Source organism: Stegostoma tigrinum, chromosome 6, assembly GCF_030684315.1.
Source record: "Stegostoma tigrinum isolate sSteTig4 chromosome 6, sSteTig4.hap1, whole genome shotgun sequence".
Lineage (NCBI taxonomy): Eukaryota > Metazoa > Chordata > Chondrichthyes > Orectolobiformes > Stegostomatidae > Stegostoma > Stegostoma tigrinum.
The window spans coordinates 83,386,626-83,489,236 of NC_081359.1; the positions used below are offsets into that span (position 1 = coordinate 83,386,626).

Genomic DNA, 102,611 nt, shown 5'->3' on the forward strand with positions numbered 1-102,611 from the left:
TGACGTGGCTCAGTTAGAAGCAATCTTGCATCTGAGTGAACAGATTATGGGTTAAAATACAAAGATCCAAGCTGACGCTCCAGAGCAATCCTGGGAGACTGTTGCATTGTTGAAAGTACTGTTTGAATGCAACATTATCCGGGCAGGGAAGAAAGAATGACAATATATGTTTTATACTGGTGTCACATTTTAGAAATCATACATTTTAATAAATGCGTGACTATGTGTATAAATAAATGAAAACCACTCAAAACCTGCCTACTTGAGGAACATCAGAAATTTACACGTAATTGTCAACCTATAAAAAATAATTAACTGTGATACTGAAGTTGATTGTTCTTTACACCTTCTCTGTAGCCGTAACGCTATGTTCTCCATTCTGTTCTATTTATTACCCTGATGTACATATGTAAGGTGTGATTTGTCTGGTTAGCACACAATACAATACTTTTCCCTGAATCTCAGTACACATGGCAATAATAAATTAAATCAAACCAAACCTTAGAACGTATTCACCTTTAAATTGATAATTGAATAAGTTTTTGACAGCAATTACACTGTATCAAATCAAAAGACAAGAGCAGGTTGAAAATAATTATTCCATGGAAGCAAATTCTCTTCCCATCTCTGCAATACACTATATAATCTGCCATATTGATTGATGATGTGGGAGATCAACTGGTTCTAAACAAACCTGAATCACAAAAATAAGTTGCTTAGGAATCATTCTCTCTTATCCGTGCGAATGCTAGGCTGCATTTTTAATCAACTACGGCTTCTTTGCCCTCATTATTTGTGGGCTGCCTCAAATCTATGGCCGTTGAACAATTTCTTGAGCTCTTTTGTATTGTTGTTAACATTTCATACATTATTAACTTTAGTGCCTATTAAAGTCCTGTTATTTGAATATGTCCGTATGCAGAGATCTCTGTTTTAAAATATTTACATGTCCAATTTCTTGATCTGTGTTTCATTCCAACTTAAGTATATGTACCTAAGAATTAGAAGGAGTAGGCCATTCAGTACTTGGAGCCTGCTGTTACATTCAATATGATCAGGGCTGATCTGATTAGCCCTCATTGCAATCTACCCTATCGTTTTAATAATAATCTTTTGCCCTTGTCCTTATCAAAAGCTTACCTGACTCTGCCCTTAAAATATTCAAAGATTCTGACTCCATTGCCTTTTGAGGAAGAAAATTCCAAATACTTAAGACCTGCTGTATTAAAACATTTTCCCTTCATTTCTGACTTAAATTGCCAATTCCTTTCTTTCAATAACAACTCCTAGTTCTCCCATTAGAGGAAACATCGTCTTCACATCTACCCTGTCAACATCCTTCCCAATCACATGTTTTAGTCATCATCTCTAACTCATTAAAGTTCAAGGGAATACAAGCCTAGGCACAAGACAATGCACTCATTCCAGACATTCGTCCATTAAACTGTTTCCAACACGCTTATATCCTTCCCTAAAAAATACACCTACAGTGTACACAGTCGACCAGTTGTGGTCTCACTAATGTCCTGTATTAGTGAAGCATAGTTTCTGTACGTTTGTACTCAGTTCACCCAACAATCACGAATAGCATTCTATAAGCTTTCCCAATTACTTGCTTTTTCTTTGCATATTAATCTTCTGCAATTCATACACTAGGATCCCTCTGCACTTCAGAGACCTGCAATCTTTCAGATTTAGGTCTAAATTTAGATGATATGTGTGTTTTTCATTATTTCCTGTCAAATGAACAATTTCATAATTTCCCATACACTCTACTGAACCACCGTGCCACACCACGGCTTTGCCTTTTCAATCAATGCAGACTGGATGAGTTGAATGGCCTCTATCTCTAGGGGGAGGTGATGGCCTAGCCGTATTATCACTGGACTGTTAATCCAGAGATCCAGGTAATTTTCTGGGGACCTGAGTTCTCAAGTCCCGCAACAATAATGATGGAATTTGAATTCAACAAAAAATCTGGAATAAAGAGTCTAATGATGATTATGAATCTATGGTTGAGAGAAAACTCTATCTTGTTCACTAAAGCCCTTTAGCAGCAGAAACTGCCATCCTTACCTTGTCTAGCCTACATGTGACTCCAGAATGACAGCAATGTGGTTGAATCTTTACTGCCCTCTGGTCAGTTAGGGATGGGTAATAAATACAAGTCAACAATGCCCACATTCAATGAATGAAAAAACAAGCCTGAACTGTAGGGATACAATGATGAATATTTAATAACCTTATCTTTGATTTGTACCGTCTACTGCTACATGGTCTGTTTATGATTTCTCATTTCAATACCTGTCTTTCTCTTCCCTTGTCTCTACTCCTTGATTTACTACATCTCCCCACATCTGTTCCCTTGCCCCTACTATTTAATGTAAGAGCTCTCCACTCCCTTAGTTGTTTAGCTCACTAGAACATCAACCAAGCATAGTTCATATGGACCATTCCAATGGTACAGCCTCTAATTTCCCCAGTACTGGTGTCAGTCCCCCTCAACCAGAACCCACAGCTCACACACTAGACTTTGAGCCATGTATTCATTTCTGTAATCTTATTTTCCCTCTGTTAATTTGCATGTGGTTCAGCTAATAATCAAAAGATTATTACCTTCAAGATTATGCTTCTTAACTCAATACCTGGCTCCTCATACCAACTATGATGAACTTCTTTTCTTATCTTGTCTCTGTTGTTGCCAATATGTAACACAATGACTGGATTCTCCCCCTCCCACAATAAGTTCCTCTCAGGCCCTGAGCAGATGTCCTGAAACCTGGCACTGGACAGGCAAAACAATCTTCTGGACCCCCAGATTGGATTCAGATAATATTGTCAACTTCCTTCATAATATTGTACCCAGTTTTACTATTAAACATAGATGCTAATCAGTTTATTTAAGTATTCCTTCAGAATACTTCATGTGAACTGAAATCAAACTTATTAATAAAGACAAAATGGTCGACTGTATCATTGTTAAATAATCTATGCAAATTGCAATAAAAGGAGTACTATTCTTAAACACTATAGCTGCTATATTATTACTGTTACACGAGAATCTCTTCCTGAGAGAAATGAAACAAGTGAATTAAACAATCATTCAATGAAAATCTCTTCATATGTTGGACTGCAGAATTTTTATATAGTGAGAACCATTTTTACCATATCAACTATTTGTTGAACTCAGAAGATTGCATAAAAGACAAAATAAATAGGTGTATAAGATTAGCATCTTCAGATCACAGCAGACATTGGTTGGTCTCTTGAAAATGGAATGTTTTAATAATCTGTGACATTCTGGGTTGCTAGGAGACCATGCATGTTTCTGTTGCGCTCTTAATTAGGTATACTGAGGCTTAGTGAGAAATTAGCTCATAAATACAAGTCAAAGAGTTGCCTTGTTTTCCCAATAGAAATTGAAAATATCCTCAAACAAATAAAATAGAAAAGGACTACATTTAGATGACCCCCAAAATACTGCTCTTAAAGTTTATATTCAAGAATAAAAGATCATCTTTGAGGCACACCTGTTATGATCTGGCAGGACAACTGTATGTGTGACTGGATTCATTCATTGTTGTCATGACCCCTAGGTAGGTTTTCTTACCATGGGAACAGTAATTGACAGCTCCCCCATAGCCTTTTCACTGAAGTGTGTTTCCTGCTTGCCAACCTATTGAGAAAGCACAGCATTACAACTCCCAGGTGAATGCTACCACCTGTTCACCTGGCTGACAGAGAAAGGCACAGCAACGAGCAGCTGTGTAGGGGAAAATTATAAAGGGAAAAACAAGTATAAAATGCGACTAATTGATGCCATCTTTTTAAATTACACCTTTCACAATTTTTCTTTATAGGCTTGCCCCCACAATGCATGTACTTTGAACCCTTGCCACACCACTCTGTGATCAGCTACCAGGAGGTAATGCCATTGCTCTCCTGATTTTTTTCCTTATTACTGGGGAATGGGCCATTCAGTTTCTCTATACAACTGCATGGTGGAGCTTTATACACAGTGCAATGAACTGAAGTCCTGCCACACCTCAGCACAGAATATCAGATCACTCACATGACATGTCAGCAAGGTGCTTTTTCAGTTCCCTTTTAAGTTTTATATATGAAGACGTATTACATGACATACGATAGACAGATAGATATTTGTTTCGTTTGCAGTAACACGAAGCACCTCTTTACAAATACAACAACAAATATCAAATTCCCACCTCTTTGAAGAATGGTATTCTGAATGTTATTTTGAAGTCTCTACGAGCAAATGTAGCCAAGCTTCAAATCCACTTGTATTGCCAAATTAATTACCACATTTATATTATTTGAGAGTGCTTTGCTATTGATGGTTATCTGAGGTCAAAGAGCAGAGGCCAATAATGTGAGCAAACATTTTACATTTATTGTAATCAACAACCACTAAAATGACTAAGCATCATTCAGGACTATTTCCGATTTATGAGCGATCTGTTCTTGGATGAAATCTATACTTGTAAGGCATTAATCATTAGCTATCTTCATTTTCCAAAAACACTGCCTTACCATTGATTTATTCAGATTTTAGCAGTGGCACTCATCAGTACCTATCTGCTTTTGTATCATACCACTCTTGAAATGACTGCTAACATTGCACTTACCTTCCTAACTGTCAAGTGAAACTGCATGTTAACCTTAACAGAATCCCAATCTAGGACTCCTAAGCCCCTTTTTGCTTCAGATTTCTGAAGTTTCTCTCTGCTTAGAAATAACCTGAGCCTCTATTCTTCCCACTATAGTGCATAACCTCATTCTTTCTCACATTGTATTCCATCTGCTATTTTTTTGCCCACTCTCCTAGCCTGTCTAAATCCTTCTGCAACCTCACTACCTGTCCCTACACCTATCTTTGTATCAGCTGTGAACTTAGCAACAATGCCCACAGTTCCTTCATCCAGATTGTCAACGTATAATGTGAATAATTTGGAGTCCCAACATTGCCCATGAGGAAGTCCACTAGTCTCTGACTACCGTCCTGATAACATCCCTTTATTTCCAGTGTCTACCTTCTGCCAATCAGCCAATCCTCTATTCCCTGCCAATAACTTGCCCCTAATACCATGAGCTCTTACAATAGGATCTTATCTTTTTAGCGGCCTGCTGTGCAATTTTGTCCAAAGCCTTCAGGAAATCTAAATAGATCATGTCTACTGACTCCTCTTTGTCTAACTTGCTCATTGTCTTAAAACAAATTCTTAGACATTTGCCAGGCATAATCTTCCATTGATGAAGCTGTGTTGACTTAACCCTATTTTACCATACACTTCCAAGCACGTTCTGATTTTGTCCTTAATAATGGACCCTAAAATCTTATCAACGATCAAGGTCAGGCTAAACGGGTTACAATTTCCTGTCTTCTGCCTCCCTCCCTTCTTGCACAGGGGTGTTACATTTCCAGTCCTCTGGGACCTTCCTTGACTCCAATGATTGCTGAGGATCGCCAGCAATGTCTCCACTATTTCCTTAGCAATGGTGGAATAAGGAGTGTGCTATACCATGAGGATAAGGATTATGGTGAAATACAGCTCTGCTGCCATCGATGATTCATGGTATCTTATGGATGCCCAATTCTATGCCCCCATATCTATTCTGAACCTATACCATTTAGCACATAGAACAATGCAAGGAGTCTTCTAAAGGACTATGTGATGATCACTCCTACTAATATTGTCATAAAAAGACATATCTGCAACAGGTAGGCTTGTGACGATGAAGGCAAACAGGCCTTTCCCTTGTATTGATTGTGTCACTACCTGCTGCAGCCCCTCCTGGCAACATAGCCTTCAGGATTTGAACTGCTTGGTCATTATTGGGGCTACAAAGCCACACCTGATAATGTTCACCCAGAATATATTATGTATTCCGGGCTACCTCTCGCTCATCTACAGAATGGCATTCAGTAAGGAGAAGTGCTAATTAATCAGCTCAGTGAAGGCAGTCAGTGATAATCAACACAAGACATCCAAATGAATCATAAAATTTTATTTCTTACGGAATCATAGGTGCATACAAAAGTTATTGGTCCAGTTTGAGCTTCATGCATTTTCCTTTATAATTTGTTTTAAGGAATTAAAGTTTAATTGTAGAAAATTAGGTACATAGTTTTATTTATTTTTAGGATGTATGTATCACTGGCTGGTCCAGCATTTGGTATCCATTCCTAATTGCTCCTTGAGCTGATTGGCTTATAAGCCGGGTCAGAGAACAGTTATGGTTCTATTCTATCATTGTAGACCTTGTAGGGCAGACCAAGTAAGGATGATAGATTTCAGTCACCTGAAGGATATTAGTAAACCAAGTGGGTTTTTACAATAAATGACCAACAATCATCCAGTCACTATCAGACTAGCTTTTAATTCCAGATTTTTTATTGGAGGGATTCAAACTCATGCCCCTAGAAGTTTACATAAAAACAGAAAATGACACATAAATTCAGCAGTTAACATTACACTCTCCACAGTTTCTGCCAGAACTAGCTGAGTTTCTCCAGTATTTTCTGCTTTTAGTTTTTTTTTTAAATTTAATTAATTTCAGATTTTTAGCATCCACAGTACCTTTCTTCCCCCAGAACATTTTCATGGCTCTGAGTTACTAGTCCAGTGACATTTCCACTACACATTGCTTTCCCCCAACATAAATGTACATATTGAGATGAAAATCTATTATATCAAAAAAGGGGGGGCTCTATTGATTTAAGACGTAACACGTAGAAAGGTAGAATCACAACCAGGTGGTCTTGCTTAGTTGAAATGCTGGGGTTGTGTTGTCTACACTGCTTTCAAAGAAGTGCAGTCCAGAGAGATAACAAGGTGTAGAGCTGGATGAACACAGCAGGCCAAGCAGCATCAGAGGGTTAGGAAGGCTGACATTTCGGGCCTAGACCCCCCTTCAGAAAAAGGGTCTTGGCCTGAAACATCAGCATTCCTGCTCCTCTGATGCTGCTTGGCCTGCTGTGTTCATCCAGCTCCACACCTTATTATCTCAGATTCTCCAGCATCTGCAGTTCCTACTATGTCAGTCCAGAGAGATGTTTATTTGGGAGTAACAGAATGGCTTTACTCGAACAAGTCACAGAAGAGTTTGTAATAAACACTAAACTGCAGTCTAGGGATAGCAAAGCCGAATACATTATCATGGTAATAAAAAAAGTCTGATGCTGGAAATATGAAACAAAAACAGAAATAGCTTCAGAGTTCTAAAGAAGGGTACTGGACTTGAAATATAAATCCTGCTTTCTCTCTGCAGATGCTGTCAGACCTGTTGAGCTTTTCTAGCAATTACTGTTCTGGTTACACTCTGACGGAGATAGGCAGAGCTTAGGAAGGTTCTCTAGTTTCAATGTATCTGTGCATTTGTTGGGAAAAGATAGGTTATACAGTGAAGCATGGAGACCACTGAAACAAGGAAGCAACATTAGCAGCACCAGTGTTACTGTTAGCAGACCCCCAGCAGATAGGGCAAACAAAGGCTCTGAAAGCCATTGCTAATTCATTATTTCTGAGAGTGGGCTAAAGGAAGCTCATGTGGCAATTATGAGATACAGCTGAGAAACTTGTGATTCTGTGGAAAAATTGGTGCTCAGAGAAATTCAGTGTCAACATAGTGAATCTGGTTGTCTGTGAAAATGATGGAATTATGCATGTGAGCCAATCCTGAATTGCAGCCTGATGAATCCAGTGAAAAATAATCTTAAAGCAAGGGATTGAACAACCTGGATGTAAGCAGTTGTTGAGGTAGTCTGAATCAGAAAGGCTGTTTGAAGGAATTCTGAAGCCAGATCTTCAAAAGTAAAGAAGTAGAATCCATCTGAAGTTTTAATGAGATTTGATGACCTACAATGTCCCTAATATTTTTTTCCTTTATTCATTCACAGGATGAGGGTGTCACTGGCAAAGCAGCATTTATCATCCATCCCTAATTGCCCAGGGGGCAATTGAGAGTCAACCACATTGCTATGGTCTGGAGTCACATGTAGGCCAGCCCAGGTAAGGATGGCATCTTCCTTCCCTAAAGATCATTAGTGAACCAGACGGGTTTTTTTTAACTTTTCAACAATGGATTCATAGTTATCATTAGATTCTTAATTCCAGATATTTATTGAATTCAAATTCCATCATCTGGCATGGTGGGATTCAAACTTCGGTCCGCAGAACGTTATCTGGTTCTCTGGATTAACTTTTTCTGAGGGTGGGGTTAACTTTTACAAGGGAACATAATTTTAAAGTGAAAGGAAGTAGATATCGGGGAGATGTCAGAGGTAGGTTCTTTACTCAGAGAGTGCTAGGGGTGTGGAATGCATTGCCGGAGAGAGTAGTGGAGTCAACCTCACTAGGGGCATTTAAGCAGCTATTAGACAGGCATATGGATGATATAATAAGGTAGCGGTGGTTTAATAGACCTTAGGTTTACAGTAAAATTTCGGCACAACATCATGGGCCGAAGGGCCTGCACTGTGCTGTACTGTTCTATGTTCTGTATTCTATGTTCTATGTCACTTCTTTGCCCACCTCTGCATCCTGTCAATGTCCCGTTGCAAACTACAATAGCCCTCCACACTATTCATAACTCCACCAACCTTTGTGTCATCAGCAAACTTACTAACCCACCCTTCCACTTCCTCATCCAAGTCATTTATAAAGATCACAAACAGCAGAGGTCCCAGAACAGATCCCTGTGGAACACTGCTGGTCACCGAGCTCCAAGCTGAACACTTTCCATCTACTACCACTCTCTGTCTCCTATTGGACAGCCAATTCTGAATCCAGATGGCCAAATTTCCCTGAATCCCATGCCTCCTTACTTTCTGAATGGAGAACCTTATCAAATGCCTTGCTAAAATCCATATACACCATGACCATTGCTCAACCTTCATCAATATGTTTTGTCATATCCTCAAATAATCCAACAAAGCTTGTGAGGTGTGATCCGCCCTTCACAAAGCCATGCTTACGAGTTCTAATCAAATTGTATTTTTCCAAAAAATCATAAATACCATCTCTCAGAATCCTCTCCAATAATTTGCCCACCACAGAAGTAAGATTGACTGGTCTGTAATTCCCAGGGTTATCCCTATTCCCTTTCTTGAACAAGGGGATGACATTTACCACTCTCCAATCATCTGGTACTACTCCAGTGGATAATGTCGTTGCAAAGATCATTGCCAAAGGGAGAGCAATCTCTTCCCTCACTTCCCGTGGCGACCTTGGGTATATCCCGTCTCGCTCAGGGGACTTATCAATCCTCATGTTTTTCCAAATTTTTTCACATCCTCCTTCCTAACAACAACCTGTTTGAGCATATCAGCCTGTTTCACGCTATCCTCACAAACGTCAAGATCCTTCTCACTGGCGAATACCAAAACAAGGTATTCTCTACCTCCTCTGACTCCGTACACAAGTTCCCTCCACTATCCCTGATTAGCCCTGCCCTCACTCTGGCCATCCTCTTGTTCCTCACATAAGTATAGACAGCCTTGGGGTTTTCCTTAATCATACTCACCTAGGCTTTCCCATAACCCCTGCTAGCACTCCTAAGTCCATTCTTGAGTTCCTTCCTGGCTACCTTTTAGACCTCCAGACCGCTGTCCGATCCTTGCTTCCTGAACCTTAAGTTAGATTCCTTCTTCCTCTTCACTAGGTGTTCAACATGTCTTGTCATCCAAGGTTCCTTCACCTTACCATCCTGTCCTTGCCTCAGTGGGACAAACCTATCCAATACCCATAGCAACTGCTCCCTCCACATTTCTATCATGCATTTCTCTGGGAACATCTGATCCCAATTGGTGGTCCACAGTTCTTGCCTAATAGCATTGAAATTCCCCCTCCCCTAACTAAATACTTTCCCATACCATCTGCTCCTATCCCCCTCCAGGACTATAGTGAAAGTCAGGGAGTTGTGATCATTATCACCGAAATGCTCTCCCAATGAGAGATCTGACACCTGGCCTGGTTCGTTGCCAAACACCAAATCCAAAATTGCCTCCCCTCTAGTCAGCCTATCTACATAATGAATCCGAAATCCTTCCTGGACACACCTGACAAAACCTGCTCCATCCAAACTATTTGCACTTAGGATGTTCCATTCTATATTAGGGAAGTTGAAGTCACCCATGACAACAACCCTATTACTTCTGCACCTTTCCAAAATCTGCCTCACAATCTGTTCCTCAGTGTCTCTGTTGTTATTGGGGGGGCTATAGAAAACTCCCAATAAAGGGCCTGCTCCTTTCCTGTTTCTGACTTCTACTCCATACTGACTCAGTGGACAAAACCTCCTCCATGACCTCCCTTTCTGCAGCTGTGGTACCATCTCTGATTAGCAATGCCACTCCCCCACCTCTTTTACCTCCCTCCCTATTTCTTTTGAAACATCTAAACTTCGGAACATCCAACAACCATTCCTGTGTCTCTGTTAGCCAAGTCTCTGCAATAACCATAACATCATAGTTCCAAGCACTGATCCATGCTCTAAACTCATCACCCTTATTCCTGACACTTCTTGCATTAAAATCGACACATTTCAACCCGTCACACTGACGACAACTTTACCCTATCAACTGTCTATCCTTCCTCACAGACTCTCTGCATGCTGTATCCACCTGTACACCAGCTATCCCATCCTCTGATCTGTAGCTCCAGTTCCTGTCCCCCTGCCAAACTAGTTTAAACCCTCCCAAAGAGCTCTAGCAAACTTCCCCCCCCACCTATATTAGTGCCCCTCCAGTTCAGGGACAACCCACTCTTCTTCTACAGGTCCCACCTTCTCCAGAATGTATCCCAATGATCCATACTTCTAAAGCCATCTCTCTTACACCAGCTCTGTAGCCACGTGTTCAGCTGCACTCTCTCTCTATTCCTCACTTCACTAGCCCATGGCACCGGTAGTAATCCTGAGATTACTACTCTGCTCATCCAGCATTTTATCTTCCAACCTAACTCCCTATAATCACTTTTCAGGTCATCATCCCTTTTCCTAGCTATGTCATTGATATTGACGTGTACCACGACTTCTGGCTGCTCACCGTCCCCCTCAAGAATCCTGTAGATTCGATCCAAGACACCTCTGGCCCTGGCACCAGGAAGGCAACATGCCATCTGGAAGTCTCGTTTGGCACCATAGAATCTCCTGTCTGTTCCCCGAAGCAGTGAATCTCCTATCACCATCGCTCTCCTATTCTCCCCCCTTCCCTTCAGAGCCTCACTTCAGCTCCCTCAGTTCTACAGATGCACCACTGAAAGCCTACTGTCCGGTTGCATAGTGGCCCGGTATGGCAACTGATTTGCCCAGGACCGTTTGAAACTGTAGAAGGTGGTGTGTACAGCCCAGACCATCATTGAAACCAACCTTCCTTCTATGCACTCTATTTACATGGCTCGCTGCTACAGAAAGGTGGCCAACATCATCAAAGACCCATTGCACCCTGGTAATGACCACCCACAACCTCCTCTGTCAGGCAGAAGATACAGAAGCCTGAACACACACACCAGCAAGTTCAGGAACAGCTTCTTTATGGCTTTTAACAGACTGTTGAATGGACTCCAGCCTAAAATAACACAACTTGCAAAGTAACCTGTATGCCTCTATGTCTTTTTGATCTGTACATCCTTTGTTTGCCGTGATCTGCATGTACTGCTCAGAAACAAAGCTTTTCACTGAATTTCAGTACACATTACAAAAATCAATCAATCAATTACTTACAAGGCCATTCCAGTGGCAGTTAAGAGTCAGCCACATTCTTGAGGAACTAGGCTCATGTATCACAGATTCACAGAAGTGTGGCGGCACAAAAGGAGGCCATTTAGCCCATCATGCCTGCACTGACTCAATAAATGAGTGTCACTACATGGTGGCAATTTCCTGCTTTTTCTCTGTATGTTTGCACATTATTTTTATCCAAATAATCATCCAATGCCCACTTGAATGCCTCAATTGAACCTATCTCCACTAAACACGTGTAGGCCAGACTAGGTTAGACCATCCAACAGATTTATTTGATAATCTCGTAGTTTCCTGGTTACCATTACTGAAACTAGCTTTTTTAAATTTTAACTCATGTCTTTGGAGCATTTTAGCTGGCACCTTTGGATTAGTATTTGAGTATAATTGCCACTATTCCACCATTCTGATGTAAAAACTGCTTTGTCACATCTCATGCCTCCAAATAATTTATATTGAGCTACTTTGATTTTTTCTCTTGGGCTACTTTGATACATATTGGAATTTCATCAAAAGCAATGAATAAAGTGACCAGTCAACCTGTTTACAGTGGATTTTTTCACTGAAGAATTTTAGCTGGGATGCCCAGGGCAATTCTGACCATCTTCAAATAGTAATATGGCATTTTTAAAATTCAGCAAGCCCTTTGGGTAGCATCTCACCTAAAGGGCAGCATCTTCAACAGTACAACAGTTGTTCAGATGGTGCCACAGCCACAGCATACATTATCTGTTCAAATTGTAGAGTGTGTCTTGAATCTACAGTGTTTTGTGTCAGAGGTGGAAGGCTACCAACTGAGCCAACCAGACACATCAATAGAGCATCTGCTTTGATTCTGTAGTTCTCACTGATCCAAAACAGGCAGCCATTTAAAGAAGAAATCATTAGCAGCTCTGTAGTACTGTGTACAGGTGCTCTGAATGCAGGAGGAATGTCTAATGCTACATTTCCAACCAATAGTTTTAGGTAGCTCTTTTGGGGGAGAAGAACTCTTAAAACAACATGTTGTCTCTCACATACAGTTTAAATATATTTTATGATCAGAAGTCTTCAAAACAGTGGAAAAAATGGTTATTTTATCCAAATTGAATCCTATTTTTTAAACTCTCTAATATCCCTTTCCTGTTTTGCATTTTTTTTAGTGGGTTTTGTTTTAAGCTTGTGTCTTGTTGTATCAGGTACCTATTCCTACATAGCGATTGAATTCCTGATTTACTAGCAGCTGAGCTATGCTGTGAAATGGCTTATCCACAATAGTAACTTTTGATTTTAATAGGCAGAAGCACAGCCACAGGCATTTTGGAAAGGCACTGCAAATGCAGCAAAATAAAGAATACAAAACAAATTCATTGTACAATACCTTTCTCAGAAAATGAGTTGTGAGAGATTTATGCTGTCAGAAAAAAAAGTTCTCCAGCTGACATTGATAAATATTTCAAGAGTTAGTAACTGTAAGGCAAGTACCATGATTTCTACTCAATTAAATTTTTCTTTCTCAAAAATATTATGTCGTGGACACTGTTCACATTGTAGTTATTAGTTTTTTTTAAAATTTACTTCAAGCCTGCACTGAAGTAATATGAGGCATTGAAAACTTTAAATTATGGCAGTGTGTCATGTGTGTTGGTGATATATAAATAATGGAGAATTTAAGTAATGGACTGATGCCATTTTTGAAAATTTCGCAGATGTTGAATATATGCTGTTAAAAGTGTAGAATGACAAGTGAACCAAATAATAGCAATAATTGGCAATCATAGGGTATTCAACATAGTGAAACACCCCAAAGCATTTCGAAGAAGTATTAGCAAACAAAATTTGACACCAACATTTATACGACCACACAAATGCCAGCCACAGGCCATGTCTAATAAAGGGCAATCTAACCATCGCATCTTCACATTTGATGGCATTGCCATATTTGAATTCCCTATTGCGAGCATCTTAGGGATTGCCATTGTCCAGAAACTGAACTTACTATCTATATAAATACATTGGTTACAAGAGTAAGTCAGCAGCTAGGAATCCTGCAGTATGTTAATTGCCTCCTGAGTCCCAAAGCCTGTCCACCATCTACAAGACACTAGTCCGGATTGTGATGAAATACACCCCACTTACTCATTTGCCTGGATGACTGCAGTTCCAACAACATTCCAGAAGCTTGACACATCCATGATAAATAAACTACTTTATTGGCATCATATCCATAAACATTCACTCCCTCCAACACCGATGTTCAGTGGCAGCAGTACGCATTAACTACAAGGTGCACATCAGAAATTCACCAAAGTTCTTGAGAAATCACCTACCAAATCCTCAGCCACTGCCATCTATAAGGGCAAATGCAGCCAACACATAGCAACACAACCTTCTGCAAGTTCCCCTCCAAGGCACTGACCATTCTGACTTCAGTGTTGCTAGGTCAAAATCCTAGATTCTCTCTATAAATAGATTTTGGCTCTATCTACAGAACATGGATTGCAGAAGTGCAAGAAGACCATTCATTAACACCTTCTCAAGTGCACATACGGATGCGAGATCAGTGCTGGCCCAGCCATTGAAACATACATCTCATGAGCGAATAAAAACATTAGGACAGCTCAGCAAAAAATAAGTCAAAGGAGAAGTTTTTAAGGAGTGCCTTAAATGTGAAGAGAGAGGTAAAGATGCACACACTTTGGGGAGGGGATTTCCAAACTTAGAACCCAGTGGCAGAGAAATTTTCAGACTATTATGTGAATGGTTGGAAATTAAAAGAGGGGAGAAATATATGTCTTCATGCAGCACTCACTGAAAGTAAGCATACAGGTCCAGCAGGCGGTAAAGACAAAAAAAGCCCATGTTGGCTTTCATTGTGACAGGATTCTCATACTGGAGAACAGATGTTTTGCCGCAATTATACAGGACATTGGTGAGGCCACACCTGGAATGTTGTGTGCAGCTTTGGTCCCTATATCTGAGAAAAGATGTTCCTGCTATAGAGAAAGTACAGCAAAGGTTTACCAAATTGAATCCTGAGAGAGCAGGACTGATGTATGCGGAAAGATTGAATTGGTTAGGATTATATGCACTGGAGTTTAGAAGAATGAGGGAGATCTTATAGAAACCTATAATTTTCTAACAGGACTGGAGAGGTTGCATGCAGGAAGGATGATCCCGATGTTGGGGCGAGACCAAATGCAGGGGATATAGTTTAAGGTCAAGAGATAAACCTTTTATGACTGAGATGAGGAGAAAATTTCTTCACCCAGGGAGTCGTGAGCCTGCAGAATTCATTACCACAGAAAGTGGTTGACGCCAAAACATTTTATGTTTTTGAGAAGGAGGCTTGTGGCTAAAGGGATCAAGGAATAAGGGGAGGGCAAGATTAGAGCCTGATGATCAGCTATAATCGTATTGAATGCTGGAGCAGGCTTGAGGGGTCAAATGGCCTTCCCCTTCTCCCATCTTCTCTGTTTCAATGAAAATCTGGAATGTTCAAGAATAGGATTGAAGGGGAAAACAGATATTGAATGTTTTAGGACTGGAGAAAGTTACAGAAGTAATATACAGTAAGGCAATGGTAAGGCTGAGAATTTTTAGAACGATCTGCTCTTGATTTGGAAACCTATAGAGGTTATAAAACACAGGAGGGGTAGATGAATGTGTTTTGCTTGAAGGTAGGATACAGGCAGCAAAGCTTTGGATGGTTTAAGGTTTATGGAGCAGGAATGTTACCAGGAAGGGCCTTGGAATATTTAAGCCTACAAATGTTTAAGGCATAGATGAGGTTTTCATCAGTAATCAACAGGGGTAGGACATAGATGATTGCTGTTACAGAGGTGGAAGAAGACAATCTTGGAGAAGTTCTGAAGAAGGGTCGCTAGACCTCAAATGTTAACTCTGTTTCTCTTTCCACAGAAGCTGGCAGGCCTTCTGAGATTTTCCAGCAAATTCCATTTTTGGTCATATTTCCAGCATCCACAGTTCTTTGTTTTTTTGTTTAATTTTGGTGGTGTGTTTGGTTTAGAGATATCTCGGTTCAATCTGAAACAATGGCCAAAGAAAGGGATTGAATCAGTGGCTACGCAATAGAGTTGGTCATGGGGATCAAAGACAATAGCATCGATACTTCCCATATCAAATTGGCAGATATTTCTCTGCACCCAGTATTAGACACTGGACCAGCAGCATGAATTAACGGAATGATGGAGGACAGGGAAATAGGTGGCGAGACAAAATTGTTTGCTATTACAGTGTGTGTGAGAGTGATGTGTTTTTGGATGAAGTAACTATGAGTCAGCAGGTTAATAGGTCATGGGGCCAAGACAGAGCCATGCAGGAGTGGAAACGAGAGCTACTGCAGAAAATTATTTAACTTAAACTTTAAATAACAAGACAGATGTAAGGAGAACTAGGTATCTGCAGTTCCATTCACTTGGACAATGGAATTTGAAGAGGATAACGTGTTCAACTCTGCCAAAGCTTTAAAGAGTTTGAGAAGGTATTGTCGCCTACTCGTAGTCATGAACTCTTTTAAAGGCAATCACTTATCATGAACAATGCTATCTTTCTCTTAACTTAATGAAACTAATGGAAAGTCATAGTTCAACGTCAGAAATATAGGACTTCACCAAGTAATAAACATATATTTTACTTTTAATTACTCCTACTTTCCATAATATTGCTAATCCTGAAAAATTGGCACTGTTATCCAAAGCTTCTTTAGTTAATGCAGTACTTGAGAATAATGCTTATTATGGCCCTTCTATGAATACTCACAGTAATATCCACTCCTTCAGGTATATTACAAAGCCCAAGGTTTTTTTAAAAATTGCTTTAATCTTCCCACTACCTTTAAGAAATGGATGATAGTTGAACTCAACATTGGTCTGAGAACATATAGTGTCTGCATTGGTACTTTGGGTATGGGTCATAACCCTGGATTATTCCTGACACACAGAACTTCAAGTTAGCCAAATTATTTTGTTCTCTGAAGAAAAAGGTATTACAATCCAGAGATGGCTGAGAATGCAAGTAAGTGACTGTCTCGTAAAGTTCCTGTGTAGATTATACACAGACATAAGAGAGAACATAGAATGTCATACCTGAAGAGTATCAAGGAATATCAAAGAGATATCTCTAAGGAAAATATACAATACAAAAGCCTGAACCAGCCTCAGATAGTGAACATATTGCAAGATAACAAAAATCAATCTATCTTTTACTCACTTCTCATTTCTAATTTATGAGTTACATTTTATTATTCCTAACAAATTAATACCTAATAAACACAATCTTTCTTTAGGTTAAGAAAGTTTGGGTAAATAGTTTCTTATAAAACACAAATACATTGGACCGGAGGAAAATATTCACAAGGAAAAGAATCATTTCAGAAAGTAAGGAGGCATGGGATTCAGGGAAATTTGGCTGCCTGGATATATAATTGGCTGACCAATAGAAGATAGAGGGTGGTAGTAGATGGAAAGTATTCAGCCTGGAGCTCCGTGACCAGTTGTGTTTCGCAGGGATTGGTTCTGGGACGTTTGCTCTTTGTGATCTATATAAATGACTTGGATGATGTAGTGGAAGGGTAGGTTAGTAAGTTTGCCAATGACACAAAGATTGGTGGAGTTGTGGATAGTGTGGAGGGCTATTATAGGTTGCAATGGGCCATTGACAGGATGGAGAGCTGGGCAAAGAAGTAGCAGATGGAATTCAACCCAGAAAAGTGTGAAGTGATTCATTTTGGAAGGTTGAATTGAATGCAGATTACAAGGTTAATGGCAGGATTCTTGTCAGCGTGGAGGAACAGTGAGATCTTAGGGTTCACATCCATAGATCCCTCAAAGTTACTACCCAAGTTGATAGGGTTATAAAGAAGGCATATGGCATGTTGGTTTTCATTGGCAGGGGAATTGAGATTAAGAACTGCGAGGTTATGCTGCAGCTCCATAAAACCATGGTGAGACCACACTGGGAATATTGTGTTCAGGTCTGGTCGCCTCATTATAAGAAGGATGTGGAAGCATTACAGAGGGTGCAGAGGAGATTTACCAGGATGCCACATGGACTGGAGGGCAGGTCTTATGAAGAAAGATTGAGGGAGCTAGGGCTTTGTTCATTGGAGTGAAGAAGGATAAGAGGTGACTAGAGAGAGGTGTACAATATGATGAGAGGCAAAGATAGAGTGGATAGCCAGAGATTTTTTTTCCCAGGGTGGGAATGACTATTACAAGGGGGCATAATTTTAAGGTGATTAGAGGAAGGTATAGGAGAGATCTCAGAGGTAGGTTCTTTACACAGAGAGTGGTGGGCGTGTGGAATGCCCTCCCAGCAGTGATCATCGAGTTAGATACTTTAGAGAATTTTAAGCAACTCTTGGATCAGCACATAGATGATAGTACAAAGTAGGGTATGGAGCGTAGTTTTATCTTAGTATGATAATCGGTTGGCAAAACATTGTGGGCCGAAGGGCCTGTACTGTGCTCTACTGTCCTATGTTCTATGTTCATTCATTGTAAGTTAACCTTGTTTTGCTGAACAGATGGTGGAGGGTAATATATATCAAGGATGAATAATGAATAAGTACAGAATAGCCTGCATTTGATGCCTCTGTTTTTCTAGGAGAATTAGGAGAAGTTACTTATGTCAACTAAAAAGCTCTGATCTTTAGACAGTTTAAAGATTTAAGGAGATGTTTGGGATTGTGATGTTGTCCAAAGTCTGACAACACAAAATTAACTTTCAAAAAAAAGGAAAAGCAAGAGAATGAGAGTAAAATGAAAGAATGAAAGGGGAAAATGAAATCATGTTAAGTATGAGGAGAGAAGAGAGAAATCCAACAAAGAGAGAAGGAAAGGGAATTTAAATTAAATCAACTCAACTATGGGGCGACAGGTGAAGGAATCCTCCTGGATCCCTTGCAGACACCACTTGCTCAGACATAAGATCTGAGACAACCTGGTTGTAATTTTGTTCACAAATTGATGGGACAGAGAGGGAAGTATTTTTAAAAACCATTTGGAAATGGTTAGCATGGCAGTTAAAATAGCCACTACATTTTGATCCTGATTACTACAGAGTAAACTTGCATTAAAAAATTATTTTGCTGGAGGAATTGTTGAATGGGAGGCAGCAGAAAAGGCTTTTAGAAGTATGACTCCAGCTTTTTGTTTTTGTGTTTTTTAAAAACTGTAGACTGAAAAGGAATGGTCTGTTTTTTAAAGTACTTGAAAGAATAGCTGCATTTTTATAAACAAGCGACACAGAGTGACAGAGTCATAAAGCTGTACAGCATGGAAACAGACTCTTTGGTCCTACTCATCCATGCCGAACAGATATCCTAAATAAATCTAGTTCTATTTGGCCTATATTCAAGTGTACCAGCATTCACCACTTCCTGTGGCACCACCCTCTGCATGAAAAAGTTGCCCCTTAGGTCCCTTTTAAATCTTGCCCCTCTCACCTTAAACCTATGCCCTCTACTTATGGACTCTGCTACCCTGGGGGAAAAAGTTTTGGCTATTCACCCTATCCATGCCCCTCATAATTTTATAAACCCCTATAGGGTCACTCCTCAGCCTCTGACGCTCCAGGGAAAATAGCCTGAGCCTGTTAAGCCTGATGACCCATGACAAGCATTGCAGAAAAATGTTTGAACAAGCAGCAATTAAAGTTCAGAATATAGATGACCTGGAGGTGGGGGTATGTATTGATTTAGCTTTCATAAGAAGTTGATTGAGTTGTGACAAAGAAAAAATTGCAGGTGAAATTCAGCAGTCTGGCAGCATCTGTAGGAAGAAAGCAGAGTTAACGTTTCAAGTGTGGTGACTTCATCAGAACTGATTGGTCTGTGGACTTGATAGTCCTTGGTGATAGAGAGCTTTTGTTTGACAACAGCTGTGTGATTGGTATTTGGATGACTGAGCAGCTTGGGGCTTGAAACAAGTTACAGAGTATAGGGAAGGGGGAAAAGAAGCCTGTCTCTCTCAATAGTCAACTTTCCCTATTTGTTTCTGTGTGCGTGTGTAAGGGACAGTTTATGAGGGATTAGAGTTTTAGTTAGCTGTGTTATATGCAACAATTCTTATTTGTCTACCTGTAGCTATAAGCTAATTACTTGGAATAAATAATAATTCTTTGTTACTACTGAAACCTGATCCATGCTTTCTACCAACCTTGGTCTGAAATTCAGGTAAATTGGGACATTGTACATACTTTAAAAACAACTTTATTATTTGGAACACCTTCAGGAAAAGGAGGGCTTAATTTAAGATACCCTATCATGGTTAGTCATAATAAATGCACACCAATTAAGGTAGGAGATATGCCATCTGAAATTCCACATCTTCAGGAAATGGTCTAATCAGACAAAGCTGGAATTTGACAGATTTGGAGCACTTAAAACAGAAGCCATTATTAAAACCTTAATTTACTAATTCTGCTTGTAAAGTTGAAAAAGCTCAACCTTTTCCAAGGAGAACACACTTGCAAAGAACAAGTTTTGTAAGGTGGGGATGACCTATCTAGGACATGTAGGGGAAATAAAGCCCAAGTCTGCAAACAACATTCTTTTTAAAAGGCCAAAAGCCACTTTAAAATGCTTGCAATTCCAAACGAACCAAGCCTTTAACGTGGTCATCAGTCTGACAAGCATCGAGGTAGGGGCTGTCCTTCACCAAGACATTAAATCCTGGATAGAAAGACAAATGAGGTACTTCTGAAACAAACAATAAACACACATTACAAACACTACTCCATAGTAATGGAGGAAACACTCCATTTTATATTGGCTGAAAGCATATATGTTATGCCCAGAATAGATAGCCAGAGATTACAGTCTACACTGATCACAAGTCACTTCTATGGAAAAGTCAAAGACTTTAGATTAATGTGATGAAGTTATTTTCTTTCAACTGCACCATCTGTTAATCAGCTGCATTACCAGGAAATCAAATGTAATTGTAGGCACCCTGTCCAGAACCTAAAGAGACCTGTTAGAACTGAAAAGGTAACATTTACCAAGACTAAGAGAATGAATATGAGCATGTGAGTGTGCTTGCTGGTCTTTATTTAATTCCTTTTTTCATTTTGCAATTAAATTAATCTAATTTCACTTGCTTTGTGAGTTTAGAATTACAGCAAGGGACATCTGTTAGACAGCCGTAGACCTGAGGGGAAGAAGGAAAAGTCAGGAAGGTCTCTCTCTCTCTGTTTCTGATTACTGGAAGTAAATCACCATCAAAAGCCACAATTGAACAGGAAACTGGACAACTCTTTCCATCAGTTCTGTGGAACCTATCAAACTAATTGCTCATCTGTCAGTCAAAACCATTGGAAACATCCAGCCAAATAGCCACAGCATTTCAACATCTAATCTACACAGACTGATTTAGCAATAATTTTTTTTTACTCACATTTTTTTTTGAGTGTATGTGTTGTGTTTTATCTTTCACTGCATTTTAGTAACTTATAAACACACACTTTCTTTAACATGAGAAAGCTTAGTTAAATTGGCTCCTTGTAAAACATAAATCCTTTAGTTTAAGTTAACCTTTCTGTAGTTAACAAAAGAGAGATGTTGAATAAAGAAGTGTGGGGGAGGGTGCAGTTCCTTTCTCCCCCAGGATCAGAATGAATTAGAGAGCCTTACCCTGGGACCAGCCATATCACAGGGCAGCTGATACAAAATCACAACTTTTGCACTTTGAACACTGGCACTGCATCGTAAATTGTCTTAGTTAGATCTTTCAGAGAAGATTATAAGACACATTAGATTACCTGTCTCAGATTAAAGATGCAACAAATCAGGATTATTTGGATTCTTTGCACGCAACCCACTCATGTGAACAACAGTGGAACGAAAAGTGATGGCAGAAGTGCAATGGGCTCCAAACATAAAGGAATTAATGAATTGTCTGTCACCTTCATGTTAGAAATATGCAGCATGATTTCAATCAAGTAAGAAATTATCACTGGCCTTGCTACAGCCTGTTTTGCTTGATTTGATTTCATTGATGCTGTGTTTGATGGTGAAGCTTGAGTCACAATTTCTTTGGAAATTTAACAGCAACAATTAACAAGAAGCTCTTTAAAAATAATGAAATATTGCACTCATATACCTGAGAATGTATCTCTGTATGCCAACCGCTATTGACCCGGATAATAATTTTTGATCAATGTCTTCAAGTCTGCTATTAGTTTTACTGGAGAACAGTTTATTTTCAAGGTTTGATAGACTGGAAGCTTATGTTTCTCAGCAAACTATGTTGAAAGATTTTTTTCTGTTGATGACACCACATTGGTGAAGAAGGTATTGAGGCACAATAGGTAGTCAGAAGCTCTGGTGTGAAATCCAACCTACCCCACCACAAGACATGATGGCCAGGTAAGGTCTGTTCATAACACAACCAAAATGGATTGGCTATCCATTATGGGTCAAGTGCTGGAAATTGGGATTAGAATAGAGGTGGTTGTTCTTGACCAGCACAGGCTCGATAGGCGAAAGGCCTTTTTCTGTGCTGTAGACCTCCATGATCATAACTTGCAAGCATGTACATTAATGATGGGTGGTAAGCGTAGGAGAGGATACCTGGTCAGCTCTGTGAATGAAACATTGTAGGACCTTCTACAATCACTGTCTATAGTTCAAAATCACAACATATATGACAAAAAATATGTTGTCACAAGAGCTCAGACTCCATAATTGATGTGTAACACATCAGCACCACCATTTTTAACCATTTCAAAGAGGGGATAATACTTCAGATGAGATCTATTTCAAACAGATCTAACAACTTAAGATTGGGTATCCATGAGACATTGTAGGCCATCAACAGCAGAAAATCATACTGAAACACTATCTGCATCCTCATGGCTCAACATTGTCACCAGTTTACCATTACCATCAAGCTAGTAGATAACATAAGCAACAAGTGATAGACAGAACCAAGTGATTCACAACCAATGGTTCAGATCTAAGCCTTCTCCAGAGGTCTCCAGCATCACAGATGACTTTCTTTAGCTAATCAAATTCATTCTCCATGCTACAAGGAAATATCTGGAGTCAATGCATACTGCAAAGGCAATTGGCCCTGACAACGATCCGGCAATAGCACTTAAAACTTGAGCTTCAGAACTTGTTACGCCAGCCAAGCTGTTCCAGTGCCACTGCAACATTGGCATCTACCAAACAATGAAAAAAATTAACCAAGTTCACAAAAGCAGGAGAAATCTAACCCAGATAATTACAGCTTCATCAGTCTACACTGAATCATCAATAAAGTAAAGGAAGGTGACATCAACAGTGCCATCAAATAGCACTTGCTTCGCGATAACCTGCTCAGTGACATGGAACACTCCCCACTTGCCTGGCGGAGTGAAAATCCAGGAGCACTCAAGAAGCTTGCACTATTCAGTGTAAAGCAGCATGTTTGATTTGTACCATATCTACAAATATTCAATCTGTCCATCACCAAATTCAGTAACAGCTTTAAGGACAAAATACAGAAATTCATCAAGACTCCTAAGGAAGCACCTTCTAAACCCATGATCACTATCATCTAGAAGAACATGGGAAGCAGGCACATGGAGCATAAAAGACCATGAACAAACAGTGCAGGCTCTTTGGTCCACCAAGCATGTGCCAACACATGATGCCTTTCTAATCTAAAAACCTTTTGGCTCTACACAGTCCTTATCTCTCTAGTTCCTGCTTATTCATATATGTGTGAAGGCACCTCTCAAGGCACATTGCTATTGAATCTACTTCTACCACCTCATCTGACAGTGCATTCCAGGCACTTGCCATTCTCTGTGTAAACGATTTGCCTCCCATGTCTCCTTTAAACTTTCTCCATTTTACTTTAAACCAATGTCCCTAGTAACTGATATTTATACTCTGGGAGAAAAGACCCAACTATCCATTGTATCAATGCCTCTCATGATTTGAAAGCCTCTATCAGGTTGCCCCTCAGCTTAAATGTTGAAGTGAAAACAAGACCAGTTTTTCCAACAAAAGAACAAACTGCTGGAGAAGATCAGCAGGTTGGCAGCATCTGTGGAGAGAAATTTGAGTTAATTTTTTGTGTCGAATGACCGTTCCTTGACCCAAAATGTTGACTCTGATTTCTCATCACAGATGTCACCAGACCCGCTGAGCTTTTCCAGCCATTTCCGTTTTTGTTTCTGATTTTGAGCAGCTGCAGTTCTTTCAGCTTTTGCCCAGTTTTTCCAATCTCTCTTCATACCTAGTACCCTCCAAACCAGACACCATCCTAGTAAAGCTTTTCCGTACCCTCACCAAAGTCTCCTAGTAGTATAGGAACCAGAACTAGATACAATATTCCAAACATGACATGACTAAAGTTCTACACAACTGCAACATGACTTACAATTTTTATGCTCTTTGACTCAACCAATAGAGGCAAACATGACAATAGGTCTTCTTGACCACTTTATCCATTTGTGTTGCCACTTTCAGAGAACTGTGGACCTGCACTCTTAGGTCCCTCTAAATATTAATGCTTCTGAGGGTTCTGCTGTTTACTGTACATTTCTGTCTTGCAGTAGACGTTCCCAAATGCATCACCTTGCAGTTGTTTGGACTAAATTCCAACCTGCCATTTCTCCACCCAAGTCTCCTGCCTATTTATATCATGTTGAATCCTCTGGCAATCTTCCTCACCCTCTGCAGCTCCACCAAACTTTGTGTCATCAGCAAATGTACTAATCAGACCACCTATATTCTCCTTCAAATCATTTATATATATTACAAGCAAAAGGAGTGCCAGCATTGACCCCTGTGGAATACCAGTGGTCACAGATCTCCAGTCAGAAAAAAAACTCTTCCACTGCTACTGTCTGACTTCTATGACCAAGCCAGTTATGTATCCATCTTACCAGTTCACTGTGGATCCCATGTGACTTTACCTTCTGTATCAACCTGCTATAAGGAACCTTGTCAAAGGTCTTGCTGAAGTCCATGTAGATAACATCCACCATTCTGCTCCCATTAATCATCTTTTTCACTTCCTCAAAAAATCAATTAGGTTTATGAGATATGAATCTTCCCACACAATGTTATGCTGCCTAATGCTACCAAATCCATTATTATCCAAATGTGAATGAATTCTATACTTAAGAATCTTCCCCAATAATCTACCTACCACTGACATAAGGCTGACCTGCCTGTATTTTCCTAGATTAACAACATTGGTTATTCACCTGTCCTGTGGGACCTCTCCTGTCACTAAAGAGGCTACAAAGATTTTGTACAATGCCCCAGAAATTTACCCTCTCAATTCTCTCCGTATTTTGGATAAATCCCATCAGGTCCAGGGCACTTGTCTATCTTCGTGTTTTTCAACTCACACAACACCTCCTCTTTTTAATTATCTTCTGGACTGTTCTCTAGACTCACCATCCATCACGTCCTTCCCCTTTGTGAATACTGATGCAAAGTATTTGTTAAGTACTTCACCCATATCCTCCACTTACATGCATGAATTTTTTTCTTTGTCCTTGAGAGGACCTAGCCTTTCACTAGCTACCCTATTGCTCCTTTTACACAAATAAAAGGCTTTCGGATTTTCCTTAGTCCTGTTTACCACGGCCTTTTGGTGGCACATTTTAGCCCTCCAAATTCTTTGTTTCAGTACATTCCTGGTTTCTTTCAGGCTCTGTCAGTTCTCAGTTTCCTAAACCTTATGTATGCTTCCTTTCTCTTTCTGAATAAGCTCATGATTTCTCTTGATATCCAAAATTTCTGAATCTTGACATCCTTAGCCTTACTTACACAGGAACATGCTGGTCCTGAACCCTAAACAACTTGCCTTAAAAAGGTTCCCACATGCCAGACGTGGATTTAGCCTTGAACAGTTGCCGCTAATGTACATTCCCAGTTCCTACCCAATATTGTGGTAGTTAGCCTTCCCCCAGAATAATACTTTCACCCAAGGACTACTCTTGACCTGATTTATAAGTAGGTAAAAGCCTGTGGAAGTACAGTCATGGTTCCCAAAATGGTCCCCCACTGAACCTTCAATCATCTAACCAGGCTCAACCTCCAACACAAGGTTGGATATTGTCCCTTCTCTAGTTGGACTATTTACATATTGCTTCAAGAAACCCTTCTGGATGCACGTGACAAATGTCACCTCATCCAAGCCCCTGACAGTGAGTCCATGTAAGGGAAGTTAAAATCACCCACCACAACAACCCTGTTAATTTTACATTATGCCATAATCTATCCATGTATCTGTTCCTCCATATCCTGGACTGTTAAGCTGCCAGTCTTTTCTCTTTAACAACCAAGTCTCTGTAATAGCTACAACATCATAATTATACGTACTAATCAAAGTTCTAAGTTTATCTGCCTTACCTGATATATTCTTTACATTGAAACAAATACACTTCAGACCGTCAGTCCTGCCACATTCAGTAACCACTCCATTTCTGTTCTTCCTTTCAGCCTTACTGGCCTTTAGTCTCGAACTCCTCCTTGACCATTTCAATAGCTGACCTACTGCTTTGGATGCTACCCCCATCACACTAGTTAAACCCTCCCAAGTGGCACTACCAAACCTCCCTGTCAGGATATGAATGCGCCATCCCCCCCCCCCCTCCACTTTAGGTGCAACCCATCCTTCTTGTACCTGCACCAAAGATATCCGAATCATCCACATATCAAAGGTTCTCCTCCTACACCAGTCGTTTAGCATGTATTTAACTGCACTGCCTTCCTATTGCCAGTTTTGTGGCGTATAGTGCAGAAATAATTCTGAGATTACAGTTTTAGAGTTCCTCCTTTTCAACTTACTACCTAAACCCCCAAACTCTCTTTGTGGAAACTCATCACTCTTCTTGCCGATGTTGTTACTACCAATGTATATCGTAACCTCTGGCTGCTTATCCTCCCTTTTGAGAATATCCTGCGCCCGCGCATAGACATCTTGACCTTGCCACCAAGGAAGCAATGCACCATCCTGGAACATCTAGAAATGCCTATCTGTGTGCCTATTAGGACTGTTCTGCTGTACTTTGACCCTCCCTGCTATACAACAAACCCCGCTATGGTGTCACCACTCTGGCTGCTGATGTCGCTGTCCCTTGATAGACAATTCCAGCCCAGCAGTATCTGAACTGTGTACTTGTGAGAGAGGGGGATAGCCACAGGGCACCTCTGCACTGTCAACTTGCTCCTTCTAGCAGTCACTCTGAATCTTGGGTGTGACAATGGCTATAAAACTCCCCTGTTTGATGCTTTTCACACCTGCATGTTTCTAATTGTATCCAACTGCCCCTCCAACCAATCCATGTGGTCTGACAGGAGCTGCAATTGGACTTAATTCCTGCAGATGTAGTTGTCACAGACTTTCGAACTATCTCTGATCTCCCCACCCTGACTTGGAAACATAGCGTCATTTAGGTGTAATGGGTTAAAATCCAATCTTAATGACATTTTGGGTCTAACTGAAGCAAATGGACTGTCGTGGTTCAAGAAGGCAATTCACTACCACCTTCTTAAGGGCAACAAATTCTGGCCAATCAGTGATGCCCACATCGCAAGAATACATTAAAAATGAAAAAAAAACTTTGTATAGAAGCTCACTTTATGCTTTAGCCGCAAAAAGCCAATGCTGAGGTATATACTGAATTTGTAACTTGTGTTGAACATAATCTGTACAAACAAACACAAAAAGCACAAAGGACATATCAGTCAGAATAAATAATGTGAATCATTAAAGTGACATTTTAGTTTTGAAAAGAAACATTCTTCAAGTCGTTATTTTCATGGACAGAAAATTCAAATTGTTCTTTTTAGTTAAGGTACTAACACAAGCATCATCTTGCAACCATTTTGGCTGCCTCTGCAAAAACGCAAAAGAACACCAAACTTGCCTTCAGGGATTGCACATATCTAAGTTCGTTTTCGGATTTTGTTTGAATGGCATGTCTGGTTGACAAGGTGATCAAATACATTGAGTTATTGGAGACAGATTTGAAAACCATGTATTCTATTGTATAAAATATTCACATGAACATAATCAGTCAGTCCTGATTGGTTGAAAGAGATGCTCTGATTGTAATGATGTTTATATAGACAAATCAAACACCTACAGGCTTGTAAATATCAGATACTTCAACAAAATTGATAAAGAATCATGATCTTTACACCACAGATGGGGCAGGCTAACATCCTTTTTGCGATTTAACGACTGGGTGAAGGAACAATTTTCACACAGAGTTGGGATAAATTTATGTATAATACAATGTTTAGATGAAGAAAATCAATAAAGTTCACAACCCTTTGCTTAATAATAACTTTAAGACGCAAATAAAAACCCTGATGTATCCTATCAAGCTAGATTATATTAATGGTTTGCTTTTCATATTCAGTGACTCACTACCCTATAAACCTTTAGCCAGACATGAAGGGTTTGGCATTGGTAATGTGGAATGGTTTTCTGAGACAGAGGAATGGGAGCTTTCTGATGTGAAAGGGAGAGTTTATCATAAATGCTTGTTTTACTTATATGTGCTCTTTGATAGCTATTGGGATGTTGTCATTACAGATTTCCTGCTGTTCTGTTGTTTTCCAGGAAACATTTTCCTGTCTAGCTTTCTGTTACAGCAGCAGATATCACCAGCTTCTTCGCAAAGAAAGCTTGAACTCCATGAAGCCAGCCACTGGGTGCTGCATTGTGTTGGAATCATCATTAGAGTGATCAGACTAAGGCCTGGATCATAAGTGGAGAGAGACACACATTGAGTGCTATCAGGGATGGAAGACAGAAGAAAAGGAGAGGCGACGATGACCATGGATTGGAACTCTTTGCAGTTGGAAAAAATGAGTATGGACTAACAATCTCAGAAGAAGACAGGAGGTGTGGGGGCTCAAGATTGGTGGATGAGGAGAAGGCATCTGGAAAAGTAAAGGTTAAGAATGGCAACTTAGATGAGTAGAGGGAGAATAGGGAATGGGGTATTGGGATTGTGCTTGAAAAATGGAGAGAGACTAGTGAATTGGAAGTTTAAGGCTGAGCTGAGGGCATTGAGACTATGAAATGGAATTCTGGTGGGAGAAGGAGATAAGGGAATTTGGGGTGAAAGATGGGACCTAGAAGAGTGGAAGACAAATTTCTGGGGCAGGAACCTTAGACCATAACACCATAAGATATAGGAGCAGAATTAGGCCCATTGAAACTGCTCCACCGGGTGAATGTGGAGAAAAGAGGCATTTTAAGGTAACACATGGGGACATAGGAGGCTGAAGAATGGGCATCACATGGGAGTCAGGAAGGAGGTAAAAAGTGTGAGGAATATGTTACTTTAAAAGGATGCTCAGGTGGAGAGAAACTGAGATTGGTAAGTAATTTTTACTCTTCCTTTGCATAAAAGGAAAATGTAGCTAAATCACCACATTACTATTTACATAAATATGAAAAGATTCATCTCTATGGATTATGTAAGCTAAACAGCAGTCATTGCCACTTGCCAAATAATATGCATACAAATGAAGAGCAAAATAATTTGCTTACAATGTCTGCATTTCTTTGCATGATTTCCTGCATTGGCATTTGCATTCTTTATGCTTCCTATTTCCCCTTGAGTCCCTTTCACCCAATACTCACTTTCCAATCTGTCTCTCTGCCCCGTCAAGATTTCGGAATGATTAGATTCTTGGTCCAGCACGTGTCAAATAGATGAAAAGTCACAACAATCTCAGTTCTAAACGGCAACTCATGTATTCAAGCATATGCTTCAAACAGCATAAGCTGCAGAAGGACAATGCAAAACCATCAGTAAATTATGCACTGAATTATTGGAATGAATGCCCTTTAATTCTTTTATTCTCATGATCTTTCATGAATTAGTTTTACTTATAGCACATAACCTTCTTTATCACTTTGCAGAAAAAACATTGAATGAAAAATATCTCTTCCTGTCAAAATTTAAAATACAAACAATTCTGTCTATAATTCAAACAAATCAATTAAATTTGGACTGTATAGGCAATATAGTTTAATTTGATCTTGAATTTTGTACTCTGACCCTGAGAACAGAGTTAATAAGGGTACTATTGTCTGCCCATTAATTATATATTTTTATTGTTCTGTTTCATTTATGCACCAGTGACGATTTACAGAAGAATTGAGACTACCTGTTATATGTATTTTCAATACTCAGTTGTCCTTATTAAATAAAGACGTCTTTTTTGTAGAAGATTGAAAACCGTTCTGCTCATGATGTGTCAGGTAACTGCAGTTGAAGAAAGAAGCATTTGAGAGATAATAATACACTTGAGATGAGACATGTGAGATTTTTGCTTCCCGTGGCTTATCTGATGTTACTCCCACATTTCTCAGAATTTTGTAATTATAACTGTGAAGTGTGATTTAATAGACAGCTTTAATTCTAATAGGATGAAGAAAGGCTGCACTGTCTGTGTTGCAACTGATGTGAGTGAATGTCTGAATACTGGGAGTCTTATATCTCCCGATGGAAACATTGGATGTGCAGGGCTTCTATTAACATAAAGATAAAAGCTGTGGAAGACTGTAATAAAAGCAGAAAAGATTAAGGGAGCCAGTTATCAAGACAGCATTGACTGAATAAAGTACACAAAGTACCTTAAAAGATCAAGAAGAAATCTTTACTTGCACTCCTGAGCAAATTGCCGAACCTCGCTTTAACAACTGATCACTGTGATCACAACCTGACTGCAAAGAGAAGATAATAAAATGTGAGGCTGGATGAACACAGCAGGCCCAGCAGCATCTCAGGAGCACAGAAGCTGACGTTTCGGGCCTAGACCCTTCATCAGATGCTTTCTGATGAAGGGTCCAGGTCCGAAACGTCAGCTTTTGTGCTCCTTAGATGCTGCTGGGCCTGCTGTGTTCATCCAGCCTCACATTTTATTATCTTGGATTCTCCAGCATCTGCAGTTCCCATTATCACTGATGTAAAGAGAAGAGTCTACATTTAAAGATTAGCCTAAGGCTATTCAACCCAACTGCTCCATGCTGTGTCCATGCTCCTTACTAGACGGGCAGCACAGTGGCTCAGTTAGCACTACAGCCTCACAGCACCAGGGACCCGGGTTCGATTCCAGCCTCGGGTGACTCTCAGCGTGGAGATTGCACGTTCTCCCCACGTCTGCATGGGTTTCCTCTGGGTGCTCCGGTTTCTTCCCACAGTCCAAAGATGTGCAGGCTAGGTGGATTGGCCATGGGAAATAGCCTATAGTGTTCAGTGGTGTGTGGATTATGGGGAGATGGGTCTGGATGGGATGCTTCAAGGGGAAGTGTGGACTTGATGGGTTGAAGGGCCTGTTTCCACACTGTAGGTAGTCTAAAAAAATAGACTTTGCCTAGTCTACTTTGCTTCAGTCTCTCTGCATTTCATTTATTTCAAGATATGCCCTGACCAATATTTATTCTTCAAACATCATCACTAGAACAAATTATTTGATTTTTTTCCCTCATTACACAGATCAGCATCCCATGACTGTGTATTACAACACATCAGAATGTTTGTGAAAGTTTTCCTCAAGTAAATCACTCCTTGGGTTTGTAACCCTTATTAAAGTTTAGTGATTAAATTTAGCTTAAATGAAAACAATTTATTTAGTATTGCCCCAGTCATAATCAGACTCAAGTCGAAGCTCAAGTCAATGATGAAGAATTGAATGGATTGAAATTCATTAGCAGGTTGACTGATTCTCAGGGCTTTGAGCAGCAGGGGTAGGTTTGAAGCTTAAATGCCAACCAGGGCTATAATATTAATTAAGAATGATTTGAGCAATTAAATTAATGGACACATATCTTAAATTTGCTTCGCATTTAGTTCAGTCCTGTCGTACTAAAGACTTTTCCAACGTCAAAGCTTTTGGAAAATGGCAATTGCAATGTTATACATAAGTAGTCTCTTACAAAGTTTTTTTTCACACACAGGCAATGTTTAATGTTCTTTTCATTAATGAAATATATAAGATCTTCACTGAATTGTATGAGGCTGGAAATAACCTATTTGTGTCAGCTTCCTGATCCACATGAGCAAACATTTTAGATTTCCTTAAAAACGGTCAAATGTTACATGAAATTATAATTTAGAACACTTGTTCATACTTCACCTCTCATATTGTTTTACAAGTTATGCAGCTTTGCCATGTGTGAATAAATCAACGTGAGACATGCAAGCCTGAATCTGTAATGAATTTCTATAACTATCACTTCACTGCTGGAAGCATTCATTCATTCGTGAAGTTCAGGGTGCATTATTGTGTAATCTTTTTAACTGGTGCACAGTAGGACTGGTGGAGGCAGCTGTACATTAAACAAAATGGAAACAATCTCTTCATTTCCAGTTTATGCAGTGCATGGACAAAGCTAGTTGATGATTTAGGTAAACAAAAAATGTTGGATTGGTCAAAATTTGTTTCAAAGTGAATCCTCTGTGGACTGAGCAATGAGGTAAAAGTGTATTTCAAATTGTTACAAGTTAAATACTCTTGTTTATTAATAATTCTTTGGGGATTATTAATCCTTACTGCTATAAAAAATACATTTTGTTGACACTTTTCATCCTATATTCATCAGAACAATTTGCAAGAATACCAATTTAAGGGGACCAACTTTTCTAATGAATAGACAGAAAGAGCATATATACACATCATGCCTTCTTACATTAACATTTGTTAATTGTTGCCTTGTTGCTGTTGTTGTTAATTTATTGCCTTGAGCAATGAAAGTCAACTTGACTGGTTAAAATTTAAATAAAGTTTTGCAGTTAATTGTGAGTTACTCAAACATACAAGCAAGGAATAGGATTAGGTCATTTAACACTTTGAATCAGCTTCTCTATTCAATATGACCCTGATTAGTCTCATTGTATCCACAAATCGACTTTTCTACCTAACCCTGATAACCTTCACCCTTTGCTTACCAAGAATCTACCAAACTCTTCCTAAAAAACAAGTATGTTGTGAGAAAAGAACACCTCATTTCTATTTAAATGGGTGACCCCCTGATATTTAAGCAGTAATACCCAAGTTCAAGATTCTGCCATAACAGGAAAGATCCCCTTTGCATCTACCATGTCAAGACTTCGCAGGACCTTGTATGTTTACAATCAAGTCACCTTTTACTCTTCTAACATACAGCAGATAGAAACCTAGCTTGTACAACCTTTCATCATTTGACAATCCTCCCATCACAGGTATTGGTCTGGTAAAAGCTTTCTGAGCTGAAATGCGTTCGCATCCTTCCTTAAATCAGATGGATCATCTGGTGCATTCTCCATCATAGCACCTTTACCAATCAGAGTCCACTTGTCAACCAGTCAGCACTCTTCACTCACATAGTATTTTGACTTGCCCCTTAAATGAGTATCCTTGCAAACTGTCCTGATTACGAAATGTAAAGCTTCAACGCATGTGTCTTCTTTCGGCAATATTTCTGTTTGTAGCAACAGCATTATCATATGAATAATATAAAAATAACAAGATACAAAATCAGATTAATTCTGGCTTTATTTGTGATTTTTACACTTTTTCTATGATTCGATAAAAGACAAATATTACAAAAGCTTTGAAATTAGCATTAATTAAAAGTTAAAGCTTCAAACGAATAGTTGCAAAACAATAAATAAAAATACCTAATAGCAATGGAAAAGCACAACACTGCAGTTCATGGAAATCTGGAAAGTTCTGATTGGGGTCATTATCACCCTGAAACACTGACCAAAATTTAATGATCATGTTAGTGGATTTGTACCCTGGCTAGGAGAGTCAGTGGCGCCCCTGTGTGTGGTGATTTCCAGGAGTTTGGTTGAGATTAAGTTCCAATTATTTTTTCTGCTGGCTGCCATCAGGGTCATTGACTTCTTTTCTCTCCACACTTTCACCTGAGTGTCAGAAATACTGCCTCATGATTGGTGGCCACAACCAGTGCAGAAAGGGGCAGAGGAAGAAATTCATTGCTCGAGATCTGGAGCGCAGTTGAGTGAAACAATATTATCAGGGCCAGGGTGGGAGGTCCCTTTGGGACAGAGGGGGAGTGAGATATTTCTCCTTCTTGCCCTTCTTTTCCTTGCACAGTTCTCTCTGTTGCCTGTAAGATGCTTAAAAGGTACATCTCCCTACCAGGCTACCTGGCACTTTGCCCAGATAACCCCTGCACACTTGTCCATTGCTGGTTGAATGCCAGCAGTGGCAGAATGATATCCTTAAGTATCTAATAGTCTTGACTGAGAGGTCACAGGCTCTCCATCCTACACTTTCCTGACCCAATATTCTGCCTTACCACCTCTCAGCCTATCCCAGGGGAGTATTAAATTCCTCCTCAAAAGTGTTTCTCTCCCTGGATGCTGCCTGGCCTGCTGTGTATTTCTGACAATAATGGAACCGGACAAGTGCACAACACAAAATAAGAGATTGAATCTGTGTCTTGGATGTCTTCACGTACATGTATTTTTCAGGTGGTCATTTGCCAAGGATAAAGTAAATAGAGCTGCTGGCCAGAGGCTCCCAAATATATTTTTCTATCAACTCAGTATACTTTTCCTAAATATGCAATAACTTATCATAAGATCTTGCTTTGGGTTTCACAAGCATTCAAGATTGCTGCACATCAAGCAAAAGATACAGTGGCAGCTGACTGTGTTAGCACAGAACGAAATAGCTCCAGTAACCCAACCATCAAAGATGTACCCATGGCATACAAGAACGTATTATATTGTAACAATGATATGAATTCAGCCATGAGATAACTAGAGAAACAATCCAAACAACTGAGTCAATTGCTTTCAAGAACTGGGCTATTAAAATGGCGGATCAATCCACTATGGTATTTCTAACCACCAGTATAAATGTGAATTCTCTTCACATCATCAATGCAAGTTTGATTCTGTTTTTCAAAAATTACATAAAGCCAACTATGCATGGGTCATATTATTAGTAGCACTGGTATTATACCTAGTAGTGCTCTGTCACCAGAAACTTTGGAAGGATATTTCAATATCAGGGAGGAAGCATGCACAAACTCAATTTTGTGAGTATTTTTGATGCTCACTATTCCTTGGCAACGAGAAAGATTGGTGCCCACCAGTCTTTCATTATTATTACTACTTTGTTTTTCCGCTACTTTTTACTGTTAATTTTATTTTTAGATTTACAATGCTACTCGGATAGAAAGTTGACAATTTTTTCCCTGTCCTCCACTAGGAGCACAGGTGAGGCACAGACTGATTAACCTGCCATTACTTATTCACAGTTCACAATGACACTTGTTGTTATACTGGCAGAATCAGGAACTCATCGGTGGATTACACAGCTGAGGTAACCTGAATTAACTAGTATGCTGGTATCTCTATGCATCGACAAGGCCAACCCTAACAGTTACGTCATTCAAAGGCGACGAATGTCAGCCCATGAAATGACTCTTCTCTTGCAAGACAAGGTGACACAGGGCCACAGAAATTAACCAGGAGCTGACATCTCTGCCTACATCTCCTAACCCAATGGAAAAGGAGTGTTAGCCATTATTGAGATGCCTACGACAAGTCCATGGCAAGTAGCTTGGGTATAACCAATGAAGGTATCACCAAAGCTAACCTTCTTTCTCATATCTCACTATTACCTCATCCCACAAATTCTTCTGCTTTACAAATTGTATGTAGTATAATGTGCACATCTTACACACCCTCCCACCATCTCTGCATCAGAACTTTACCCACATCCCATTTTCTTTTAAACACTGGAAAGGTCCAACTGGCCATGCAGTGAAGGAACATCAAGAAGAGCTTGGTGTTGAGGGCACAGCACTGTTTGATTTCACACTGATCCAAGTGAAATGGCATACATCACAAGAGTAATGTGCATGTCAGCTCACTGGAGGTGGGGGCAAGGTCACTTATAGGTTCTGTAGCAGAGAACTCTGCATTTGAGTACTTAGATTGACTATCTGTACAAGAACATTAATGACTAGGCGTAACACAATACTTGATGTGTTAAGAATTTTTCAGAGAGCCAATGCAAAAACTACAGATGCCTGAAATTTGAAATAACAACAAAAATAGTTGTAAATACTTAGCAGATCAGGCAGCAACTGTGGAAAGAGACAACGTTAACAATCAAGATTTTCCTTATTGGATATCAAGTGAAGGGGCTAGCATGTTAGGTGTCGACTGACTCGTCATCCCACCGCGGAGAAGTCTCACCCGATCACATGCCTATAAGCTTAAGAGCTGGCTGGCAAGCTGTGTGCTTCTCAGCCTATTTCATACCTTGGCAGTGGTGTCCCAGCTTGCCAAAAGCTGCTGGCATATCACAAACCAGGAGCTTCTGGATCTTAAATCTCGTTAGTCAAGGCCTAGTTTTTAGGGGAATTCAAAGATGAGAATGTAGTTACTTTTTCTTTTACATCTGACAGGTTTGGGATTGTGGATAGAAGCTAGTTGATAGCATTGGAGCTAAGGATAGGGGTGTGACTTTCAGAGGCCAGCACCCCATCCATGCTTCTGGCTACTTTCAGATTGGTGCCTCCAGTCAATTTTAAGGAGCCAGGAGAGGTACAAAACCAGCTTGGCACAAGGCTTTGCATGGTGCTTAGAATGCAGCGTGGAAGTAGTAATCACCTCTGTAAGCATACTCACTTATGAACACAACCATGAGGCAATATCAAGTAGTCATTGTCACAGCTCTTATTACATCACACTCAGCAGGCTTAGGTTACTGCCACCTTAGTTGTTGACCACAGTGTTGAGAGGGTTTGCAGGCTCTCAACAGCAGGCCTTCAACACACTACTCAGGCTGGGTAAGGAGTGCCTCAGAGAGTGACATTGATTTCATAGATCATGAATCTACTGTCTACCATTATTTCAAAAGCCGGCTGTATTTATGCCCTCACCTCTGCCATTGCCTGTGCTCTTTCCTGTCAAACATTTTTTGCCACTTATGTGGAGATGATGTGGACTAAACCCAAGTATTCTCAGTTAAGAGCTGTTCAAGGCTCCCCCACCAATGTTTTAATTGTATTAGTGTTGCACACTTGCATAATGGTTCCGCCAATGGAATCAGCAGCCATGTTTTGGTTTGCTGCGGTAGCAAAAAAAAACTGGGATAGCAAACTGGCATAGAATGGAGGCAGCTTTAACGTTGTTGGGATTACAGGATTGAGCTACGCGATTTGCTGTCTGTGGCCCAATACCAGCTGGACTGTGAAAAAGTGGCAACCTTTTTGGTTCTGGTATAACCAGGAATTGACTTCCTGCACCTGCAAAGGAACATTCACGTGGTTGATTCTATCCTGCATCATGGGGAAGCCAGCAGTCCATGTAAAGCTGCATATTCACTCTGCATTTTTGTCTCAAGCAAGAAAGATTGAAATGTAATTAGTGCCCAATGAATAGAGAGCATCAATAACCTCTCTTAACCAAATGACGAGCAGCAAACATTGAGACAGAGCAAAAATCTCCAGTTTCAGCTGGAAGGACCTGGGTATGCAAATGTCTATCATCACATTTGCCTTTGTAAACATTTGCAATGCCATCCTTGACCTGTTCCCACATTACAGTTGTAGCTATAGCAGTCGAGATTTTAACAAGGATGTACAGACTAAAGTGCAGTTGTCTTACACCTTATTCTTCTCCAAGGTTCAGATATGAGAATGGATCCTGAAAATACAGTTGTAGTCTCCAGCTGTGAGCTTTCCTCATTCTTCCCTTTCTAGCAACTTATCATAGAACATAGAACTGTACAGCACAGGAACAGGCCCTTCAGCCCACAATGTTGTGCTGAACATGATGCCAAATTAAACTAATCCTTTCTGCCTGCCCTTGGTCCATATCTCTCTATGTGCTTATCTAAAGGTTTCTTAAATGGGTCTATCATATCTGCCTCCACCACCATCTCTGACAGTGTGTTCCATATTCCTATCATTAGCTGTGTAAATATATGTGTAAAAACTTGCCCCTGTCATCTCCTTTGAGCTTTCCCTTCTCGCTGTAAACATACACCCCCTAGTTTTAGACATTTCAACTGTGGGAGAAAGATTCTGACCTTCACCCCTATCAATGTGTCTCAGTTTTATGGACTTCTACCAAGTCTCCCCTCAGCCACCACCATTCCAGAGAAAATAACCCAAGTTGGCCCAGCTTCTCCTTATAGTTCATACCATCTAATCCAGGCAGTACCCTGGTAAACCTCTCTGCCCTCTCAAAAGCCTCCACATGCTTCCTGTAATGTAGAATTGAACGCAGTGCTCTAAGTGTGGCCTAACCAAAGTCTTATAAAACTGCAACATGACATCCTGACTCCTGTAATCAATGTTTCAACTAATAAAGGCAAGCATGCCATGTGCCCTCTTTACCACCCTATCTACTTGCATGGCAACTTTCAGGGAGGTATCGACTTGAACCCCCAAGACTCCTCCGTACATCAATGTTGGTCAGGGCCCTGCCATTGATTGTATACTTTTCCTTAACATTTGATCTCCAAAAGTGCAGCACCTCACACTTACACAGATTAAAGTCTATCTGCCATTTCTTTGTCCATATCTGCAACTGTTCTATATACCACTGTATCCTTTGACAACCTTCTACACTATCCACAACTCCACTGATATTTGTGTCATCTGTGGACCTATTAATCCACCCATCTACATTGTCATCCAAGTCATTTATATATATGCATCACAAAGAGCAAAGGTCCCAGTCTGGATCCCTGTGGAACACTTCTAGTCACGGATCTCTAGCCAGATAAACACCTTTCCACCACTATGGTCTGCTTCTTACAGTTAGGTCAATTCTGGATCCAAGACGCCTCGTCACTATGGATCCCATGCGTCTTAATCTTCTGGATGAACCTACCATGAGGGACTTTTTTAAAAGCCTTATTAACTACCTGTAGACAACATCCACTACTCTACCCTCATTGATAACCTTTGACACCTCCTCGAAAAATTTAATGAAGTTAGTAAGACATGACATGCCCTGCACAAAGCCAGGCTGACCGTCCCTAATTAGGCCATGCTTTTCCAAACATACATAAATCCTAACCCTAAGAATTGTCTCCAAAAGCTTCCCAAACACCAATGTGAAACTCACTAGTCCATAGTTTCCTGGATTATTCCCTATTTCCTTTCTTGAACAGATGAACTTGCTAGTCCTCTGGAACCTCTCCAGTGGCTAATGAGGATACAAAGATCAGATCCCAGCAATCTTTCAATAACCTGGGGTAGACACCATTGGGCCCGAGGGATTTAGCCACTTTAATACTCTTCAAGAGGCCCAACACCACTTCTTTCTTAATCTCAAAATGCTCGAGCATATTTGCATGCTCCACACAAATCTCACTCTCCTCCATATCCTTCTTGTGGGTGAATACTGATGTAAAGTAGTCATTTAGGATCTGCCTCCGGGCAAAAGGTCCCTCCTTTATCCTTGAGTGGCCTCACCTACTCTCCAGTTATCCTTTTATTTTTAACGTGTATTTAAAATGCCTTGGGATTCTCTTTCGCCCTACTTGCTAAGGTCATTTCATGGTCCCTTCTTGCTGTTTTAATTTTCTGCTTGAATTTCTTCCTGCTTTCTTGATATTCCTCATGGGCATTGTCTGATTTTAACTTCCTAAACTATGCAAATGCTTCTTTTCTCCCTTTGGATAAATTTATAACCTCCCTTCTCCTCCAACTATCCCTTTCCTTGCCATCCGTGTCCTTACTCCTGATTGGAACATGCCGATCCTGAACTCTCGCAGCAGGTTTTTAAATAATTCACACATGTCAAATGTGGACTTGCCTGATAACAGCTTCTCCCAATTAACACTCTCTAGCCCCTACCTCACACTAACATAATTTTTTCTCCCCAATTTAGCATCTTGCCACAATGTCATGACTTATCCTTATTCATAGCTATCCTAAAATTTAGGAGATTTTGCCCACTGTTTCCAAAATGCTCTCTCACTGAGAGGTCAGTCACCTGGCCTGGCTCATCAGCCAGTACAAGGTCCAGTATGGTCCCTTCTCTAGTTGGGCTGTCAACACACCATTTTAAGAAACCTTTTTGGCCACACGTAACAAATTCTGCCCCATCTAAGCCTCTTGCTCTAAGGGAGTTCCAATCATTACTGAGGAAGTTAAACTCACCCACTATGACATCTGTTTTTACTGCATCTTTCCATAATCTTCCTACATATTTGTTCCTTGCTGCTATGCAGAACAACAAACCTGCTCAGCAAGCCAACCAACCTCAACATCCACAACCCGAGCTACAAATCTACTCCAAAACCTTATATACTTCTCTGTATGGTCTCTATTCATTTTTCAACTCATGTTTCCCTGTATTCCAGAGTGAATGTCTACTCATGCCTTTTTATTATATTTGTGAAATGCCAATCTATACCTTGTGTTAATGTTTTTGCTCCCAGTCAGAACTGACCTTATTTTGTTATTAACATTTACTCTAGACCAATGCTTTGTCACTTGACTACAAACATTGCTGCTCCTTTTGCCTCCTGTTCCTTGACATATTTGTGATTTAATCTCTCCTACTCTCCAGCCTGTCTGTAACATTTCCCTTTCATTCTACCTGAACCACAGTCTTTCTGTTCACAGCTCAAAACCTAACTTATTCTCTGCAGCTCCGAAAATGCATTACAATGTCAGCTCCACACAGATGCTGCCAGACCAACTAAGCTTTTTTGGTCCCCCAGCACTCTGTGTCTTTGTTTCTAGGAGCAACTAGTTTGAGAAGCTTTGAGTTGTCGGAGATAATAGCAGCTGGATGCAAAAGCCTAGCTGAGGTGGTGGGTGTGTCAGTCTAACTTTCATTACAACGTTACACATTTACAGTGGACAGAAGTATTTAAGACTAATTAACTTGTCAGTTATGTCCTTGCTGTCTTGGTCTACAACAATGACTTCCATTCAAGAGCAGATCTTTGTGTGAAATGTATTGGGAGATCTTGAGATTACATTAAGAAATAAATAAATAAGTTCCTGTTTTTTCAAGTATAATTCTTAATGTCAGATTAATTAGTGACTTAATGTTTTCACAATAATGCACTGCATCTGTTCAATAATGTCTTAAGAAAGCAAGTCTGCAGTATTTACAACGAGAATTAATAGCTAAATAACCATCCAGCACTTAGCAGATGTTAACACAACACACAGGCTGATTCCACTGTGTTTTGAAACAGACGTTCTGATATGAAGTCATCATACTGTGTATGCTTTAATTGGTGGTGTCTGTTGCACATATAATTGCTTTCCGCTCAATATTATTTTTCTCCCATCCCCACCGCTCCCACCTGAAGATATTTCTTTCTCACTGCTGTCTAATTCTAAATTGTTGTTGTTTCCTTCTGGTGACTGGCCATTATCCATATGTGAACCTTCACATTAAGTGGCAGCAGACAATACATTCCCAATAGGCATCACAGCAAAACTCAGTCTTATTCTTGCCCAATGTTCACTCAAGCAGACTTCAGACAGGGGTTGCTAGGTTACGGTCAGGACTAGCATTTTTATTTAAGAAAGCCACATTCTGAACCACACTCATTCAGTTGTGATATCCATGTGCAAACTGTCAGAGTTCAGCCAATTAATTCAAGCTGGAAGACAAACTTGAAACCTATGAAGAAAATCCAACAGGATTCAAAATATTAACTCTGTTTCTCTCTCCTCAGGTGCTGCCAGACTAGCTGAGTTTCCCCAACACTTTCTGTTTTTATTTCAGATTTCCAGCATCTGCAGTATTTTGATTTAAACAAACCTGGAACTTACCCGATCTATTCACTAAATGAAATCACAAAGCCAGTGTCACTGTACGTTTGTTTATGAGGTGATGATGTGGACATTCCTTATTAAGGGAAATTCAAAGGATTCTACAGGCTTGTGTAGTCCTATTCATGATAAAACAGATCTCATAATTCTGAAGAAGGGTCACTGGGCCCAAAACTTTAGCTTTGTTTTCTCTCCACAGATGCTGCCAGATATGCTGAGTTTCTCCAGCAACTTCTGTCTTTGTTAAGTTTAATATTATTTGGATTCTTTTTCAAAGTTCATCTTCAACTATGATTTATCTCAATTAGTCAGCTATTGGATCAGTAGGTTCGGTCTAGAATCCTTTGGTATGGTGAGGAAGACTGTCCAGTGAATCAAAAGCCAGTTTGACACACTTCAAGAATTTCTGCTGCAATGTGCCTGCAATGTCTGGAGATCCAAATTGTGATGCTCCCAGCAGTTGAATAGCTTGCTGCTTTATGCCAAGGTTTACACACTGACTGCTTGGATGAAGTACCAGATCGCAAGAGGCAGTAGTAATGCTACATTTCAGCATAGAACCAATACCTCAAGGGAAGATTCACAAGAGAGAAATTTAAAATGGAGCTAGGATTGGCAAGGATCATAATTTATTATATTGATTGGGGAAAGGTCCAATGATCTGAAAATCTGTTTTAGAAAGATTGGCACATCAACACTTTATAAGCTGCTGTAACATTCCTCTGTTATTTTTGAGGATATATACAATCATATTTACGTAGTCCATTGTTTTCATACCAACACTTTACCGCAAAAATCAAGCATTAGTTTCACTGCCCTACTCTCAGTCCCTGTTCAAACATTAGGCCTTTTAGAATGGGGAAGTATCATTTGCATTCAAAAAGCTGACAAGAAAATATCAAACAATTATGTTAAGTTTTTTATGATGCAGTCATAAACAATGTGTTCGATGTTGTTACCATCCCCAGCAGCACGGTGGCTCAGCGGTTAGCACTGCTGCCTCACAGTGCCAGGAGACAGGGTCTGATTCCAGCCTGTTTTTCCTGATAGTTGCCAGTACTGAAGGAGTCTTTAGTGCTTTCCAGCATTCTTTAAGGTTGTTAAGATCGGCAGGAAATGGTTCAGCAAATACTAAAGGTCTTGTTACTCAAGCCTTCTGCACAAATCTATTGTACTCAGACATGAGGGCTGGGCTCAGAATCCCCCTTAAAATAGAGCATAGTTTAAATACTGAGTAGAGGCAGCAGACTAAAGGGCAAGCTACTAGAAGGGAGAGGAGGAAGAGGACGACTCTCAGCAGGAAATCATACCCACACAGATTGAACAGTAATTTTCTTTCCTGACAGATTTCACTGAAATCTACTACCTTCTACAGGTACTACTATAGCCTCAGAGCAGGCTGAGAACCATATTGGCAGTGGCTGTAAAGGTAAGCATGACAATGAACTTGTTGCTTCTGGATTATTCCAAATTGAAGCTGGAGGTGCTCACATCACCACATAGCTTACTGTCCACTTTCTTGTCAAGAAAGCCATTGATATTCAGTATTCAAAGACAGCTGAGTATCTTTCATTCTCTGTTGTCACTCAGCAGCAAGTAGACAGAGCATACAATTTTATGAAGATTTCAGGATTCCTTGAGATGTAAGCTGCCATTGACTGCAAGATATAACACTGCTTTTTCAACTCTCAATTCCCAGCTGGTACGTTACCATCCACGGTGAATCATGCCTGTCAATGCCTGATATCTTGTTACTTTCATTCTATGTCATCTGTGTTTGATCCATCATTTAAAGGTCACCCTTGTAGATTCTCTTACTCTTGTCTTCCTGTCTTAATGTTTGTAACCAATAGCACACCGCTAGCTGCAGAATAACTGATGAATTTCAGTGGAGAAACACTGCAAATACTGTTGGAGGACACTAAGGAACAGCTCAGGGAAATGAAACCCTGCCAACAGACTACACCATCTTGGCAAGACCGACAGGAGATAGTTCTGAGGAAGGGTCACCGGACCCAAAACCTTAACTCGGTTTTCTCCTTCATAGATGCTGCCAGACCTGCTGAGCTTTTCCAGCAACTTTGTTTTTGTTCTTGGCAGGAGATAGGCTGGCTACATGACAGGTCACAGGAAGGGCATTGGTAGAGCGGCAGTGATAGGAAGCTCAGTGTTTTAATTGAGAATTTCTGCAGAGCGAAAGCATGCCATTCAGCCCATCAAGTCCACACTGACCCTCCGAAGACCTTCCCAGCCAGACCTACTCCCTACCTTATCCTTTTAACTCTGCATTTCCCATGGCTAATCCATCTAGCCATCCATGGACACTATGGGCAATTTAGCGTGGCCAATCCATCTAACCTGCACATCTTTGGACTGTGGGATGAAACCAGAGCGCCCGGAGGAAACCCACACAGACATGGGGAGAATGTGCAAACTCCACACAATCACCCGAGGCTGGAATTGAATCCAGCTACCCAGCACAGCGAGCCAGCATTGCTAACCATCGGGCTGCTGTGCCACTATAATTGTCCCCCAAGAGAGGGCAGGAGGGTCATGCTCAATGTTCCTGCCACTTTTCAAGAGTGAAGCCTCAGCAATCCGAGTAGTATGGTTGATGAACGATTGTTGTGATATCTTTCAGGCCCCTTCTGAACACTGGTATATATTTGCAACATGATGGCAGCAGTCTATATGTCCATGGCAGCAAACATACCATGCAAGGCAGAAGTCAGAGCTTCCACTAGACAGACAAACAATGATTATTTGGATATTGATAAGGATGGGCCCACTGCTTCTTTAATACTCCATTCAATTTTACCTGTTAGTGAATGCTATCTGAAAGGGTACAAGATCACCATTCCCATCACCTACCCCTGCCAAATCCTTTGGTTGTCCTGCTTGGCAAGATACAGTATGTCACAGAAATCATATAAAAGAAAATTTTGAAACAATGAAGGCTAAATTCCTCTCAGCTGCAAAACTGTTAAAGGTGCAAAATTTCCTCCTTTACTGTTGCAGGGATTTAAAATAGGGTAAAGAGCTTCAGTAAATTTGTGATAAAAGGGAACTAACAGTGTCATTGCCTCAGCATCATAAAATGCTAACACACCCCCAGGATAATTCAAATAAACACCAACCCGTTCAAGCTTTCCCTTCACATTAACTTTTAGAGGTATGTTATTATGCCACGCAGTATACTGTTCAGAGCTGCATTCTAGAGACCACGATACATTATTCCTACCCAACCAACATTTGCCTTTCCTAGGTATGGACGAATAAGCAACCCCGATCTCCCAATCAGACTTACTCTTCACCACCACCTCCCAGTAATGGTTGCCAAATGTATATCCTTGAGAACCAAGCACATATAAAGTGTCATCAAATCGTTTGGGGCTATATGGAGCCTTTACAATTGCATCAGTGTAGCGTACAATTGTTCGATCTTCTGAAAGGATAAGGTTTTCATTTGCAGTCACAGGATCAAAAGTAACAGTCGTTGCATCTGTGATGTTCAAAGAAAAGAAAATAAGCTCATTAAAATAAACATATTCAACATTCTCAACAAGCAGGAGGCTGGAAGAACACTGCAGGCCTAGAAGCATCTGGAGGAAAGGAGCAGTCAACGTTTTGGGTTATAACTCTTCCTCAGGACTGGATAAACTTTGCCTGCTCTTTTCCTCCAGATGCTGCCTGGCCTGCTGTGTTCTTTCAGCATCCCATTTGTCTACCTTGGATTCCAGCATCTGCAGTTTGTCTCTAACCATATTCAACATTATATTTCTTCAAGTTCTAATTTTAATATTTTAATTTTGTTATCAGGAACAAAATGATAAGTGAAATGATGCGATGAGATGGAACAGTTCATTCAGTATCAACAACGAACAATAACAGAAATTGCTGGAAAAACTGACCAGGTCTGGTAGCATCTATTGAGAGAAGTCAGAGTTAATGTTTTGGGTCCAGTGACTTTTCTTTTAGCATGTTTTCTCAGTATATTCTCATGCAAGCAGTTATGGAAGAGGGGTTAATGTGGCGTATGAAGAAATCATCAAACATGAGAGTCGAAGAAGTTGTGGAAGGAGAAGACAGAGGCAGGTTTAAGATGTAATGCTAAGACACCTTTGGAGTTCTTTGATCTAGGAAGATTGCTTCATTAGAATGAAATGTAAGAGAGTAGCTGGTTGTAATGAAAAATGAGAAGGTGAATTCAAGGGTCATCATTGCATAGGGCTTGGAGTTTCCTATATAATGGTGGGGTCTCAATTGCGGTGAGGGCGGATGACGGTATCTGGATCATGAAAGCGCATTAAATGTAGTGAGAGTGGGGTTCCCATGGTGGCCTGTGGAGTCCTACACTGAGGCCCAATGGTAATTGGATTGGTGAGCAGATGGTAGCCAGGATTAGGAGCATCTGGTTGCATGGGCAGGGGGCAGAAAAATCACAGGAGCCAAGGGCTTTATTGAAAAGCTTGTTGGAACTAGATGGGATTACAGTCCTTTTGTTCATGGTCTACATGTTGTGCTGTAAAGGAAAACTTGGCTGCCTGAAGTTAAAAAAAGAATGATTGTTAAAATGAAGTCCTCATAGTCCACCTGCTTCCCCTAGATTTGTCATTGCACCACATGCGGCCCCTGTTAAATTTGGGCCTGGGTGGATTTGAGGCAGGTTAAATTCCTGTTTCAGAATTTTAGCATTTTAACATCGCATATTGCCTCCAACCCACACATTCTTGTAAGATAAAATTCAGTCCATGGTGTTGCAAAACAAGGTACTTGGCTTTAACGGGGATCCTAATACGATTGCTTTGTCGGTTTTGAGACAGGAGATGGTCTTGTTGATCTCTGACTGAAATTTGCTGGACAGTCAGGCAGCACAGAGCGGGCGAAAGAAGCACTGACTGTGCCTGTATTTTCCTTGAAGAGTTTGCTATTCTAATCTCACACAGATGTGCTAAATTGAAAGTAGTGGCTTGTAAAAGGGAAATACCAGGCAATCATAAGGACCCCTCATTAAGACATTAATTTCTTCCAGAGCAAATAAAAGGTGCAACTGGCAGAGGTCTGGTAGAAATTGAAAGGGATTGATAACAGCAAGAAATATGACCTCATTTTTGAGGAATAGGCACATTAATACTAAGGCACACATACTTTAAACTGAAGTGTATCTATTCTTTAAACAAATCACAATGTCCCGTGGCCTTATATTACTAAGCAACTGCTATTCATCAATGATGTGATCTGGCAGGATATATGCTGTAATTTATTACTGTTATGTTTTCCTTTTGGTGAAGTCTAACTATTGAACATAGAAGATTAATGTGAAAGGAGCACACAAAGCTGGAATTAAAAAGTAATTTCCTTTAAATGAAATGCCTTTCCTGTAGATTCTTTTTTGGAGCACAACTCCTATTAGTATCAAACCACTTGTCAAACCTTCACCACCACAGGAACAACAACTTTGATGTATATGGCACCTCTAATATAATAAAGCATTCTAGAGTGCTTCACAAGAATATTATAAAGCATTTGGGGACCCTCTTGGGGTGCAGTGATAGCATCCCTACCCCTGAATCAGGAGGTCCAGGTTCAAGTTCCACTTGCTCTAGAGCTGTGTAATAACATCTCTGAACAAAATTGATTAGGAGAATAGGGATAAATAAAAGTTTTACGATACATATAAAGAGATACCTAGGACAGATGACCAAAAGTTTAATCAAAAAAATTAAAAAGAATGTCAAAGAAGAAAAGTGGACTTGAGAGGCAGAGAGATTTTCTGCTATTGTTCATGACTGGTCAATGTCATTAACTATGTCAGTGTATATTATCAACCTTTAATTATTCCACAGGAGGTAATAATGACCTGCAATACTTAGGGTTGAGGGACACACAGTGCTGTTTGGGAGGTAATTTCAGGATTTTGATCCATCAACAGTACAGGATTGACAATATAGTTCAAGTCACCTCATGTACGGCTTGGAGAGGGATTGAAAGATAATGTTATTCCATGTATGTGCTGCCCTTGTTTTTCTAGGTGGTAAAGATTGTGAGTTTGGAAGGTGCATCCAGAGGTGCCTTGGTGACTTACTGCATTGTATTTTGTAGATGAAGTACACTGCTGCCACTGTGTGTCAGTGGTGAAGGGAGCAAATGTTGAAGGTGGTGGATAAGTGTCCAATTGATTGGTTTGCTTTGCATTGGGTGGTGTCAAGCTTCTTGCTTTCGGAGCTGCACTCAACAGGCAAGTCGGGAATATTCCATCATGTTCCTGCTTACACCTTGTAGATGGTGGGCAGGCTTAGGAGAGAAAGGAGGTCAATTACTTGCTGCAAAATTCCTAACTTTTGATCTGTTCGTGTAGCCACAGTACTTTCATGGATGAACCAGCTCAGTTTTTGATAAATAGCATTAGTAAATACGTTAGTAGTGGAGATTCAGTGATGGTAGTACCAATGAATGTCAAGGAGCAACAGTTAGATTCTCTCTTCTTGGAACTGATCATTTCTTGGTACTTGTGTGGTTTAAATCATTATTGCCACTTAAGTTGGATATTGTCCAGGTCTTACTGCATATATTCACAGTATCTGAGATGTCACCAATTATGCAAAAAACAGTGCAATCATCGGCAGACATTCCCAGTCCTGACATTATGACAGAGGCAAGGTCAATGATGAAGCAGCCAAAGATGATTGAACCTAGGACACTATCCTGACAAACTCTTGCAGTGATATGCTGGACCTAAACTTCCAATAAGCATAACAATGTCCTTTTTGCTAGCTACGCTACCAACAAGTGGAGAGTGCTCCTCCTGAATCCCACTGACCTCAGTCTTGCTAGGGCTCTTCAATGCCACACATGGGTGAATGCTCCTTGCTGTCAAGGGATGTCATGCTCACCACACCTCTGGAATTTAACTGCCTTGAGCCAAGGCTATAATGAGGTCAGAAGATGGTCTTTGTAGGACCTAAACTAAGAACCATTGAGCAGATTATTGCTTTGCAAGTGCTGCTTGATAACACAACTGACTTTGCTGATGATCAATAGTAAATTGTTGGGACAGTAATCGCCAGATCAGGTTTGTTTCAGTTTTTGCATGTAGGAAAGACCTGGCCAACTTTCCACATCGTCAGATAGATGCCCAGTGTTGTAGTTGTTTTGGAACAGCTTGGTGAGGGCGCCACAAGCTTTGGAGCATAAGCCTTCAGTAAATTTGCTGGAATGTTGTTAGGGCACATAGTCTTTACTGTACCAGAGCCTTCAGCTGTTTCTTGACATCACATGAAATGAATCAAAGTGGCCAAAGTCTAGTAGCGGTGATTGGGGAATCTGCAGAGAAAGCCAAAATGGATCAACTGGTCAGCAATTCTGGCTGAAGAGTTCTACTAATGCTTCAGCCTTCTCTTTTGCACTGTGTGCTGGGCTCTCCCATCATTGAGGATGGAGATATTTGTGGAGCCTCCTCCTCCAGTGAATTCTTCAATGGAACAACCTGATCCATATCTGAATGTGATAGGTCTGAAGTACTTTGATCTGATTCATTAGTTGCAGGATCACCCAGCCCTCCCGATTGCATGTTGTTATTACTGTTTAGCATGCACCTAGACATTGATGTTATCCTCTATTGTGTTGCATGGCACTACCACTGTACTAAATGGGACAGACTTTGATTAGACCTAGCTACTCAGAACTGGGCATAGACATGTGTTGCACCTTCACCAGGCTGAAACCTCAATTTTAGGAGTGTCTGACATATTTCCTGGCATGCTCTTCCATACTAAAACAAAACAAAGAACTGTGGATGCTGGGAATCTGAAATAAAAACACATTTGCTGGAAATACTCAGCAGATCTGGTAGCATTTGTGGGGAGAAAGCAGATTCAACATTTTGGGTCCAGTGACACTTCTTTGGAACTGTTGACAACTAAGAAAAGATGATATATGTGCTGAGGATAGGGTGTGTGTTGCTTGGGGAAGGGATGGTTGGAAGAATATGCAATGTGTGGAGACGGATCCCAAAGAAAAACATCAATTAAGCAGCCAAAGAGATGGATAATGATGAGTCAGGGAGTAAGTAGAGTTGATGATCGGAACCATTAGTAGGTGAAAATGGTTACAATGAAAGTAGCCCATGTGGAGTTGGGCAAAGGACATGGAAGATGATGTTCAGACCATAAATTAGTAAACTGGATATTGAGTCCTGAAGCTACAGGGTCTCCGAGTGGAAACTGAGATGCTGTTCTTCCAGTCTGCTTTGAGCCTCACTTCTGCACACCTGATTTTAGTGGTGGAATCAGGCTATGTGGTTGAGTACAATTCTGCTGCTGCTGACAGACCACTAAGTCTCATATATGCCCAGTGCTGAGTAACTGGGTCTAATCAAAGTCTGTCCCGTTTAGCACAGTGGTAGTGCCATGCAACACAATGGAGGATAACATCAATGTGAAGTCAGGGCTTTGTCTCCTCAAGCGGCAGTCATTGTTACGAATGTCTTCATAGACAGACATATCTGCAACAGGTAGATTGGTGAGGATGAGGTCACATAGATTTTTTCCCTCCATGTTGGTTCTCTCACTACTTGTCACAGTTCCAGTCTAGCCAGTTTTCCTCCCAGACGCATCTAGCTCTGTCCGTAGTGGTGGTACCAAACCACACCTGATGATGGACCCACCCCACCCAGAGTGCATTTTGTGCCTTTGCTATCCTCAGCACTTCCTTCAGGTGGTGTTCAACATGGAAGCATGTTGACTCATCAGCCGGACAAGGAGCAGTGGTGGTAATCAGCAGGAAATTTCCTTCTTTCCTTATGCTCCACCTGATGCCATGAGATTTCCTGAGGTCAATAGTCCATGTTGAGGACATCCAGCACAACTCTTTCCGTCCTGTCCTCAGGTCAGTAATCACATGTAGGCCAGATGGCAGATTTCCAAAGCCAGATGAGCTTTTATGACAATAGCTACATGGTTGTCATTAGGTTAGGCTTTAATTCCAGATTTTTTATTGAATCTAATTTTTACCATTTACCAGGGTGGCATTCAGACCACATCCCCATAACATTAATCTGGGGTTCTTTGTTACAAGTCCAGTGATATGACCACTTCATCAGTCCTTCCCCTTCTGAATTCCAAAGCTTAAGTCCTATTCAACTGAAGGCATTTCCATCTAAAAGTGGAGTGACTCAAATCAGGGATGGATAAGAGGTCAGAGTCTACAATTGGAGAAGGGCATACATCTAAAGGGGCTGAGATAGATTACAATACAGGGAGGGGCCTGATCATGGAAGAATTTGAAAACAAGGCTTAAAATTTTAAAATCAAAATTTGGCCTGATGGGGCAACAGCATAGATTGAGGAACACAGGTAAATCGCGTTTGGTGCAATTTAAGATCAAGCACCAGAAGTTTGGATCACTTCAAGTTTCAAATTCCAAAAATCTGGAATTGAAATCTAATCGGAACATGGGGACTATGAAGCTATTATCAATTGTTGTGAACATACATCTGACTCACTAATGTCCTCCTGGGAAGGAAACCTGCTATCCTTACCTGGTCTGGCCGACGTATAACAACAGATCCACAATAACATGATTAATTTGGAAGTGCTCAAGCGAGTTTAAAAATAATTAGGATAGGTAACAATGCTTTCTTTGCCTGCAATGCCCACATCCCATGAATGAATCAATTTAGTCCACAGAGGGTAGAATTTGGGAAACCAATCAGGGATGCTTTGGAATCACCAAGTTTAGAAATAATGAAGCCAAAGAGATTTCCAGCCGCAGGTAAGCTGAGGCAGAGTGAAGCTGGATGAGGTTACAGAGATTAAAGTAGTGATAGTGACATGAATGTGACGTTAAAACCTCATCTTGGACATAAATGTGATACCAAGGTTATGAACAGACTATTTTAACTTTAGATAGTTACCAAGGGCAGAGTGGGAAGCCAGTAGCTAGGAAATGGAGTTTGGAGGAGAAACAGAAAACAATGGCTTCAACCTGCCCAATATTTAATCAACAGAAATCTCTGCTCTTTCAATGCTAGATGCCAATAAGGAATCTGAGAACTGTGAGGTGCTGGTGAGGTAGTGTAGGATGTGGTCAATGTACATATAGTGAACTAGCATTACATCAAAAAACTTAGATATAGGATGTATAAAAATTATTTTCACTGAACATTTTATTTCTTATTTAAATTACATTGCCTTTAAAGTTATCAAATAATTAGGCATATTGCAGTATTACAAAATAAAATGCTCAAACTCACATGCCAGTAGTGCTTTCCTGACTGAGGAATCATTCTTGGACAAGCTGTTGAAAAGCTTGTTGATTGACTTAATCAAAGAAGAAAGCTTGCCATCATCAACCACAGTGTCATGGATAACGAGTTTTTGCTTATTCAATAAGGAGTTGATGCTAGAATAGTAAATACATTAATATGATGATTGGATAATTACACCATGCACCACCAAAACAAAAACATTTCAAACTATCAAAATATAAATTTAAATATATTTTGATCTATTTCATGATGTACTGAAATCTTCCAAGGACCCATTGTGTGCATCATGGCCTATTACAGCGGGCGCAAAACTATGACATTGAAGACCTGTGCACCAGCTGAATGCTAGGATTGTTAAGGAATAAATATGGAAGTTAAGCCTCAATAGCTGAACAGTACTACAGCTGCTCATTAGTCACATAAATCACTTCTGGATTGTAGGCTCCACTTGGTCATGTCAGGGTCTTTCCTTAAAGTGGCTCCTGCTTGGTACTTGTACAAAATCACGGTGATTTGATACACTCTGTCTTTACTATTTTTACTGTTTTCCTTACTGAAGCTATGTCCATTTTTTAAACAAACATTTCTGTAATTCATCTAATATGTTTGACAGAAACCGCATTTATACAAAATCCCATCAGTATTCCACCACCATCTTTCTCTCTTGTTCTCGAACACTCTCTCAACCGGAATAAAAGTGGTATCATTGAATAGACAAAGCAGCTATACTTATTCTGTTTGGGCTCAAGAGCAAAGGCACTAAAACCAACGATGCAAAACATGGTAATCATAGTTCCTTATTTCTAAAGAGATCTACTTACAGAAATAAAACTTTCTGAAATAACAGAGCTATCAAACCTGCTGTAGCCAGAAATTAAAACCACATCAAGGACAAGATCAAGTGGTTGACTGCTGCTGTGAAATTAAGTTACTGAACCATTCCATTCTGTAGCAGGACATAGTTGATTAATCATTGAAATATGCATATTGTTTTCGTGCAGCTGACAGAATGAGACTAGAGATCTCATTAGTTTCTACATGGATCAGTTGCTATTAAATGGAGGATAATCATCAGAACTTTTTCACAAAACCAGGAACCTACCTAAAGTGGGATACAATGAGACACATATGGATTTCAAGTTATTGGTGGACAGACCACCGGGATGAAGAAATCAATGTTCACATTCCTCATCTTAGGAATTTTTCTTGCGGCACCTGAACAGGGTATCGCAGATTATTACAACCTACATACTTCGTGCATTATTGTTCTGCGAAGGACAATTGACATGGGTAATAAAAAAAGACTATGTCTCAACCAGTCACAGAAGAAGATTCTCAAATTGTATCTTGAAGACATTCTGCACTGCACAGCATGTAATCATCCTGACCATGCTGCTGAGTCCTTTCTGTTGTAGCTATGTCCTTTTCAAACAAGATGGCTCAAACGTCCCATCATGCTTGACAAATTAAACTATCATTCACCTCTGCAATGTTGGTACAATTCTTGCATTCTGACAAAAGGTTACCTGAACCGAAAACTCTGTTTGTGTCAGTCAAGCTCGCCCTGATTAGTGTTTAATTTCTGAATGATACACCCCGGCATCTAATTTTGCTCAACTACACCTTATCCTTTGTTGTGAATAGCAGTTTCTACTTTGGTCAGGCTAAGGCTATCTTGTAAATCTCATCATGGCTGATCTGATTCAACTGTGAAGTAATGTGAGACTTCCTGCAGGGGGTGGCCTCACTCTACTTTGGTTTAATACCTCATGGTGTGTACATTCAGCATGATGTCAAACAGGGTTTAAAAATTACCCAAGGGAGTTCTACTATTAATAATGAATTAGACAATACAGATTCTTCTACCCACACTGCCTAAATATTTAGAAATGTAATTGCTGAGACAGAGCTTGGCACTTGTGTTTAACCATGTATATATAGACATCTCTTCTAAATAGATGAGTCACAAAGTTATAGCCAGACATGGACCAAGCAATACTGTCTGTAACTGCAGTGTAAATAATATAATATTCACAAGTGCTCTGTACTGACCAGTACTAACTATGCTTTCAGTACATGGTCAAATAACTCTCTCAAAACATTTTCTATCATTTGAAATTGGTCGTCTTGTGTGCCATATCCTTCCTTATTCACCTGCCTGCTAGAATCTGTGCTTCTGTTTAAAGTTAACTTGGGTTACAAACCAAATCATTGAAAATGTTGTGCAATTAAATTGATACTATAAAATGATTTTAACACATTAGATTTGGCCTGTTCCAAAATTCTACTAGCTTGCCCCAAAGTAGGTGCTATCCATTGCTTAGGAGAATTTAGTAGCATGTGTTTCCTTGAAGTCTCGGCAGAATCTGTATGTTTGTTGACCTAAACAGGTCATCAGTTTTCATTGCATCCGCAACTAGTTGCAGTCCCATCACTGATCACGTGAACATATATATGAGAATTTGAATGAGGAGTAGGAGTAAGCCATTCAGTCCTAAAGAGCCTCTTTGCATTCCAAAAGATCATGGCTGATATAATTGTAACTAAAAATCCGCATTTCTGCCCACCCCTCATATCCTTTTACCCATTTGTTTAACAAGAATCTATCTACCTCTGCCTTCAAAATATTCAAGGACTCTGCATCCACCATCTTTTCAGGAAGAGATCCAAAGACCTATGAACTCCTGAGAGAAAACATTTGCCTAGTCTCTGTTCTAAATGGTTGTCTCCTGTTCTTTAGACACAGACCTCTAGTTCTAAATTCTACCATAAGAGAAAACATCCTCTACACATCGACGCTGTCAATGACCCTTGGGATCTTATATGTTTTGATCAAGTTATCTCTTACCCTATTTAACTCCAGCAGGTAAAAGCCTAACTTATCCAACTTTTCTTCGTAAGACAAAGCAATCACATCCTCCATAAGTAAGGTATGCTAAGGTTTCTGTGAATAGTACTCCAGCTGTGGTCTTACCAGTGCCCAATGAAACTGAGGCATAACCTCCCTGCTTTTCTATTCAATTCGCCTTGAGATAAATGACAACAATTGATTAGTTTTCCTGATTACCCTCTACACTTGCATTACTACCCTTGTGCAACTTGTGCATGAGAACACCCGGATCTCTCTGCATCTCCAAGCTCTGCAACTTCTCAACATTTTGATAATATGCTTTTTTTTTCATTTTTCCAGCCAAACCGGACAATTTCACACCTTCCCACATTATTCTCCACAACTCTGCCCATTCACTTAACGTATCTGTGTGTTTTTGTAGTTTCCTTATGTCTGCTTCCAAACTTACTTTCCTACCTATCTTTGTGTTATTAGAAAATTTGGCAACCATTACCTTCTGTTCTTTCATCAAAGTCATTTGTATAATTATAAACCGTTGAGATCCCAGCACTTATCACTGTGACATATGGTTGTTAGATCTTGCCAACCTGAAAAAGACCATTCATGCTTATTCTTTGCTTCCTGTTAGCCAGATAATCACCTATCCATGCTAATATGCTACCACCTTACACCATCAGCTTTCATTTTCTGCTGCAACCTTTGATGGGGCACATTATCAATTGCCTTCTAGAATCTGTATCCATTACATCCTGTGGTTCTTCTTATCTACAACATGTGTCAGCTCCTCAAAGAACTCCAATATATTGACCAAATATGATTTCCCTTTAACAGCATCGTGCGGAGTCTGTCTGATTACCTTGCACTTATACTTCTTTAGTACAGCTTCTAACATTTTCTTGACAGAAAATGTTAACCTAACTAGCCTGTAGTTTCCTGATTTCTATTTCCATCTTTTTTGAATAAAATTTGGTATTTTCCAATCTAATGAGACCAACACCGAATCAAAACAGTTCCGAAAAATTGGGACTAATGCATCAACTGACTCACTAGCCATTTCTTTTAAGACCCTCAGATGAAATCCGTCAGGACCCAGTCAACTTGTCAGCCTACAGATCCAATTATGTGCTCAGCACCACTTCTTCCATGATTGAAATTTTTCTGATTTCCTCCATTTGTTGATTTATTTCTGCTCCTGGAATGCTACACTAAACTCAATCGTGAAAATTGATGCAAAATAACTGGCCAGTTCAGTAATCATTTCCTGTTTTCTATTATTAGTTCTCCTGTCTCACTCTCCATATGAAGGGTCACTGCATCCGACACATTGTCCGACATATCTCTGGACAGATGCTGTGACACCTGCTGACTTTCTCTTGTAATTTTTGTTTTTGTTCCAGAGTACACAGGCCAAGCCGAACTAGCCTTTCCTCATAAGACATTCTAGTCTTTCCAGATATTAATCTCATAAACTTTCTCTGAACTGCTTCCAATACATTAATATCCTTCCACATGCGTGGTGACCAGTACTGTAAACAATACTCGAGATGCAGTCTCACAAATGCCCATATAACTGAAGCATGACTTTTTTACCCATGCATTAAATTCCTCTTGTCATAAACCATAACATTCTATTACCTCTCCTGATTATTTGCTGTACGTCATACTAACCTTTTGTGATTCATGCTCTAGGATACCTAAATCTCTCTGCATCTAACGGCTCCGCAACCTCTCATCATTTTGATAATGTATTTCATTTTTATTCTTTCTGCCAAAATGGACAATTTCTCACTTTCTCATATTGCACTCCATTTGGCAGATCTTTGCCCATTAACTTAATCTTTCTATATCCCTTTGAAGGCTCCTATGTTCTCCTCACAACTCACGATCTTTGTGTGATCAGAAATTTAGCTCCAATACCATTGATCCGTTCTTCCAAATCATTCATATAAATTGTATACTATTGAAGACCCAGCACCAAGCACTGTGGCACACCACTCGTGACATCCTGCCAGCCTGAAAAAGATTGACTTATTCCTGCTCTCTGTTTCCTTTTAGCCAGCCAACCTTCGATCCATGCCAATATGTTACCCCTATACCATGAGCTTTCATTTTCCACAATAACCTTTGATGTGGCACCTTATTAAATAGGCCCTGGAAATCCAAATACTACATATCCACTGGTTCCCTTTTATTGACAGCAACAGTTATGTCTTCAAAGAACTCCAATAAATTAGTTGACATGATTTCCCTTTGTCAAAACGAAGTCGGCTCTGCCTGATCACCTTGAACTTATCCAAGTGCTCTGTTACAACATCTTTTATAATAACTTCCATTAGTTTCCCTATAATGGATGTTAAGCTTGTAGTTTCCTGCTTTCTGCCTCCCTCCCATTTTGAGTAAAGGAGTTATTGCAGTAATGCATTCAACAAGGTTCCTCATGATAGACAGGCTAGCAAAGTTAGATCACGTAGAATACAGGGAGAGCTAGCCATTTGGACACTGAACTGGGTCAAAGGTAGAAAACAGACGGTGGTAAATGGTTGCTTTTCAGATGGAAGCCCTGTGACCAACAGTGTGCCACATGGATTGGTGCTGGGTCCACTGCTTTTTGTCATTTATATAAATAATTTGGATGTGAACATAGGAGGTATGGCTAATAAGTTTGCAATTGACACCAAAATTGGAGATGTAATGGATCGTGAAGAGTATGTCAGGTCTCTTTGTTCAGGAACACTCCCCAAGGCCTTACCTCTACGAGGCACGTACACAACACCAACTAGCAACCTTTTGACTGTTAAATTCCTCATCTCTATCCAGGCTGCTTCCATATCCTGGTTTACTGAATTGAGGTCATCTTTCTGTATTGTGGCAATTGTAAATTGTGCTAATAGCATCTTGAACAAAGCCACTCTATCAACCTTTTCTGGCTTCCTATCTATCCTGAATGTCACATATCCTTCAATATTCAGGACGCAGCTTAGGCTATCCTGCAGCCGCGTTTCAGTTATGACCATGAAATTATACTTATTTATCTCCAATTGTATGGCTGGTTCATCTGTTTTATTTTAGATGTTATTTACATTCAAATACAGTGCTTTATGTTTTATTATTTTTGTAATCTCTATTCGTATCTATTGATTTGCTCTTAGAGTTGCATGCTCTGCCCCTTCCTATTGATTGTCTATTTATAATTTCCTACACTAATATTTTCCTCTGTTTCATTTTCTTCACTTTTTTTTCATCACAACCTCCCAAATTTGGGCCCTTGCCCCTATACTATTTAGCTTAAAATCTGGTATGTTTCTCTAGTTATGTGATTCACAAGAACACTAATCCCAGTATGGTTCAGATGTAGATCATTCCACTGGTTCAATTTCCACTTTACCCAAAATTGGCGTCAAAGACCCAGAAATTACAATCCACTTCTCCCACCTCACTTTCAGTCACACAATAATTTCTCTAACCTTGTTTATCTATGCTAATTTGCTCGTGGCTCTGGTAACAATCTAGTTTGCCTCACTGCGATTCTGAGTGCAGGCCACTCTTCCTAGTCTACCTCAATGCAACACTGACAGCTGGTCACTTTTCTCAGTCTCTCCAAAGACTGAAGAGATTTCCCCCCAGTACTCTTTGACAGTAGTTTGCTGAGCCTCTTTGATGGCACACTCAATCAAATGCTGTCTTGATGTCACTGGCTGTCAGCCTCTGTTTGAATGCAGTTCTCTTTGCCATGTTTCCATCAAGGTAGTAGGGATTCACGAGCTGAGTCTGACAGAACGCAAACCGAGCCTCTGTAAGCAGGTCATTGTTGAGTGGTAACATGAGTGAATAAATTGGTCAAGAAGACATATATCACGTTTGCCTTCATCGGTTGGGACGTAGAATATAAAAAATTGGCAAGTCACACTGCAGTTGTATAGAACTTTAGTTAGGCCACATTTGGAATAATGTGTGACATTCTGGTCACCACACAACAAGGAGGCGGCTTTGGAGAGGGGACAGAAACTATTTACCACCTCTGATGAAGGGTCCAGGCCCGAAATGTCAGCGTTTGTGCTCCTGAGATGCTGCTTAGACTGCTGTGTTCATCCAGCTCCACACTTTGTTATCTCTATTTACCAGGATGTTGCCTGGATTGGAGGGCATTAGCTATGAGGAGAGATTGGATAAACTTGTTCTTTTTAAACATGAAAGGATGAGGGGTGACCTGAAAGAAGTTTACAAAATTATGAGAGGCATGGAATGAATTGATATTCAGAGTCTTTTTCCCAGGTTAGATACAACAGCAATGTTTAAGAGGCATCTTGACAGATAAATGAACAGGCAGGGAATAGAGGGATATAAATGCATAGGGTGAGAAGCTTTTTACTTTAGAAAGGCATCATGTGTCAACATAGACATGTTGGACCAAAGGGCTGTTCCTGTGCTGTTCTGTTTTGTCCTAAATACCACTTGGTAGTACTGCTGACGATATCTTCCATTAGTGTGCTGATGATTGAGATTAGACTGATGTAAAGTGCTTGGCTGGGTGCATTTGACCTTTTATTGTGGATGGGGCATACCTGGGCCATTATCTACAATGCCAGATAGATTCCAGTATTGTAACTGTACAGCAGAATCATGACTAAGAACACAGCGGGAATAGTCTTCAGTATATTGGCAACATTCTGTTTGTGATTACTGGCTTTGTGATATCAAGTGCCTTCAGCTGTATCTTGATCTCACCTAAAATGGATTGAATTAGTTGAAAACTAGGACCTGCAGTGTTGGAGACTAGAGGAGGAGCCCAAAATGAATCACTACTTGGTACTTCTGGAAAGGTGCTTTTAAGTGCTTCCAATTTGTCTGTTGCAGTGATGTTCTCGGATCCTTGATCCCTCAATTGATGTTCAACATGGAGCAGAACTGATTCATCAGTAAGCAAGGTGAGGAATGTAACCATGAGTAGGGTCTTTCCTTACCCATGTTTAATCTAATGCCATGAGACTTCATGTGTTGCAGAGTCAATGTCAAGGACACCCAGGGAAACCTTCTTCCAACCAGATACCATTGCACTGCTACCTTCATCAGCATGATAGGACATGGCCTGGGTTGGTGATTTTGTTGTCTGAGACATTGTCTTTGGGGTATGATTCCATGAGATTTACTATTTGGGACAGCTCATGCTAATTTTGGCAGAATCCCCAATGTTAGTAAGGAGGACTTGCAGAATCAATAAGCCTACGTATGCCATTATCATTCCTGTTGCCTTTGCTTAATGCTGGGTGGTCTGTCTGGCCTTATTCCTTCATTAGACATTGTACTGGTTAGATGCAACTATGTGGCTTTCTGTACCATTTCAAAGAGCATTTAAAGATCCATTTGCGATAGATCTGGAGTCTACAAATAGGGAAATCTCGGTAATGACAGCATATTTATCTTCCTGAAAGGAAAAGACATTAGTGAACCAGATGGATTTTTGCAACAATTAATAATGGTTATATAGTCACCATGAGACTAGATTTCAATTCCAAATTTAATTAGTGAATTCAGTTCAGTGAACTGACTCAATACTGAAAAAAATCAGTGAACATATCAATGATGAAATTTGAAGCCATGCCCCCAGAACGCTGGATTTCTGGAACACAAGTCTAGTCAGAGTACTATTACACCACCAACACCTCTTTTACAAGCTGCACTGCAGCAACTCAGCTAGGATCTTTCAATAGCAGCTTCCAAACCTCAGACGCCTCCAACCTACAAAAGAAGGAAGAGATAATGGGAACTGTAGATGCTGGAGAATTCCAAGATAATAAAATGTGAGGCTGGATGAACACAGCAGGCCAAGCAGCATCTCAGGAGCACAAAAGCTGACGTTTCGGGCCTAGACCCTTCATCAGAGAGGGGGATGGGGTGAGGGTTCTGGAACAAATAGGGAGAGAGGGGGAGGCGGACCGAAGATGGAGAGTAAAGAAGATAGGTGGAGAGAGTGTAGGTGGGGAGGTAGGGAGGGGATAGGTCGGTCCAGGGAAGACGGACAGGTCAAGGAGGTGGGATGAGGTTAGTAGGTAGCTAGGGGTGCGGCTTGGGGTGGGAGGAAGAGATGGGTGAGAGGAAGAACCGGTTAGGGAGGCAGAGACAGGTTGGACTGGTTTTGGGATGCAGTGGGTGGGGGGGAAGAGCTGGGCTGGTTGTGTGGTGCAGTGGGGGGAGGGGATGAACTGGGCTGGTTTAGGGATGCAGTGGGGGAAGGGGAGATTTTGAAACTGGTGAAGTCCACATTGATACCATATGGCTGCAGGGTTCCCAGGCGGAATATGAGTTGCTGTTCCTGCAACCTTCGGGTGGCATCATTGTGGCAGTGCAGGAGGCCCATGATGGACATGTCATCGAGAGAATGGGAGGGGGAGTGGAAATGGTTTGCGACTGGGAGGTGCAGTTGTTTGTTGCGAACTGAGCGGAGGTGTTCTGCAAAGCGGTCCCCAAGCCTCCGCTTGGTTTCCCCAATGTAGAGGAAGCCGCACCGGGTACAGTGGATGCAGTATACCACATTGGCAGATGTGCAGGTGAACCTCTGCTTAATGTGGAATGTCATCTTGGGGCCTGGGATGGGGGTGAGGGAGGAGGTGTGGGGACAGGTGTAGCATTTCCTGCGGTTGCAGGGGAAGGTGCCGGGTGTGGTGGGGTTGGAGGGCAGTGTGGAGCGAACAAGGGAGTCACGGAGAGAGTGGTCTCTCCGGAAAGCTGACAGGGGAGGGGATGGAAAAATGTCTTGGGTGGTGGGGTCGGATTGTAAATGGCGGAAGTGTCGGAGGATAATCCGTTGTATCCGGAGGTTGGTAGGGTGGTGTGTGAGAACGAGGGGGATCATCTTGGGGCGGTTGTGGCGGGGGCGGGGTGTGAGGGATGTGTTGCGGGAAATACGGGAGACGCGGTCAAGGGCGTTCTCGATCACTGTGGGGGGAAAGTTGCGGTCCTTAAAGAACTTGGACATCTGGGATGTGCGGGAGTGGAATGTCTTATCGTGGGAGCAGATGCGGCGGAGGCGGAGGAATTGGGAATAGGGGATGGAATTTTTGCAGGAGGGTGGGTGGGAGGAGGTGTATTCTAGGTAGCTGTGGGAGTCGGTGGGCTTGAAATGGACATCAGTTACAAGCTGGTTGCCTGAGATGGAGACTGAGAGGTCCAGGAAGGTGAGGGATGTGCTGGAGATGGCCCAGGTGAACTGAAGGTTGGGGTGGAAGGTGTTGGTGAAGTGGATGAACTGTTCGAGCTCCTCTGGGGAGCAAGAGGCGGCGCCGATACAGTCATCAATGTACCGGAGGAAGAGGTGGGGTTTGGGGCCTGTGTAGGTGCGGAAGAGGGACTGTTCCACGTAGCCTACAAAGAGGCAGGCATAGCTGGGGCCCATGCGGGTGCCCATGACCACCCCTTTAGTCTGTAGGAAGTGGGAGGAGTCAAAAGAGAAGTTGTTGAGTGTGAGGACGAGTTCAGCTAGGCGGATGAGAGTGTCGGTGGAGGGGGACTGGTCGGGCCTGCGGGATAGGAAGAAGCGGAGGGCCTTGAGGCCATCTCCATTCGGAATGCAGGGACTGGACGTCCATGGTGAATATGAGGTGTTGGGGGCCAGGGAATTGGAAGTCCTGGAGGAGGTGGAGGGCGTGGGTGGTGTCACGGACGTAGATGGGGAGTTCCTGGACCAGAGGAGACAGCCACACTGAGCCCTGCCGCATCTTCACCATCCCCCCAGACCTCCCACTGACTGAGGACGAGCGGTCAGTCCTTAGCAAGGGGCTCACCTTTGTCCCCCTACAACCACACATCAACGAATACCGGTCACGGTTGGATATAGAGCAGTTTTTCCGCCGTCTTCGCCTCCATGCCTACTTCTTCAACCGGGAACCCAACCCTCCTTCCACTGACCCCTTCACCCGCTTCCAACACAAGTCCTCCTCCTGGACACCACCCCCAGGCCTCCTAGCCTCCCTCGACCTCTTCATCTCCAACTGCCGTCGAGACATTAACCGCCTCAACCTCTCCACCCCTCTCACCCACTCCAACCTCTCCCCCGCAGAACGGGCAGCCCTCCGCTCCCTCCGCTCCAACCCCAACCTCACCATCAAACCCGCAGACAAGGGTGGCGCAGTGGTAGTATGGCGCACTGACCTCTAAATCGCCGAAGCCAGACGCCAACTCTCCGACACCACCTCCTACCGCCTCCTCGATCATGACCCTACATCCGAGCACCAAACCATCATCTCCAACACCATTCACGACCTCATCACCACAGGGGACCTCCCACCCACAGCCTCCAACCTCATTGTTCCCCAACCCCGCACGGCCCGTTTCTATCTCCTTCCCAAAATCCACAAACCTGCCTGCCCTGGTCGACCCATCGTCTCAGCCTGCTCCTGCCCCACCGAACTCATCTCCACCTATCTGGACTCCATTTTCTCCCCTTTGGTCCAGGAACTCCCCACCTACGTCCGTGACACCACCCACGCCCTCCACCTCGTCCAGGACTTCCAATTCCCTGGCCCCCAACACCTCATATTCACCATGGACGTCCAGTCCCTGTACACCTGCATTCCGAATGGAGATGGCCTCAAGGCCCTCCGCTTCTTCCTATCCCGCAGGCCCGACCAGTCCCCCTCCACCGACACTCTCATCCGCCTAGCTGAACTCGTCCTCACACTCAACAACTTCTCTTTTGACTCCTCCCACTTCCTACAGACTAAGGGGGTGGCCATGGGCACCCGCATGGGCCCCAGCTATGCCTGCCTCTTTGTAGGTTACGTGGAACAGTCCCTCTTCCGCACCTACACAGGCCCCAAACCCCACCTCTTCCTCCGGTACATTGATGACTGTATCGGCGCCGCCTCTTGCTCCCCAGAGGAGCTCGAACAGTTCATCCACTTCACCAACACCTTCCACCCCAACCTTCAGTTCACCTGGGCCATCTCCAGCACATCCCTCACCTTCCTGGACCTCTCAGTCTCCATCTCAGGCAACCAGCTTGTAACTGATGTCCATTTCAAGCCCACCGACTCCCACAGCTACCTAGAATACACCTCCTCCCACCCACCCTCCTGCAAAAATTCCATCCCCTATTCCCAATTCCTCCGCCTCCGCCGCATCTGCTCCCACGATAAGACATTCCACTCCCGCACATCCCAGATGTCCAAGTTCTTTAAGGACCGCATCTTTCCCCCCACAGTGATCGAGAACGCCCTTGACCGCGTCTCCTGTATTTCCCGCGACACATCCCTCACACCCCGCCCCCGCCACAACCGCCCCAAGAGGATCCCCCTCGTTCTCACACACCACCCTACCAACCTCTGGATACAACGCATTATCCTCCAACACTTCCGCCATTTACAATCCGACCCCACCACCCAAGACATTTTTCCATCCCCTCCCCTGTCAGCTTTCCGGAGAGACCACTCTCTCCGTGACTCCCTTGTTCGCTCCACACTGCCCTCCAACCCCACCACACCCGGCACCTTCCCCTGCAACCGCAGGAAATGCTACACCTGTCCCCACACCTCCTCCCTCACCCCTATCCCAGGCCCCAAGATGACATTCCACATTAAGCAGAGGTTCACCTGCACATCTGCCAATGTGGTATACTGCATCCACTGTACGCAGTGCGGCTTCCTCTACATTGGGGAAACCAAGCGGAGGCTTGGGGACCGCTTTGCAGAACACCTCCGCTCAGTTCGCAACAAACAACTGCACCTCCCAGTCGCAAACCATTTCCACTCCCCCTCCCATTCTCTAGATGACATGTCCATCATGGGCCTCCTGCACTGCCACAATGATGCCACCCGAAGGTTGCAGGAACAGCAACTCATATTCCGCCTGGGAACCCTGCAGCCATATGGTATCAATGTGGACTTCACCAGTTTCAAAATCTCCCCTTCCCCTACTGCATCCCTAAACCAGCCCAGTTCATCCCCTCCCCCCACTGCACCACACAACCAGCCCAACTCATCCCCCCTACCCACTGCATCCCAAAACCAGTCCAACCTGTCTCTGCCTCCCTAACCGGTTCGTCCTCTCACCCATCCCTTCCTCCCACCCCAAGCCGCACCCCCAGCTACCTACTAACCTCATCCCACCTCCTTGACCTGTCCGTCTTCCCTGGACTGACCTATCCCCTCCCTACCTCCCCACCTACACTCTCTCCACCTATCTTCTTTACTCTCCATCTTCGGTCCGCCTCCCCCTCTCTCCCTATTTATTCCAGTTCCCTCTCCCCATCCCCCTCTCTGATGAAGGGTCTAGGCCCGAAACGTCAGCTTTTGTGCTCCTGAGATGCTGCTTGGCCTGCTGTGTTCATCCAGCCTCACATTTTATTATCTTACAAAAGAAGGAAAACAGGTTCACAGAGAAACAACCACCTGCAAGTTCCCCGCCATGGCACACACCATCCATTCTGAAAAGTTTTCCATAAATACAAATTATTGCTCTTCCTGATCATTTTACATGAGCAATTTTTTTCCCCATCAAGTGCAACAAACTGCAAACAAATATATGATCTTATCAATAATGCATATATGTAAATAGGTTTTCTTGCCTCTGTGTTTCCCTTGATGAATATGTATATTTTATGTGGTGTAAAATCTAGCTTGGTGCCTTTGCTGTCAAGTGCAGGATATTAGTTACAAAATTGTACTCCTTCTCCCTGGTATGATTCATGAGCTGGCTAAAGAACTAGATGCATCATGCTGACTGAATAGTGATAACATACTCCTGCAAATTTTCAGGTAAATCTCTCTTTTTATTTTCCCCACCTGCCTATAAAGAGTTTACTTTGACCATTATCATCAGGAAAGTAAGGGCCATGATCCAGGATATAGCCATTCCACTATGTATTGATAACATGTCATTGCATGTTGTTGATAGCTTCATATATTCAGGTTCTATGATCAACTGCAATCTGTCACTTGATCCTGTAATCAACACATACATTGCAAAGGCTGCAGCTGTTATGCAAAAGCTGAGTAAGACAGTGTGAACCAACAGAAAGGTCTACCAATACTGCATCCTCAGTGCACTCACAGTGATGAGACCTGAGTAATATATACTGAGCAGTAAAGGTTGAACCATTTTCTCCTTCATTTTTCCAGGCACATTCTTGTATAAGCAGAAGAAAGGTCATCGAATCAGATGTCCTGAAATGTGTTAGCTCTATTAGTATACAGCCCTTGCAAAACCAAAAATGTCTGTGATATCCCAGCCACATTTATCAGAACAATACTTGCAATACAATGAATTGGCCACCTGGTCATGGCCTCCCAGGCAACTGTACCTGATCCCAAAAGAATACCTGCTAGAAAAGTATGAAGAAAGATATTGACATACACAACGGGGAGATCGGCATTACTTATCGTGATGTCTGGAGGCTGACTATTTGGGTGGTAATTGAAAGAGGCCAACTGAACCAGAAATGTCAACTGGCCCAGAGAAGAGTATCCAAATAAAATGGCCAGTGAATCATACATCTTCTGAACCCACAATCTTCTTCTGCAATAAATGGGTAGACACTGCCATACCAGAGAGGGGCTCTTGGCCCTCACCACAGGTGATTGTTAGCACTGAGTTCACTACTACTGCGCATACCATCGCCTTTTGAGGCAGAAGGCTGCCAATTCATTTGCACCATGAATCTGTCCATTCATTTTCCCCAGGTCGTTGACACTTTGCTGTAGATTGGAATGAACGCAATCAGCAGTCCATCATTGAACTCTTCCATAATGAATGGCACAAGGGTGATGAGGGAAGAGTATTAAATCAGAGAAATCCTAAAATTGACTTCATGCACACTTCCTGTTTTAATAGAGAAAGATGGATGGACATGTGTCTAATGTACTCAAGCAAATCATTTAACTAAATATTTTAACAATGCTGTTTGACTCAGGTTATAACAGATAAAATAGATAGTTGTGGACGAGGGGTTCAGGAAACGTGCAGCTGAAAGGAGAAAGGTCAAGCCATGACTTAAGAGCACTTCTTGTTGATCAATTGAAACAGGAGTGCGTTTCTAGGTCCCACAAGCAGACCTGTTTCCTCCATTGACTGGTTTCCTTCCAACAATCCAAACCTCTCCACACTGCCACTCAACACCTCTACTGATCTCAGAGTTTGTTCATGTCTGCTCACCTCCCTTTTGGATCACTTCCACTCATGCCAAATATTCACCCCCTTACCAAGCCCTTTACACTTTCACTCAATCCATATCCTCGCTCTCCTGACTCTTTGCTTGCCAGCTGAGGTCATTCAGCATTCCTGCCCAACAACTTGCTGGTAGCCATGAAATGAAGTAAAACATTTTTGCAGTAAGTTTTACTTTCATCTCTGGGTTTCCTGACTCCCCCATTCCTATCCTAATTTTTTGTAAATTTCAGGGTGACTATACAGAAAGTCCCGGACTTGTCTCACACACCTACAATTGCTGGTAGTTATGACATGCAATCATTCTTGATTATGCAGATACAAATGGGAGACTGCTCCTTCTGGTTCTCAGACTTTAGAGTTACTTGGCAAGTCCAATAACCGCAAAAGCCAATAGTGCACACTTCGCATTCTACTTTTACAAGTAGATCCTGTGTAGCTTGGTTCCCAGGGTTCCAAAGCTGAAGAAGAGCTCAAGCTGAACAAGAAGGAAGTGTCTGCTGCGTGAAGTGAGTTTGGATATGGAGTGACACAGCGTTGAGATTAAAGTATACATTTTCTGCTCGTGCTTTCCTGGCTTGCACCCTAAATTGCCAGAAGCATCTCGAAGTGATTTCATGCATGCAGCCTTGATTTTACTATCCATCTTGGAAGAAAAGCCTTTTGGGCCATCTTGTGGTACGGGGATGATGTCCCTACCCCTGGACCAGGAGCCTGCGTTCAAGTCCTACATCTCTGAACAGGTTGATTAGAAGAAAAACCTTGGCCTTATGCATGTGATTTCCCGATATGCAGATGACAACAGTAACAGAAATGCACACTCAGAGAAGTGATGACTAAAGAATTCAGTCAGGATTGTGTATAAAAGACACAACAACACAACAAAAATATTTGTATGTTTGCAAGGATCCTAGCTTTTCAAGTGAATGCTCTTTGTTGTCCAATCCATAAAAAATGATCAACTTTTTACTTGGAGATGGAGTTGTTTAAAAAAAATTACATTAATTTGGTTACAGTTGGTATGCATTTTGACAATGCAAAGTATATTTTTCAATCTGAGCTACATAGTATGGACAGCTACACAGTGCCATAAAAACCCACCAATTATGATGTTATAGGGATTGTGGACAGAACAGTTTAAGAACATGAAGGAGTGAGACCTATTCTCTGGTCCTCCTCAAGGTCCCTGCACAAAGCCTGTCAAATTGATATAAGCTGTAGCTAGATGCTAACGTACAATAAACTATATCTTGTTATACAAAATACTCTTCTAGTTAGACCAGGAAATAGGTTTCCTCTGCCACACTAGACAAAGTAGGCCCTGTGGTGTATTTAAGGAACAACCCGTATCATGAGCAGCAGACATTTCATGTATTGCCTGTCTAATATTTACAATTGTTTAATGTAATTTTACGTTGTCGAATAGTGCTCATCTGTGTCTATTTCTCATTATGTCTACGTTTGACATTATTCCATATTTTGTGGGAGCTTGGCCAGAAGATTGTGAGCTCGGCCAGAAGATTGTGAGCTCAAAGTAAAGGTTATGCTTTTAGCTCATTATCTTCAATGACACTGCAATATAGCACTGGGAGCCAACTGCAGCTTTGGAAGTGTCTACATTCCTTTCCGCACACTTGGAAATTAAAGACTCCTTGAAATCAGTTAAAAAATTGTAGAGAAGACATTTCTTCCTCGTGCAATGCTTGCTAAACCTACATTATAATATACTTCTACATACAGGTAAACACTAATGAGGTAGATTTTTCTTTATCTGCATTACTTAGACTTGGCTGAGAACCTGCTTTAGAGCAAGGAAAATGATTGGTTGTGCGGAGGTTAGTGGGGAATTGCATGACTGTAATAGTGCCTGTATTCCTTGACTTAAACGGAAGGAAAGATGTGTTCAATCTTTGATAACTCATGACCCTTTCCACTTTGATTTTATATTTTGTGGCCTGCTTAAAGAATGTTTACAGAACAGAATGTAACCCATTGTTTTAAGTACATTGAACTATTTACAGAAGATATAAAGGTTATTTTAAAGAGAATTATTTTATCACAAACACAGGCTTTAAAGAAATTGTGAAGCAATTCTCTTTGGGTCTGACTGTGTGCCATTGTTGAAACTCCCATTTTTTTCTAATTTGATTTGCAGCTAATTTTAACTGAAATTTACAGTTTAACTTCTGTACTAATGGCGTTAGGCATGATTTTAATAAGGCCTTCTGTGAAGGAACAGTTGAATTAAGAACCAAATTAAAGAAAAAGAGTGTAGAGCTGGATGAGCACAGCAGGCCAAGCAGCATCATAGGATCAGGAAGGCTGACGTCTAGACCCTTCATCAGAAATTCTGATGCTTGGCCTGAGATAGGCTGCTTGGCCTGCTGTGTTCATCCAGTTTCACACCGTGTAATCTCATGCTGCTTGGCCTGCTGTGTTCATCCAGCTCTATACCTTGTTATCTCAGATTCTCCAGCATCTGCAGTTCCTACTATATCTTAAAAAAAGGGCTTCATAGTCACCTGGAACTTCTGCCTTAGGAACATGCAAAATTAGCCAACTTAGCGTGACTTAGCTTTTGAATGCAGGAACTCAATGATTAAGGTATTGAAGGACAGGAAGGAAAATAATTGTTCTGTTTCTTTCCCTTTTCCTAACCATTTTCAGCCTCAAAAAATGTTTCTCATTCTGCTACAGGACAAAAAGCTAGCTACTAGATGACTATCTGGTATATGACCAAGGCTTAGCCTATATCTAAGAATCGATGTAATATATCCACTGGTTGCAAGGTTAGTGTAGTAATTGTAATAAGGTCAGCCAGGTAGACCTGATAAAGTATGAGTTCCCTGAATGGGGCTGTTAATTTAGCCTACTCAGGGAGTACTGGTTGACAGAAAAGAACATGAATGAGAGACACTCTGAGAGCTGGAGAGGGAGCTAGATCAGTGCCGAGGATTCTTCACATGTAAGTAACAGGCGACTGGGTGTTGGGATACCAGCCTCTGTGGAGTTATTTCAGTGGCAAAAAGACAAAAAGGTATGGTCCTGAAAAGTTTTGCTCGCAACAGTTATTTTGGAGTTTGGGTAAGCACTTCTGGCATCAAGCCATTATTTGAGAGGCTTGAATTGTTCAATCCTCCCGTCGTAGACTGAGCTTAGTACGCGGTAGGAATGCATTATCTTTTCCCTGCAAATGACTTTGGAACAGATGAAAAGCAACAACTAATTCATCTGACAGCTTGTGGACCTGTCGACTTTTCCGTTATGAGGAACCTAACTTTCCCTGAGGTACCAGGTACTAAAACCTTTCACGAATGGACAGATTTAGTTAAGGAATATTACAATCCCAAGCCTCATATCTAATTCTGAGATGCTATTGGACTTATTTGACAATTTGTGAACCAGAGGAATCTGTATCAGGTTTCTCATGAGGTTAAAAGGACGGGCAGAGGCATGAGACATTAGTTTTACCCTGAATGAGATGCTGAAGAGACTGTTTGGTATGTGGAATTAATGATGTAACCATGCAAAAACGCCAACTAGGTGAAACCCAAATGGACTTCAAACAAGCACTACAACTGGCTTTATCATTGGAAAATGTGGCAAGTGGTGTGTATGAGTTGCAGGTTATTCCAATGCAAGTAGACACCCTCGCCAGTCGACTGATCTTGGGAAACAGTGCATGAGTGAAGGCAATTGCTAAGCCTCACTCTGGATATATCCTGAACAAAGGGACTCTAGGTCAGCGCACAGCAAAATCCCAAAACAATGCCAAGCCTTGGTCAAATAGTTAAAATTTTCTTCAGGATCCAGGCCAGTAAGCCACTGTAGCTGCTGTCAGTGTGCAGACTCGAGACAGCAAAAAAGTTCCACTAGGCCTAAATTGGGTTACAGAACTCATAGTCCAGGATCCAGGAGAATGTACACCCTGGAAAGTCCACTTACATCCAGATTGCAACATTTAAATTGCTTAGAAACATCCAAATCAGAACCAGTCAAAACAAACATCTGGTTAAATGGTCATCCACTTCTAGTCGATGACAATACTGGTGCATTCGTTTCAGTGATCGCAAAGCCAGTCTTTAACAAAATTTGTGCAAGGCCTCGGCTAGACTGAGAACTCATACTGAGGAACCATTGTAGAATAAAGGTACAACTTCGATTCTGGTCTCTTATGAGAAGGAGCTGGTTCAGTTACCAGTGATTGTAGAAAAGAATCAATCCCAAGAGTGATGGGACGAAATTTGTTGAGAAAGATTCACCTTGATTGGTTCAACATTTTTAAATTAGAAAATGGCTGCCTGTGAGAAGACCTAATTAATACCTGAAGGTTTTTCAGGAAGGCCTATTAAAGAATCCAAGGCCACCTTGCATGTTGACCAGGAAGCAATTCCATGATTCTGCAGAGCCCGCTGAGTGTCATTTGCCTTATGGGCGAAAGTAGAGGCAGAAATCAAGAAGCTGAAAAGTGAAGAAATCATCAAATGAGCCCAGTGTGCAGAATAAGCAGCACCAGTCGTAGCAATTGTGAAACCCAACAGGTCAGTTTGCTTTTTTGGGGGATTTTCAACAAATAGTAAACTGCTGTTCAGCTAGAAAAATATCCAATGCTTCACGTAGAGGATTTATACACAAAGCTGGCAGGGGGCCCGTCCTTCACAAAGCTGGACATTAATCATGTCTATTTGCAGCTGCGGTTAGATGAGGATTCCCTGAAGTATGCTACAGTTAATACCCATAAAGGCTTTTACCAAATTACGAGAGTGCCATTTAGAGCATCATAAGCCTATGCAATTTTTCTGTGGATGATGGAGAACATTTTACAAGGCATGCCTCAGGTCACCATTTATCTAGACAACATGTTAATAATAGAAAAGACCTATGAGAAGCGCCCAAAGAAACTGGACATAGTCCTTAGATGTTTCGCCCAGGTGGGTGCGTGCCTTAGAGGGGGAAAATGCATGTTCCAGGCACTCCAAGTGGCTTACTTGGGCTACAAAATAAAAAAAAAGCTGGGTTATTGCTGTCGGAAGACAAAGTGAGGGTGATTAAAGGTGCCCGGCTTCTACGTCTGTTCTAGAGCTTAGGCCTTTCCATGGGCCGAAGAAATATTATGGAAAATTCATACAAAACCTGGAATCCATCCCGGCACCTTTGCATCAACTCTTAAAAAAGGGTCAGCCTAGGAAATGGTCATGTAGCAAAGCCATAATTTTCAGAAAAGTGAAGAAACAGCTACAATCCTCTAAAATGTTGGCACATTATGATCCCCAGCAAGCTTTGATATTGATATGCGATGCTTCCCTGTATGGCACAGAGGTAGTACTGGCTCATAGGCGGCCCGATAGTGTATGCATTTAGAACTTTGGCGAATGCGGAGCATAAATATGCCCAGACAGAGAAGGAAAAGATTTGGCAGTCATGTTTGGAATCAGAAAGTTCTACCAAAGCCTTTATGGATGTAATTAATTACAGACCACAAACCCCTCCTAGATCTACTTAAAGAGGATAAAGCAGTGTCACCCATAGCATCAGGCTGAATTCAGCAGTGGTCTCTCACAATAAATGCATATGATTGCAAGTTGGAACACTGTCTAGGAGGCTAAGTAGCAAAAATGGAAGTATTATTGAGCCACCTCCCGCTGGCAAATAAAGCACTAGTGGAACTGCTACTGGAAGTGTCAATAATGGTTTTAAAAATTCCTGTACACACTTCCAGTCGCAGCTGACAATATCAGATACAGAAAGATCTGGTCCTGGCAAAACTGAAACAGCTGGTGGTGATGGAGGAAACCAAAGGGGCGCCACAATAATAATTCACTCAATTTTGTACCCAGAGACACCAGATCACAGTCGAGGACAGCATATTATTATGGTGAGAAGTGTGATTGTTCTGAGCAAAGGTCATAGCCAGATACTGGCTGAACTGTACCAGGGTCATCAGGTGTGTCCAAAAGGAAGATGCTGGCAAGACGTTATGTCTGGCGGGGGGTTTGCATGCAGACATACCTGCTTGATGGGGAAGTACCCAAAGTGGTAACAAAGAAAAAAATTACTGCCAGCAGATCCCCTACATTCATAGGAATGGCCAGGTACACCCTGGACTTGGTGACATGTTGACTATGCAGTGCTTTCATGAGCTCAATGTTCTTCGTCATTGTGGATGCCCACTCAAAGTGGTTGGGCATGCATAGAATTCATTTGTCAAACATGGAGATAACGAGAGAAAAACCATGCGCATGCTTTGCAATACACAAACACACAGAAGTGTTTGTCACAGATAATGGACCATCGTTTTCCAGCAAGATATTTGGGTATATTCTAAAGTCAAATGGTTTTCAAAAATAAGGACAGTTCAATATCGTACAACGAACTTTGAAGGCAGGCATAAAGAAACAGCCTACAGCTTCGTGACCCGAGGTATAGAGGAGTTAATGGTAGTCGTCTCTTCCCTAGAATGGGAGATTTCAAGATTAGGGAGCACATTTTTAAGGTGAGAGGAGAGAGATTTAAAAAAGAAATGAGGGGCAAATTATTTACATAGCGGGTGGTTCATGTGTGGAATCAAGTCCCTGAGGAAGTGGTGGATGTGGGTATATTGCAATGTTTAAAAACATTTGAATAGGTACGTGAATGGGAAAGGTTTGGAGGGAAATGGGCCAGGACCAGGCAGGTGGGACTAGTTTAGTTTGGGCTTATGTTCGGTATGGGCTGGTGGGATCAAAGGGTTTGTTTCAGTGGTGTTTGACTTATTGACTCTATGACTAGATACCAATCTGCCCTGGTTCCGGTTTGATTATAAGATCGCCCGTCATATAACTACAGGGATAGCTCCAGCACAGTTGGTAATGGGGAGAAAACTGTCCATCGGGATAAATCTGATATTCCTGGACCAGGTGGAGGGAGGGGTGAGGGGTGAAACAGTATCAGGAACACCAATGATAGGCACAAGACTACTCAAGTGGGAGAGACAGTTTATTTCAGGGGATGAGGTTTGGTGTAGGAACCACAGAAAAAGCCCTGCATGGATATGAGGCATGGTTAATATGAGGTCAGGTCCCCTAATGTACAAAGTTCAGGTAGATGCAACAGTCCTGAACAAGCATGTGGACCATATGAAAGCGGCAAACATGCAAACGGTGTGGGGTCAAACTGTGCCCAGCTCCTTCGACAGCCTTTCCGACTTTTCCGGAATCCATGGGTTCTCCCCCTCTGTCAAATATCCTCAGAATGTGAGGTGGACAAGGCTGATGTCACTGCCTCAACACCTTAGCCACCGGAAGAACTAAATGAATTTCTTCCATACCCTCCGGGCACAAGAGTCAAACTACTGTGCATTACACACTGCCCGTATCTGTGGCAGGGTTGGAGGAATCTGACCCAGTACTAAAACTCCCCAGGAGGAGCTACAAAAAGAAAAACCAGCCCATGTTCTTGGACTCAGTGGGCATAGATATAGAGATTGTCATGAGGTCAGCCAGGAGGGCATCATAGAATATGAGTTCCCTGATTGGGGCTGTGAATCTGGTACAGTAGGGGAGCCCTGGCTAATAGATAAGAACAGGAATGTCAGGCATCCTGTTCACTCTGATAGCTGGCTGTGAGGGAGTTGTATCAATTTCAAAGACTCTCTATGTATAAATAAAAGGTAGCTGGGTGATAGGATACCAGCTTCTGTGGAGTTATTTCAGTTCGTACTACAATTTAAAAGAATTTAAAAGTAACAAGAATAAAAATTCTGCATTTAAAAGAATAACTGAATATAAAATACTTGAACTCCCATTCACTGAACTTGTGTTCTTCTTCCATCATACTGTCTATGGTATATTCCTTAGATTTATCCAGGAGTTACTTACAGAAGACTTGATTGAGGGTAGATATATTGATCAGTTTTGTAGGGATTTGAGCTCAGTAAAGGCCAGTAAAATCATATTCTATACCTTTACATCAACTTCCACTTACAGATCAGTAAATTGTTTCAACAGGGCAGATTGGTATCTAGTCATAGAATCAATGAGTCAAACACCACAGAAACAAACCCTTTGATCCCACCAGCCCATAGCGAACATAAGCCCAAACTAAACTAGTCCCACCTGCCTGGACCTGGCCCATTTCCCTCCAAACCTTTCCCATTCACGTACCTATTCAAATGTTTTTGTCAGCATGAAATGAACTCAAGTCTATATATCCTGAAATTGACCAAACTTTAAGTTAAAAAAAATGTTGTCAGAATCTTTGGGGCCGTTAGCAAAAATTCCAAAAAAATTACGTACTTAGCATTTCAACAGCCAAAAGAGAAGAAATTTGACATCTTGCTATTGGTTTCAGTTGTCTGCTGATCCAGAAAATAAAGACTTACTTTCTTTGAACAGCAGGAAGTTCTGACAGAATATCAAGTGTGCACCAATCGGTGGTTCGATGGCTGTTTTCCTCTCTTATTTTGTATCTTTATGCTTTTATGCTTTTTAAATTGTCAATTTAAGAATATGTATACAGCTGTAGTTTACTTTTCTATATTTTTATTGGCTACTCTGCAATCGGTTCTATTTATCTGCCCTTTTAAGAATTCCCAGCATTTGAGGCAATCACAACAAAAAAATGGAATGATGACATCACACTGGCTTTTATTTTATTTTTGCACTCATTTTGGAAAGGTAAAGTAGTGAAATGTATCAACATCTAAATACAGGTAAGTCTTTCTGAGAAAACTACTTTTTTTGTGTTTTTATTGTTTTTAGTGTTTTACTGCATTTTCTTCTGAGCACTTTTGAGCTGTCCTTGCAAGACTATTGGAAAGTTATTTCTTTTAATCTGGTCAGTAGCCTCTCGTGTTGTTTTTTTTCCCCTCTTAAAGAGAAAGATGTAAAGAACTCAAACAAACATAGAAAATGTTGGATAACCTTAGCAGGTCTGGTGCCATCTGTGGAGACAGAAACAGTTAACATCTTGAGTCCAATATGACTCTTCTTCAGAACTGAAAGGTGTTAGAAAATGTTATTTTTATGCTTTTGACAGTGCAGAAGACAAGGAAATTATTAATGGTGCTTTAATAGGGATAGTCAGCACTGTTTTGTGACGGGAAGGTCGTGCCTCACAAACCTTATTGAGTTCTTTAAGAAGGTGACCAAACAGGTAGATGAGAGTAAACCAGTTGATGTGGTGTATACGGATTTCAGCAAGGCATTCAATAAGGTTCCCCACAGTAGGCTATTGTACAAAATGAGGAGGAATGGAATTGTGGGAGATATAGCAGTTTGGATCGGAAATTGGCTTGCTGAAAGAAGAGAGGTTGGTAGTTGATAGGAAATGTTCATCCTGGAGACCAGTTACTAGTGGTGTACCACAAGGATCGGTGTTGGGTCCACTGCTGTTTGTCATTTTTATAAATGACCTGGATGAGGGCGTAGAAGGATGGGTTAGTAAATTTGCAGATGACACTAAGGTCGGTAGAGTTGTGGATAGTGACGAAGGATGCTGTACGTTGCAGAGAGACATAGATAAGCTGCAGAGCTGGGCTGAGGGGTGGCAAATGGAGTTTAATGCAGACAAGTGTGAGGTGATGCACTTTGGTAGGAGTAACCGGAAGGCAAAGTACTGGGCTAATGGTAAGATTCTTAGCAGTGTAGATGAGCAGAGAGATCTCGGTGTCTATGTACACAGATCCTTGAAAGTTGCCACCCAGGTTGACAGGGCTGTTAAGAAGGCATACGGTGTTTTAGCTTTTATTAATAGAGGGATCGAGTTCCGGAACCAAGAGGTTATGCTGCAGCTGTACAAAACTCTGGTGCGACTGCACTTGGAGTATTGCGTACAGTTCTGGTCACCGCATTATAAGAAGGATGTGGACGCTTTGGAAAGGGTGCAGAGGAGATTCACTAGGATGTTGCCTGGTATGGAGGGAAAGTCTTACGAGGAAAGGCTGAGGGACTTGAGGCTGTTTTCATTAGAGAGAAGAAGGTTGAGAGGTGACTTAATTGAGATATATAAGATAATCAGAGGGTTAGACAGGGTGGATAGGAAGAGCCTTTTCCCTAGGATGGTGACAGCAAGCACGAGGGGGCATAGCTTTAAATTGAGGGGTGAAAGATATAGGACAGATGTCAGAGGTAGTTTCTTTACTCAGAGAGTAGTAAGGGAATGGAACGCTTTGCCTGCAACTGTAGTAGATTGGCCAACTTTAGGTACATTTAAGTTGCCATTAGATAAGCATATGGACGTAGATGGAATAGTGTAGGTTAGATGGGCTTGAGATTGGTATGACAGGTCGGCACAACATCGAGGGCCGAAGGGCCTGTTATTTGCTGTAATGTTCTACGTTCTATGTTCTAATACAGGTTTGGAGCTATTATATTTGATTGTATTTGTTGAATGCTGTTCTGACCTGACAGATTGATGGATAAATTATTAGATAAAATGACATTTTTATTTATTTTATATTGGGTCTTTAATATCCATGCACTCCCACTAACTAGTTATTGTAACTAACTTCTCACTTAGACTTGTTGTCATCATCTTCCAGTACCCACACACTGCCACAATGATTCTATTTTGTGGTTAATTACATGCTAGTCTGCATTTACCAAACAAAGGTTCTTCTTGAGCCAGATATCTAAAATTTATTTACAACATTAAATCTATGAAAGACTATAATACTACAGACTTATCTACTATCTACCAAACTCTTGCAAACTGCAGGGGAAAATACCTGCTAACTGTATAACCCCTTACAATTATGTTTAATAATTTACAAATATTGGCAAAATTAGATTTTAGCTGCGTAACTCATAGCCATTTCTGGGAAAGCAAATTATTTATTGAATTTCTTACTTACCGATATTCATTGCAGTTTGCTCCCTGTACAGAAAACAATGGAAAAAGCTTCAATTACATCGGACAGAAGCAGGTCATTCAACCATAGCAATCTATAGGCAAAATCTTCAATTTATGTTGGATTTCTCACTTGTTCAAAAAGTGAAGATGCACCTCAACGAACTCTTCAGAGGAAAGCCTACTGTATCTGCTTTCAACCAAACAGTTTAAAGGGCAATCACAGGTTTTTCACTGAAATCAACTCGCCAGGAACAAAACACCCATCAATCAAGGAGAGCTGCCAGCTAGCAGAAAGCTCTTTCACTTATCAGCATCATGAAGAAGGCCAAAGATACATGCCAGAAGGACAAGCAGAGTCAGGAGAGGATAGGAACAAGAGTGGAGTATGGCCCTCAACAGCCAATCCATGTTTTATTTCCAGCCCCTCCATCATGTATAAATTACAGGAGATCAAGATTCACCTTCTGCCAATTTACAGGCTGCTATACTGGCTCACAGTCAGATTTCCCACCCCCTATTTGTCCTACCTGGTGTTCTAATAATGGTGATCCAGGCAGGAATAAGCTTGTAATCAAATGACCGCTTCAGGGCTTAATTTAGAGACAGAAGGGGATGTGGGTGAAGGTTGAGCATGGCCTTTACATGAAGAATGTAACTTAGGCCTGGAGGTGGGAAGACGCCAGGTTCTGTGACACCAATACCCCACCTAGATAACTTGGCTTCCCACCTCCAGGTGCACTGCCTGTTAGATCTGGAACATTTTGCCCTATGCTTTACTCAGGTAACTTGTTCTTCTTAAAACTATCAGCCTAACACTCTATTCCTTTCTCCCTCATATGCTTCCAAAGTTTCCCTTTGAATCTACAAATATCCTTCACCTCACCTATTCTATATGGTAACTGATTCCATATTTTCCACCACTTTCTGGGTATTTAAGAGTTGTCAGTTAACTGTTTTCTTGGCTCCCACCTTCCACACTTGGTAAATTGAGAATATTCAATATTTGTCTGCACTAAGTCATGTTCACTCACGAACGTTATGCTCCTAGTTAGGCGACACCTTACTTTTAAAACTCTCATACTTAAAATACACTTGTGGTTTTGTACCTTCCTTTTATGCTACACAGATGTCAGGTAATGACCATCACTAGCAAAATTGTATCTCACCATCTCTCTTTGAACATTCAATGACATTATCAATGTTGAATATATCACAATAAACTACCTGGGGTTTATCATTGACCAGAAATTTAACTTGACCACCTATATAAATAATATGGCTACAAGAGCACATTTTAGACTGCAAGTCATGAGGCAAAGAACTCACCTCCTGACTTACCAAAGATTTCTTCACCAAGACACTAAATCGGGGAATACTATCCTCATACCTGGTTGAAGGTGGCTCCAACAATTCTCAAGAAGCTTGGCATAATTTGGGACAAAACATCCCAATCGTCAATCAAAGCATATGTAGCCTTCGTCACTGGTGCACAGTGGCAGTGGTGTATACCATCTGCAAAATGCACAGGAACAACTCACCAAAGCTCCTTCAGGAGCACCTTATATACCCGTGACCTGTGCCACCTTGAAAGACTATGCAGCAGATGCCTTGGACACCAATACCTGAAAGTTGCCCTCCAAACCATACACCACCCTGACTTGCTATCATTTGGGTCAAAACTCTGGAACTCCCTACCTAACACCAATGTGAATGTACCTACACCAGATGTACTAAAGCAATTAACAAATGCTGGCCTTGTCAGTGACTCTAATATTCCAGTAAATTATTTTTAAAAATATCCTTAAAATATCTTCAGCCTTACAAATATCCTGGAAATTCAATTTCCACAAAGTTTGTCTGTCATTGCTGGTCATTCCTTGAGCCCTGGAATCTCCTTTTTTTTAAGCTTTGATTCTCTATCATCTTCCCCTCGTTCACATCTTAAAGTTGCTTCTGACCAAGATTTTGCTTATTTGGTTCAACATATCTTTTTGTGACACAGTGTCTCACTATGTTCCATAATGATCCTGCAAAAAGTCATGAGAGTTTTTTATTATGCTGAATAGGTTCTTCTTGTTATTTGATTTCTTGGTAACTGTCCATATTGCTTTTGCCAGCCAGCAAAAACAATTCTCTCTGCTTAATCCATCAAGACAATACATAATTTTTAAAATTTCTATTAAGTCCTCGTTCAGCCTTCATTTTTCATGAGAAAAGAGATCACAGACTGTTGATTCTTCCCTGATGGTATAACCTTGCAATTCTGTTATCATTCTGGTAAATCCTTTTTGAACATTCCTTAGTGCTCTTATAACCTTTTCACACTTTATCTTCAACAAATTTATTCAAAGAGAGCATTAACTATTTTCATGTTAATGTAATAAGAATTATAGTGAATAGCTTCTCTTAAAAATTATTGAAAATAAATTACCTTTAGAAGTAAGAAAGAGTCACTCTGATTCAAAATTGTATCTATCTGCTCAATAGTTCTTGTTAAGTCATCAAGTTCTTCAATCCAGTCTTTCGCCTGAGCTTCAATGTAAAGAGTGGCAGCCTGTCGTTCAGCTTCAATGAACTGCAAGGTCAGCTGCTCATCATCTTCAATAAGTGCTTTAATCCCTTTATAATGCTGTATGGCTTTTTCCAGATACCCAGAGTATGCTGCCTGTATGAATTAATAATCCAAAAACGAAGACATTTTAGATTCCTTTTGGGGAATACTCATGCTATCAATAATGGTAACCACAAAACTATTAAATTGCTGTAATAAACAATCTGCTTCACCAACGTTCATTTGGTCTTTACTGAGAATAGAACATCAGCCGCTTTTACAAAATCTAGCCTACATGCGACTGTAAATCCATAGCAAATGGATTGACTCTTCATAGTTCTCAGAAATAGCCCAGAAAGTGACACAGTCATGTCAAAGCACAATCAAACACAATGAGAAAATGAAATTTTGCATTGATATAGCAGCCACAGAACAGAAGAACACTCCGTTGGCTTTGCAGAGGTCCTTCACACAAACCTCTGGGAACATCTGCAAACCTTGAGACAGCTGTCTTACGAGTTGGTTAAACAACACTCTGACACAGTCATATTGACACTGAGAAAATCATTCCTTTTAAGACAATTTCTCAGACTCTCTTATCAACATCTCGATAGGTCATAGATCTCTTTATGTGTTGTGGGCCTTTACATGTGGTCTCACCACATATACAATTACAACAATACTTCTGCTCTTATATTCTATTCCTTTGACAATAAATACCAAAATTCCATTTAGGCTCGTTATCACATACTGTACCAGCATGCTAGTTTTCTGTGACCCATAAATAAGGACATCCTTCTGCATTGAGGCATTTTGAACTTTTGTTGAAAGTCAACGTTCAACAACAATAGCAGGGTCCAAAGAACAGACAATGCTACTTACTACAGTTTGACAAATTCATTATTATGACCAACAAAGCACAGGTGGTAACTTTTGTGTGCATACTTTTTAAGGACATAACCCCTAAAGAGGATCTTCTCAGTCTTTTGCCCCTTAAAGAGAGAACAAAGAGATCTGCAATGAATTCAAAAGGTATGTGTTTGAGAAAAACATTTCAATCGAGATGCTGGTTTGCATCACAGCTGATGGCGCACTGGCCATATGCGCTTTGTTAGAAATTATTCTGATTTCCGTCTTTTGTCATTCCCTCTGTGTAACCTACCAGCAGGTATTAGTGAGTAAATTTATGGACTTTGGAAAGGGAAGATGTTGGTAAGATTGCAAATTCAATACAAGTAAGACCCCCCCCCCCCCCCCCCCCACCAGTGCTACATATTTAAATTCTTACTCAAAGAATGTGATGCTACCCACAGTGAACTATCCTCCATGCTGATGTGAGATGGTTAAATCAAGGGATGCTTTTGCAAAGATTTTGAGATCTGATTCCCTAAAACATCACTTCTCTTAAAGCAAGGAATGAAATGTGCAGTGAGCTGCCAGACAATGTGTGGCAGCATGATTTCAGGTTCCTTTCAGACATCAAAGCTCAACAAGCTGAACTGTGAACTGCAGAGAAAGGACTTAGCACATTTGATCAGTGCTGTGAATGCATTCAAATTGAAACTGTCTTTGGTATTTCCAACTAAAAAGTGAAAATGATGGAACACTTTGTGAGTTTGCAGAAAATACTAGAAAAAATAAAAGATAAAGAAAAATCATTCTACGCAAGTAGCTTCTATTTACATGTGAGGAAGTCAACAGAGGACTTCAACAAGCAATTTCAGGAATTAGATGTGAACAAATCATCATGCTTGTCTCAGTTCTACTCACTGAAGTAAATATTGTTGGGTTGGCGATCAAATTCAGGTGTTTGGTTTATAAAGCAATGGAGTTAAATGGTGATAATGGCAATGAAAAAAAAAGATATTGAGCATTTTTATATTCATTTGTGGGATGTGGATATTGCTTGCTGGCCAGCAATTTTATTGTCCATTGCTTGTTGGTCTTGAGAAGGTGATGGTTAGATGCTTTCTTGAACTGCAGCCATCCAGATCCTGTACATTGACCCAGGATGCCTTTAGGGAGGGAATTCCAGGACTTTGACCCCTCGGCAGTGGTACTATATCTCTGAGTCAGGATGGTGAATGGCTTGGATGGGAACTTAAAGGTGGTGGGCTTCCCACATGTCTGCTGCCCTTATCCATTTGGAAGGTGCTGCCTAAGGATTGTTGGTGAACTTCTGCAGTGCATCTTGTAGATACGTACTCACTGCTGCTACTGAACATCAGTGGTGGAGGAAGTAGATGCTTATGGGTAGGGTACCAATCAAATGGGCTGCCTTATCCCAGATGGTGTCAAGATTCTTGGGTGTTGTTGGAGCTGCACCTACCCAGGTAAGTTGGGAGTATTCCATCACAGTCCTGACTTGTGCTTTGGACATGTCAGACAGACTGTGGGGAGATGAGGAGGTGACTTACCCACAGCTGTATTCCCAGCCGCTGACTTGCTGTTGTAGCCATTGTGTTTATGTGGCGAGTCCAGTTGACTTCCTGGTTATTGGTAACCCCCAAGGATGTTGATTATAGGGGTTCAATGATGATAACACTATTGAATGTCAAAGGGCAATAGTTAGATTGTCTCTTAAGTTCATTGATGAAGCAGGTGATAGTAGTTAAACCTAGGATGCTACACTGAGGAACTCTTACAGAGATGTTCTGGAACTGAGATTACTGACATCCAACAACCACTACCATCATCCTACGTGCCAGATAAGACTCTAGCTAGTGAAGAGTTTGCCTCCTGATCCCCAATTGGAGATTGACTCCAATTTTGCTGAGGATCCTTCATGCCACACTCAGTCAAATGCAACCTTGATGTCAAGGGCTGTCATTCTCACTTCACCTCTGGAATTCAGCTCTTTTGTCCAAGTTTGAACCAAGGCTGTAATAAGGTTAGGAGTTGGGTAGCCCGAGCAGAACCCAAACTGGGCATCACTGAGCAGGTTATTGCTGAGCAGGTGCTGCCTGATAGTACTATTGATGACATTTCCATCATTTTACTGACGATCGAGAGTAGGCTGATGGGGCAGTTATTGGCCAGGTTGGATTTGTCCTGCTTTTTGTGTACAAGACATTCCAGGACAATTTTCCACATTGTTGAGTAGATGCCAGTGTTGTAACTGTATTGGAACACGTTGGCTAGAGGAGCTGAAACTTCTGGAGCCCAAATCTTCAGCACTGTTGCTGGAATGTTGTAGATTTTTGCAATAACTAGGGCTTATAACCACTTCTTGATATCACGTGGACTGAACTGAATTGGCTGAGTATTGGTATCTATAATTGAGGGGACCACTGGATGAGGCCAAGGTGGACCATCGACTTGGCACTTCTGGCTGAGGATTCCTGCGATTGCTTCAGCTTTATCTTTTGCATTTATGTATTGTACTCTCCAATTATTGAGGATAGAGATTTTTGTAGACATTCCTCCTCCATCCAGTAGTTTAAATGTCCACCACCATTCTGAGATGCTGCTTGGCCTGCTGTGTTCATCCAGCCTCACATTTTATTATCTTGGAATCTCCAGCATCTGCAGTTCCCATTATCTCTGATACCATTCACAACCGCGTGTGTTAGTACTATAGAGCTTAGATCTTATCTGTCGGTTGTGGGATTGCTTATTCCTGTCAGAAAAGAAGGATCCAGACCAGAAACATCAGCCTTCCTGCTCCTCTGATGCTGCCTGGCCTACTGTATTCCTCCAGCTCCACACTTTGTTATCTCAGACTCCAACATCGACACTTCCTACAATCACTTGATGTAGGCAGGGTTTTTTGCCCCTGGTTTGGGTGTCCAGAACCAAAGGATGCAGGTTCAAAATACAACGAAGCCACTTAGTAACATGAGGAGAATTTTTTTTTAAACTCAGAAGATTGAGAATCCCAAAGGATTATGGAAGCTGCAGGCATTGCGTATGCCTATAGTGGATAATGACAATTTTCTGATTACCACTTATTTAAAGAGCTAGAAGGGGATCAAAGGCAAAAGGTATTGAAGTGTAAGATCAGCCATAATTGCAGTGTATGGTAGAATAGTCTGGACAGGCTGAATAGCCTACTTTTGTTCCTGTGTCCCTCTGTTCCTAACCTAGGTTTCTAAATGAGATAGCTTAAGTGGTAGAGAGTTCTATCCAGATTCCATAAAAGTCCCAGCAGATTGGAAGTATTCAAAAAAGGAGGAAGGGGGAAATCAAGAAACAGCAAGACAGTTAACCTGATACCAATAATTGACAAAGTAATGATTATTAAGCAAATCTTAACAATGCACTTAGAAGTGCACAGTATGGTTGGGACAGGTCAACATGGTTTTACAACATAGAAATCTATTTGATTGTTAGAGCTTTCTGATAGCGTAACCAGTAGAACACTTATAGGGCAACTAATGAATGCTGTATGTTTAGATTTCCAAAGGCATTTGATACATTTTAGAGTTTTTACAGCATTGAAAGGAACCCTTCAGCCCATCATGTCTAAATGGGTCATTAAACGTGCATCTAATCCCATTTTCAAGCCATGGCCCATAGCCCTGTATGCTATGGTGTTTCAGGTGTTCACCTAAACAGTTCTTAAATGCCTTGAGGGTGTTCTGCCTCTACCACCTTTTAGCCATGCATTCGCAACCCTCTGAGTGAAATTTTTTTTTTCTGTAAAATGCCCACTAAACCTCATGTTCTGTACCTTAGAACTGTGCCCCCTCGTTATTGCCCCCGCTACTACGGGGAGATGTTTCTTCATTGTCAACCTGGTTATGCCCCTCAGAATCTTGTATGTTTCAATCAGATGCCTACCCTGCTGTAAGGAAAACAACACCAGCCTGTCTAGATAACAAAGTATGAAGCTGGATGAACACAGCAGGCCAACCAGCATCTCAGGAGCACAAGCTTTTGTGCTCCTGAGATGCTGCTTGGTCTGCTGTGTTCATCCAGCCTCACACTTTGTTATCTTGGATTCTCCAGCATCTGCAGTTCCCATTACCCTGGCCTGTTTAGATTCTCTTCATAGCTGAAACATTTCAGCCTACGCATTCATCCTGGCTCATCTTTTCTGCACCCTGTCTACAACAATCACATCCTTCCTACAATGTGGCAAACAAGCTGCACACAATACTCCAGTTGTAGCTGAACAGTCATGATAAACAGTTGCATCATAACTCCTTCTTTTTGTATTCAATGCCTTGACTAATATAAGAAAGTATCCCATCTGCCTTCTTAACCACATTATCTACCTGCTGTACTCAAGGATCTATATACATGTACACCAGGTTCACTCTGATCCTTTGTGTTTCCTAAGGTCCCACACAAAAGATATCACAGAAGTACCTAATACACAAAAGGGTTGATGCAATTGTGGGTCATGGATTAGAATGGATAGAGAGTTAGTTAAAATTCAGGAAACAGAGAGTGGGGAAAAGTGGAGATTTCACAAGTTGGCAGACTATGAGAACTGAATGCTACAATTGTTAGTGTTGGAGCTTGAGTTAGTTACGATCTACAGTATACTAATGAATTTGTTAAAAAGACAGAGAATATTCTATCCAGGTTTGCTCACAATACAGATTTAGGTGAGATTATAAGCTTTGAGGTGAACACAAAGAAGCTGCAAAGATTTATAAATGGATTAAGCGAGTGGACAACAGGTTGCTGCTGGATTATATGATGTAAGGAAGTGAGAGATTGGTCACAAAAAGTGAAATATTTTTAAAAGGTGTGAAATTTATTTGTTGAAGTTCAGAAGGCGTTCCTCGTGCATTCATATAATAAACACAGTCAGCATGCAGGTATAAGGGGATCCATACAAGGATGAAGAAGCTTTATTACAATGGTTCCTGCATCTTCCTCTGAAGACAGTGTAGCTAAAGTTTGCTAGTTTGGCCCCTGGGGATGAGAGAATTGTCCCTATGGTTCAAGTAGGATAAATTGGGTCTATATTCTCTGGAATCTACAGGAATGAGAGATGATGACATCTAAATGTTCAAGATGATGAAGGGGCTTGATAGAGTAGATAATATCCTGGCTAGGAATTCCAGAGCAAGGCGATAGTTTCTGGATCAGGTTCCAATCACCTTGGACTGAGCCCAAGTTAAATTTCTTCACTCAAATAGTTGTAAATCTTTGGAATTCTCAAACCCAGATGTTTGTGAATAAACATTGAATATATTTAATCAGGATAGATAGACATTTATTCTCTGAAGACTTCAAGGGAAATGGGGAGCAGCTAGGAAAGTGGGGTTGAAGCCGAAGATCAGCTATGATAATATGGATGCCAGAGCAGGCTTAACAGGCCACATGGCCTTCTCTTGCTCCTAGTTCTTATGTTCATTCAAAAGTTGATAACAAATAAACCTCATTATCATTATCAGCTAAAGATTAGAGCCAATTATTATACCAAGTTTTTCAAATGGCACACAGCTTTTGCCACATCTTATTCATCACTGTAAATTTCTACACTGCCGTCTCATTTATACATTTAACTGTACTCTTTACACAAAAGCATTCTTTTCTTTAACCATATAATTAGCTTTTAAGATAAGACTTACTAATACATGGGAATTCAGTTCTCGAAGCCGTTTAACAGCTTCTTCTGTTTTGGTCCGCTTCTCATTAAGCTCCTTCAATTTTTCTGTGAAAGATAACTAATAAGACAAAAAAAGGAATTAATTAATGTACTCAGCGGTAACCTATTATTTATACAAGTCCTGCGAAGTATTATTTTGTGTCTCATCATAGGGCAAATTGCTTCATGGTAATGCTTTATGAAGTGCCCAGTCAAGGAAGAAATTTTGAAAAAAACATTCATGCAGTTGCTCAAACCTGGTTCTTTTAGCTCTTATAACAACCACATCCTGTAGCAAGTTATCTAAGTTCTCATTATGCCCAGGGGAACTGTCATGTTAGTCAACCATACTGATGAAGAAGGGTTTTCAGTGCTCGGTTCGCATTTTTTCTAAGTCTTAATTGTGATAAAGAGTCTTCAAAACTCAGAATGTGGAGGAGGGAAGGCAACTTAAGGAGAGATCAATTAATGTAAAGGCTTTAATGAGTCTTTCGTCAACACATTAGAGAAAAGCAAATAGCAACTTTCTAAACCATCTTGCTTACTGCGTATAGCTGACTCTAAAACTGGTGCTAGCAAGCTTCCTGAGAAGGTTTCACACACCAAACCAATTGCAGGAATGATACATCCATTAAGGGAATAAAGTAAGAGAAAAAATGAAAACCAATAACTCCAAACTATCTGGAATCAGAAGGAAGATGAATCTTTTTAAGTGATTTTAAACCGCTTTATTTCAACCCCTGAAACAATTGTAAGCAGTTGTAAAACAAAATGGATCAAAGCTTAGCTAATGCGGGCAAGGCAGTGAGGAAGATACCAAATTAATTTTCTATGGTATTATTTTGAAGTATCTGTCTAATCACCAATGTGACTATTATTCATATGGCTAATCTAATTGTTCTGCAAATCACCAGGAAAGTAAGCAGAGATTTATTTGAGTTATTCAGATCTGTTCCTGTTAATTTTGAATTTTACAATTTGATCAAAACTGTAATCATGGCACTGACCTAAATTAAGCCCAAAGCTGATTACATCCGCAGCATTGTGAGTCTTGATATTTTATTGCCACAATCAACTACTATAAAATTCATAGTAACATACAGTTAAAATATAATATATTTTGTAAAATCAGCTACTCTACTTTTAAAATAGAGACAGGAAGTCTTACAAAATGGATCCCAGAAATGACAGAATTACCCTTATGGATTCAGCTGGATTTGGAACCAGGCTTGTTTCAAGCAGATTATTTCTAGCAGAATCACAAAGAACCTTTTGGACGTTTCCACGAATAAACAAAAACTCATTGCCATTGGCCACTTTGGAGGTATGGATAGATTTTACTATCTCCCCAAAAACTTGACTGAATGAGAGCCATCCAAACTAATGGCTGTTACAACTAAAAAGTTAGTTACATAACATAAGAAGTTAAGAACTAAGTTAACCCTCTGAACCTGCTCTGCCATTCAATACAATCACGGCTGATCTCACCTTGTCCTTAATTTCAATTTCCCACCTGCTCTCAAACTCTGCAATTCATTACGAGTTCAAACTCCATCTCCTCCTTAAGTTTACTCAATGTTTAGGCATCTACTGTACTCTGAGGGAGTGAGTTTCTCAATTCACAACCCTTTGAGAGAGGTAATTTCTTCTTATCTCTGTTTTTAATCTGCAACCTCTAAAAATAATGCAAGTTAGTTTCAGTCAATTACATTGGTGAAGTCTATGCTCCAGAGCTGAGTTCCCTCAATATTTAATATGGAAACATAATTGGATAATTTGGAAAAAATCTGTGTTTAAGTTTTCAATCACTGAAGAAGTCTGGCTATGAACACCAATTTGGTACAGAAATCTTAGGAGAATCACCTGAACAACTGCGATTATGCTGAACCAGGCTACCAAAGCCACCTGCAATGCCATAAAATTAAAACAATGGCATCATCATTTCTCCCAGGACCGAGCATGCTCAGTGCAATTTTGGGAGTAACATTCAACAATTCAACAACAAAAGGCACCACAGGTACTACAGCCATAGAGTCATTGGGTCATACAGCACGGAAACAGACTGGTCCAATTAGTTCACACCAACCATGCCCCCAAACAAAACTAGGCCCAATTGTCCACATTTGGCCCTTATACCTCCAAAACTTTCCTATTCATGTACTTATCCAAATGTCTTTTAAATGTTGCAGCCGTACCCGCATCCACCATTTTCTCTGGCAATTCATTCCACACACAAACCGCTCGATGTGTAAAAATGTTGATCTTATATACTTTTTAAAACTTTCTCCTCTCACCTTAAAAATATGGCCCCTAGTTTTGAACTCTCCCACTTTAGGGAAAAGACTTTAGCTATCCACTTTATCTTTGTCTGTCATGATTTTATAAACCCTTGTAAGATCACCCTTCAATCTCCTACTCTCCAGTGAAAAAGGTCCCAGCCTACCCAGCACATTTTTCTAACTCAAATCCTCCATCCCCGGCAACATCCTTGTAAGTCTCTTCAAAACCCTCTCCAGTTTAATAATATCCTGCTATGCACGGCATTCAGAACAGCACAAAGTACCCAAAAGAGGCCTCATCAACTTCCAGTACAACCTAAACATGATGTCCCAACTCTTACACTCAAAGGTCTGAGCAATGAAGGCAAGTATACTGAATGCTTTCACAACCATCCTGTCAAACTATGACGCAAATTTCAAAGATTTATGTCCTTGAACCTTTAGTTCTCTGTGGTCTGTAACACTATCCAGGGCTTTACCTTTAATTGTATAAGTCCTGTCCTTGTTTGTATTACCAAAATGCAATACCTTGCATTTATCCAAATTAAACTCCATCTGCCACTCCTCAGCTCATTGACCCAATACTGTCCACTATACTACCAATTTTGGTATGATCCACAAGCTTACTAACCATGCCGCTTATGTTCTCATCCAGATCATTTATATAAATGACAAACAAAAGTGGACCCAGAATGGATCCCTGTGGAACATCATTGGTCACAGGACTCGAGCCCAAAAATCAACCCTCCAGCACCATCCTCTGTCTCCTACCATCAAGCCAATTTTGTATCTAATTGACAAACTCTCTTTGAATGTCATGTGACCTAACTTTACTAGTCAGTCTACCATGCAGAGCCCTGTCGAAGGTTTTACTAAAGTCTATGTTTACTTCCTCAAAAACCTCAATCAAGTTTGTGAGACGCAATTTCCCTTGCACAAAACCATGTTGAATATCCCTAATCAGTCCTTGCTTCTCCAAATACATGTAAATCCTGTCTTTCAGAATCACCCCCAACAACTTACCCACTACTGATGTCAGGTTCACAGGTCTACAGTTCCAAGGCTTCTCCTTACAGCCTTTCTTAAGTAAAGGCGCAGCATTAGCCACCCTTCAGTCCTCCAATACCTCACCCATGGTTATAGATGAGACAAATATTTCTGAGAGTGCCGCGGAATTTCCTCCCGAACTTCTCACAATGTCCTGGGATACATTTGATCAGGTCTCAGAGATTTATCTACCTTTAAATTTTCTCAGATCTCCAGCACTTCCACGTCTGTAATGTGATCTATTTTCAAAACATCAATGTTTAGCTCTCTGAGTTCTCTAGCCTCCATTTCTTTCTCCACAATAAACACTGACACAAAATATTCATTTAGTATCTCTCCTATCTCCGAGGTTCAACACATAGATGACCTCATTGATTTTTAAAGGGCCCTATTCTCTCTGTAGTTGCTCTTTCGCTGTTAATATATATGTAGAATCTCTTTGGATTATCTTTAACCTTATCTGACAATGTAATCTCATATCGCCTCTTTGCCCCCTCTTAAGAATGCCCCTACACTCTTTGTACTCTTCAAGAGATTCATTTGATTATAGTTGTCTATATCTACTATACAATTCTTTCTTATTTTTGACTAGAATCTCAATATCTTTATTCATCCATTGTACCCTACTCTAACAGGAACATAATGCCTCTGATCTCTTGTTATCGTGCTTTTGAAAGCCTCTCACTTGTCAGTCATCCTTTTACCTGCGAACAGCCTACTGAAATCAATTTTTGAAAATTCTCGTCTCATACTATTAAAATTTGTCTTTTTCTAATTAAGAACATTAACTTTTATGGAAGGCTTATCCTTTTCCATAACTATTTTAAAACTAATAGAATTATGATCACTAATCCCAAAATGAGTCAACACTTGAAGCAATTGCCCTGCCTTATTTCCCTTTTTAAATCTGACTTCAAGTTTCAACCCCCTTCACTTTTGAATGGGGATCTTCAAACAAACTAGGCCTGATAACAATGAATGAACTAATGGTTACATGCATACATAACATTCAAATCCATATTTAGTTAATAATTTAACCACTTTTTACATAAGTAACTTTCAGCAACAGGTATGCAATGAACTAACTTCTGATCTTGTTGAAAGCATTACGCTATGCTGCTGGTTATTTTTTAAATTGAAACACTTGAAAACCAGAAGAAGGGCTATATACAAGCTTACATAAATTCTTAGTTTACAAATTGTCAGAAATCACACCTAGTCTGGGTTATATACGTGATTGTGACTCTATCAGAAGTAGGAAACTCAGTTGGTCATTAGGATCCAGTTTTCTATCCAAAGCAAGCTGGTCAGGTTATTTACTCTAGTCTCAAAACTTCTATTATTTAGTAATTTATTTTTAAAAATATAACCAGATGCCTTGGCCACAGACTCCTGCCCTGCATGGCCAAATCCTAAACATTGGCTTGACAGTGGTTTTGGACGTACTCTTTAACAGAACATCAGTGTCCTGGTTAGGCTAGTATTCACTGCCCATTCCTATTTTCTTTGAGAATACAATGATGAGCTACCTTTTTGAACTGCTGCAGTCCACCTGGTGTTTGCTCCACAACAATGATGTAAAGAAGGGAATCCCAGGATGTTGACGCAGTGACAATGAAGGAGCAGCAATATTGTTCCAAGTCGGGATAATGTGTGGCTGGGTGGGAATTTGCAGGGTTTAGTGTTCCTATACATCCTCTGCCCTAGTCCTTTAGGTATTGGAGCTCACAGATTTAGAAAGTGCTGTTGAAGGAAGCTTGTTAAGTTGCAACTGTGTATCTTGTATATTGTATGTACTGCCACCAATGTGCATCAGTGATGGAGGAAGTGAATATTTAAGGTGACAGACAGTATGTTGATCAAGCAGGCTGCTTTGTCCTAGGTGGTGCCAAATTTGAGTGTTGTTGGATTCATGCAGGGAAGTGGAGAGTAATCTATTGCACCCTTGACTTCTATCTTGCATATGGTGGATAGGCTTAGCATGGTGTGCTGGCACAATGGTTAGCACTGCTGCCTTACAGCAACAGGGGCAAAGTTCAATTCTATCCTTTCACTGTCTGTGTGGAGTTTGCACATTCTCTGTGTCTGCATGGGTTTTCCCCGGGTGCTTGTTTTCCTTCTTTGGTCCAAAGATGTGCAGCTTAGGTCAATTACCATGTTAAATTATCCGTAGTGTCCAGGGATATGCAAGCTAAATGGATTATCCATAGTAAATGTCTACCTGCATTGTACTGATTCTATGATTCTGTCTCAGTTACATGCTGAGTCACCCTCTACTGATTCTCCAGCCTCTGACCTGCTCTTGTAGTCATGGTAATTCTTTGCTTCATTTATCAAAGTTTCTTATCAATGGCAATTCCAAGCTGTTGAGTTAGTGAGCCTGTGTGTAAAAGAGTCTGGGATTTAGTCCAGGCTACTATGCCAGTTTTTTTACACCTGGCTTGCAACTTGCACGTTCACTACTTGCCCCAAGTATAAATTAGAATTTTCAGAAATTAAGACCTGAAAAATTAGAAGTAAAAAGGGGCAACTCAATTTGTTTGGCATAGTTTACATGATCACCCAAAGTCAAAATTCATTCCATTGATTCAAAAGATTAGTTTCAACAGTCACCCTGGCAACTAATGTGGGCAAATACTTACAGCAAGCTGTAAAGACCTTATGCCCTTGGGGATTTCTGCAGCAAAGCATGACGCTGGTAGCTATTGAGAAATTGTTTTGAAATAAAACGTATAATGGTAGAGGTTAATTATTAGTCGGAGTGATTTATGTCAGTTAGTAACCATTTAGTTGTAACAGATTTATGATCATTAGCTATGTGAATATGAAAGAATATTAAAAAGTATGAATAGATTTGGATATAACAGTGATAAATACTTTATTTGCACCAGCTGCTGTGCTTTTATGTATTAGCATGTAAAAATATACAAAACTACTGTAGTGATTGTAATGAGGGTCAGCCTTGTTCATGTCATAGAATATAAGTTCCCTGATTGGGGTTGCTAAGCTGATGCATTCAAGGAGCGCTGGCTAATAGATGTAAACAAGAATGTTAAACATCTTGATCACTCTGGGAGGTGGCTCTGAGGGTGCCAAAGTACTATGCATGTGTAAATAAAGGGCGACTTAGTGACGGGGTACCACCCTCTGTGGAGTTGCTTCAGTGGTGACGAAAGAAAACAAACTGTCCTGAAGAAATTCGCTCACAGCAGACAACTTTGAATTGGGGTAAACATTTTTGGCATATTGCTGTTATTTGGGAAGCCAGACTCATTTGATGTTGCAGTCAAAGACTGGGCCCATGTGGAAAAAATGCACAATTTTTTCCAGGCAAATGACATTGTGACAGACGAAAAGCAAAGAGTAATTCTGAGAGTTGGATTTTTTTCTGGGCAAATGGCATTGAGGCAGATGAAAAGCAATGAATAGTTCACCTGACAGCTTGCGGACCTGCAGCCAGGTTGGTTATTAGGAGGGACTTTTGATCAGCACACAGCAAAACCCCAAAACAAGGCCAAACCTCAGACAAATAGTTAACATTTCCTTCAGAATCCCGGCCAGCAGGCCATTGTAGTTTCTGTCAGTACTCAGACTTGTGAGCAAAAGAGTACGACTAGACCTGAATTCAGGAACAGAAATCATGAGCTGGTATCCCAGAGAGTGCATACCCTGGAAAGCCCACCTACGTCTGACTTGGAACAGTTAAATTGTTTAGCAACATCCAAATCACAACCAATCAAAATAACCATTGGGTTAAATGGTCACCGTAGAGTACAGAATTTTATTAAGAGGAGCAAGAGTGATTGTCCCAAGTAACGTTGCTGCCAGACATAGGTTGAACTTCACCAGGGCCATACAAAAAGATGATGATGTTGGTGACAAGTTATGTCTGGTGGCCAGGTTTGGAAGCGGACATAGCCATGTTGGTGGGGCAGTGCCCAGAGTATCAAAAAGGACAAAAATTACTGCCAGTGTTCTGCCTCACCACCCCCACCCCCTTTCATATGAACGGCCAGGTAAACCCTCCGCTCAGATACATGTTAACAAGCCAGCCCTTTCAAGGGCTCAACGTTCTTAGTCATTGTGGACACCCACTCAAAGCATGTGGGCAGACATAGAGTTAACTCATCAAACATGGGGATGGTGAAAGAAAAGCTACAAGCACTTTTTGCTATCCCCCAGAAGCAGTGGTCACAGACGATGGGCCATCATTTACCAGCAGGGAATTTGAGTATTTCCTGAAGCCGAATGGCATTTAGCTGATAAGGACAGCTCCACACCATCAATCATCCAAAGATCTGGCAGAATGAGCAGTCCAAACTGTCCTGGTTCTTATTTAATTATAGGACCACCCCTCAGCAACTATGGGGATAGCTCCAGCAGAGTTGCTAAAAGGAAGAACTCCACACCAAGTTAAATCTGACCTTCTTGGGCCTGTTGGGGGAAAGGCAAAGCAGCATCAGGAATGTCAACGCCAGCTGCAAAACTCGCCTAAACAAGAGAGACAGTTTACTTCAAGGGATGAAGTTTGGTACTAAACCACAAAAATGACCCTACATAGCTAGGAGGCATGCTCGACACAAGGTCATGTCCCATGACGCCTAAACTTCAGGTAGGTGTGGCTGTCATGAACAAGGATATGGACCACATGAAAGCTGCATCTTCACACACCAGACAGAAGCAAAACATTCCCGGCCCCTCAAAACAACCAGAAAGGCTGTCAGAACACTCAAGTTCTCCTCCTCCATCAAAGAAACCACAGGTTCTGAGATGGATACGGTGGATGTTGCAGCCCCATTGCTTTTATTGCCTGAAGAGGAGTATGAATTTCTTCTGAGATGCTCCAGGCGCGAGAGATGGGCTATGGTCCAGTACACATCACCCATATCCAAGAACTGGGCCCAGCGTGTAAACACCTCATGAGAGGCTACAAGGGAAGGAACAACCATACATCGCCGGACATAGCGGAGGAAGGATGCCGTGGTTATAATGAGGTCAGTCAGGTGCACCTCATAGACTGTGAGTTCTCTGATTAAGGCTGTTAACCTGGTCCAATGAGGGAGCCCTGACTGACAGATACAAACAGGATGTCAGAGGTTCTGTTCACTCTGAGAGCCAGTTCTCAGGAAGCCAGACCAGTGTCAAGTATTATGCACATGTAAATAAAGGGTGACTTGGTAACAGGATAGCAGTCTCTGCCGGAGTTACTTCAACCACAAAGACTATCTTCTTTTCCAGACATTTTGTTGGATAATGACAAAATTTTCTTCAACATGCTAAGTAGCATTAGTGAAACTGTGGCCAATTAGCCCAGGATCTGAACCACGAGGCTTAAAAGCAGAATGGGCATCTTTGAGCAGCCAGACCAATGGAACTTTCAGGACAGGTCACAAACAAAGATCAAGACAAAGGCAGGCAAACACAAACCCATGACCTGCCCTGGAAAACAAGGCTGGCTTCTGTATTGGAGTATGAGGAGCAGACTTACCAGAGCCCAGATTCCTGCCACAGGCCATGTATGGACAATGGGGCAAGCCCTTGCCACGTACAGGGATGGCTGTCGAAGACAACCCTCATGTCTTTTATATATGACATCAAGGATTCCACTGGATGCTTTGACCTTGATCTGGAAGATTGATTGGCTGAGGGCCAGAGAACATTTTGCACGGATGCATCAGGGTGGGATAAAGAAACACACCCGGCGTCCGTTCCCTCAGTAAAGGCTTGGCTTGGCCCAGAAGCAGAGCTTGACTACTCGGAAAGAAAGAGAGAGAAGACAACCACATGCGAGACCAATCTTTATCAAGTTCATCAGAGTTGGCTACACAACCTGACCAAGTTGACCAAGTACCTGGTCCTAGTCTGGCAACCAGTAGTAGTTTACATAAGGATTGTAGCCAAGATCTAACATTGCAATTGGTAGAATGTAAAAATTGGGAATTTTGAAAGATTATAAATAATATCAAGCCATATGGTTGCTTTCACATCTTTAATGTACGTTGCTGATAAAATTGCATTGAATTGCAAGTTACCTCTGACCATTTTTTTTGGCTCACAAGTATAATACTCGGGTAAAAATTCATTTATGTAGAAGCTGGAAGTGACCAAAGCACAGACAAGACCATAAGTTAAAATTTGATGCTAGCTCAATTAGAAAGAACATTTGCATATAAAAGATGTAGAAAACAGGAATTCATTCCGTCAAAAGCTATGGATGCTGTTTAAGTTAAAACTTTCAAGACGAAGTCGATAGATTTTTGTTGGGTAAGGACCTCAACAGATATGGAAAAACAATTGTTAAATGAAGTTGATGAAATTCTACACAAGTCCATTTGATCACAACAATCATTTTCTTCCAAATTTGCTCTTGACAAAGCATCCAATGTAACATTGTCTTTCTCCTGTGATGGGAATTATCTTCATTTTATTCAACTATAGTATTAAACTCCAATAAAAGTCTCATGTTTTTATTCAGCAAACTTTTGATTAACTAGCATCTATGATACCAGGAGTGTTCCAGTGGATCAAATATTCTGGATAATCATAAAGTACCCATAAGAGTAGTGAACTCTCAACAAGCAAAACTTCGAGACCCAAACATGCCTCAAAAATACTTCCCAAGAACACCAACGCACCTCTTAAAAATCAGTGTAAAAACACACAGTAAGTAAGAGAAACATAATGCATGGAGGGTATACATATCACTGTTACATTTTGGTTACAGTATAAACACACAGATAGCATGGTCAACTGCTGTATTTGAAGTATACAATTTCTGCTTGTTTATCAAGAGTGCCAGTTGATTAAGGTGCCAATTAAAACAAAGTTTGCTGTATTGAAACATTCCGTGGAGGTTCGAGGATTATGATCCGCATTAATGATTCTCAGCAGGATGTTGGATTTGTAGACTTCAGAGGTTTCATTGTGGCAGAGCCAAAATCAGGCTTAGTGTTTCTTTCTCCACGGTTAAGTATTTATGTTGATACACCGTTAATTTGCATGAAAAAGATTAACTGGTCATTCGATTCACATCTTGTTTTCCTGTAATAAACCTGCAGCCACATCAATGTCAAGATAACAAAGTGTGGAGCTGGATGAACACAGCAGGCCCAGCAGCAACTTAGGAGCACAAAAGCTGATGTTTCGGGCCTACACCCTTCATCAGAGAGGACCCTTTTCTGATGAAGGGTCTAGGCCCAAAACGTCAGCTTTTGTGCTCCTAAGTTGCTGCTTGGCCTGCTGTGTTCATCCAGCTCCACACTTTGTTATCTTGGATTCTCCAGCATGTGCAGTTCCCATTATCTCTAGCCACATCAATGTCATTGAGATCAACAGTCAGTTCAAATGGCTTATCATGTTTTGGGGCTGATAGACGCATGCAGCAATAAATACAGCTTTAAAGTTGTCAAAGGCACTCTGACATTCTTTTGTCCATTTAAATTTCATGATTTTCTTTAACATGCTTGTCAAAGGAAACACTAAAGTGCTGAAATTCAAATTGAACTGCAAGAAAGATCCAAAATAGCCCTGATGTTTTGCTTCTTGGGGCACTACTTAACTTCATCCTATAGTTTGGTCCAAATAAGTCGCTTTGGCAAATTCACTGTTAATAAGGTTCATGACCAAATTCACGTTAGTAACCAGTTAAAATTTGCTCGTGTTCTAAATGTTCTTTCAAAGCTTAGCTCAGCAAACTCATTGTCAATATGTAGAACACATTTGCATAACTTTGTTGGTTAATCATTAAATGGTTGCTGGTGCATTTTTCATTTCAAATGGTGTGACTTTACATTGATAACACCCAGTTGGTGTTTACAAAGGCTGATTTTTCTTTGGCTGTTTCAGTCAATGAAGCTTGCCAATTTCCTTTTAAGAAGTTAATTCTGCAACCAGCTATGCCTGTCTAATGCTTATATTACAAACCTCTAATCATGGAATTGAACATCACTTCACCTTTGTTAAAACATTGACTCTATAATAATTAATACTTAATATTTTTTGTGCAGAGTACTCCCAGTTGCGGTTTTTGATGCAATGACAATATATGAGCTCCAGCTACTTGGACTCAGTTCAGTGATATCATTGTCCATCATGAATTTACCTTCTTCCCCCACAAGCTAACGTCACCACATCTCTATATATTCCTGACCAACAAAAATGTTTTATTATTTTAATTGGAGTTTTGCAAATACTTATGCGACCTACCATTAGGTACCGCTTGATAACCTGCTGCCTCATGACAAATGAGCAATTAGGAATTTGGTTAACTAGGTGAGTTCCAGCCAGTTCAGAAAATGCATGTGCAGGACTTTAAATCCTGAGATAATTACTTCTTTAATATTTTTTTAAAATCCAACTGCTCTCCAGGAAAACACCAGTCAATTACGTATATCTAGAATAAAAAGCTAGTATCAGTTATGGTGACCAAGTAACTCTTAGCATGTTGTAAGACTGATTTGGTTCATGTATGCGTCATGGTAAAGAATTTCTGGCACTCTTACCTGAACTGACCAATATGTGACTACAGGCTATAATAATGTGGTTGACTCTTAGCTGTCCTTGAAAATGGCTTTCTAAGCCAGCTAAAGACAACTGGGGATGATCAATTCATACTAGTGATGCCTACATGCACGAATGAATAAACAAAAAGAAATTACTTCACAGCTATCTTGATATCAAAATTTTGGGATAATTATAAGGTTTAAAAGACTGGTCTTTCTGACTTTAAAAGCAAATTTACCAAGGCAGTGGTGCATAACATGAAGGTGCTATAAGCAATTAAGAAGACAAATGATATTTGGCCTTCATTGCTAGAGGACTAGAGTAGAATAATAATGACGTTTTATTTCAATTGTTTCAAATGTTGGTGAGGTCACAACTGGGAGTACTCTGCACAATTTTGTCCGCCTTTCCTTGAAGAGAATTTAGCATAGAGGAAGAGCAACAAGGATTCATCTCTCTGATTCTTGGGATGACAGATTGTCCTATGAGGAGACCGATGATGTATTCACTGGAGTTTATAAGCATGAGAAGTGATTGTATTGAAACATATATAATTCTTTCAGGCCTCGCCAGGGTAGACCAGGAATGTCTATAATCAGGGACAATGTCTCAGAATAAAGGGCAGGCCATTTCAGGTTGAGATGCCAAGAAATTTGTTCAATCAAGGGTAACAAATCTTTTGGGAATCTCTACCTCACAGGTCTTGGAGACTCGGTTATCAAGTATATTCAATACAGAAATTAGTAAATTTCTAGATATTAATGGCATCAAGGAACATGGGAATTGTGCAGGAAAGTGGCATTGAGGTAGAAAATCAGCCATGATCTAGTTGAACGGTAGGGCATGCTTGAGGGTTCTAAAGGCCTGATCCTGCTCTGATTTTCTATGTTCTTTTAAGTCAACCTTTGAAGCCTCAAATATCCCTCCAAAATGGGATTCATTTTATGCATTGAGTATAAACAATGGGCAGCTCTTAAATGCCCATGCAAATTCACAACACAAACAATATTGGCTCTTTAAACTCTTACACTCAGTTATAAGGTGGAGCATGAACTGACGTGATGAAAAATTCCCATATTTCATAACTGAAAACAGTCAACTTATATGCCATGGATCTACAAAATCATGATCTTTGGGTCCAGAAAATTGGGACATTTTAAATACTGTGATTTACAATAAATATGAATTTAAGTCAACTTTACAAACAATTGATCAAAACTTCCTCCCCCTGCTTTGGTTAGTATTGGTAGTGACATTGCTTCTGTCCAAACCTGATAGAATGTGATCAGAGATAATGGGAACTACAGATGCTGGAGAATCCGAGATAACAAAGTGCGGAGCTGGATGAACACAGCAGGCCAAGCAGTATCTCAGGACCACAAAAGCTGGCGTTTTGGGCCTAGACCTCTGATAGAATGTGAGTTTTGTGGGTCAGGACATGAGCATGATTCACTATTAATAACCTTCATATCACCTCCAGAGAAGGAGACAGTATTTTCCTTTCTGGTTTCTATTATATACAGCTTTCCCACATCAGACCCTCCAATCTAAAAGTATTCAGGGCTCACTGGTGATATCTTCCAATGCTCCAGAAAATGGATTTCCTTCGGTCACGAGAGAAAAGTAAGATTTAAAGGTTGCTTATTCCTATTTCCATGGAAAATGTTTACTTTTATCTACTAAATGTGAAATGAGTCACTTCCATTTCATGATATCCCTAGAAATCTTAAGTCAACATCAATGTCTCTTTTTCCTCCCTACAGCATTCACAGAAGCAAATTTTCTCAGGAACCATGGAGAGAACTCTTGTGACAATTCATTTGTATTTTTGCTACCAACTTGATGTCACAGTGGAAACTTGGTTCTGACCTCAGTTTGCATTTTGCTTAAACCAGCAATTCCATTCATTATTAAAGTCAAAATATCTGACAGCTTAAGAAAAGTCCTACAACCTTTGAAAATATCCTTACATTGAGGACAAATGAAGGCCCTGTTCTTCAGTAGTCTATGAGCCCCATTCACTCACACATTCTTCCTGGACACAACCAATCCAAAGGTCCTATAGCTATTGATAGCAGAGCTCTGCTCAGGCAGCAATGAAATCATCACAAATTCCCAAAGGTGGCATCACAAAATGAAGATCCCTCAGAAGTATACATAAAGAAAAAAATTGAGACTCTTGTAGTAGTGTTGTTGCTTCTGGGCCAAAAGATCTGAGTTCAAGCTTCACTGCTCCAGAGGTTTGTCATAATAGATTGATTAAAATACAGACAACCCCCCCCCCCCCAACCACCACCTCACCTACCCCACCTCCCAGCAGTTTTGAAGAGAAACTCTGCAGGAACCAACCACAGGCAGTCTTCATGGAGTTGCGAGCAAGTCCCAGCAGAGCCGTTACCCCCTCATTTGCTTTCCAATGGTAATTACTGCCTTGCTTTCATGATTGCTGACGAGACATCAGTGCTGCCACCGACATCCTGCCTTCGACAAGATACCCACTTGTGGTAATAGAAAACTGATCTGGTTATCCTACATTTCATTCCCAGTCTCAGCTTCAAACCTACTTTCTGGAAATGATTAGATAATCCTGCCTTATAACATCTGACCTAGGTTCTCAGGCAAAAACTGAGAAAAAAAATACATCTCACATACTGCTTGAATAATCTAATGTCAACATAGATGCTCAAACCTATCACCCATAGGTATTATTTGAGGTTAATTCATCTTCACCTGGATTTCACATTTTGCTTCTTCTGTGGTCAAGATCAAGTGCTTCTTGTGCTTCCCTATAATACTACAAAGACTGCAAATACTTGCACGATCTTGTTTGCAATAGAGCTTGAGAGTTTCTTTGTGTTCTACACACTTTCGCAAAGTTCTTGCTTCTGTCGGGTCAACCAAAACATGATCTTTTAACGATGGCTTCTCGCTGTGTGGGCGAAGATGCGTTACGCAGAAGAAAGTTTCACATTGGATACAGCTCATTGCAGCCGGTACATCTTCCTCAAAGCAGTAGTCACAGACAGTTCTCCTTTCCTGGCATTTCGACAATTTTTCAACATCTTCAGCCAGTTTACTATTTTTAAGCAGCCTTGGCTTTTCAGCAAATTCAACATGACATTCAGGACACATATAATTGTCATCTGGTGTCTTGTGCTTCAGGTGATCTTGAATGCATCTCAGGCAGAAACTATGGCTACAAGTAAGAGTTATCGGGTATGTGAATATCTGCAGACAGATAGAACAAGTAATTTCATCCTTGGAGCTATCAACAGGTTTAATGTAACCAGCCATTATGACCCTGTACTAAAATCGAGAGTGATCAATCATTTATATGAACGTGGGTTCTTCCACTTCTTTTTAACATCATTACTTTAATAAAGTGTGTCAGATAAGTCATACGCCAGCTGATATTCCTTAATAATTGCAATGATTACTTTCTTGGCTTTAAAAGTTTTATGTTGTATAAAACATCAAAACAATGGTTTAGCTACTTTGTTCCAAATTTATTGGTATAGTCTGCACGTCTTTCTCCAATTAGATACTGTCAGCAGTTGGAAGATTGAACATTATAAATACTTAATACTTACTTTAATTGAATTATATTTAATTGATATGAAATAGGATCCTTTTGTGTTGATTATGCAATTTCTAAAACATAACCGGATGTAGTTAAATTGAATAATGAGACAAAGGGACAAAGGCATTGGACAACTGTACAAAGAAAATTTGTTATTATTAAATCATTGCTCTTGTGAAATGAATAACTTCTATTCCAGTCAAGAAATTTGTGCTTGATATGTTGCAAAGTGCATTGGTGCATGAAATGTTTCAAGAGTATATGTTGGTGGGGGTTTAACTCGATCAACACCAGAAGTACAAACAGGCAGGTACATGAAAACTCCTCATTAGTCTCTCCTGAGTTAGATGATCTCAGCAAGGTGATCAAATGGTACTACAACGAGACTAATTGGGGTAGCTAAGGACAGGAAAAAATCCTCCTGTTAACTATCCATTGACAGTGATTGTTGTTACTGCATACAACCAATTGATCTA

The 102,611-nt window shown here is 40.9% G+C and overlaps 1 protein-coding gene across 1 annotated transcript; it reads right to left on the bottom strand.

The window, feature by feature from the left end:
- Window positions 1–20,336: 20,336 nt before the first annotated feature.
- LOC125453572 (E3 ubiquitin-protein ligase TRIM62-like) lies at window positions 20,337–101,849 on the bottom strand. The gene is made up of 7 exons (XM_048533338.2): window positions 101,286–101,849; window positions 86,711–86,806; window positions 80,061–80,294; window positions 77,631–77,653; window positions 51,778–51,926; window positions 44,767–45,027; window positions 20,337–20,461 (listed from the first exon to the last, which is right to left on the bottom strand). The coding sequence occupies exons 1-7, from the start codon at window positions 101,847–101,849 to the stop codon at window positions 20,337–20,339; spliced, it is 1,452 nt and encodes a 483-aa protein (XP_048389295.2).
- Window positions 101,850–102,611: the final 762 nt, after the last annotated feature.

Coding starts and splice junctions, on each gene's coding strand:
- LOC125453572 (XM_048533338.2), bottom strand. CDS start 101,849: ATGGCTGGTTACATTAAACCTGTTGATAGCTCCAAGGATGAAATTACT. Junction 45,028..51,777: donor CAGGAAAGCACTACTGGCAT/GTGAGTTTGAGC, acceptor TGAACATCACAG/ATGCAACGACTGTTACTTTT. Junction 20,462..44,766: donor GAAAGGCAAATGTTGGTTGG/GTAGGAATAATG, acceptor TGTTTGTTTCAG/AAGTACCTCATTTGTCTTTC.